The sequence below is a fragment of the Rhinatrema bivittatum genome, chromosome 9 (assembly GCF_901001135.1).
Source record: "Rhinatrema bivittatum chromosome 9, aRhiBiv1.1, whole genome shotgun sequence".
Classification (NCBI taxonomy): domain Eukaryota; kingdom Metazoa; phylum Chordata; class Amphibia; order Gymnophiona; family Rhinatrematidae; genus Rhinatrema; species Rhinatrema bivittatum.
The window spans coordinates 169,652,398-169,796,576 of NC_042623.1; the positions used below are offsets into that span (position 1 = coordinate 169,652,398).

The window sequence follows — 144,179 nt, forward strand, 5'->3', positions numbered from 1 at the left end:
GTGTAACTACATCACGGATTATTTTTCCCTTATGAATCACCTTGCACTTGTCCACATTAAATTTCATCTGCCATTTGGATGGCCAATCTTCCCATTTCACAAAGTCCTCCTGCAATTTGTCACAATCTGCTTGTGATTTAACCACTCTGACTAATTTTGTGTCATCTGCAAATTTGATTACCTCACTCTTATTCCTTTCCAGATTATTTATAAATATATTGAAAAGCACTGGTCCAAGTATAGATCCCTGAGGCACTCTACTATTTACCTTTTTCCTACTCTTTCCTGTCTTTTAACTAGTTTTAAATCTATGACAGGACATTGCCTCCTTTCCCCTGACTTTTTAGTTTTCTTAGAAGTCACTCATGAGGGACTTTGTCAGACGCCTTCTGAAAATCCAAATACATTACATCTACTTGTTTACCTTTATGTACATGTTTATTCACCCCCTTCAAAAACTTGTAGGAGATTTGTGAGGCAAGACTTCTCTTGGCTAAATCCATGTTGACTGTGTTCCATTATACTAAGTCTTTCTATATGCTCCAATTTTGATCTTTATAATAGTTTCCACTATTTTTCCCAGCCCTGAAGTCAGGCTCTCTGGTCTATAGTTTCCTGGATTACCCCTAGAGCCCTTTTTAAATATTGGGGTTACATTGGCCACCCTCCAGTAGGGATGTGCAATCATTTTTCCCGAATTAGTGTCAACAGGCTCAGAACACAAGGCTCAGTAAAATCAATTCAGGACGAATTAGACAAGAATACAAACAGCACAACACGTTCTAGCAATATTTTCAAGGCACTCATATAAACACAAATTTCTGTAAAGCATTAAGTAGCAACAGCACATTTTAAGGCATCCTTATAAGGTGCCACTTTTTAGCACTCCATCTTTCAATGTGCTTTTATTCATGCTCGCTCTCTCTTGCTGTTTGTTCCCAATGACCCTTTTAAATCTTTGAGTAGTGATGCCAGTATAGCCACGTCCTTCCTGCCTCTCCTTCCTCTGACCCCCACCCATGGCCATATCAAACTACCCTCTCAGTGCAACTTGGTGGCAGTACATTTCCCCTCTGCATCCGTGCAGCTGCAGACTCCTTGTGGTGACAATCTTTTCCGCCTGTGTGTCAGTTTGGCTTTTTGAAGCTGCAGTCCTATTCTTATTGGCATAGGATTAAGGAGGCAGGAGCATTAGAGAAGAGTTCCTCAGAAGTAAGGTCAGCTTATTTTAGTTAACAGCGGTTGCACTTTAGGTACCTCCCTGCTGATGAAACACTTGTGATGATCTCGCAGATACTAGGCTCGGAACCAGCTCTACTGCTGCTGCATATCACAATCTGCAAATCATATGTGCCAAAATTAACGAACACTTTCTCGTTAGTGATTTCTTTGAAAAGCCCTGATTTGCCCCCCCCCCCCTTTTTTTTTTAATGACGCCTCCCTTTTTAAAATTGGAAAACACAGAATCATTTTTAATGTTTTGGTAAGTTGTAATCTAAAAACTACTAATATGGCTGTACTAATAGGGGGAAGCAGAGGCTGATGTAATCAAAAAGGTGCCCAAGCCAATGTCATCGTTTGAGCCGTAACTCATTAGGACCCATGGAGGGCTGCCCACGTTCCTGCCCGCGGCAGACTTTCGCGGTTTTCAGTGTGTGTCATTGCTAATGCCACTGCCCCGCGGCTTTCAGGGCTGCCGTTTCCTCCCTAGCTGCGGCTTTTATTCAGCCTCAGAACTTTCTCCCGTGACAGAGCCACCGCTCCCCTGCACGCGCCCCTGCTACCCCTCACCAACCCATCGCGCGCTCCCGGCAGGCTACCAGCGACCGATGCGTCCCGCCCCCAGAAACAGCGGCGCCTGCTGTTGTTGCACGTTTCCCTTTCCCACTACCGAAACAGATGACCCTTTTCCTGAAATTACCTGGTGGAATTGCTTTTGCTCTGGAATTTACTTTTATGTTGTAGCATTCTGCTAGCAAACAGCTCCCCCTCCCTGCACGTTCGGCTGACCTTCAGACCTCTCTCTTCTCTGTGGGCCCTTTGCTCCTATTCAGTCTCTGCATGCACGGAAATAAAGGTTAGCAAACAAACAAGCAAAAAATATTTTATTGGCCTAACTTTGCATAGCCTGTGGACCTTTTAACGTTCTCTGTTGCAAATACGTGCCTTACTTAATACTTCTCCCAGCTAGCTTGTCTTTCTTGTGTCAAGTCTCTGACAGCAGCTATAACACCTCTTAAAGGCACAGCAGCCTATAGTAAGTTATAAACCAAAAAGAAAAGTAGCTCCTGGCTACTCTTTTTTTTTTGAGAGCCGGAACATTCACGTATTTAGATGCCACTAAAACAATATTTCAAATGCTGTGATTCTGCTGTGCATGCACCCTTCAAATGAGCAGCTGGCTTCCTTGAAAAATAAAGTAAAATGATCCTGGAACTGAGAGTTTAATCGTCTTATCTAGAAGTCCGTATAGTTCCTGGTCTACCTAGAGAAGGAAATTGTCATCTGGCTAGATAAAACAGGAGATATTCCCTTAAAGGCAGTGCTGTTTCAAGAACAATGAGACTCTGGGTTTGCGTAACCTAAAAACTACAAAGACAAACTTTTTGTTTCAAATCTTTTTATGATAAAAAAAAAATTAACCTTTGCTGCCAAAGGCTGTATTGTCCTGTTTTGGGAGTCACAGCTGCAGTTCTTTCCTTAGGTGATAAGACTTGATTACCAGTTTAGTGGTGAGAAGTAAACCCACCTTACTTCGCATCAGGAGTACGAACTACTGTTCCATACCATTGGCTCTTTAGGGGCCTGATGAAATAACCTGTGCTTAGCAGAGCGCATAGTTTTACCTGTAGTTGTGCACACATTTTTTGTGTACAGTTGCTACTCCCACAAAATACTGCTTAATGTAAGACCCAAATAATATAGCTTGAAAAAAGAAATCGCTATAAATACAAAACCTGCTATATGAGGAAATTCATTGAGAAATCAAGTATACCTTCATACAATGCCATTAATGAAATAGCTATCGTGTCTGTAAGCCCAAACGTTATGAGGCTTCATTAATCATTAGGTAACTTGATGAGGTAACTTGATCTGAAGGTATACTTGATCTGAAGGTATACTTGATTTCTCAATGAATTTCCTCATATAGCAGGTTTTGTATTTATAGTTGTTACTCCCACAGCAGCAAGGAGTTTTGTGCACATAAAATGTTCATGTAAAACTCATATTGCTTAGCACCCTTGAAAGGAAATACCATGCTAATGAAAGTATTAGCTATTACCCCCCCCCCCCCCCAATGCAGACAGGTGTGCTGGCTTATCTCAGGTTTTTGCAGAACTGGAAATTTTACTCCTTGTTGGAGCAGGAGTAAAGTTTCCAGCACTAGCATTAGTCTTTGGGCAGAAGCAGGAGTTCTGGTGCTGGGACCAATAGTTGGAATTTCTGTGCAGAAAACAAGCTTTGCATAGAAATATGATTGATTTATGTGCACAAAATAAATGTTCTTCAATGAAAACATTTTTGTGTGCATAAATCCTATTTTATATAACAAAACAAGCATAAATAATATTTCGTGTGAATAAATGCTATCTGATAGAATGCCTCTCCACCAAAGTTAAAATGTGTGATCAGCCTGTGCTGAGTGCACATTTTTTAACTTGGGTTTGTGTGCACATTTTTAACTCTTGATGCATTAGCATACCATTGGCTTTCTGCATCAGGAGTTAAATTATTTTTTTTGCACCTGCAATAAGAAAGTGTGTGCTGAATTTCAGCACACAGTCTTCATGCAGGGTTTATTCATGGTTCCCTAAGTTTGCTTTTTGGAGAACTAAGGACTTTTAAGAGGCATACGGATAAGAGTGTGGGCTGCAGTTCTAACCTATATTGTGTATTTTAGGGTAACTATGGTTGGCTCCTCGGTCGTCCACCACAGTTTGGTTTGGGGCCACGGGATCTTACTGAGAAGGCAGATAATCTGCTACAAGGGTAGAGCTTTGGCGCTGTATGCCGGTGCTGCAGCATACAGTACACTCCATGAGATCAGGAAGAAGGAATTGGCAAAGGACCTCATCCACAGAGTGGCAAAGCTTTGGCATACTGGTCCCTTCGGAAGGAGATGCTTTTTCTGTACTTCCTCTGCCAGTGCCCAGGAGGTGCCTCTCACCAGTGAGAGGTATGGGGTGCAAAGGCTACCTTTTTCTCATGTTTCGCCTGAGGATTTGGCCTTCTTTGAACGCACAGTGCCAGGCAGAGTTATCACAGATCCAGAAATGCTGAAACCATTCAATGTGGACTGGCTGAAGATGGTGCGAGGTATGTGCTTTCACAGTACACCATTGCCTTACAAAGCGCCTGCTGCACTTCATCAAATATTCGCCATACCCAAGTGCGCCTATTGCATTCAATCGGCCCTTATCCAATTCCCACTAGTAGTGCAATTTAATTTATCCCAGGTTGTATGTTCTTCTGAGCCTCTCCAGGTCATGGGAGTATAGTATAGAGGCAGTGTCTTTAGAGTTCCAAAGAGGGACACATTTGCAAGCATTATTCAACAACAATGCTAGGTGATACTAGGGAGCCCTGGGGTAGTATTTTAAGAGGAAGTTAAATTTTCAGCTCTTATTTAGTAGTATAATCACTGTGGTCCCTAAGGTTGATGCAGAGGGGATACAATTCCTCTGTTCTCATACTGAGTCCCTAAGAAAAGATGGGAAGACCCAAGGTTTGAGATGAACTGTAGTCTATATGCCACTGCAAAAAGAAGCAAACTGGGGCCTTACGGTTCTCAGCTGCTGTCCTACTCCATTTTCCATGTTAATTATGAAACCAGTACCATGTGTTGGATTGCTCCACATTCTGTCTGTTAGTCCAGTTGGTGTATTTGTTTTAAAACTATGGATAGGGTTGGAGGCATGAAATAGAACTGATATGATGGCGTGTTTTTTAAAAAAATCCTCCCTTGGATTATTTAGTTTTTTTTACACCATGTTTTAATATATACCGGGAGATAGGTTTCCATTCATTTATGCATACTATAAGCACCACAACGTTTATAAATAGTGGCTGGGTTTGAAGAGTTTTCAGTAATCTCTGATTTGGTTAATAGTGGTCATTCTAAGATTGTTTATAATCCATTCTGAGATTATTTCTAATCCAAGATTGCTCCAAGATTAAACTTGGGGGCCATTCAGTAGCTAACCCAGAGTGTATGTGACTTCCAGCCCTCTTATTTATTTATTTAAAACTTTTTTATACCAGCATTAGTGGGTACATCATGCCGGTTCACATCTTAACAGAAGCTGGAAAATACATAAAACAGGGGATTGGGGTTGGATCAACGAGAGGGTGGAGGTGGAAGGATAGCGCATCAGGCAACAGATAAAATATAAATAACAGGAACTGTCAAAGGTAACAATATAAATAACTGTCAAATATAACGATATAAATAAGAAAATAAGAGAGAATAAATATTACAAAATACAGAGCTATTATACAAGGGTTCAGGTCAGGAGATGATGATGCTTCAGGAGGATGAGAGTGAGAGACTAATCTGGGTAAGCCTGCTTGTCGGGCCTAACTCCCTCACTTGTCCTCAGTATTCTTGATACCAGCAGCTGAAAGAGTTTTACTTGTTGAGTTAAATGGTGTTTGTCCCTTTCTAAGTACTTATTTTATTTTTTTGTTGGTGCAGGTTGCAGTAAGGTGTTACTGAAGCCAGCAACATCTGGAGAGGTGTCCGAGATCCTAAGGTAACCGTCATGTCTTTTGCAGCCAATCAGATGTATAAGGCACAGAGAAGGAGCAGTCTCCTTATGCCGGGCACCGACATCAGAATGTGAAGGAAAGAAATAAAGATTTTTCTTCTCATGAGCACACTACAGTATAAGATTAAGCAGGGCTTAATTTAGGGAACTGTGGAGGGGAGTGGGAGTGGGAGACAGAAAGGCCTGGTGTGAGGGGGCAGGGCCAGGTCTGGGTATGAACTCCCTCTCTCTCTCTCAAATGCACACTTTTTCTGTCAGACACACGTATGTGCACATGCTTCTTCCTTTTCCCAGTGATGCTCCAGCCCCGCCACTGAGGGATAGCCTAGTGGTTAGAGCAGTGGGCTATGACCCAGGAAAACCAGGATTCAAATTCTGCTGTCACTCCTTGTGACCTCGGGCAAGTCCCTTTACCCTCCTTTGCCTCAGGTACAAACTTAGATTGTAAACCCTGTGGGGATAGGGAAATACCTAAAGTACCTGAATGTAATCCGCTTTGATGGACACTTTGAAGTGCCAAAAAGCAGAATATTAAAAAAAAAAAAAAAAAATCTAAATAAATAAATATTCAGCAGCATGGCTGTGCTGCCGAACTTCCCATGTAAGTTAGCTGGAAAAATGTATTCCTCTCGGACTGAGGATGTATCTCCCAGGGCTACTGCCCAGGAGGGAAAGGGTTAGGTCAGGCGTCATAGCCGGTGATTCGATTATTAGGAATATAGACAGCTGTGGGTGGCTGGAGGGCATGAGAATCACCTGGTAACATGCCCTACCTGGTGTGAAGGTTTCAGATCTCACGTGTCACCTAGATAGGATTTTAGGCAGTGGTACATGTGGGCCCCAACGACATAGGAAAATGTGGGAGGGAGGTTCTGGAAACTAAATTTAGGCTCTTAGGTAGAAAACTGAAATCCAGAACCTCCAGGGTAGCATTCTCTGAAATGCTCCCTGTTCCATGCGCAGGTCCCCAGAGACAGGCAGAGCTCTGGAGTCTCAATGCATGGATGAGACGATGGTGCAAGGAAGAGGGATTCCGTTTTGTAAGGAACTGGGTAACCTTTAGGGGAAGGAGGGTATTTTCCGAAGGGATGGGCTCCACCTTAACCAGGATGGAACTAGGAAGCTGGTGCCAACCTTTTAAAAAGGAGATAGAGCAGCTTTTAAACTAGAACAAAGGGGAAAGCCGACAGTCACTCAACAGCACATGGTTCTGAGGGAGGTATCTTCAAAGGATACTAATGAAGCATTAGAATTAGGGCATCACAACAGAGAGGGTCCAATAATAAGAAAAATAGTGCAAGAGCCTATAATTAAAAAATCACCTGAGCTAAAAGATTCCAGTTTATCCCTGTCAACTGAAAAGCAGAATGTAAATGTAAACAAAAAACACACTTTGAAATGTTTGTATGCTAATGCCAGAAGTTTAAGAATTAAGATGGGAGAATTAGAATGTATAGTAGTGAATGATGACAGAGACTTAATTGGCATCTCAGAAACATGGTGGAAGGAAGATAACCAATGGGACAGTGCTATACCGGGGTACAAATTATATTGCAGTGACAGAGAGGAGAATCTTGGTGGTGGGGTGGCGCTTTATGTCTGGGATGGCATAGAGTCCAACAGGATAAAGATCCTACATGAGACTAAATGTATAATCGAATCTTTATGGGTAGCATTGCCTTCTGTGTTGGGGAAGAGAACAATGATAGGAGTATACTATCATCCACCTGGCCAAAATGATGAGACTGACAGTGAAATGTTAAGAGAAATTAGGGAAGTTAACCAAACTGGTGGTGCAGTAATAATGGGAGATTTCAATTACCCCAATATTGACTGGGTAAATGTATCATCGGGACATGCTAGAGAGAGAACGTTCCTGGATGGAATAAAAGACAGTGTTTTGGAGCAATTGGTTCAGGAACCACCAAGAGAGGGAGCAATTTTAGATCTAATTCTCAGTGGAGAACAGGATTTGGTGAGAGAGGTAATGGTGGTGGGGCCACTTGGCAATAGTGATCATAATATGATCAAATTTGAATTAATGACTGGAAGGGGAACAGTAAGTAAATCCATGGCTCTTGTGCTAAACTTTCAAAAGGGAAACTTTGATAAATATGAAGAATAGTTAGAAAAATAACTAAAAGGTGCATCTACAAAGGTAAAAAATGTGCAACAGGCATGGACATTGTTAAAAAATACCATCCTAGAAGCACAGTCCAGATGTATTCCACACATTAAGAAAAGTGGAAGGAAGTCAAAACCATTATCGGCAGGGTTAAAAGGTGAGGTGAAAGAGGCTATTTTAGGCAAAAGATCTTCATTCCAAAATTGGAAGAAGGATCCATCAGAAGAAAATAGGATAAAGCATAAGCATTGGCAAGTTAAATGTAAGACCTTGATAAGACAGGCTAAGAGAGAATTTGCAAAGAAATTGGCCATAGAGACAAAAATTCACAATAAAAACTTTTAAAGATATATCTGAAGCAGAAAGTCTGCAAAGGAGTCAGTTGGACCATTGGATGATCAAGGGGTTAAAGGGGTACTTAGAGAAGATAAGGCCATCATGGAAAGATTAAATGATTTCTTTGCTTCAGTGTTTACTGAAGAGGATGTTGGGGAGATACCCATTCCGGAGAAGGTTTTCATGGGTGATGGTTCAGATCAACTGAACCAAATCACGGTGAACTTGGAAGATCTGGTACACCTGATTGACAAACTGAAGAGTAGTAAATCACCTGGACCAGATGGTATACACCCCAGAGTTCTGAAGGAACTCAAAAATGAAATTTCAGACCTATTTCAAATAATTTGTAATCTATCATTAAAATCATCTGATGTAGTGAAGATTGGAAGATGGCCAATGTAACCCTGATATTTAAAAAGGGATTCAGTGAGGAGGAGGAGAAGGGCAGAGAGAATGTGCCTTCTCTCTCTACCTTCCTCTTCGTCCTAGGGATCCTAGTCCTCCATTCCCAGCCCTATCCCCTCAATGAATCCCTCAATGGTTCTTGTTCCCCTCTCAATGGTCATAAGGCCCCCAAATCTCATCCATATTCCCTGGTAGTCCTTGAGTCCCCCTCCCCCTAGAAAATCACCCTCTTCTGCAATTCATCTTTTCTCCCTGTTTACCCAGTAAGGCATAGACATCCTTTTCAAGCCAGAATTAGCTGGCTCTTCTTTACCTTGGGGGGTGAGAGCCTCTTTGTGCTGGGGGGGGGGAGGGTTAGAATTCAAAAGCACAAACTGCTCTTTACCTCTTCAAGGGAGGAAGGAAGGGAACAGCACTGCATGCTCTTCTCACTCACTCCCTTCTGTCACCTCCCCTCATTCACTTTTTTTCCCAACCTTCCGATCACCTCTCACAGACTACCCCCAATTCTGATAGTCTTACACATCAGTCCCTCCAATCCCATCATTCATCCACAGCTCTTTTAATCTCTTCACTCTTCTCCCCTCACCTCTACACAGTCCACAGCTTCTTTGATCTGCTCAGGAGGGAAGGTGACCAGGAGCAGAGACAATGAGGCCCAGGATGTCAGCACAATAAGCAGTTAGTTGGGCCCGTAAACCAACATATCAGAGGTGGCAGATATAATGGGGCTAACAGGCATTCACCTGTGTGTCTTCAGCTTTCTTAGCATATGGACAAGTGGATCCACAACCAGTGGGGTTTTGCACATCTACCAGCAGATGGAGGTGGAGCAAAGCTGACATCACGGTATATATATCGCTGCAGTGACATCAGCCTGCCAGTATTCTCTGTCTCCAGCAGATGGTGAATGTGAATCTCCGAATTGGGGTTTGCTTAAAAAATTTTCAAAGGAGAAGAGATGAAGGAGATTTATTCACCCCGCTCTCCTGTGGTGATACCTTATGGTCCCTCCCTCAGTTGAGAATTCCTGAGGTGATAACTTTGGATCCCTCCCTCAGATGAGTGCCGTGGTCCGGTAGATGGTTTTTCAGCCAGCATTGATGTAAGCTGAAAAAAAAAAAACAGCTGAAGGGCAAACGGATGCAGGAAGCTGAGCGCAGCTGTGAAGGTCCTTACCCTCTCCCCCCAGAGCCGGAGGCTAACCTTGTACTCAGCCGGAACAGGCTGAACTCAGGTAAAGAGTAATTTAAAAAAACAACAAAGAGAGAGAAGGGGAGTTTGGTATGGATTCCTCTTCCCTCAAGTATCCGTGCTCAGCGGACCAATCCGATGTTTGTCTCTGCCTCTGGGGGAGCTGGGAATTTGGGCAGCTTGGCTGATTGAGAAGCAGTTTTGGCTAGGCCCCACTCTCAGGCTTGGCTGGTTTGCTGAGGCGGCATTTTTGTGCATTTTCCTGTGCATAAGATGCTCTCTTTAGTTGTGTCAGTTCATGCTGTGCGCCTGATTTTGCAACTAGTTGGGCGCATAGGAGTGCCTGCTAGAGCACTCAGTTGTGTGCGCTCACACACGCATGCACTTATTTTCACTCACTATCGAAAGCATCCTGTTGGGAGCTCAGTTTGTGCACTTATCAAGGCACAGTGTTGAGCGCCTAAATTTTGGGTGCCTAATATTTGCAGGGCAACTCAGCTGGGCATCCTCTTGTCAGCCGCCTGGTGGGGGACGTATTGCCAAACTAATGGAGCCCATAGCAAAGAAGCCTAAGCGCCTTGCCCTATGTGTTGCTTGTTATATTCGGGCATCCCAGCCTGGCGTTCCCTCTAACTTGTGCCAGTGCTGTTTGGAGGCTCAGGGAGAATTGCCTCCATCTGATTTTCTAAGACTGGTTTTTCTCAGCCTGGTGTGGGAATGGAAAAAGAACTGCCAGAGGTGTCGCCAGATTTTGGGGCTCCCCTAACTGGTTTGTCAGTGGAGGAAGGTAGTTCAATGGGTGTAGGTCTGATGCCCCCTGGTTTTGGCATGGATCCCTTTGCTTTTTCTTGGGTAGAATTTTTTCAAGGCCTGCAGCCTTTTCTTCAGGCGCAGTCCTTGGCCCCGGACAATCTTATCAAGTCAGGATCGCAGGCTGCGGATTCCTGTACGCATGGTGCTGCGGGTAAGCGTTGGAGTATACCCAGATCTGCTGCAGGTCTTCCCGATAGGGACCCAGATGGCACGGATGACAAAGCCAATCCTTACTCCCTGGGATTGGAGCCGTATAGAACTATGTTGCATTTCTTTCATAGAGATGAGTTACTGGCTCTGATTTCCCCAAAATTGAAAATGCTGGGAGTACTGGGGCTGAATCCATGTCTGAGCCAAAGAAAGATCCTATTTTAATTTGTTTGCGTAAAGCCTCTTGTTTCTTCACTATTATGGAGGCCATTCAAGAATTGATTGATCTTGAATGGGGCACCCCGGAAGCTAATTTCAAAGGGGGATGAGCCTTGGAAGAACTGTACCTCCTGGATCCAGCTGCAAGAGAGCAATTGTACTTTCCAAAGGTGGATGCACTTGTGTGTGCCATTACCAAGTGGGTGACTATCCCCACAGAAGGGGAGCAGCCTTGAAGGATGCACAGGACAGGAGAATCGAGGCTATTCTTAAGCAGGCTTTTGAAGCAATGGCAATGTTTATTTATTTAAAATCTTTTCTATACTGTCGTTTAGTAATGCACCATCACAACGGTTTACAGAGAGGCACGTAAATTTATATTTGGTTAAAATCTTACTAACAAAGTGCCAAAACATTTATCGGTAACATGCTTTCATAATACAGTGATACCTCGGTTCTCGAACATAATTCGTTCCAGGAGGACGGTCGAGAACCAAATTGTTCGAGAACCGAAGCAATGAAACCCAATAGGAAATAATGGAAACTGGATTAATTCGTTCCAAGCCCCAGAAAATGCCTATTTACTGGCCTAATTTGTATATAATATGTAGAAAAACATGAGTCTCAACAAGAAATAAAACATTGGCAGCCTTTATAACAGCTTTATTCTTAAGGAAAGTAGAGATGGTTGATTTTGGCACGCCATACTCAGCAGACAGATCCGAAACACGTGTGCCCTGTTCATATTTGGCAATGATTTCTTTCTTCAGCTCAATAGTTGTTCTCACAGCTTTCCGCTTACCTTTGTCTGCATTACCACTTCTGGCTTTCTTTGGACCCATGTCTAAGGGTTAAATTCAGTGTAAAGCGTGACTCTCTCCACAAAGCGTGACTCTCTCTCTGCACTCACACTGATGACGCAAGCAAGGCGCGCTGGGCCGAATGAACGCCATTCGGCTCAACTCGGCTCATCTCGGAAGTTCGAGTTCCAAATATTTGTTCGGATTCCAAGACAAAAGTATCTCGAATCTCCTGGTCGAATACCGATTTGGTCGAAAGTCAAGGCGTTCGAGAACCGAGGTATCACTGTATAAGGTATATGATGCATGATCTGGATCTTGTCCTTTGTGATGCAGTACAACCTGGCCCGGGGCAGAAAAGGCTAGGACATAGGAATATAGTCACAGCTAATGCCAAACCTAGACACCAGAGGGCGAGCAGGAGGGCGGCGCGAGCTACAGTTCCCTGGTTCCCTGAACCGGCACCTGATCCCTGGCTGGAGAGTGAACAGGAACAGGTGGAGGAAATAGGGACTGATGCCTATGACTCAGCAGAGTCCATGGAAGCAGAGGAAGAGGGTGTGCCAGTGTGGTGGAACTGGCCACAAAAGCCCAGCTACTCAGAGTCAGGGGAGGAGGAGATGGAGGTAAGCTGGGGAGAGGAAAGCTCCAGCTGTTCCTCTATGGAGGTGGAATAACCAGGAGGTTGGGGGAAAGGCAAACACTGTGTTTGTACAAGGAGGGTTGAGAAAGGTTGGAAAGGAATTGCTGTTTTGAATGCTGTTTAATTCTGGCTGGTTCAGGCGAACCTAAGCGTTTAGGCTTAGGCAGGCTAAGACAACCAGGCATTACTATATGGGCTGCAGCCTGTGAGGCTACAGGACCACATTAAACCCTTTTGTGATAAAGACCTTTTTCTGTGTACTGTTTGGGAGTGCCAGGACTAGGCCTGGCACTCTGACTAGAAGCTTGGAGGAGTCCATAGCAGCGGTGTGCAGGAGCTGTGCGATTGGACAGGAAGTGGTATAGGAGCGGAGAGGGATCCTTGAAGCCCAGCAGAGCCAACACAGAGTGCTGAGCGGAGGGGCATGATCGTGACACCTTTTATATGATTAATAGGAAAAACCATACAAGAATTGTACTTTATATTGCAGATCTCTTAAATTAGTCTATAATAATGAGTAAAAATAATAAAATATACAAGTACGCTACTAGGTGACTTTTGCTGTGTGTAGATGTTCTTTTGCTTGTTCATTTATACTTCATATTCTCCATTCTCACTGTAAAATGCTTTTTTGAAAAGCCATGTTTTTAAACTTTTTTTTAAAGAGTTTTAAATCTCTCTGTAATTTTGTTTCGAGTGGTAATGAGTTCCATAATGCTGGTCCGACTAATGATAGGGCTCGCTCTCTAACTTGGGTCAGTTTTGCTGTCTTGACCGAGGGGATGGTTAGTAGAGCTTTATTAGCTGATCTAAGATTTCTCTGTGGGAGGTGTAGCTCTGTGTTTAACCAGTCTGCTTTTTCTTCGTTGATCAGTTTGTGAATTGTGCAAAGTGTTTTATATTGCACTCTTTGTTCTATGGGCAGCCAGTGTAATTCGTCAAGTGTTTGAGCAGATAGCTTCTTGTTGCTCCCTGGTGGCTCGCTCTTGTTTACTTTACACTCAGGAGGTCAATGAATCTGGTGTGAATTCTAGGGCAGTGATAGAACTAGCAGCTGCCATTTGGTCCGCACTTCGGCCAGAGAGGTTTCTTTGGTAATAGTGGCCAGGCATCAGCTGTGGCTGAGAAATTAGTTGGCCGATACAACCTCGAAGTCTAACCTTATGAAGTTGCCCTTTAAAGGCTCACTCTTGTTTGGGAGCAAGCTGGAGAAAATAGCCAATAAGTAAGGTGTGTCCCAGGTTCTTAGGTTACCAGAGGATAAGAAACAGTTACCACACTCCTCCAGCATGAGAGGTCATACTAGGGGGGGGGGGGCAGATGATTTCTACCCTACAGAGGAGTGTGTTGCATCCGTTGGTCTCAGACGGCTTCGACCTTTGCGCCTCACCTTTCTTCCTTCTCTCTCCTCAAGGCTTGGGAGGTTGGCTGCCATCGCCTCTTCATGCCGCTCTCCCCGGTGTCCCCGGATCGGCAACGGCGACAGTGTTCGCCATGTTTCTCCTGAGGGCTTCCTAGGGTGCACACGCCCACACCACTCACGTCTTTATCCACGTCATGGCGGGAACCTCAGGGGTGTCCCCTCCGAGTGACGTCAGCACATCCTGGTATTTAGCCTGCCCTTTGCTAACAAATCGAGTTAGCAAGGATTGGAATAGCTCCGGTCTAAGCTGCTCTGCCGCTTCCTAGCTGCCGCAGGAAGCTCTCTCCACCCTTCGGGGTAATTCAACTCTAACCTGGGTACCCGCTCCTCGGGGGCCCTTATACTTTCTTTCAGGTGCCTATCCTGGGATACCAGGTACTCTCTCTTCGAGGGCCTGCTCTCCCTAACTTGATGCCTGCCACTCTACAACTTCTGCCTGCCAGGAATTCCAAATTTACAGCTTCTGCTTCAGTGAGCACTAACCTATCAGTCTATCTCACCTACAGCTTCAGCGCTCTAAATCCTGTTCATCGCGCTGTCTCCACCAACTCTAGAGTGAGATGGGTCCTCTCTGCTGAGGATCCCTGGACTACTACTAATGGGGCTACCTTCCACTGCTGTCCGCTTCCCGGGCAATGCCACCGTGCTGAACAATAAAACTACTTCTCTGTGTTTGCATGCAAAGAGTCTAGCCTGGTACTGCAGTTCCTCACAGGGCTCCTCCCCATGGGAGTGGCCATCACAGCAGTACCCAAGAATCCACTCCAATACCTCATAACTATAACAGAGCGGTCTTGTAGAGGTCTTGACCTTTGGATACGTCTCAGTCCTTTCGTCCCAGGCAGCCCAGACGGGGCACAGGCTAGGGTAGTGGAGACCCCTGAGTCTCCAATGAAAGTGTGCTGACTCACCCCAGGATTAGGAGATAGGGGGTCGCCTCTCTCTTGGGTCAAGATCATGTCAAACCAGTGGGTTCTGGAAGTAATGAGATGGCTAAGTGCTGGAGTTTCACAGTGTTCCTCGGGATGTTTTTATGTTGTCTCCCCGCAACTCTCTGCAGAAGAGACAAGCAGTGGAGTGTACGTTGTCAAGACTCCTCAGCCTGTGGGCTGAGGTTCAAGTGCCCACGTCTCAAGAAAATGTGGGCCGATATTCCATTTATTTCGTTGTGCCCAAGAAGGAGGGCTCCTTTAGCTCTTTTTTGGGCACAAGCAGGTCAACTGATATTTGCGTGTGGCTCATTTTCGTATGGAAACCTTGCACTTAGTGAAAATGGCAGTACAGTTGGGGGAGTTTCTGACATCTCTGGACTTGTCTGAGGCATACCTTCATATTTCCATCCGGCTAGAGCACCAATGATTTCTGCGGTTCACAGTTTTGGGGCAGCATTTTCAGTTTTGAGCACTACCTTTTGGTTTGGCTACTGCCAAGGTGGTGGTAGCAATGCTGAGAAAGGATGGGATTCTGGTGCATCTGTACTTAGATGACTGGCTGATTTGGGCCAAGAGTCTGGAAGAGAGTCTTTGGGTCTCATGTAAGGTGATCTCCTTGTTGCAGGACCTAGGTTGGGTGGTGAAGCTGGCCAAGAGCAATCTTCAGCGATCACAGTCATTGGAGTATCTTAGTGTTCAGTTCGACACAAAGTAGGGCAGGGTGTTCCTGCCGGAGGGCCGTATTCAGAAGCTGATGATGCAGGTGTGCCTATTGTCAAACATGATACGTCCAACAGGGTGGTCTTATCTACAGGTCCTCGGATTGATGACGTTGACCCTGGAGGTGGTGCTATGAGCGAGGGCGCATATGTGTCCTCTTCAGCGCACTCTGCTGTCTCATTGGAGCCCACAGTCTCAGGACTATTTGATTCAGCTCCACCTACCAATGGAGATCTGCATACACTTGCAGTGGTGGTTGCAAACGGATCATCTAAGAAAGAGAGTTTCCCTAAGGTTACTGGACTGGCTCGTAGTCACTATAGATGCAAGCCTCCAGGGTTGGGGAGCTCATTGTCAAAAGCTGACAGTGCAAGGGTGCTGGAATACAGAAGTCTCACTCTCTCTGGACATCAGTTGGTTGGAAACCCATGCCTTCCAGTTGGCATGCTTGCGATTCAGCGACCAATTGCAGGGTTGAGTGGTCCGGATAATGTCGGACAATGCGACGACAGTGGTTTACATCAATCGCCACTAAGAGCCAGCAGGTGTCACAGGAAATAGCCCAACTTATGGAATGGGTGGAAGTGCATCTTCAGGAGATATCAGTCTTGCACTTCACGGGAAAAGACTATTTATTTATTTATTTATTTATTTATTTATTTAACACTTTTCTATACCGACCTTCATGAATAAATTCAAATCAAATCGGTTTACATGTAGCAAGGGGTAGAACTTAATCAACCATTTAACAAGAGGCGAAAGTTACATATAACAAGGAGGTAGTAACTTGGGGGGCTAAGTTAGCCGGAGGCAAAGGACAGCAAAACTGAATAAACTAAATAACAAAACAAAGAAACAGATGCAAAATATCAAGCCTAAACTAGGTGGGGCGCCTAGTCAGGTAAGTGGAGTCCTGACTGGTAGAAAATGGATGGTTTTGAAAGTTAAGGGAAGGCTTGTAAGAGCTGACTTTCTCAGCAGACAGAGTCTGGATCCAGGAGAATGGGAATTGTCAGATGAGGTGTTCTAGCTCGCAGTGGATCGCTGGCCTTCCGTTTCTGGACCTGCTGGTGACTTCTCACACTGCAAAGGTTCCTCGCTTCTTCAGTTGCAGGAGAGATCAAAAGTCCTCGGGCATTGATGCCCTCATGCAGGCTTGGCCGGAGGGCAGGCTACTGTATGCCTTCCCCCATGGCCCATGTTAGACAGAATGATTCGGAGGATCAAGAGTCACACGGGATTGATGGCAACAGATTGGCCCAGAAGACTGTGGTATGCAGATTTGTAAAAGCTTCTGGTGGACTCTCCCCTTTGGTTTCGGCTCAGAGGAATCTGCTTTGACAGGGGCCTGTTCTTCATGAAGATCCGACTTGATTTTGTTTTACGGTATGGCCCTTGAGAGGACTTGGTTGCTGAAACGTGGATACTGTGCTGCAGTGATTGCCACCTTGCTATGATTGAGAAAGTTCTACACTTCCTTAGCCTATGTGTGGGTTTGGCAAGTGTTTGAGGCTTGGTGGGAAAATCGAGGGGTTCATCCGCGTTTGGTTAAGATCCTGCTCATTTTGGAATTTTTGCAGGATGGATTGAATAAAGGGTTGGCCCTTAATTCATTAAAGGTACAGGTGGTGGCTCTTACCTGTTTTTGAGGTCAGGTGAATGGTGGACTCTTGTAAGCTCATCCAGATGTGGTCCGTTTCTTAAAAGGAATGAAGCATCTTCGTCCTCCCTTGCGAATGCTGGTGCCTTTGTGGAGTCTTAATCTAGTTTTAGATTTTTGGCGGGCCCCACTTTCGACCAATGTGTAGCGTTTCCTTGAGGTTACTGACTTGAAAACGGTGTTTCTCGTGACAATTTGTTCGGTGCATAGGGTTTTCGAATTGCAGGCCTTGTCTTGCTGGGAGCCCTTCCTAGGGGTGACTATGGGAGCAATTCAGTTGAGTACTTTTTCTTCATTTTTGCCAAAAGCAGTCTCGGATTTTTACTTGAATCGGTCAATTTCCCTGCCGTCTCTGGACAGGGAAAGAGATGTGGAGGAATATCACCTGTTATGGCCCTTGGATGTCAAGAGGCATATTTTGAGGTATTTGGAGGTTTCTAAACTTCTCAGGAAGACGGATCACCTATTTGTTCTTCACAGGGGGAATAGGGTGAGCCAGCTTTGTGGGCTATGATAGTCTGCTGGATTAAGGAAGTAGTCACAGCCATGTATGTGGATGCTGAGCCATTGCCTAGTCAGGTTAGGACTCAGGCAGAGTCATGTGTGGAGGTTAGATTGTTATCTCCCATCGACACTTGCCGAGTTGTGACATCGTCTTCCTTACACACCTTTTCCAGGCATTACTACCTAGATGTGCAGGCCCGGGAGGACACAGCCTTTACATGTGCAGTGTTGATCGGACCGTGGGCATTCTCCCACCCTGTTCAGGAGTAGCTTTGGTACATCCCACTGGTTCTGGATCCACCTGTCTGTATGCTAAGAAAGGAGAAATTACTACTTACCTTATAATTTCCTTTTCTTTAATAAGGACAGGTGGATTCACCTTCTCAAACTTGGCTGCCGGATGGTTGTGCTACTGTCCTCCTGCGTGGCTGCGTGTTTTAGGAGTTACTGGTAAGTGTTATTCTAGTCCTTAAAGAGTGTAATAATACTAGTCTGTCTGAGTTCTGTTATTCTGTTGCTGAGTGCTGGAATGGTTATCTGTTAATAATCAAGTTTTGTTAGTTGGCTATTGCAAAGAATAGTGGCGGGCTGATGTCACTGCAGGGATATATATATATATATCTCGTGATGTTAGCTTTGCTCTGTTTCCACCTGCTGGTAGAGGTGCATAACCACACTGGTTTGGGATCCACCTGTCCTCATTAAAGAAAAGGAACTTATCAGGTAAGTAGTAATTTCTCTTTTGGCTGTTCTCCCTCACAGACTCCTCAGTTGTGTTGGAAATTCTTACAAAAATCAAGGCCATGTGGTACCTCAATTTCCGGGTAAGCAGCTCCGACATTCTATGCTCTGCTTCCTCCCGGGACTGGGGTGTGTGGAAATAATCTGTGCTGCTATTGGCTCTGTTCTGATTCCATAGGGGAGCCAGAACTGATTTATGCTTCCAGCTCTACTCTGCTTCCTTGTGTCCCAGGAAAAAAGGTAGCAAAACACTGTTCTGGGTCATTCCACCATAAATTGAGCCAAGGAAACAGACAGAAAAAGGAATTGAATTAATTTAGCGCACGTTTGCAACGTGTGAGCAGTAGTGCATTTGTCAAAGCCTGGGTTGAAGCCTTGACAATTGGCACTGCTGCTCACAAGTTTCAAACTTGTGCTGATTCAATTTTTTTGTGTCTGTTCTTTGCTTTACTTTAGGATCACTCCCTCCCCTCCTGTTCTTTAGGGAATAGGAGGGGGGAACAAAGTGGCTGATTTTTTTTTTTCTCTTCCTACTCCAGGTTCCTCCCCCCCCCCCCCCCTTACTTCACAGCAGTCTGCCTGGATGGGAGGGACTGGAGCAGAACACCCCTGCTGCTCTGCCTGTCAAGTCTTAAAAGAAGTGTTCCAGACTGTTCCCCCTACAGATTAAGCCCTCAGAATATAGAACAATTGCTGGGGAATTGTGAATGATGAGATGATCCAATAATTTATAAGCATGAAGGTCTAGTACTGAATGAGCAGGCTTTCAAAAAAATGCACTTGCCCTCTTGCCACTGGCAAATTGAGTTTTTAACTGCAGGGGAGCAAAGCAAAAGAACCCCTACCTAACTGAGAGGAGGAAGCGGCTCACAGGTTCGGCTGCAAGGAACACCTCTCTAGCGATTAAAAAGAGGAAGTAGTGCAGCAGAGCCAGAAAAAGGCAATAGCACTCCTTGGTGCTGAGCAAAAGTAGTGTGGCAGAGCTAGCTGAAGCAGAAGGAAATGCCTCAGCTGGGGCCCGTGACGTAGTAGAAGTGTGAGGGAGATGCATCTTTGGCCCCAGTCAGGGTCTGGAAGGTAGCAGGAGCACCACAGAGAGAAGAAAGAGATGGGGGAGAAGGAAGGGGAGGCACAGAGGAGGAGAATGAAAAGGCTGAGAGAAGGGGAGGGCAGAGAGAAGGAGAGTGAGCAGGTTGAGGTAAAGGGAGGGAGCAGAAGTGGAGAATGAAAGGACTAAGGAGTGGGGCTAGAGGAGCATGATAGCTGAGGAGAGGGAAGAAATGAAAGGCCCAAAGGAAGGGGTGAAGAGAGGAGAAGAGTGAGAGGGCCAAGAGAAGGGAGAGAGAAGAGAAGCATAAGTGGGCTGAAGGAAGAGGGGTGGGGAGAAGAGGACAAGAGTGAGAGGGCTGTGGGAGCGGAGAGCAGAAAGGGCTGTGAAAAGGAGGGGCAGAGAGGAGAACAGTGAAAAGCTGAGGGAAGAGGGGCAGAAAGGAGTAGAGAGAAGGGCAGAGAGGAATAAAGAGGACTAAGTGAAGGAAGGGCAGAAAGGAGTAGAGAGAGGGCTAAGAGAAAGGGGGCAGAGAGGAGTAGAGTGAGAGGGCTGAGGGAAGGGGCAGAAAGGAGCAGAGAAGGCTAAGAGAAAAGGGGCAGAGAGGAGTAGAGTGAGGGTTAAGAGAAAGGGCAGAGAGGAGCAGAGTGAGAGGGCTGAGGGAAGGGGCAGAAAGGAGCAGAGAAGGCTAAGAGAAAGGGGGCAGAGAGGAGTAGAGTGAGGGGGCAGAGGAGTAGACAAAACATTGACAAAACTGAATTCCTTCACCTTGAGCGAAAACATACTGAAATCATTCAAACACCGATAACTCTAAGAAATAACCAGAAAATTGAGCTATCCGAAAAAGTAAGGAATCTGGGAGTAATAATGGACCCAGAAATCAACCTGAAGCAACACATATGTATAAAAGTAAGAGAAGGCTACGCAAAACTTATGGTCCTCAGAAGATTGAAACATAGAAACATATAGAAACATAGAAATGACGGCAGAAGAAGACCAAACGGCCCATCCAGTCTGCCCAGCAAGCTTCACATTTTTTTCTCATACTTATCTGTTTCTCTTAGCTCTTTGGTTCTATTTCTCTTCCACCCCCACCATGAATGTAGAGAGCAGTGATGGAGCTGCAACCAAGTGAAATATCAAGCTTGATTAGTTAGGGGTAGTAGGGGTAGTAACCGCCGCAATAAGCAAGCTACACCCATGTTTATTTGTTTTACCCAGACTGTGTTATTCAGCCCTTATTGGTTGTTTTTCTTCTCCCCTGCCGTTGAAGCAGGGAGCTATGCTGGATATGCGTGTAGTATCAGTTTTTCTTCTCCCCTGCGGTTGAAGCAGGATATGCATTGAAAGTGAAGTATCAGGCTTATTTGGTTTGGGGTAGTAACCGCCGTAACAAGCCAGCTACTCCCCGCTTTGTGAGTGCGAATCCTTTTTTCTTCTCCCCTGCCGTTGAAGCAGAGAGCTATGCTGGATATGCGTGAAGTATCAGTTTTTCTTCTCCCCTGCCGTTGAAGCAGAGAGCTATGCTGGATATGCGTGAAGTATCAGTTTTTCTTCTCCCCTGCCGTTGAAGCAGAGAGCTATGCGTGAAGTATCAGTTTTTCTTCTCCCCTACCGTTGAAGCAGAGAGCTATGCTGGATATGCATTGAAAGTGAAGTATCAGGCTTATTTGGTTTGGGGTAGTAACCGCCGTAACAAGCCAGCTACTCCCCACTTTGTGAGTGCGAATCCTTTTTTCCACATTTCCTCTTGCTGTTGTAGCTTAGAGTGATGTTGGAGTCACAGTAACCATGTGTATGTTTATTGAATAAGGGTATTATCTCCAGGCAGTAGCCGTCATTCTGGCGAGCCACCCACTCTTTATTGACGGCCTCTTGATTTTATGGATCCACAGTGTTTATCCCACGCCCCTTTGAAGTCCTTCACAGTTCTGGTCTTCACCACTTCCTTCGGAAGGGCATTCCAGGCATCCACCACCCTCTCCGTGAAGAAATACTTCCTGACATTGGTTCTGAATCTTCCTCCCTGGAGCTTCAAATCGTGACCCCTGGTTCTGCTGATTTTTTTCCTATGGAAAAGGTTTGTCGTTGTCATTGGATCATTAAAACCTTTCAAGTATCTGAAAGTCTGTATCATATCACCTCTGCTCCTCCTTTCCTCCAGGGTGTACATATTTAGATTCTTCAATCTCTCCTCATAAGTCATTTGATGAAGACCTTCCACCTTTTTGGTCACCCTTCTCTGGACCGCCTCCATCTTGTCTCTTCGGAGATACGGTCTCCAGAACTGAACACAATACTCCAGGTGAGGTCTCACCAAGGACCTGTACAAGGGGATAATCACTTCCCTTTTCTTACTCGATATTCCTCTCTCTATGCAGCCCAGCATTCTTCTGGCTTTAGCTATCGCCTTGTCACATTGTTTCGCCGACTTCAGATCATTAGACACCATCACCCCAAGGTCTCTCTCCTGCTCCGTGCACATCAGCCTTTCTCCCCCCATCGAATACAGTTCATTCGGATTTCCACTCCCCATATGTATGACTTTGCACTTCTTGGCATTGAATGTCAGCTGCCATGTCTTCGACCACTCTTCCATCTTTCTTAAATCCCGTCTCATTCTCTCCACTCCTTCCGGCGTGTCCACTCTGTTGCAGATCTTAGTGTCATCCGCAAAAAGACATACCTTACCTTCTATCCCTTCCGCAATGTCGCTCACAAAGATATTGAAAAGGACCGGTCCCAACACCGATCCCTGCGGTACACCGCTTAAAACTGCTCTCTCTTCAGAGAGAGTTCCATTTACCATCACACATTGTCTTCTGTCCGTCAACCAGTTTGCAATCCAGGCCACCACCTCGGCACTCACTCCTAAGCTTCTCATTTTATTCACCAGTCTCCTGTGCGGGACAGTGTCAAAAGCTTTGCTGAAATCCAAGTAGATGACATCGAGTGCTCTTCCTCGATCCAATTCATTGGTTACCAGTCAAAAAAGTCAATCAGATTTGTCTGACAGGATCTTCCAATGGTGAATCCATGCTGCCTCTGGTCCAGCAATTCTCCCGACTGTAGATAGTTCACTATTCTCTCTTTCAACAGTGACTCCATTACTTTTCCCACCACTGAAGTGAGGCTAACCGGTCTGTAGTTACCAGCCTCTTCTCTGTTCCCACTCTTGTGAAGCGGGACCACCACCGCTCTCCTCCAATCATTCGGCACCACTCCCGTTTCTAGGGATCTATTGAACAGGTCACACAGCGGACCTGCCAGCACATCTCTGAGCTCCCTCAGTATTCTGGGATGAACTTCATCAGGCCCCATGGCTTTGTCCACTTTCAGTTTCACCAGCTCTTCCCATACATTTTCTACTGTAAATGGAGTTACATCTACTCCATTCCCCTCCAGTTTCTTGTTAACTAGTGTCGGTCCTTCTCCAGGGTCCTCTTTAGTGAACACAGAACTGAAGTATTCATTTAATATTTCTGCCATTTCTTCGTCTCTCTCCACGCATTGATCCTTTCCACCTTTCAATTACACTATACCATTTTGAACTTTTCTCTTTTCACTGATATATCTGAAAAATGTTTTGTTACCACTCTTTACCTCTTTGGCAATCCTCTCTTCCGCTTGACTTTTTGCCATCTTGATTAATTTCTTCGTCTCCCTCAGTTCTACCAGATATTCTTCTTTGTGTTCCTCCTTTTGGGATCTTTTATATTTCTTGAATGCTGTTCTTTTAGCCTTTATTTTGTCAGCCACCTCCTTTGAGAACCAGATAGGTTTCATTTTTCTTTTGCTTTTCTTTACTTTTCTAACATATAGATTAGTTGCCTTGGTGATTGCTCCTTTTAGATTGGTCCACTGTTGATCCACATCTCTCTCGTTTTCCCAGCCTTTTAGTTCTTCCTCCAGGTACTTCCCCATTTCATCAAAGTCTGTGTTTTTGAACATCAAAACTTGGGTTTTTGTGCTTCTTTTCCGTGTCCTTTTTGTGATATTAAACCATACCGTTTGATGATCACTGGTGCTGAGGTGGGCACCCACCTGGACGTCTGAGACATTATCTCCATTAGTGAGCACTAAGTCGAGTATAGCTCCTTCTCTCGTGGGTTCCATTACCATTTGTTTGAATAAAGCTACTTGCAGGGCATCTACTATTTCTCTACTATTTTTAGATTCTGCAGATGGGATTCTCCAGTCTACATCTGGCATATTAAAGTCTCCAACGATCACCACTTCTCCTTTCTTTGCTATCCTGTGGATGTCTTCAATTAGATCTCTGTCCAGCTCTTCCTTTTGGTTTGGAGGCCTGTAAACCACTCCAATAAAAATGGATGCCCCATCTTTTTTTAAGTCTGCCCATAGTGCTTCTTCTTTGCCCCATCTTCCTTGCAGCTCAGATGCTTGGATATTGTTTCTGACAAATAGAGCCACTCCTCCCCCTTTCCTATCCTCTCTGTCCTTCCTTAACAAGTTGAAACCATTACTCACACCTGCCCACTTCAGAACAGTATTGCAAACACTTATCTTTTCCAGCACTGACTACTGGAATGCACTCTTACTAGGACTCCCAAGCACATCGATAAGACCACTCCAGATACTTCAAAATACTGCAGCCAGAATACTAACGGGAAAAAAGAGGAGGGACCATATAACTGAAACTCTAGCAGACTTACATTGGTTGTCCATCAAATACAGGATAAAATACAAAGCCTTATGCACTATACACAAACTAATATATGATAAAGAAGCAGACTAGCTAAACACAGCCTTATGAGTACACGTTCCACAAAGAAACCTCCGCTCAGCAAACAAAGCACTACTAACAATCCCTTCAGTAAAGTCAGCAAAATTAACCCAAGTGAGAGAAAGGGCTTTATCATTGGCTGGGCCCATACAATGGAACACGATGCCCCCTAAACTCAGATTACAGAGTAATCTCAAAACTTTTAAGAAAAATTTAAAAACATAGCTCTTTAAAAAAGCCTTCACTAAAGAGTCTGGAGGGTAGAGAATGAAAGTACAGGGTAATGCAGAGAATGAATTTACTCAATCCTACATTTAAGAAGTAATATCTCAAAGAGATAGTAACTCAATAATATACCTGGACTTGACCAACAATACTCAAATAATGATTTTATTTATGAAATTGTAACCGAACTTTATTGGCACCTGTTAGAATGTATGATAACCTACATTTACTTACCTTAGTCTACGTGCCTATTTGTAAACCGTTGCGATGGTATATAACTTAGCGACGTTTTAGAAAAGTTTTTAAATAACTAAATAAATAAATAAATAGAGTGAGAGGGCTGAGGGAAGGGTCAGAGAGGAGTAGAGTGAGAGGGCTGAGGGAAGGGTCAGAGAGGAGTAGAGTGAGGGCTGAGGGAAGGGGCAGAGGAGTAGAGTGAGAGGGTGAGGGAAGAGGCAGAGAGGAGTAGAGTGAGAGGGTGAGGGAAGAGGCAGAGAGGAGTAGAGTGAGAGGGCTTAGGGAAGGGGCAGAGAGGAGTAGAGTGAGAGGGCTGAGGGAAGGGTCAGAGAGGAGTAGAGTGAGAGGGCTGAGGGAAGGGTCAGAGAGGAGTAGAGTGAGAGGGCTGAGGGAAGGGGCAGAGGAGTAGAATGAGAGGGTGAGGGAAGAGGCAGAGAGGAGTAGAGTGAGAGGGTGAGGGAAGAGGCAGAGGAGTAGAGTGAGAGGGCTTAGGGAAGGGGCAGAGAGGAGTAGAGTGAGAGGGCTTAGGGAAGGGGCAGAGAGGAGTAGAGTGAGAGGGCTGAGGGAAGGGGCAGAGAGGAGTAGAATGAGAGGGCGAGGGAAGGGGCAGAGAGGAGTAGAGCGAGAGGACTGAGGGAAGGGGCAGAGAGGAGTAGAGTGAGAGGGCTTAGGGAAGGGGCAGAGAGGAGTAGAGTGAGAGGGCTGAAGGAAGGGGCAGAGAGGAGTAGAGCGAGAGGGCTGCGGGAAGGGGCAGAGAGGAGTAGAGTGAGAGGGCTGAGGGAGGGGGCAGAGAGGAGTAGAGTGAGAGGACTGAGGGAGGGGGCAGAGAGGAGTAGAGTGAGAGGCTGAGGGAAGGGGCAGAGAGGAGTAGAATGAGAGGGCGAGGGAAGGGGCAGAGAGGAGTAGAGTGAGAGGGCTGAGGGAAGGGGCAGAGAGGAAGTAGAGTGAGAAAGGTGAGAGGGCTTATGGAAGGGGAAGGAGAGGCTGTGAGGGCTAAGGACATGGAAGAGAGAAAAGAAGGAGGCTGAGAAGACTTTGGGAAGGAAAGGAGAGTAAGAGCGCTGAGGGAAGTCTCCAGGAAGCTTTTTTCCCCCACCTATAGTTTGATCATGTTGTATCACAGGAGAACTGAGCTTCAATAGTCTGTATACAGCACTATCCACAACCCACCGCCTGGCGTATGAGGTTTCACTTTATTCATGAAGCAGTTACTACCTTTAATATAAGGCATGGGGAACCTGCACAGATTGGCAGTTATCGCCCTAAATAAAAAAGAGTAAATAATTGAAAAGAAAAACTTGCAGGGCAGACTAGCTGAACCACTTGAGTCTTTTTCTACTGATACTTATCATGTTACTATGTAAGAGCCGAACGGAACAAAAATCAAAGGGAATTAATCTTTTTAACAATGTAAAACACTTGTATTACATATCTCAGCTCAATTTTTTTTTAACAATTTATCATAAAAGTTTTTTGCAAAAAGATGTTTACAGTTATCAAAAGAAATACATGGTCCATAAACCCTCAAATACCTAAACTATAGAGAATTCAACATGCTCAATTAAAAGAAATCATACATACCACATTCTTACTCCATCCGTCACCATTCGTCACAACATTCTCTCCAAAGAATAAAAACCTTGTGATCAATGGTATCTTTTACAAGAGAGAACGCAAACCAACGTACATGTGATTGATCAATTTGTATCGCTCCTAACCACAACCATCTCTTAATAGATACAATGTGTACAACAAACACTGTTTGAATGTATCCCATAAATACAATGTATACAGCTTTTTACACAGTTGTTAAAAGAAAATTGAGCTATGTAATAAAAGTGTTTTACATTGTTTAAATAGATTAATTCCCTTTGATTTTTTTGTTCCGTTCCACAGTTGTTTGGGAATTGTGTGTTGGTACCTTCATTTTTCAATTGACTATGTAAGAGCCATCATGTATGGCCTCTCGATAGTCCTTACCCTCCAGCTCTCCCTCAGGATCCACCATACACAGTCTCTTCTTATTCCTAGGGATTCACTATACATTGCCCCTCCTCTTATTCCTTATGTTCCAGTGCTCTCTAGGGTTCCACTCTATAGGGTCTTTCAGCTTACTCCCTATCCTTTAGTTGTTATTAGGGATCCTTTTTGCAAGGTTCCAATTTTTACTGTTTTCTGAACAGCGCATACTTGGAAGACATTGGACATGCTGTCCAATAATAATTTGTTTTTCTTCCACTTTACCTCCCACACAAAGGTCATTTGTGAAATAAGCAGAATTGTTGGGTGCTGCACTAAAAATAGTGAGGGGGTCAGGAAAAACTGCCCCCTGAATTTAGACTCCTAAGTTAGGAACCTATTCTCAGCTGAACTTAGGAGCCTAAGTTTTCAATTGAAAATTCTCATAAATTTAGGGGCTAAAAGCTACTGTACTTCAAAAGGGACAAGTTGGAAGACGTGACCCTTTTGAAAATTGACCCTTGTAGCTTTTCAGGGTCTCCTGCTTCAGATTTTGTTACTCTGTCCTGACTGGACCCTTTCCTGGTTTCGGTTTCTACCCCCTGCTGGCCAGCACACAGTACTCTACCTGTCATCAGCCTGTGGGGTCTGCACTTGTAATGAGTTCTGCTCCCACATGTGCTCTGCTGCAGGTACTGCAACGAGAGGAATCTAGCCGTGACACCCCAGGGGGGCAACACAGGACTTGTCGGGGGCAGTGTGCCTGTCTTCGACGAGGTTATCCTCTCCACAGCATCGATGAACCAGGTCATCAGCTTTGACAGCATATCTGGTAAGAGCTTCTCTCTCACTGTAAATCTCCTGCTGTGGGACTGGAGGGGAAAAGAGTGAAAGAGGCACCCATGGGGACGCCATGAAATTTCGGAAGCATAAGAAAGGGATATTAATAATGAGCACAATGGCTGCTGTAGAGAAGAGGCAAAGCAGGCACTTCCTCTGCTTCCTGCTTGGCCAGTCCTAACGCATGGGATTTTTCCTGCCCTCACTGAGAAAGTTAGACGCACTTCTTTTGCGACATCGCTCTGGGCTTATAAAGGAGGTCTGGTCTTAGGCAGTTGCCAGGGACAGAGTGTCTCTAATGACTGAAGACAAGTAAGAATTGGTCATACAAGTTGCCAGGACCTAGGTTTGGTCCCAGCCTGGTAGAGCGATCTTTGCTTCCAGTGCAACAGTCCTTTGGGGCTGATGTTTTTTTGGTAGAACCCTACCTCTCAGGGACTTCTGGTTGAGGTTCCCTGAGGCTGAGCCCAGTATCCTTAGGGGCTGTGGATGCCCCAGGGAAGGGGATCGCTAAGGGCCTTAGAAAAGTCAGAAGAGGGTAAAATAGTAAGCAGAAGGATCCTCAGAGCCTCCATCTCTCTCTCTCTCTCCTTTCCTTCTTTTCTCCCCTCCCCTCCCAGAGTTGCCCTGTGAAGAGGGCTGATAAAGTTAAAAAAGAAAAAAAAAATTGTAAAAAGGTCACAAGGAATAGCAAGCAAGTTTGAGCCTGGCAGCCATTCGCCCGGAAGGGGTGAGTAGTGTTGGGGAAGGGAGGGCTTGGAGAGAAGCAGCTCAGACTGCGGTGTTTGCATTTAGGGTGAGCCTGGTCGGCGTGCTGCAAACCTCGATAATATGCTGCCGACCGTGGGATGCTGCACAGCGGTCATCATTCCGTCCCTCAAGATCCTGAGTCCAGCATGGTTCCTGGCAACTTGATTGTCAGATGCATCCTGCAGCTGTGTGTCAGGGGCCTCAACAACTCAGTAGTTTTATAGGTCTAGTGCACAGGATTTGCTGTGCATGCACCCTGATGGTGTCATCACTGCTTTCTTATAAAAGAAACTAAGTCCTCTGAGCTGATGTCTGAGCAACGGGTTTTGGTTCCATGTGTTCCTGGTCTTGTTGCTGCTTTCCCCTGTCACCCGGCCTGACCCTTGACTCTTCCTTGTCTGCTGCCGGTTCTGATTTCCTGTTTGCCTTTTGACTGTGATTGAACTTTGCCTGCCCTGACTTTGCATGACTTTTCCTCTGCCTTCTGATTCTGTTCTGGTGCGTTGCTCCTGACCATCAGAGGCTGTGTGTCCACCTCTGTGACAGTTTGTTTAGGCCATGGACGTGGCTGATATTCCCCTGCTGGACTTTCTGCGGGGTCTCTCGCAGATGATTCTGTAGCAACAGAAGAGCCAATACTACATTCTTAGCCCTTGCGGGACCTGTCTCTGCAACTGAACAAACTACAGTCATCACTAGTAGTGGCCATGCCACCCCTAGCTGTTCCACGACTTGTCACTGTTCCTGCCTCCTCACAGACTACCGCTGCACTACATCTGCCCCTACCGCCCTGGTAAGAGGGCGACCCTACTACTTGCAGGGGTTTCAGAAATCAATGCTTGATTCATTTTGAGCTTCAGCCTGCTACCTTCACATCAGAAAGACCAGACCCGGACATGGGCCTCCCCTCAATGGGAAAGAAACCACCTTAGTCTTGCTGATCTGCACACATTTCTGACTCAGTTCAGGAGCTCTTTGATAAGCTTGCCCAAGCCTCTTCTATAGCCTCTGAGCTAATCCACCTGAAACAAAGGTTTATGATGGTGGAGCAGTACGCACTTTGGCCACTGAACTCTCCTGGAATGATGAAGTGCAAGTGGCCGTATTTTGGCAAAGTCTGTCAGACCGAATCAAGGATGAACTGATAGGCTGTGATGTCCCTGTCAAATTGGACAACCTCATATCCCTGGCCATGAAGGCTGACATCTAGTTTCAGGAAAGATACCTAGAACGGTATCTGTCTCGACACTGTGGCCGCCTAGCTCACAGGGTTTAGAGACCGACGTTGTCCCCTATTCAGCCTCATCGCAGCTGACCTTAGAAAGGAATCCATGTAGCTGGCTCATGCCAAGCTCTCAGAAGAGGAGGAAACACCAGCAACAATTGCTCAACCTGTGCTTATACTGTGTGGGCAAGGACCATTACACCACCTCGTGCCCCAAGAAGTCTGGAAATACTCATGCCTAGAGTTAATGGAGGAAGTTACCCTAGGTAATACCCACTCCACTCCTCCACAAAAGATTATTTTGACTGTCCAGTTGAGCTTTGGACATAAGAGATTCTTCTTGGAGGCCTCTTGGATTCTGGCACAGCCAGCAACTTCATTGACAAAGCTCTAGTGAAGGAATTCCAGATACTACTAGAACTGCTGAACAACTCTCTGTGTACATAGCATCTGTATTTGGGGAGCTACTGCTCAGCGCTAGTTGCTAAATGACGGACCCTATGATTCTAATGGTGGGACTTTTACATGAGGAACACATCTCATTCTTCATGCTCCGAAAGTCCATCAACCCCGTATTTGCCCTACTCTGGCTACATCATTGCCGTATTGTGGATTGGAAAAACAGAGGGGTCCTCTCCTGGAGTGCTCACTATTTTTAAACTTGCCTACTTCTGGTATGCCCTTCCAGGCAGTTTGGTGCAGCAGACCTCTGCACACCTCTAGGATTACCCATGCCCGATGTCTCTTTTGCAGATGTTTTCAGTAAAAAAACAGGTTGAGACTCTGCCTCCTAATCGTCACTATGACTATATCATTGACCTAATGTTGGGTAAGATACCACTTCGTGATAGTCTACACGTTGTCCATTCTGGAGCTAAGGCTATGTCAGAATACATCTGGGAGACTTCGAGAGAGGGTTCATCAGACCATCCTCCTCTTCCACTGGGATTGGGCTCTTCTTCGTGTGAAAGAGGGACGGCTCACTATGCCCATGTATTGACTCTGGGATTTAAATGTCATTACTATCAAAAATAAATACCCCCTGCCACTAATATCAGAATTGTTTGACTGGCTGCAAGGAGCTACAATCTTCAGTAATTTGTTTCTGAAGGGAGCCTATAACCTCATATGGATACATGAGGGTGATGAGTGGAAAACTGTTTTTAATACAAAAGATGGCCACTATGAGTACCTAGTGATCTCCTTCGGCCCCAGTGGTTTTTCAACATTTTGTGTTCAACATTTTTAAAATGTTCATCAACATATTCAGATACTTACTATATACTTGCGTCATAGTATACTTGGATGACATCCTGATCTACTCACCCAGTCTTCATGCCCACTGCTGTCATGTCAAGGCGGTGCTTCAATGGTTAAGGGAACATGCTCTCTATGTGCTTTTGAATAGACTGCCCTCCCGTACCTGGGGTACATAATATCAGTATAGGGCTTACAAATGGACACCTCCAAACACTCCACTATCATGGCTTGGCTATGGCCAGTGAACCTCAAAGCAACTTGGCGATTCCTGGGATTCACCAACTACTACAGGTAATTCATCCCTCACTACTCCACCCTTATCGTCCCCATTACTTCGCTTATCGAGAAAGGGGCAAATGCCAAGGATTCACCATCCAAAGCCATTAGTGTATTTGCTGATCTGAAAGATGCCTTTCCACCCCAGTGCTCCAAAGACCTTACTTGAGATAATGCTCTCTAGCCGAAAGAAATTATGATATTGGCAATCGGGAACTATTTGCCGTTAAATTAGCCTTGGAAGAGTAGCATCTTCAGCTGGAGGGCTCCTTACATACCTTTACCATCTTCAGACCATAAAAATCTTGTGTATCTATGAATTATTAGAAGACTCAACCCTTGACAGGTCAGATAGTTTCTGTTCTTTCCCAGATTTGACTTTTGCTTAATGTATCACCTGGTGGAGAGAAACATCAAAGTGGTGCCCTGTCCAGATCGTTCGACCTCATAGTAGTCTCCATTCTCTTATGGTCTGCTTCTTGAAAGGGCTTTCTGCGTAGGAGAGGGTACTCTCTGGCAGTAATATCAACATGCTAAAGATACACAAAGCCTCTACTTCACTAGCATATATAAGGATTTGACGAGTGTTCAAATGATCCTGTTGGGACCATGAACTCTTCCACTAGAGGGTAGATAGATCATTAATATTAAATGTTCTCCAAAGTGGCCTGGACAAGGGATTAGCTCTCAATTCTCTGAAAGTACAAGTTGCAGCTATATCATACTATAGGGGCTGAATTAAAGGCACCCAGGTGGCAGCTTATCTGGGTATAATTTGAATTATAAAAGAAGTAAAGTGCATTCTGTCACTCTTCAGGCCAATGGGACCTTAATCTGGTTTTAAGAGCCTTGATTAAGTCCCCCTTTGAGCCAGTAAGGCAGATATCCTTAAATGACCTGTCCTTGAAAACTACCTTTCTAGTAGCTATTTGCTCTGGTAGGCACATCTCTGAGCTACAAGCCCTCTCAGGGAAACCACTACTTGGTCTTTTCTCTGGATTTGGTCACCTTTTGACCAGTACTGTCCTTCTGCTCAAGGTAGTATCTTCCTTTCATGTAAATCAGTCAGTGAACTCCCAGCATTTGACATCAGCGAAATATAGAGGGGAAGATGAGTCTACATTTGCTAGATGTACGTATTCTCTTGAGATATCTAAAGGTGACAAACACTTTTAGGAAAACAGACAAGCTGTTTGTATTGTTTGGCAGCTCCAGGACAGGGGAGGCAGCCTCCAAAGCTGCCATAGCTAGATGGATCAGGGAAATAATGTCTTTGGTGTACCTCCTCACTGGCAGGCAAATGCTGGATGCTATTTGCACTTACTCCACAAGGGCAGAAGCATCGTCGTGAGTGGAGGCAGCTTCAGCCTCACTGGAGGAAATCTATAGGGTGACCGAAATGGTTGTTCTTACATGCCTTTACTAGATATTATAGACTGGATGTGCACGCAAAGGCAGATGCAGCCTTTGGAGCAGGACTTAAGATATTCTATCTTCTTCTCTCCCCTAGTTTATGTAACTGCCATGAGAAAGGACAAATCTAGCAAGAAGAAAAGGAAGGATGAATGGGTTCTTACATAATAGTTTTCTTTCTTTGATTCCTGCTAGACCAGTCCAGAGTCCACCAGGGAATACAGGGCCAGTGTGGAACATGACCTCCATCCACAGTATGTTCCCACTATCTCTCATATTTCTTGCTGTAATAAAGTTTAGGTCTTGTGGACCCTGTTCTTATTTTAGGGTAGTTGGTTAGGGTTTTTTGTTTTTACTTGGTTACAGTGCTTTGGAAGAAAGCTGCTGGCAGCTGCCTAATATCACACTTCCCTTATAGCCCAGAGGGAGGTCATAAAAGAGAAGTGCCTTCCGTCTCCATCAGCCAAAGGGAAGAGAAATCCCATGAGTAAAGGCTGGTCCATCAGTTCTCCAAGGACAAGTGGGATGGCAGTCCTCGCTAGGATGTGCAATGTTTTTTTCGTTTCATTTCTATTGGAACGTAGTACACACTAAAAATTAATGAAACACGAAAACAGGAATGTGATGAAGTGACCCGGTTTTTCCCCTTTTTGCATGTGCGGGGCCAGGCATTTAGCTGGTCCACCTTAACTCCTACAGAGAGAGAGAGCTCTGTGGGTAGGACTCTGCTGGGAGGGGAGTAAGAAAGTGAACCCAGCTGAGATCAGGAGGCCTCTACGTCTCCAGAAAAAGACAGCTCCTGAAACGTTTCTGACCTAATCCATAGGTACTGTAAGCACACTGCAAAAGCACTGGTGTGTTATTTTGCTGTTTATTGTAATAAAATTTATAGTTGCAAGAAGAAAAGCTGGAGTCAGCGTATTTCCTGACTTCAGAGAGTGACGTTTTGCTCAGCCATCCTCACAAGAAAAAATAAAAAAGACATGAAACGAAAAAACAAAAGTTTTTTTGGCTGCACATCCTTAGTCCTAATATATGGATGATGCCATCTGGTGGAACCTGGTACAAAACTTTGATCATAAAGATTCTAGAAGTGTTTGGCTTGCTCTACTGAACATGTGCAGCCGTAGCCACCTCCCTGCCTCCCAGTCAGGGCCCCCTCAGTCTGCAAATCATATTTCTTTGCTCTCCCTGATAGATTGCAGAGAAAATTTCTGGAACTGCAGGAGCTGTTTCTTTTTTCTTGCAGGGCCCTGCGGGTTTTCTTTTCTCCCTCATATACCTTTAGGTAGTTTTTGTTTTTCAGTTTTTTCTTCTTTTTTAATACTTTTACTTGTGTCGGCCATTTGATGCACAGGCCTAGTATCCAACACAGCCATGTCAGAGGTTTGTTTTAAATTAATAAATAATGCTGCCTAGCAACATGAGTTTTATTTTTTCCCTCAGCCTTGATGTGTTTTATGCCTTTGTCTTTTGTGTCTTAGAACTCTCAGTCTACAGCGTCCCTGTTTGGTCGGGCTAGGCCTCTAGCCTGGGGATTTGCTTGACTTCCCATCCAGCCAGGAGCTTCATGAAATTTAGTCTGACCGCTGGTCATCAAAGGAGGCCCAGATAGTGAAGAATTCCAGGATCAATTCCCCCACCCTGTCCTGCATGAGATGGTGGTGGGCACCAGAGCATTCCCATGGGAAGGGAGAGCTCATCCTCCCCAACCACACTAGTCTTCACTTTTCTTATTGACGGACATCGTGTATAAGTTTGTAAAGACAATCTGTTATTCCTCTTTGGATATAAGAAATCCATTCTCAGATAGTCTACTCAAGTTTCTTCTTGATACCAAAAACCTGTAAAGCCTATGGGCAAAAATGCTGTTTCTCTTGGTTAGTGAACTTGTTTTTTTCTTTTGCCCAGGATGACCTAGTCTGGTGCGGCATGTCAAAGCTCCCTGTGCTGGAGCCAGGGGCGGATTGGCCTATTGAGGGATCAGGCACCCCCCCGGTGGGCCGGTCGCTCTAGTCACATGGTCTGCCAAGCGCGGCTGTGACAGAGCCGCGCTCGGCAGACCACGGGGTATCTCCTGGGCCGGCTGGGGTGGCGACTCCCCGGGCCAGTCATCATCGGGAATCTGCCCCTGGCTGGAGCTCTGCCTGCATTTGTTTCGCCATGCATTCACAATGGACTCCTGTTTTTGGCAGGCCGTGAAACTGTATTTTAAAAAAAGGTCTATCCTATGGAGTCTCTTTGAGATGTAAAACCCAACTCCATTCCCTTCTAGATCCCATTATTGGTCAGACTGCCTAAAAAAAAAATGGTTGGGGGGGGGAAAAAGAGATTATATAAGATTGGCCTATTGCCACCCAAACAGTACTGTTAGGCTTTTACCCTTTTTTTTGTCTGAGGCAGCCTGTAGCTTGGGAATCCCCATATCTGAGGACTGCCATCTTGCTTGTCATCGGTGAAAGAGAAGTTACTTACCTGTAACAGTACTTCTCTAATGGACAGCAAGATGTCAGTCCTCAAGGCTCCCTCCCTCCTCCCCTTGAGGAGCCCTGCCTGAGAAGTACAGAGGCAACCACAGCTGCAAATGTTCAACAGAGCATGCTGAAAGCTTCTAGAATCTAAAATTAAAGTTCTATGCCAGACTCTGTTGGATGATATCGCCCATAAGAGAGGACTGACATCCTGTTGTCCATTGGAGAACCACTGTAAGTAACTTCTCTGAATCAAGGAAAGAAAATTATCAGGCAAGAACAAATCTATCCATGATCTCCACACTTGTTCTCCCTTCTGATTAGAATGTCAAAAGTGTCTCTGTTGTAGGCAATTCAAAGCCAAGGATATTCATGACACCAAAAGTGCATTAAAAGGATATACCCAAAGGTTGAAAAAGTCCAGAATGGAAAACTTTACGCTGTAGGTAAAACCATTTAATCACATCCAGGGAAGAAATAACCAGACATTATATAAGATGATAATGCCTCTTCCTATTCCCCTTATCTGACTCTGCTGCTAAATAATAGAGCTTTTCTCTTAATTTAGTTTATCATACTTGATATACTGCTTTTTAAATATCATAGTAGTTATAAAGTCATCAACATATCAACTCCTGGAGTAACATATAAAGATATCTACTAGATAAGGGAGCCCTGACCGACGTGCCGCAAATGCGCAGTAGAGAGCAGCTCTACCGCGCATGCGCGGGCGAGCACGTCGGCCAGAGTGCCCGAAAAAAAAAAATGGCGCTGGGTTGTTAGGAGCAGCCAGCCAGCCAGCCAGCCAGCCAGCCGGCCAGCCAGCCAGCCAGCCAGCCAGCCAGCCAGCCGGCCAGCCAGCCAGCCAGCCAGCCAGCCGGCCAGCCAGCCAGCCGGCCGGCCAGCCAGCCAGCCGGCCAGCCGGCCGGCCGGCCAGCCTGCCGGCCAGCCAGCCAGCCAGCCCGCCCCCGTTATCGGTTGTAGATGAGCTGAAAGGGGAGGGGAATGAGAGAGGGGGAGTGAGTGAGGGGGGGAGGGAGGAGAGAGTGAGGAGGGGGGAGGGAGGAGAGAGTGAGCTGAGGGGAGGGGGAGGGAGGAGAGAGTGAGGAGTGAGGGGAGGGAGGGAGGGAGGAGAGAGGGAGGGAAAGGAGTGGGAAGGAAATGGACCGAAAAATATTTTTTAAATGTAGCCCGTTGTTACAGGCTTAACGGCTAGTTGATATATAAAATATATGCCATCTTATGCCCTTGTCAGAAAATGTATGTAGGACTTACAAAGTGACCTATCAAGACTTGTATGTATGTATTTATTTATTTGTTTGCTTTTGTATAGCGACATTCATTGGGGTACATCACATCGGTTGACATGGAGAAATAGTAGGACGAGCGTGTCTTATTATTTTACATGGAACGGAGGCAAAAACAACAGTTAGTGCAATTACATTTCAGTGGTGAACATTGAAACGGAATTGATTCAAACAGCTCAAAAGTTAGTACAATTATATTTTAGCAAAGCAACAGTTAGTACAATTACATTTTAGCAGTGGTGAACATTGACATGGAATTGATTCAAACAGCTTAACAGGGCAATTTGATTCAAACCGCTCACAGGTCAATAACTATGGGTTACATAGGGAGGTAGGCATCTCTAGTTATTTACAGAGTGGGGAAGTCTGTACATGGGAGGCAGGGTGGGGCTTATTGAGGTACACAGGCATGTCTAAAGGTTAATTGGGATTGTGACGTTTCTCTTTTGTTGTGTGGTTGGGGTGGGTATGAGGAGTGGGGGGTGGGGAGTTAGGTTTGAGGGCTGAAAGGCTTTTTGGAATAGCCAGGTTTTTAGATTTTTTTTTTTTGAAAGACTGGGTGGATGTCTCCAGTCTGAGTTGTTCAGGGAGTGTGTTCCACAGAGATGGGCCGGCTATTGATATGGCGCGTTCTCTGGTTGCGGTTAGGTGTGCTTGTTTTGTAGCGGGTATGTTTGACAGGCCTGTGTTTTTAGATCTGAGGTTTCTTTGGCTGTGGTGGTGGTGGAGAGCGTCTTTAAGCCGTTCGGTGTTTTTGTTGTGTATTGATTTGTGTAGTAGGGTAAGGGGTTTGTATTGAATTCTGTGGGATATTGGAAGCCAGTGAAGGTTTTTGGGGATGGGTGTGATGTGGGCGGAGCGACTGCTATTTGTTAGGGATCTGGCTGCTGCATTTTGGAGTAGTTGCAGGGGTTTGAGGGTGGATGAGGGGAGTCCAAGTAGTAGTGAGTTGCAGTAATCCAGTTTGGAGAAAAGGAGGGATTGAAGTACTGTCCTGTAGTCTTGGTTGAAGAGGGGGGTTTGATTTTCTTGAGGACTTGTAGCTTGAAGTAGCCGTCTTTTATTGTGGCAGTGATGTGTGTTTTTTTAGGTTGAGCTCGGAGTCCAATGTGATGCCTAGGTTTTTTACTTCGGTAATGCATCGGCTGGGTGGTTGGGCGGGTGTGGGAATTTGGATGTTCTTTGTGCGGTGCTTGTTTATTATGTGTAGTATTTCAGTTTTTGAGTGATTGAGTGTGAGGGAACATTGTGTGAAGAGGTTATTTATTTGGGTTGAGTAGGTTTCCCATTGCAGTAGGGTGCGTTGTAAGTTTTCTTTCATGAGGAGTAGTATCTGAACGTCATCTGCGTAGATGAAGTAGTGGAGGTTTAGGCTGGAGAGGAGTTTGCAGAGGGGGAGCATGTATATATTGAATAGGGTGAAGGATAGGGAGGATCCTTGGGGGACGCCATGAAGGAGTGGGAAGAGTTTCGATTTGCAGTTGTTTAGTCGCACTTTATATGATCTGTTAGATAAGTAGGATTTGAACCATTTGAGGGTTTTGTCACCGAGTCTGATTTCTGTTAGCTGTGATAGTAGAGAGTTGTGGTTGATAGTGTTGAATGCGGCAGAGATGTCCAGTAGTATTAGGAGGTAGGAGTGTCCGGCATCAAGACCTCTCAGGGCGGTGTCTGTGAGGGATAATAGTAGGGTTTCAGTGCTGAGTGATTTCCTGAATCCGTGTTGAGAGGGGAAGAGGATTTTGTGTGTTTTGAGGTGTTCCAAGAGTTGGCGGTTGACAATTTTTTCTAGGATCTTCGAAATGAAGTAGAGGTTTGAGATGGGTCTGTAGTTTGCAGGTTCAGAAGGATTCAGTTGTGGTTTAACAGGTGCTTCAATTTTATTTGTGCATCCGTACAAATAAAATTGAGGCACCTATTGTGAAACATTGAATTGAATGTAGTCATAATTTAAACCAATTGCAGGTTTTGTTTTTTTATCATTCAGCATATTTCTGCAAATCAAGGGGGCAATGTATCCCTTATATTCCAGAGACTGAAACAATGTTATATTTTTTTGGTGGTAATCAATAAATCTGAGGGTTTAGATCAAGCCATTGAATGGGAGGCATTTGTGTAATCATTAAGAGTTGAACAAGAAAGTTTATTCTGTTTGACTTGAATGTGTAATAGTTTTTTCTCTTCTGGAGTCATGACTTGGAAGTCACCATGACTGACGGTAATGTGAGTCGCTGCTGAAGTGATTTTATTAGATATGTTAAGAACATAAGATATGCCATACTGGGTCAGACCAAGGATCCATCAATCCCAGTATCCTGTTTCCAACAGTGGCCAATCCAAGTCACAAGTACCCAAACATTAGATAAATCACAAGCTACTACTGTTTATTAATTACTGTAATAGCTGTTTATGGATTTAACCTCTAGGAACTTATCCAAACCTTTTTTAAACCCAGTTACACTAACTGCTGAAACCACATCCCTGTCAATGAATTCCAGAGCTTAGCTATGCGCTGAGTGAAAAAGAATTTACTTCGATTTGTTTTAAATGAGCTACCCTTTCATGATTTTGCAGACCTCTATCATATCCCCCCTCAGTCGTCTCTTCTCCAAACTGAACAGCCTGAACTTCTTTAGCCTTTCCTCATAAGACAGCCATTCCATGCCCCACATCATTTTGGTCGCCCGTCTCTGCACATTCTCCAGTTCAGCTATATCCTTTTTGAGATGCGGTGACCAGAATTGCACACAGTACTCAAGGTGCGGTCTCACCATGGAGCGATACAGAGGCATTATGACATCCACCGTTTTTATTCACCATTCCCTTCCTAATAATTCCTAACATTCTGTTTGCTTTTTTGATCGCCACAGCACACTGAGCCGATGATTTCAATGTGTTATCCACTATGACATGGTAAATTATGTTTGTGGAATCAGCATGTAATCATATGTTAATGTAACAATTGTTATTGAAAGTTGTTTAAAGGAGGAGCAGCCTAGTGGTTAGAACAATGAGCTGCAAACCAGGGAAATCAGGTTTCAAATCCTGCTGCTGCACCTTGTGATCCTGTGCAAGACATTTCATCCTGCATTGCCTTTGGAACAAATTTAGATTGTAAGCCCTCTGGGTAATAGGGAAATACTTAAAAGTACCTGTAGTGTCTGAAAAAGCAGAATATAAAAATAAACAGCGTATTAAGGATTTATTTTGTTTATTTATAGTGGATGCACATATTACGACAACTGAGCCTTACACCTGGGCCTGTGATAGTGTTTCATTTAAATCACTTCTTTATATGATGGGATAATGGATATTCTATCACTGGGTATTGGTAGAACCCATGAAAATGTACAGTATGGAATCTACAAGTTGCAACACGAGTTTTGTGATTTCTGAAAAGTTTTTATTGAATGGGACTTTAGGGATGAACTGTATAAGTTGAATCTCGGATAACGATGAATTGTCTAATGTTCGTCCACTTATCAAATAAAGTACATGTATTGTGATAATAACAAGATGGCTTAGTGAAGGTTTTTGTAAGACAAAGGAAATATTAAGGTATTTTAGGTCGTGGTACACTGCTTAAGAAATGAAGGTATTTGTACTATATGCATTTCCAATTATATATTTTAGGAATCCTTGTTTGCCAAGCAGGCTGTATTCTTGAGACACTGAACCAATATGTGGAAGAGCAGGAATTTATCATGCCCCTTGATCTCGGAGCTAAGGGCAGCTGTCACATTGGGGGAAATGTGGCTACCAATGCAGGTGGCCTTCGGCTTCTGAGGTATGGCTCCCTGCGAGGGACAGTCCTGGGACTCGAAGTGGTAAGAGAAACAGTGTCCTGCCATCTTCTTCTCATATCTTTACAAATCTGAGCTTCCTGCTGTCCTCCCTCTAACATCACATCTTCTGTTATCCCACACCCCTGCATTATCTCATGATACTACTATATTATAATTCAATTTATGACTTGACCTGGATTGCGGATAATATCCCATGTTACTGGTACTCTGTCCCATCTGGATTAGATTCCTGCTGTAAATGCTTATTTATTGTATTTATTTTTATTAAATTTGATTCCCTATATTCATACAATAAGCATCAAAGCAAAGAGCAATCTATAACAATTCAACAAAAAATAAAAACTGTACAATTAAAACAATAAAACATATAGGCCAAGGCCTGGTAGGGACCCAACGGTACCACATCCTACTCAAACATTTTAGATCATCCAAATCTAAAAATGTAAAAAACCCAGGCAACAATACAATGCAAAATTACAACATTCCATTCATCCTGCTAGACCAGTCCAATCGATAGTGGGTTATGCCCTCCTACATGCAGATGATAGCAGAGAAACGTTTTCCTGAATGACGTCATCGCTTTTAGTTACAGGTGGTGCAGCACTGGAACCAACAAAATATTTCTCTGCTTCCAGGGCCAGGCACCTGGTACTCCCAAGAGAACGAGCCCGCTGAGAGGGTTCTCAGTCTCAGAGGGGACTTGGTGGAGCCCAGGGAGGAACATTCTTTGTTCTTCATCAGCTTCTTTGGCAGTTTAAACGGCAGATTTTTTTTTATGCTCTGGGTTTCTCTGATTGCCCCCCTCGCTCCCCTGCTCCGGAGCTGAAGTATTAAAAAAAAATTTAAAAAAAAAACAGAGATGGCGGCAAGAAAGGAACTGTACTGGTGCAGGGCTGATGAGAGCGAGAGTCTCTTCGGCTTGGGGGTTTAAGTGCTCCAGAGGGTGTGCTTTGAGCTGTTTTTGAGGCTTTTTTTTTCTGTGCAGTCTTGGGGGAGGTGCTGAAACCTGCTCATGTTTAGGCCTGAGTATGGCTGCCACTGCAGTGCCAGTGGGTGCAGGCGCACCGCCTCTGCCATGGGGCTGCTCTGTACAGCTTGTTTCCAGGCAGGAGAAATGTCTGTTGAGCCTTCTAAGGCCTCGAAGAGGTAGACGGCGGTCTCTCCCACTGCCGGAAGGGTTCCTTTTCTGCCCCATGTTTTGGATGTAGTGGCCATTTTGGAATTTTTGGTGGGCCTGGCAACCATTTGGATACTCCCCTGTGGCTATTTCTTCTTTTCATCCCCCATTTAGTTGCTGTGTGTGTGTGTGTGTGTGTGTGGGGGGGGGGGGGGTGTTGCAGAGAACTCCCTGTTTTGTTCCCCATGGAGGATTTTCTCCGCTAGGCTCCTTCTGGACAGGAAGAATTTTTTTTGCTTCCTGATCCAAACTTTCTGTGCAACTCAGAAGGCTGTCTATAAAGTTGGAGTTTCCCCTCTCAGTTGGAGCCTAGGGTCCAGATCCCTACACAGAAGTCCAGGGGAGTTCTGGGCTCGCCTGTGTGGGTCCCAGAGGAGGTGCTGGAGGTCTTGGAAGTTCTGCTGTACTTGACAAGTTGTACCTTTGATGAAAGGGGAGCTTCCCTCAGTCAGAGGAGAATTTTCCACAATTCATTTATTTTAGAAAGAGAAGATTGCAATAATTATTGCTCCATTAACAAAGGTGTGCACAGATCCTCTATAGCCTTTCCTCTTCTTTCTGAAGTGGAGGTCATGGTGTTTTCAGGTTAAGAAGCCCCTGAGAGCAGTCTCTGGGGAGAGAAGATTAAATAAGCTTTATCCTCTTCTTCAGGAGGCAATTCACCACTTGTGTTCCATTGTCTCGAGTGGACACACCTGTCCTGGCCTTGACTAGATGAGCCATGGTTACCCAGTCAAAAAAGGGTGGAAGTTAGTGCTTCTCTGAAAGATCCTCAGGTCAGTAAGTTTGAGGTACCGTTGAAGCATGGTTTCTTTCAGCAGCCCTGCCCATCCAGATTTCTACTTTTAGTGGTTTTGTGGTGTGAACTCTTTTGTGCTGCATTCAGCAGCTTCCAGATTTTCCTCTAAGTCTGTGACTTCAGCCATAGAGGCTGGGAGGTGCTCTTGCTCTACAATTGGATGGCAGATTGGTGCTCAAAGTCTCATTTGGACAAGCTTCCCTTTAAAGGGATGCTTCTTTTGAGACAGAGCTGGAGTGACTGGTTAAGAATCTCAAGAATCAAGAATCACAGGATCTTCCTGGGGACAGAGATCCCTCCTTTTACTGCCCTGGTAGAGGCGGGCATGGTCTAGTCTAATATTCAATTCATTATAGGCCTGACAAGCAGTCTTCTTCCTCTTTCAAGGCTAGAGGGAGGAAACAGTCCTTTCATGGCTCCTAAAGACCAGGACCTAAGGCGCACAGTGCCTCTGCATCAGGTTGTGTCCAGCAATGAGGTGCAGCATGTTCATTCTCTGGTGCCGATGGTAGGCAGTCACTTACAACAGTATTATCAAGACTGGACCTGAATAACTTTGAACACGTAGGTATTGGATGTCATCTGCTTCAACTTCTTCCTAGAGTTTGCCTCTCCTATTCCCAAGGCCTTCTTGGTGTCTCATTGTGCCTCAGCCATCATAGGTTTGGCAGTTTAGGTTACAATCTCAGAGCTTTAGCCACTGCGAGCAGTGGTACGTTCCTCTTTTTCAATAGGGTTTGATTTATTTTGTGGTTCCCTCAAAAGGATGGATCTTGTGGGCTTATTCTCAGTCTCAAAGGAGTGAACGCCAGTCTGTGTGTCTCACACTTCAGATTGGAAACTCTTCATTCTCTGCTGGTTCGGCAAGGTGAATATTTCTCTTCTCTAGACCTGTAGGAAGCATATTTGCATTCCCCTCCCTCTGGAAGATCAGGGATGCCTTTGATTTTTAGGTGAATTTTAAAAACCGCCCAGTTGCGCTCATATCTCCCACTGCACACACATCTTGCTCAATTTCAAAAAGGTGTGAGCGTGATGTGGGAGATTTAGGATGTTGCCAAGATATGAGCGTGTAAATACTTACATGGCCCAGTGAGTGTCCAGGTTCACTGCTGTGTAAATTTACTTCTGCTATGGAGGAGGTGTAAGTTGTAAAAAAAAACAAAACCAAAAAATCCCCCTGCAATTTTGGAGGGGTTTAAAGGGTCTGGGGTAACTGGGGGAAGTGCAGGCTATCAAACCAGGGGATTTGGAGTACCTAGTTCTTTACGTGGTGACCTGGTGAATGAACTGGTGAAACTGGCAATGGCGTAGACACGTACCTGTTATAAAATACCCTGAATTACGTGCAAATATTATAAAATTATTGTGTCCCTGGGTGTGCACTGATGCACACATGCCACTTTGAAATTCACCTTCCCTGTGTTCAACAGCAACAATTTCATTTCAGAAAACCTTTCTTTTGATCTGGCCACAGCTCCTCAAATGTTCACCAAGGTTATGTTGGAGAAGCTACCTTCTTGAAGAAGGAAGACATAATGGTTCATCCTTATCTGGGTGATTGGCTGATCAGAACCAAGTTTTTCCAGAAGAGCATTCAAGCATTCTGCAAAGTGGTACAGATTTTTAGAGGACTTGGATTTTCTCATCAGTTTTTCACAGTGTAATTTTATCCATCTCAGTCCTTGGGATGTAGGGAGATATCTCATGTTTTACCACTGAATCACCAAATATGAATTATAATAGCCAAGATATGTAAAGACCAGCTACTCACAGGCCCCAAACACTGTCACAGCAAGAGAAAAAAACCTATGCCCCTAGCAAAATAGCACTGTCTCAGTGGAAAAAGAAGAGACTTTGCCCTGATACACTAAAATATACTTTATCAAGATGTGGCTGTTTGTAAGTGTCTGTCTAAATACAAAAAGCGGACAGAGAGACAATATGACTTAAGCTCATAAGCAGGAGACATGGATCGGCCAAGGCAGAGGCCAGAGGTCAGAAAGACCCCCACCCTTGGAAGAGAGAGGGGGCAGTAAGAGACAGAGAAAAACACTCTGGCACACAGCTTGGCATACAGATATGGCAGTTTCCCCCCCCCCCCAAAGAAATGGGGAGGGGGAAGAAGACCTGCAATGTGGCAGGCCCCCCCCCCCGAGGAAATGGGGAGAAAGACATTCAATGACCACATGATTATGCATGAGTTTATGCATATTTATCAGCTAGAAATTATAAGGAGAAGGAAGAAAAAAACCCAGAAAGAAGGAAAGATCCCCCTGGAGGCTAGAAAGTGAGACCCAGGAATGACTCCTGAAGAAAAACCATGAAACCGGAGAAGTGACCCCTGAAAGAAAAGAAAGGGAGCCTGAAGCAGATCAGCACCCACTGCTATCGAGGAGGGAGAAGACTGGTGTGGCCAAGAGACCAGGGCAGGAGACCAGAGAGAGGAGACATCCTGCTCAGGTGTGGAGAGGGACACAGAGTCTGAGAGGGTGAGGGGTGAGAGCAAGCCCAATTAGCCCGACAAGTTCCAAATCCAGAAGCAAGTCTCCTTCCGAGACCGCCTGCCGGTTCTGCCAGTACCAAGCTGGGGAAGCAAGCCTCTCCCCTGCCCACCTTCTCCAGACCTCCAGCCAGCATCTGCTTCAGAAATAAAGCAGAAGGATATTGCCTGAAGCTGGGACCAGGGATAAGTAAGTTAGCCACAAGTATTAATATATTAAGCAGGCTAAGGTTTATGGCATGCGTGAAAGCACCCACAGTACAGATCTTCTTTAGGGTAAACTGGTGCTTAGTGGCCAGGTTGTTAGAGGCAGGAATTGTTATTTTCTAAACGCTATATCCTGCCAAATCTGATAAATAAAAGTCTGTTTCTGAGGAGAATACGCATTGTCTTTTCCTTACTTAGGATCGTGAAGTAAGGTGGGAGGGCTATTGGAAGTGTCCTGTAGCAGACAGGTCCCTGCACCTCTAAACTTGCGTACAGGAATACCTAGGAGGTCTTTTTGATACTGTGGTGGGTTGAGTGTACTTGTCAGAGGAAAGCTTTTTTTTTATCCATGTTTATTCTTCAGGTGTAGAGGTTTGCTGCTTTGTGGACTCCAAGAGCCTTAATTATCTTCCGCTACTCGGATCCTTGGTATCCACTTTGTATCTAGTCCTTTGGGTCAGAGCTCACTTCTGTCCTATTGGTCTCCCCAGATACAGGTCTGATTGTCATCTTTCTTTGCCTGCATCTGTCTGATACAGACTCCTTTAACATAGAAACATAGAAATGACGGCAGAAGAAGACCAAACTGTCCCTCCAGTCTGCCCAGCAAGCTTTCACTTTTTTTTCCCCCCCTATACTTATCTGTTACTCTTGTCCCTTGTAAGTGACTTTTTTGTTCTATTTCCCTTCCACCCCCTCCATTGATGTAGTTAGCAGTACTGGAGCTGCATCTAAGTGAAGTATCTAGCTAATTGTTTAGGGGTAGTAACTGCCGTCATAGCAAGCTACTCCCACGCATGTTTATCCAGCCTGTGCAACTCAGTCCTTGTTGGTTGTTGTCCGAATATAAATCATCTTTTCATCATTCCCCTGCCGTTGAAGCAGAGAACTATGCTGGATATCATTGAAAGTGAAGTGTCAGGCTTATTTGGTTTGGGGTAGTAACCGCTGTATCAAGCAAGCTACTCCTCTGCTTTTTTGTGGATGCAAATCCTTTTTTTTCACATTTCCTCTTGCCGTTGAAGCAAAGAGCAATGTTGGAGTCGCATTAACCTTGTGTATGTTTATTGAATTAAGATATTAATCTCCAGGTAGTAGCCTTTATTCCTGCAAGCCACCCCCATGCCTCTTCACTTCATTCACATCCTCTAGACTTTATGGATCCACAGTGTTTATCCCACGCCTCTTTGAAATCCTTCACGGTTTTGGGTCTTCACCACTTCCTCTGGAAGGGCGTTCCAGGCATCCACCACCCTCTCCGTGAAGAAATACTTTCTGACATTGGTTCTGAGTCTTCCTCCCTGGAGTTTTAAATTGTGACCCCTGGTTCTGCTGATTTTTTTGCAACGGAAAAGGTTTGTCATTGTCTTTGGATCATTAAAAGTATATGAAAGTCTGTATCATATCACCTCTGCTCCTCCTTTCCTCCAGGGTGTACATATTTAGATTCTTCAATCTCCCCTCATAAGTCATTTGATGAATAACCTCCACCTTTTTGGTCGCCCTTCTCTGTACCGCCTCCATCCTGTCTCTGTCCCTATGGAGATACGGTCTCCAAAACTGAACACAATACTCCAGGTGAGGCCTCACCAAGGACCTGTACAAGGGGATAATCACATGCCTTTTCTTACTTGATATTCCTCTCTCTATGCAGCCCAGCATTCTTCTGGCTTTAGCTATCGCCTTGTCACATTGTTTCGCCGACTTCAGATCATTAGTCACGATCACCCCCAGGTCTCTCTCCTGCTCTGTGCACATCAGCCCTTCTCCCCCCATCGAATACAGTTCTTTCGGATTTCCACACCCCATATGCATGACTCTCACTTCTTGGCGTTGAATTTCAGCTGCCATATCTTTGACCACTCTTCCAGTTTCCTTAAATCCCGTCTCATTCTCTCCACTCCTTCTGGCATGTCCACTCTGTTGCAGATCTTAATGTCATCCGCAAAATGACAAGCCTTACCTTCTATCCCATCCGCAATGTCGCTCACAAAGATATTGAACAGGACCGGTCCCAACACCGATCCCTGCGGCACTCTGCTCAACACAGCTCTCTCTTCAGAGTAAGCTCCATTCACCACTACTCATTGTCTTCTGTCCGTCAACCAGTTTGGAATCCAGGCCACCACTTTGGCACTCATTCCTAAGTTTCTCATTTTATTCACTAGTCTCCTGTGCGGGACCGTGTCGAAAGCTTTGCTGAAGTCCAAGTAGGTGACATCGAGCGCTCTTCCTTGATCCAATTCCTTGGTTACTTAGTCAAAAAAGTCAATCAGATTTGTCTGACAGGATCTTCCCCTGGTGAATCCATGCTGCCTCTGGTCCAGCAATTCTCCCGACTGTAGATAGTTCACTATTCTTTCTTTCAACAGCGACTCCATTACTTTTCCCACCACCGAGTTTTGGTGGTCGATTTCTCAAATCTTGTTTGAGGGGTGTGAGTTTGGTGCCATCCTCTTGGTTATTCGACTTGACAGATTTAAGTCTTCATGATGGAAGGGGGGGGGGGGGGGGGGAGAACTATTGTTAGATATGGTAGCCCGGGGCACTGGTCTCCCAAAGCAGCCATTTGGTCCAGCAATAAGCTAGAAACCAGCGCCATAAGGCTTGCTGCTTCTTATTTTCTTCTATTGATCAAGGACAGGATGGTCAGAGTTTTTCTCTGATACTGCCTCGGTGATGGCTTATGTGAACAGGCAAGGAGGAACCAGAAGGTACAGGTGTGTCAGAGGAAGTGAATCTTCTTTTTCTTGGATAGATGAGAATCTTGATGGCAGTTAATATACTGGGACATGAAAATCCAGATAAACCTTCTGGATTAGTGTGCATTGGAACGTGGCAATGATGTCTTTCAGCAGATAGTGTGTAAGTGGGATATACTTCACATGGATTTGATAGTAATTCACAAGAATGCCAAGGTTCAGCAGTTTTTCAGCCATCTCAGGGAAGGCAGATCTGAAAGAACAGATGCCCTGGTGCATCCTTGGCCAAGATGGGATTTCCTTTACGTGTTTCCATCTTGGCCTCTGGTAGGGTAGACTCTGTGCAAAATAGAGGAAGAGAATGTTCTGGTGGCCCCGGGTTGGCCAGGGAGGCCTTGGTATGCAGGTCTGATGAGGCTCCAAATCAACCATCCTTTCGCGGGCTGTTGGTGCAGGGTCCAGTCCCTATGAAAGATCCCACTACATTTTATCTTATGGCCTTGCTCTTCAAATGTTGTGTTTGAGAAAGAAGGGTTGTTTTTCTTCAGTGATTTCTATCTTGTAGATGGTCTGTAAAACTTCAACTTCTCTGGTTTCCTTTAGGGTTTGGTGCCAGTTTGAAGTGTTTTGCAGAGAACGGTCACTCTCCCTTGGCATTCAGTTATCCCTTTATTTTTTCCTCAGATGGGGCTGGAGAAAGGTCTGGTCTCATGCTCCTTGAGAATTCAGGTAGCAACCATTTCCTTATTCAGGGGCAGAATTCCAAGGTTCTCAGTAGCCTTCCATCTGGATATGCCTCACTGCCTTTGGTGGGGTTAGGAAGTTACAATCTCTTATGAGGCCAACAGTCCTTTAGTAGGATCTCAGTTTGGTCCTGAAGTTGTTCGTGGCTTCTCCTTTTGAGCTTCTGAAACATGATTCATTTAAGGACTTTTCCTTGAAGATGGTTTTCTTGGTGGCACTCTCTTCCACTCGGCATATCTTGGAGATCATGCTCTTTCTTTTTTTTGTGGCGTATTCTGTTTTCCCTTAGGATCATATCATTGTTTTCTTCCAAGGGTGATGAAAGCATTCCACCTTAATCAGTGTATTTCTAGGCCAGTTTTCTCTGAGGAGTGTCAGAGCGATAATAGATCTTTGGGATTCCTGGCTGTTGTCGAATACTCTTTAGATATTTATAGGTTGCTAATGCTTTTCTCTTAGACATGTTGTTTGCCATGTTTGGAAGTCCACATAGAGGTGAAATGGCCTCCAAATCTACTCTGCTGTGGTGATTTAAGGAGGCAGTTTCTTTGGCTTAATGCTCTGAGGTCATCCACCACCTGATGTCTTTTGGACACATTTTACCAGAGTTCCATCATCTTCTAGGTGGAAGCAGTTTCTGTGGTGCTGTTGGATGTTCTCTGGGTGGCTACTTGGTTGTTGTTACATTCCTTTGTTGAGCCTTACTAAGCAGAACGAATGTTTGAGACAGGTATCCTCAAAGCAGCCTTCACGTTTCCTCATGGACTAGATAAGCTTTGGTACTCCTCATTTGTATCAAATGGACTGGGGTGAAAGGATAAAATGGAAGGATGTTGGGCTGTAAAGGAAGAGTAACTTTGTGGTTCAGGTCTTTGGCTTATACATGGTTTTAACAGCAAGGTTTTCTTCTCCTGTCTGCCTTTGATTGCTAATTTTGCTTTCCTGTCCACCCTCCTTTGTTTTCCCTGTTCTTTGGGCCAGATAGCTGGCAGTAAGAGGATCTACGTTTACAATTCCATACAATTAAAGTTTTTTTGATATTTTCTAGAATTCTGCTTTTGATATGTTCGGTGCTTTGTTGTAGGAATACAGAGTTGTTCCTATGCTGTATCACTTCTAGGTACTAGTTATTGATGTCATCCAGGAAAACATTTTTTTTTCTCTGCCTCCTTCTGCTGGTAGGGGTCATAACCCACTTGTATTGATTGGACTGGTGTAGCAGGATTCATGGAAAGAAAATGAATAGGTACAAATCTCTCCTTCCCTATTGTCTCATCAGACCAGTCCAGAGACATGGGTTTTGTCTTCATATTATCAGATGGTGGCAGAGAACAATTGATTTGCTTATGTCGCCCCTTATAGGCAGCGAACCTCCTTCAGCTCCTCACCATTTCTTTGTCTTCAGCAGATGGTAGAGGTGCAGCCTTGCAGCTGGAATTCTGGTTGGACAGATTGCTCCCAGGAAGATGTCCGGTCCTTGACCCTGGTAGAGCAGGGAATTGGTGGCCCTTTTCTAGCTTGGTTCCCTGGTGTGAGGGAAGCCTGAAAGCCAGTTGTTCTGGTTCCCTTTCCTCCCCTCCGGTCCTCCCTGCCCCCCTTGGTGGGGCTCCCTGGGCTACTCTTGGAAAATGGTTGATGTCCCAGAGGCCATGGCAGTGATAGCTGAAGAAGACCATAATGAGGGAAGCCCCCTATTTTTGTTTCTTGCTGTGCATAAAGTTTAAGAAGAAAACACTTCTTCTATTATGGCTGCTGTACTGTATGGTCAGGGAGAACTATTTGGCCTGCTGAGTAGGCGCTGAGTGCACACTTCCCTTCTAGTGTGGCATAGCTGAGTAGGGTAAATGCTGCAGTTTGTGTGGGACTTTGTCAGTGCCGTGCTGCAGCCAACTCTGGAGGAGGGGAGGGCAATTCAGAGGTGCCCCCTCCAAAAGCATTAGCAGATCTGAAGGGTTTGCAGTTTGGGGAGAAAGCCCTAGGGCTCTGCCAGGAGAGACCCAGCATGAGTAGTCATCGTGAAAGCGGCAGGGCAGGGAGAAGGGAGGCTGTCTATGAGCCTCCGATTTTATTTGCTGTGGCGTGGACCCATGGGCATTCGCAGGGGATAAGAGCCTAGTCTGGAGACATGGCTCTTTCTTTAGCAGCTCTTTTCTTTCCTAAATTTGTGGTGCTTATGCACCAAGCCTTTTTAATTGAAAGGTATTCTGCTCTGGATCAATCTGCCTGGATATTTGTTTTCTCCTGATGTCTCTAGGCACTCATCCCAGCCTAAGCAGGCCAGATTCTGGCCAGGCTGGCTGGGTCAAGAGAGTACTCGTTTTCAGTGGCAGCACCAAGTATTTTGGAATACTTTACCTGAAGCATTGTGGCAGACCGCCTGTGTAAAAACATTTAAGTCTATGTTTAAAAACTTTTCTTTTTAAGCAGGCATATTCTCTTTGATATCCGCCTTTTTGATTTTTAACTTGAATTATATGTTGCTGCTGTTGATTATTTTTTTTATCTGATGTTTTTGTCTCATTTTTGTATATTATTTTTGTGATTGCTAATGATGTCCATCGCTTAGCCCAGTGTGTATAGACAATTCACAAATTATAATAAAGAAGGATAAAGATGGGATTCTGAGCTCAATGCAGAGGTAGCCTCCACATGTTCCTGGGGTAATATTCTCCTAGGGATCTCAGAGGATTTTAGTGAGCTAGAAGGGGGCCCTCCAGAAGGGAGAGATCCTTTCTATAGAGTGGGATGACCCATGTATGGTTCATTTAAGTGTAAGAAGTTGCTGGTTATGATCTCTAGGCACTAACCTAACTTGGCATTAAGGAAGTACAGGAAGAACCCACCGAAAAGGCAGAAGATCCTACATGTGGAACTCTCAGAAGTTCTGCTAAGGCCTTTTCTTTCATAGGATGGTGAAGGCGTTGATATTGGTGGAGTCGTAGACTCCGGATGCGGGATTAAAGGCGGGCAGAGCAATGAGCAAGCTGTATCCTTTCCTGGATGAGACTGTGGAGCAATTAAGGCTGTCTAAAGTGGTTGCCTTGATTCTGCATTCACAAGGAAGACCACGATTCTTTTGGAGGGGGGGGGGGGGGGTACTGCTCTGAAGGATGCTCAGGATAGGAAGATAGATGTTCATCTTAAGCATGCCTTTTGAGGTTGCAGCCTTGGCTCTGTGGGCAGCAATTTGTAGTAGCCTCATGTCCCGGGCATGTTTGCGATGAATACACAGGCCAAAATTCATAACCAATCCCCAAATATAAAAACAGTGCAAGATCCCCCTCCAATAATCCCTGTCACTAGGACATACTTGCTAACAAATTAAGAAATTCATAGAATTATGGTGAAATGGGGATCTTTGTGCCTAGGGTTTCTTATTTCGCCGAGACCCTTTTATTTCCCTAGTAAGCGCACTTTTCCCTTGCATATCTTGAACTGACAGGCAGGTGGCAGCCTAACTCCTCCTGTACTCTACCTGTTTAATCCAAGCTGCCAGAACCTGCAATTTGCCATGTACCTGAAAGCGAGGCTTGGAATGTTTATGTCCTCAATCTCCACGAGGTGTGATGTTGTAACATTCTGTATTGCTAGTGGTCAGAAAGCCAGTGCCTTGGATTTTAATTGTTTGTACAGTACTAGCTTCAAAGGGATGTAGCTCATAATTTGCCAGAAATTCCAGTTTTGGCTGGGAGTTCAGAGGACCTAGAGCTGTGCCAAGACCCTGTTCTATACATGTTTGTAAGGACAACCTAACCTGAACCTCCCAGACACCGTCTTACGTATAGTGAAACTTGTCTACTTAGTATTAACTGTATGAAACCTTGCTACTTTACTTGTTTGCAAATTAGATTTTTCTGGTCACTGTTTTACTATATATTATTTATTTTTATTATTCAGATGTATAATCCATTTTTTTAAATAAGAAAATTCATCCAAAGAGGGGTACAGCATATTAGAATAGTGGCAATAATTTTGGTATAACATATAGAAATAGCAGCATAAAACTAGGGCCATTAGCAGCTTAACAGCATTAAGGTGCATATTAAAGACTAAACTCTAAATCAAAAAGCTGACTAAGCATGAACAACATCTCGGCAGAATACTAGTGACTAATTAAAAAAATAAATTCACAATAAATAATACCTCAGCACATAATAAGTTATAGAAAATTGTTCAAGGCACTCATTGTGATGCCAGGCTGCATCTTGTAGTCAGTTCAGTCCTGTGACTGATCGCTTGATGATCCAGCATTTTTTGTATTTGCTCTGTAGGTACATTTCTAGAACTGCGTGACCCTTGGGTTGTGTGTGGTTCCAGTGATCCTGGAAACCGCCAGGGGATATCTTAGGAGCCAGGGTACTTGCTTAGGAGCAAGTGAAGACCCAGTTGGCAGGTGGGAGGTTGCCAGTTTAGAGGCATGTGCGCAGGTTCAGGTGCATCTGGGCAGTTCTTGGCAGGAGCCTGCGAGGGTCCACAGGGTTAACCCTGAGTGTTAGGTGTCGCGCTAAGGTGTTATGTAACAGCAACAAATGTTTTTAAAACTCTTACTCAAAGAGCCAAACCTTGAGTTTCTTTTGTATTTTAAATAATTTCCTTCATGAAAATCAAGTGGTATGGAATTCCAGATTTCAGGGGTAAATGCCTAACGTCTCATTCATGTCAGTCTAGTGATCAGCAACGGAAGAGTTGATAGTAACAGTTGCTGTGAGGATCTGCATGCTCTATTGCAGTTCCTATTGCTCCAGTAAATTTGCAAGATACTTTGGGTGAGATGCATATTATTGTTACTCTACTCTTCAAATCACACACAAATTACTGTTGCAAGAGGATTAGATTTATTAAAATTAAGCAGTAAATTGGGGAGCTATTCGAAGGAGAAACTGGAAATAGAACTGTGGTGCCACAGATGGGATGTGACCACCAAAAAATGTAAGGAGTCAGGACAAGCAGAAACGTGCTCTCATCACTACAGCTCAAAGAATCCTTAGAATTTGCTTCTAGAAGAAAATACTTAATTTTCCTCATGAAAGTTTCCCTTTTAAATAGGAAATAATTAAAAAAAAAAGTCTCAAGAGTCTTAACAGCATGTAAGCAGTTCAAAAGATAAATGGGGTAAAAGTTCATTCAAGCTTTGTATAAAGAACATCACAAAATGGCTAGTAGAGATGTGCATGATCTTTCTCAGGTGTCTAGGACATGAACATGATCCGAATAATTGTGGCCCCTGCGGCAGTATGTCCCTGCTTGCAGGATCTTTCAGAGATTTAAATATGAGCTTTCGAGCTCACGAGGAAAATTTAAAACTTAAAAGTAAGGAAGAGGCATAGATATCCCTCGCCATCAAGATCGACTTCAGAAGAGAGATTCACTGATCATATGGAGCATCAAAAATTTGTGTCAAAAAATAATAGTGCCAAGGAATCATCGACACACAAAAAAAAAACCAAACCACTGCGCAGAGCAGAAGCATTCGGTGTTGAAGCTTCCTCAGTGTGACATTTTTCAGCATGGGGAAAAAATCATGGTGCCAAGGAACAGCACCAAAAGAGGCAATTGGTGCTGATTAAGCGATTTATCACAAAGCAGTTTCGGTTCACCACTTGTCCTAGAGGCTGAAGTCAGATGTTCAGCTAAGAAACGAGAACAAATGACTCTACCGCCACTACCTGAATGTCACTCTATGCAAACATTTTGGGCAGATTTCGTCAAAACATATATGAAAGAAATACTGAAAAAAAGGAACACTTTTTTTCACAACCAATACTTGAAAAGCTGGCAAGGGAAGATCGAGTTGCAACCATCTCCATCAGATTCCAAGAAAAGGAAAAAGAAAATTCTCCCATCTCAAGGTCACCTAAAATAGAGAAAGAAAATAGAAAACGTATAGATTGAATTTAAGTGCCTAAAATTGGCATGGCAATGCAAGAGAGAGCTCTAACTGATCTGTTTGTGAAACGAACAGAAGTAGGGAGGGAAGGGCACACGGCACAAGCAGTAGCATGGGAATTCCCACGCGTGCTTGGAAAGCTCTTTTATATTGGCCTTTCTGATCTATAAGAGCAAGAATGGTCTTGATGCTGTTGGATGTCTCCCACTTGTGGCTTGCCTGTCCATGGAGAATAAGTGAAACAGTTTCATTTATTAGTTGAATTGAGATTAATTTGGTTGTATAGTGAGTATTGCTGGTTTAGAGCAAATGAGGAATACTTCTCCAATAGGAGGTGATCTGCTTCCTGTGAAACAGTATCCAGAAAGAAAAAAATTGTGGTAACACATTAGAGAATTGGAAAGAGAACACAAATTAAGAGCAATGGACCACATTAATTAGTGCCTAGCAAAGAGGCAATGTTGAAACAGTAATTGGTTAATATAGCAAAATCCAAGATCATAACCCCCATGAAACCAGTCCTCTCAGTTGTTATCCTACATTTCATTGAACACTGCTACTGTTCTTCATGGCACACCTCCTGCTTTTTCTTACCTGTTTTGTTGTTATGAACTAAGGAAATTCAGATACAGTCTGATGTGCTGCTATGCTGTAGTGATGCAGTTTTTCCTGAAATCCTCTTTTATTTTAATGCTGTGTTTCCCATCCTTACCCTGGAAGCATGCTGGCCTGGTTTTCAGGATATCCATAATGAATATGCATGAGAGAAATTTACATACAGTGGAGATTCAATGTCTGTAAATCTATCTCATGCATGTTCATTGTGGCAGTTCTCAAAACCAGGCTCGTGCGCATGCAGGACAATGCTGGAAACATTAATTAATGCAAATCAATAAAGCCAAACTTTGAAGTGAAATTTCCTTGGACGGCTTAGGCTATGGTAATGAATATATATTTTTCAAGCTGCTTATCTATTGTAGAGGCCACTTACACACAAATGATTGACAGTTACATCATATCTCCATGTCACCATATAAGATCTTTCTTCCCTCACTATCGTGTATGGTTTGCTTATGTTCTGGCACTGGTCTGAGGAGGAACTGCTCAATTTTTTGTGAAAAAAAAAATACATATATCCTTACTTTTTGGCAGCCTGCCTCTACTTTTCACCAGCATAACTCTTTTTTGGTTCTTTCAATGTTTTTTTCAGAACTATATATATAGTTAAGTGGTAGAAGGATTGCCATGAATGTACAGAGCATCTCTGCAAGGCCCTGCTGAGAACGAATGCTTGCATGCACCCAGAGGTTTAGTGATCTATTCAGGGTCACATAGTGGTGTGTAGACGTTTTGAGATGGGTCTCCTGGTTTCATAACTCTGCATTATCTTCTTAAGAGCACTTCTATCCCAAGACACATTTGTACAACAAAATGCAGGCTTGTTTTTAGATTGGGTGGGAAAAGAGCCTGAACAGCAGATTGGGAAATGCTGTTATGCTCTGGAGTACAGCTGCTCTGTCTCCTTTCTTTCACTTGTTCCATGGTCCTCAGGTGCTGGCCGATGGCAAGCTTCTGAACTGCCTGACTTCTCTGCGGAAGGATAACACTGGCTATGATATGAAGCAACTTTTCATTGGATCGGAGGGGACTCTGGGAGTCATCACTGCTGTTTCTATACTCTGTCCTCGGAAACCAAAAGCTATCAATGTAGCATTCCTGGGTAAGATGCAACTTTTGCTCTTCCATTTTTGGGTAACCAAAGCAAACTGTTTTCTAACCTGAAAGTTCATTCAAATTAGGGAAGGAGAAACTCACATATTGTGCAAGCACCTTGCTCCTGATGGTCTTGGGGGAGGTATGGGATAGTGCAGGTACTCTTTGCTCTGGAGAGTACTGGTGGCAGTGTGTGTGGAGTGGTGCAGGTACCTTCTGCTCCAACAGGTGCTTGGGGTAAGAGAGATGCTACAGGTGCTCTGTCCTCCAGAGGGTGGATGGGTGTAGGTACTGTGTTCCCTGGAGGGTGGTAGTTGATGTGATATACAGGCACCTTGTGCTTTGGAGAGTGCATTGGGGGGTGAGTGGTGATGCAGGTATCCTGTGCTCTGGTGGGTGTGTCTGTAGGTGTGTGTACTCTGGAGGGTACATGGGTGAGGGGATGTAGTGTGGTGCAGGTACCTTGTGCTCTGAGAAGTGTTGGGGAGTAGAAGATTGGTCAGGCACCTCCTGCTGTGACCAGGGTTGGATGGTGCAGGCATCCTGTGCTTTGAAGGGTTCTGTAGAGTTTATGAAATGGTGCTGAATGATATTGGGAGATGCTGGAGTGGGACAGGGCCCCTGTCAATGGAGAATAGTAAGGGATATGTGGGGGGGGGGAGGGGAGGTGCAGGCCCCCTGTATTCTGCGTTGGTTCACTTCTTATATTTCAAATCATGCACAACAGGTGGCTCTTGATTCCTCCTCTTCTGATTGGTTTAATATTGCTTCTAGCATTCCACAATGTTCTCCATCTGCAGTGATTTTTGAATATCTCTAAATCCCCCTCATGCAAGTTACTTTCTACATTAGGAATACATTACAAGTTTTATGTGGACAATATTCAGTTCTTTGTTCCCAAATTGTCTTCATGGTCTGCAACAAATAATCTTCTGGCTTTCTGCTTTTCTGCCATCAGAACTTGGCTAGTCCTTCGTTGCCTTGCTTTCAACTTAGATAAAACTGAAAGCATCGTTCTCAGTAGGCATTCAGTCGAGAACACCCCATTGAGTTTCACCTTTGAAAACCATAAAATAAATCTCAGTCTGTTTGTAACCTTGAAGTTATTCTTATTTTATTTATTTGATTGTTTTTATATACTGACATTCATTGGAGTATATCACATCGGTTTACATTATAACCTTGAGAACTAGTACATTGTAACATTGCGAAAACATATATAACTTAATGAGCTAAGGAGGCTTATCAGTGCACTATAACATAAAAGACATTGAACTTAAGATTAAGGTTTCTTAGAAGGGATACATGGTATCTTGAAAGGGGGAAAGGAATATGGTGACATTGATGCATCGGCGTATAATAGCATTGGAGTGTGGAATAACATGTAGGTAGGTGACATTGAATACTGGGAGAATGGGGTACTTATATCTGCTGTGGGAGGTGGGTGGGGTCTGTGTGGTGGTAGGCTTTTTGGAATACCAGGTTTTCAGGTATTTTTTGAAAGACTGGGTGGAAGGTTCCAGTCTCAGTTGGGTGGGCAGTTTGTTCCAGAGGGATGGGCCTGCTATTGAGATGGTGTGTTTTCTGGTGGAGGTGAGGAGGGCTAGTTTTGTGGGAGGGATAGTGAGCAGGCTAGTGTTTTGGGATTGCAGGTTTCTCTGTGGGTCATGATGGTGGGGGGTGTTCTTTAGCCATTTGTGATTTTCGTTGTTAATGGTTTTGTGAGGTAGAGTAAGGCTTTTGTATTGTGCCCTGTAGGTGACAGGGAGCCAATGGAGCTCTTTTAGTATGGGTGTGATGTGTGAGGAACGACTGCAGTTTGTGAGCGATCTGGCAGCTGCGTTTTGCAGAAGCTGGAGGGGTTTGATGGAGGAGGCTGGGAGTCCGAGGAGGAGGGAGTTGCAGTAATCCAGTTTGGAAAGTATGAGGGACTGGAGTACTATGCGGTAATCATGGATGAATAGGAGGGGTTTGATTCTTTTTAGGACTTGGAGCTTATAATAGCCCTCCTTGATTGTTAAATTTATGTGTTTCTTCATGTTGAGTTCAGAGTCTAGAGTGATGCCAAGGTCTTTTATTTCGTTGGAGAATTGAAAGTTTGGTTGAACGGACGCGATTTCTTGTATGGTCTTTGTGGTGGTTCTGTTGGAGATATGTAAGATTTCTGTTTTTTGTGGTTGAGTGTCAGAGATATCTGAGTGAGGAGGTTTGTTATTTGGATGGAGAGGGATTCCCATAATGAGATGGTGTTAGGTATGTTTTCCTTGATGGGAAGAAGGATTTGGACATTGTCTGCGTAGATATAGGAGGTGAGGTCCAGGTTGGAGAGGAGCTTGTAGAGGGGGAGCATATATATGTTGAAGAGGGTGGAGGAGAGTGAGGATCCTTGGGATACACTGTGGGGGAGTAGTAATTGTTTTGCTTCGGCATGATTGAGGTGAACTTTGTAGGATCTGTTAGATAGGTAGCAGCTGAACCATGTGAGGGTGTTTTCTCCTAGGCCAATCTCCATTAGTCGGGTTAGTAGAATGTTGTAATTTACGGTGTCGAATGCTGCAGAGTTGTCAGAACCAGGAGGTAGGAGTGTCCGTTGTCAATGCCTCTGAAGGCTGTGTCTGTCTTGACTCTAATTTGTCCATGAAATTACAGATTGAATTGTTAGTTAAGTCCTTCAAACTAAGAATGCTTCAGAGATCAAAGCCTTTGCCAGCCCATGATTTCAGAACAGTGTCCTATCCTGACTTGACTATTGCAATTATCTTTTTCTGGATTGACTTGTTCATTCTCTTAAGACCTTCCAGATAGTGCAGAACTCCCCAGTGAGGGCTCTGTCTGGCACTTCACCCAGGAGCACATTACTCTACTCCTGAAAGCACTGCATTGTTTACCCATTGAGTGACGAATTAAATATAAAGTTGCTCCTCTGGTCAAAAAGTATTTTTCAGACAACGTAGTTTTCCTAGCGTGTAGCAGATGGACTCATAACAAATGGTATAGTGTGCTCGTGCTAGCAGTTTGAGACGGATCTGACGTCAGCACGTGGTACATATACCCCTGCAGGAAGTGCAGCAACTCAGTAATTTCCATCTCCAAAGCAGTTTGGAGTTACCTTATGCTCGCCGAGCGTTTTTCCAAATTATAACGACTAAATTCTTAGAAGAAATCCTACCTGAAGACAAGCCCCGCACTCCTGCGGTGTTACCCTCGGGTCCCTCCCCCAGTTGAGTTTCCTGAGGTGATTTCCGTGGTCCCTCGGAGGTAAGAGCCTCGGTCCGTGGCGGGATCGCGGCAGGGACCTTGCCCCCGAGTGAGAAGGGCTTGGGCGCGGCATAGAGGCAGCCTTGGTCCCGGTGCGGACTTAGCCCCCGAGAGAGATGAGTTCAGGCGCGGCTTAGAGGCAGCGGGTGCACTTCCTCGAGCGCGGTGGTGACGGTACTTACCCTCTCCCCCCGCAGCCGGAGACCGCCCGGGTCGCAGCCGGGAAGCGCTGAAGATCAGGTAAGGCGTACATCTTTCCTTTACTGGTCTCCGAAGAGCGAGGATTAGCAGGGTCTGCCTACGTGGCAGCCCACCAAGGAGGTCGCCATTTTGCCTGTCTGCTCGCCGTCGCCATCTGCCCTGGTTCGCCGCCTCGATCTCTGTTAGGCGCCCGAAAATATTTGGGCGCCCATTGCTGGATAGGCGCACATTGCTAAGCGCATTACTAAGCGCACGCTGATAGGCGCACGTTACTAAGCGCACGTTCATAGGCGCAAGTTCACAGGCACACATTCAGAGGCGCACGTTGATAGGAGGCGCACGTTGATAGGCGCACCTTCATAGGCGCACGTTGATGGGCGCACATTGAAAGGCGCTCATTGATGATGGGAGATCAGACGCGATGGAGCGTATGAGAGCCCATGCGGCCGCAGGGCCGGCACTTCCAGAATCAGGCATAAGAGCTCTAGGCCTCTGCTCAGCATGCCACCTCAGAGCCACACAGAGCTAGGAAGCAGACTCCCTATGTGCCCAATGTGAGGAGGCCCTGGGAGTTCCAGACCAGGGCCGGTCTCAGCCCAGCTTGACTGCCAGTTCCTCAGGGAACACCCCGAACCTAGCAGGCCGCGGCGAGCAGCCAGGGAACCCCACAGACCTGGTGCCCCTACGGCTAGAACCTGCTTCCCTCTCCTGGGTGGAATTATTCAAGGGGATCCATGCCTTCGTCAAGATGCAGTCTGATCCCCGATCGGACCCATACGTACCGGATGACCCTGCCCCCGGACCCTCAAGACCTACGCATGGCCACCCGCCACCTGGAAGCCCTGCTTATGGGGACTCGGATTACTCTGAGGAAGATGGCGAGCCCCCCGAGGAGGGAGAACTCCCCTTGGGGATAGAACCGTATCGAACCATGAGACGCTTCTTTCCTAAGGAGGATCTTCCAGACCTGGTCTCTCAATGCCTGTCGGAGTGGGCTATCCCGGGCCAGGGCACCCCAGGGGAACCTAGGATGAACCCCCTGCTAGAGGGCCTGTGTCAAACGGCTCCCCATTTTCCCCTTCTACAAGCAGCACAGCAGTTAATCGATCTGGAGTGGAATGTGCCGGAGGCTTCATTCAAAGGGGGTCGGGCTTTGTCTAGCATGTACCCCCTAGACCCGGCAACCAAGGAGCTGCTGGCGTGCCCAATGGTAGACGCCATAGTTAGCGCAATTGTGAAGCCCGCCACCATTCCGGTGGAGGGAGGGGCAGCCCTCAAGGATGCACATGACCGGCACATGGACGCCATTCTGAAACAAGCCTTTGAGGTGGCAGCCATGTCCCTACAAATTGCGACCTGCTGCACCGTGGTAACGCGCTCCTGCTTATCACAAGCCAGGAACAACACCCCGGGAGAAGAAATGGAATCAGCCCTCTCGTTCCTCACTGACGCTGCCTCCGACCTAGTCCGTACGGCAGCCAAGGGAGTGTCATCCTCAGTGGCAGCCAGAAGACACCTCTGGCTACGACATTGGTCGGCCGACTCTTCCTCCAAGACACGCCTTACAAGAATGCCCTTTAAGGGATCCCTCCTGTTCGGCAGCGACCTCGAGAAACTGGCTAATAAATGGGGCGCATCTCCATTACCCCATCTACCGGAAGACAGGTCAAGGAGGACCCAGCGGCCTTTTTCTAGACCATCCAGAGGTCGAAGCTCTCAACGCTTCAATCCTTACAGGGCTCACTACCAAGCACCTCGTTCTCAGACTAGGAACCAGTCCTTTCGGACCAGGCACAACAAGAGGGGAACTGGCTCGGGGTCGGGTCCCGGCCGCACCCCACAATGAGAATCAGCCGACCCATCTGGGGGAAGAAGCCATAGGGGGCAGGCTAACCCTATTTTACTGCAGGTGGGTCGATTTACTTTGGACCAGTGGGTCCTCGCCATTGTCCGGGAAGGGTATTACCTGGACTTCCTCCATCTCCCTCCGGACAAGTTTGTGGAATCGCCTTGTCCGCCCCTCAAGAGGGCGGCGTTGGCAGCTACCTTGGAGAGGCTCCTGTCCCTAAAAGCCATAATCCCAGTGCCTGCATGGGACATAAATTCTGGGCATTACTCCATTTATTTCATTGTCCCCAAGAAGGGGGGCACCTTCAGACCCGTCCTGGACCTCAAGTCAGTCAACCGGTACTTACGGGTCCCAGGATTTCGTCCACGACTCCGTCTTCTGCCTCATTCCTGGCTTGGTTCCTCCTCCGGCTCCCGGCTTCCGACTCGGCTTCCTTCCTGGTCTTCGCTGGCCCAGAAGATTCGCCTAAGTCCCAGCGGCCGGGCCCCTACGGGCGCCTCCTGGGGGGGGCTCCGGCTTCCAGGGTGAATCTCCAAAAGTCCCAGCGGCTGGACTCCTACAGGCTCCTCCTGGGGGAGTACCGGCTTCCAGGGTGAAGACTCTTCAGTCACCGGGGCCCAACGTCGTCCTTCCTCTCAGCCTTGCCGAGTCCTTGGTCGCATAGGACTGCACCTCGTCCCAGTGCCGAAGCCTTCCCTGAGTCCTCCGAGCCGCCTCCCGGTTGGGACGCTTGCCGTGGTCCTCCACAGCACACCATCTTCTATCCCAACCGGCCCAAGGGTCCACAACCGTAACACAAATTATCTGGCCCATATAGTGGTAAAACTAAACTTATACCCAACCAACAACACACATCCCTATATCCATTAAATATTGAGCAATTATGATAATCTACACTTCAAAGCCGACTCTTCTTCATCTTCTTGTTCTTATGAATCTCCTTATATTATCTCCTTCATCACAAATTCCCATTAATCTCTCTGTGTCCCTGACCTACTGTAATTCTCCTTGGACTTTTTAGGAAAGTTAATATTTATCCTAAAGCTTTTTTTTTCTTTATTATGATCTAAGTATTTTTTTTTATATCAGAGTATTTTGATTGAATATTGTTGAAATGCATAATAAAAATAGTTTAAAAAAATGAAATAAAATAAAACTAAATAAATAACTAAAAGGCCGAGGGTGTGGGATAGTGCAGGCACTCTGTCCTGAATAGGGTGTGACGGGATGTGAGATGGGGCAGGCATCCTGTTCTCTGGACTGTATGTCAAGGGGTGCGGGAAGGTTCATTGGGGGTGTGGAGTGATGTAGACATCTTGTGCACTGTGTGTGTGGGGGTGTTTTGGAGGGTGCAGGGGGTGAGGAGATGTGGAGTGGTTTAAGCATCCTCTGCTGCAGGGGGTGCTTCAGGCACATTGTGCTCTGTAGTGGGTTGAGAGGTGTTAGATGGTGCAGGCATCCTCAAATTTGAAGGGTGCTGTAGACAGGGGTGGGAAAACATTTTTTTTTTGTACTGGGGCTACATTACAAGTTATCGACCACAATGAGGACTGAGGGCTGAAGGTCCCTCTTGGAGCTCCATGACACAACAGTCAAATCCCCAATACTTGCTGCAGGCATTTCAGCATCCAGCAGGCTTATGCATAATCATTTTTAGCACCCGAGGAGCCCTTTCAGTCATGGATCCCAGCCTCTTCCAAAATCGGCAACTCAAGAGGTACAAGGCATTTTTCCAACTAGCAGACTACCTCACCTCGGTCACAAATGCAGAACACAAACAGACTCTCACCAGATCAGAATAAAAAGACCATAAAGTATAAATGGAGAGATGCAGACAAAAAATTGAATTGGAAACCACTAAAAGACAGATTCATATGCAGTGCAATAATGCAAAAACAGAAATATCACCATTCCTCATAAAACATAATAAAAAAATATAAAATTAATCATCATAGTAAACAATACCAATAAAAATATTTCAAAACAGATGATAAATAGAACATATAATTAAGAAGAATAAGAATAAAAAATGTTAATTTCCCAAAAATCAATTAAATATTTCAAAACAGCAGACATATTAAACACCCAATAATTAAGACATTAATAAGAATAACAATATTTCCCTCTTTATATCTATGATGTCACCCCCTAAATCTTAAGGAAATGGGTGAAGGGGATAACAAAAGTCAGCTGAATAAGGCAGAAAAGAAGTCTAAGAAGAGCAGTAACCTGAAAGGAGAGAAGTTGGAAATGTATGAGCACAAATGCTTGTAGTTTGGGCAATAAAGTCCCAGACCTGCAAGTCCTAATGATGGAGGTGGATTTAGACATTGTTGCTGTTACGGAGACATGGTTCGTGAATTCGCATGATTGGGATACAGCCATACCGGATTATAACTTGTTAATGAAGGACAGAAAGGACAGAAAAGGGGGAGGAGTAGCTCTTTATGTCAAAAACAGTATCCAGGCAACTAAACTGCAAGGAATGTGAGGTAACGAAGAAGAATTATGGGCCTTCCGAAAAAAAAGATGATGGTGCATCTATTTTTACTGGAGTGGTGTACTGGCCTTCGACTCATATGGAAGATCTAGACAGAAATCTGGTTGAAGACATCCAAAGGGTGTGAAAGAAGGGAGAAGATTTGATTGTTTGAGATTTTAATTTGTCAGAAGTATACTAGAGAATACTTTCTGTGCAATCTGACAGAAGTAGAGAGATAGTGGATGCCTTGCAAGGGGCTCTGTTCAAACAAATGGTAATGGAACCCACGAGGGAGGGAGTTATACGCAACTTAGTGCTCACTAACAGGGTTAAGGTCTCTAATGTCCGGTGGGTGCCCACCTCAGCACCAGTGATCATCAAACGGTATGGTTTGATATTGCAAATACGATACAGAGAAGTTAGACGAATACCTGACGTTTGAATTTCAAAAATTCGGATTTTGTTAAAATGGGGAAGTACCTGGAGATAGAACTAGAAGGCTGGGAGAAAATGAGTGAGGTGGAACAACAGTGGGCCAAACTAAAAGGAGCAGTTACAAAGGCAACAAATCTACATGTTAGAAAAGTAAACAAAAGCAAGAGAAATAAGAAACCTATTTGGTTCTCAAAGGAAGTGGCTGATAAAATAAAATCAAAAAGAACAAATTCAGGAAATATAAAGTATCCCAAAAATAGGAACACAGGGAAGAATATCTGGGGAAGCTGAAGGAGACTAAGAAAGTAATCAAGAAAGCAAAAAGTCATGCAGAAGAAAGGATTGCCAAAGAGGTAAAGCGAGGTGACAAAACATTTTTCAGATACATCAGAGAAAATAGAAAGGTCCAAAGTGGTATAGTGAAATTGAGAGCCTGTGATGAAGAGATGACGGAAATTTTAAACAAATACTTCAGTTCGGTGTTCACTAAAGAAAACCCTGGAGAAGGACCATCGCTAGATAACAAGACAGTGGATGGGGGTGAGTAGATGAAACTGTTTACAGAAGAGAATGTATGGGAAGAACTAGGAAAACTGAAAGTGGACAAAGCCATGGGGCCTGATGAGATTCATCCCAGGATACTGAGGGAGCTCAGAGATGTGCTGGCAGGTCCGCTGCATGACCTGTTCAATAGATCCCTGGAAATGGGAGTAGTGCCGAGTGATTGGAGAAGAGTGGTAGTAGGAGCAGAGAGGAGGCTGGAAACTACAAGCTGGTTAGCCTCACCTCAGTGGTGGCAAAATTAATGGAGACTCTGCTGAAGGAAAGAATAGTGACCTATCTACATTCAGGAGGATTGCTAGACCCAAGGCAGTATGGATTCAGAAGGGGAAGGGTCCTGTCAGACTAATCTGATTGATTGATTTTTTTGATTGGGTGACAAAAGAATTGGATCGAGGAAGAGTGCCCGATATCATCTACTTGGATTTCAGCAAAGCTTTTGATATGGTCCCACATAGGAAACTTGTGAATAAAATGAGAAGCTGGAGAGTAAATGCCAAGGTGGTGGCGTGGATTACAAACTGGTTGACGGATAGAAGGCAGTGTGTGATGGTAAATGGAATCTACTCTGAAGAGAGAACCGTGTTAAGTGGAGTGCCGCAAGGATCGGTGTTCAATATCTTTTTGAGTGACATTGCTGAAGGGATAGATGGTAAAGTTTGTCTTTTTGTGGATGATACTAAGATCTGCAACAGAGTGGACACGCTGGAAGGAGTAGAGAGAATGAGAAGTGACTTGAGGAAGCTTGAAGAGTGGTCGAAGATATGGCAGCTGGAAGTGCAGAGTCATGAATTTGGGGTGTGGTAATCTAAAATTGTTGTATGTGATGGTAGGTGAAGGGATGTTGTGCACGGAGCAAGAGAGGGACCTTGGGGTGATAGTGTCTAGCGATTTGAAGACAGCAAAGCAATGTGACAAGGTGATAGCTAAAGCCAGAAGAATGCTGGGCTGCATAGAGGGAGGAATAGCCAATAAGGAAAAGGAAGTGATAGTTTCCATTGGCTAACTCCATCATTAAAATAATCACCTAACTTACTAACAGCAATTACAATAAAATGTGTATGAAAAGATATTTTCTGCAAGAACATTTAAAACTGCTTTCTGCATGCAAGTGAAACTAATAATGAGCAAACTTCTGTTTAAAATAGAAATGAGGAAGAGATGACCATAATGCCATAAAATCCAGGGATAAGTACCATTGTTCACAGCAAAAATTAGTTACACAAAAATTGGATCTTTAAAATACAGACAGACCCTCACCAAATACAGAATAGAAAGACCTTGAAGTTTAAATAGAAACATGCGAACAAAAACTGTACTGGAAACTACAAGTTTGACTGTATTATGCAGTACAACAACAGAAAAACAGAAATATCATTCCTTGCAAAATATCAAGCAATAAAATCAAGAGATATAAAACATCATTCATAATATTAACATCATAGTAATAAAAAGAATAAATATGTCAAAACAGCCAATAAACATTCAATAATTTTTAAAAATTGTATAAATTTGTTCTAATATTTCCCAAAAAGCAATAATATATTTGAAATATCTGATGAATAAAACATCCAATAATTAAAACAAAAATCTTCTATTAAAACAAAATATTTCAAAACAGCAGAAACATCAAATTATACCCAATAATTAAAACTAAGAATTATTTTAAAAATCTCTCCAAACCTGGGAAAGCCTATATGTGATGCTCTTACAGACATACAAAAACACACACATGCATAGACTGTCACAGGCTCACAGACACACACACACACACATTCATGCATACACACAAGCTCTCACGCAGACACACGCACAGGCTCTTACACGCACAAACACGTGCACACTGGCTCTCACAGACACACACATGCATAGGTTTTCACACAGACACATATGCATGCACACAGGCTCTCACATAAGACATGCATGCGCACAGGCTCTCACATAAGATGCTCACACACACAAGTTCTCTCACAGACAGATACATGCACACACTTTGACTTTGGGCCGTGCTGGGATGGTTCCACCATGGCCCTGCGGAACTCCTTTGAGTTGAAGCCACGGTGGAATGGACTCCACCATGGCCCCAACAGTCTTCCTGAGCTGGTTGGGGAGGGCGTAGTTGTGCGTGCCCATGAAGCTTAGAGGGAATGCTGCATATGACTCTCTCCCTTCCTGCCGGCTTAGTGTCGTCTTCTTCCTGCTGGCTGGGTGCTGGAAGCCTACTGGCAGTTCAACTTCGGGCTCACCACCATGCAGAGCCTTTTGCATCAGCATGTCATTCAGTAGCGCTGCCAACGCAGTCATTTACCTTTCTGCCTACATTTCTGAAGTTGCGCAGGCCTCACATAATATAAATTTTAGAGGAATAGACGGGCTCGCATAAAGATGGTGAAGGGCTGGATATGGCCCGCTGGCCATAGTTTGCCTACCTCTGCTGTAGAATGTATGGCATGGTGTAGACATCCCCATGTACTGAATGATGCTGAGCGGTGTTGGGGTGGGGCAGGTACCCCTGTGTTCTTATGAGGGGGGGGGGGCACTTCGGAGCATGTGTGTGGATGGTGAAGCTAACCTGTGCTGTAAAGGAGGTGTCTTAGGAGGGGGTGGGTGGGATATGGGGTGGTACAGGTACCCTGTGCTCTGTAGAGTGGTAGGGGATTTATGGGATGGTATAAGCACCTTGTGCTCTTGAGGGTGCTAGTGGTGCTGCAGGCACCCTGGGTTCTGTAGGGTACTAGGTGTGTGTGTATATAATAGTGCAGGCACCTTGTGCTTCTGAGGATGCTGTACATGATGGTTGCAGTTTGACTATTGTTGTTGGTTTCATTGACCCTGTTCCTGCAATTCTTTCTAAGGTTGTGGGAGTTTTGCTCATGTCCTAGAAACTTTCAAACTTTGCAAGGGCATGCTGGGCGAGGTCCTGTCTGCATATGAGTTCCTGGATGATGATTGCATGAAGCTGGTGGAGAAACATCTGAAACTGTCCAACCCGCTTGCAGGTAAAGGAGGTGATGGTGTCGCCATGGACAGGACGTGAGAGGGGAAACCCAACTAGTTTACACAAAACAGAATGGATTGTGCACTGCTAAGAGTCAAAAGTAATAAGGTGAAAGCCTGACCTAAAATAATATCGCAAAACGTCACAAGGAAGGGCAAAAAACTTTTCAGTTGTCCTTATTTCGATCAAATATCACTGTTCAACTTAAAAAATATTTCTGTACCGCTACTCAAGCCATCATAGTGGTTTATAAGAATACCATGCATATTAAAAATTGTATAACAAGTAAAACAAAATACAAAAATATTCTGTGATACATTTGAGAGAAGTTAAATAAATGGTGATATTTGATCAAAATAAGGACAACCGAAACGTTTTTTTGCCCTACCTTGTGACATTTTGTGGCACTGCTAAGAATGACAGAATATTAACCCTTAGAATGGAGGTATTTATACAGAAGGTGCAAAGGAAACCCCCACAAGGGTAGAACTTTTGAGGAAACAGATTATTAAAGAGACTTGTCCCTCCCGCACGGTCTCTTGTAATGCTTCTTTTTTCTCCTAGATCTTCTGCTATACGTAGATCAGGGACTGCAGTGACCTTTTGTCCCTGACAGCAGGATGCTGGTCTCATCAGTGCTGCTTCTTGGCTTACCAGCATCTTGATTCTTGTAGTTCTCGTTCCTTCCAGCATTTGGTAGTAAAGCAAAAACCATGCGGGCAGATTTTAAATCGCCCGCACACGTAAAATACGGGAATTACGCGCACGGCTGGGCCCCTTCTAAAATGCACGTGGTGCGCACAAGGCCCGGCTGATGAAAAGGGGTGGTCTGGGGGGGTGATCCGAGGGGGAGGGGCGGGGCTTGAGATGCCGGTACAGCAGCCATTTGCTACTGCTCCTGTTGAGGAGCAAAAGGTAAAATAAAAAAAATAGGGGTAGCTAGGATAGGGATAGGGGGCGGGGAGGAGAAGAGAGGAGAAGGGAGGTTAGGGTAGGGGTAGGGAAGTTTCTACCCCTCTGTAATTGGAGCAGACTGGGAGGGAACTGGGAAAGGCCGCGATGCATGTTATAAAATCGTGCGTCCATGTGCGCGCACGTATGTTTAAAAATCTACCCCTTGGAGAATAACTTTCAAAATTGCTTGTGTCTTCACATTTACACATGTAAAATACAGTAGCAAAGTTGCTATTGTATTTTATAACCAGCATGGAAAATTTATAAAATACGAGTATATATGCGCGCACAAATGAGTGTTTAAAAGCCATGAGCCGCACAAGTTCAAACTTATCCGGATAAATATCAAGTTATCTGGCTATGTAGCGGACAAGTAGAGCTTTTCAGATTTATCCAGTTATGTAGGCCTGCTGCTACCTAGCTGGATAAATCGTAATATAGCCATATAAGGGCCTCTACTTATCCAAATAAGTTCAAATTTGTCAGTCTAAGAAGCGGGAAAGGTGCTACTTAGCTGAATAAGTTAGAAATTAGCCGGATAAATGGGCGCAACTCATATACCCACATATTTGTATATCCAGTTTTACAAGGATGCACATGTAGATTTGACATTTTAGCCCTCCTTAAATTGGCTTTTATATGCGTAAATCAGGGTATTTTATAACATGCATACAGCAATGAAACAAACAGTTTTACCATTTAATCTACCAGTTCCTCAATCCATCTGCAGCTCATGAAGACCTCCTAGCTTTTCAGCCTGAAGTCCCCCCATTGCACCCAGGCCCTCTACCCAGTCAGTAAAAGACGTATGCGCATCACTTTGGCAGGTTTTAATATAGCAAATTATTTGCATAAATGTTGGCTCTGCCATGGAACACCCCTGACACACCCCTTTCTTACACATGCAAATTTACTCGTGGACCCCGATTTACGCGTGTAAATTGCAGTTTTGAAAATAGCACGTATTCGTGTGTGTGCTGTTTTATGCACACAGCATTTGAAGATTCACTTCTCTGTGTAAATGCATGAAACCCCTGCTATAGAGAAACCGGGCAGGGCAGGTAATTTTCTTGGGAAAATAGTTTAGCCAAGCTTTATTGTTCATTTTGCAGTCCAATAGAGACATACATCACAACCAGATGAAAGTGATGTAAATGGTTTATTTCTCTGCACTATTTAATGAAGGAGGGGTATTGCATAATTTTCCAGACACAGATCTGGAAAGGAATACGACGAGTGAGGTTATCAGATTTGCGGATGATACAAAATTATTCAGAGTAGTTAAATCACAAGCAGACTGTGATACATTACAGGAGAACCTTGCAAGACTGGAAGATTGGGCATCCAAATGGCAGATGAAATTTAATGTGGACAAGTGCAAGGTGTTGCATATAGGGAAAAATAACCCTTGCTTTAGTTACATGATGTTAGGTCACATATTAGGAGCTACCACCCAGGAAAAAGTTCTAGGCATCATAGTGGATAATACTTTAAAATCGTCGGCTCAGTGTGCTGCAGCAGTCAAAAAAGCAAATAGAATGTTAGGAATTATTAGGAAGGGAATGGTTAATAGAACTGAAAATGTCATAATGCCTCTATATTGCTCCATGGTGAGACCACACCTTGAATACTGCGTACAATTCTGGTCGCCGCATCTCAAAAAGATATAGTTGCGATGGAGAAGGTACAGAGAAGGGCAACCAAAATGATAAAGGGGATGGAACAGCTCCCCTGTGAGGACAGGGGAACAGCCCTAACCCCTGAAGAGGTTAGGGCTGTTCAGCTTGGAGAAGAGATGGCTGAGGGGGGATATGATAGAGGTGTTTAAGATCATGAGAGGTCTTGAACGAGTAGATGTGACTCGGTTATTTTCACTTTCAAATAATAGAAGGACTAGGGGGCATTCCATGAAGTTAGCAAGTAGCACATTTAAGACTAATCGGAGAAAATTCTTTTTCACTCAATGCACAATAAAGCTCTGGAATTTGTTGCCAAAGGATGTGGTTAGTGCAGTTAGTGTAGCTGGGTTCAAAAAAGGTTTGGATAAGTTCTTGGAGGAGAAGTCCATTAACTGCTATTGATCAAGTTTACTTAGGGAGTAGCCACTGCTATTAATTGCCTCAGTAGCATGGGATCTTTTTAGTGTTTGGGTAATTGCAAGGTTCTTGTGGCCTGGTTTGGCCTCTGTTGGAAACAGGATGCTGGGCTTGATGTACCCTTGGTCTGACCCAGCATGGCAATTTCTTATGTTCTTATGTTCTTAACTACCATATTCAACTTTAGTGACCCTTCTGCTAAAGGGGAATCTTTATGTGCAAAGTGAATGAGGATACAGAACTCACCTGTTTTGAAATGCTTCAGGCCTCTCTGCTTGTTTGGGAACTGAATATAGATGTACCATTAAGGAAATGAATAGTAATTGCAAAAGTTAAAAAAGAAAGATTCCTCTTGACACACAGTGTAAAACCATGACACATTCAGGAGCTGGGGATGTGAGTTTGCTTGAACAATCTCTTAATCCTTTTTCTATGGAATTAGTGGTGAATCCATCAGTATTGTGGGAAATTGTGAGTAATTGGTCCCAGGTTTGGCAGTATGAAAGGGAGCACAATGTTAAAGTACCAAAAAGAAAATTAATTTAAAACTATTTGCGTAGAGATGATACCGCTATAAGGCAAACCAGTGTTTTCGGGGCTGCTTTCCTTAGGCCAACCATTTTTGTGCCGCAACATTTCTTTAATTGTTTTTTATTTAAAAACTTTTTTATACCGGTATTTGGTTATAACCGTCATATCGGTTTACAGTACTTAACACTTATCTAACTAGAAGAATACATCATATAAAAGATATAGTAGACAACAACTTCATTCTCCCATTATTAAAATGAATTACAATTTAGTCTCAAACTGATTCATACACATAGACATTCATACCGTTGACAATCGCATGCTTTTCAGTTGTTATATATCCAATTTCTCAAGCCTTTGCTACGTGCTAGCGAACAGCTGTTATTTCCGTTTATTCCTGTCGTGCCTTCACTGTGACGCACCTTCACTTTCACGCTCCCCCTCCCTCTGGCCTAATCGCCCTCCTTTTCCTCTCCCCCTCACTCCCTTGGCGTCATTACCTTCCCTATTACCCACCCTCCCCAGCAGGATTGTCTGTCTCGTCTCCCCACATCCTGCAATTGGAAGATGTCGATGGGTAGCACTTGCTGCTTCCTCTGCCGACTTCTCTGTGCAGTTGGAACTGCATGGGGCCGGCGGTTTTTGTGAAACTGTAGGGCCTGGCGCAGTTTCGATCGCAGAAGAAAGTCAGTAACAGCAGATTAGTGCTGTTCATGAAGACATTCTGCAGGCCAGAAAGTGTAGGGGGAAGGATAAAATGAAGACTTTTCTGCCATCAGTAGCAGCGATGGCTCAGGCCCACCTTATCTCTTCTTTGTGTCGGGCTCTGCTGAGCTGGGGAAACTTTTGCAGCACATCAGTTACAAAATGCTGCCTTGGGATATGCTCACATCCTAAAACATTGGTTTGCTTTAAAGAGTTATCATCTCTACCCAGTTGCGTGCCTCACATACCATAATCATGCACTAATGTTAAATTGGAAGTAATTGAAAAAAGGAGCAAGAAATCCCTGCAGGAACTGGAAAAAAACAGAAATCAGGGTGACTTCTGTGATGTCATTTCTTGTGGGAGAAACTGCTGGTAGCTGCTGCTGCTGTTAATAGCTTCAGGCATGAAAATTCTTGCTAAGCTAAGTAGCCAGTTGAGAGAAAGTAGAGATTATTGCCCTGACAAACTGGAGAGGTTCTTTGCTACGAAAATGTCCTCTTGCAATTTCCCAGTATAGGAGTCGGTGCCTTTCTGTTTGTGTTCTAATGGTAGGCATCCCAGCATGGAGTAACCGAGAAACCCATTGCATCCACGGGATCGCCTACTCCGCAGGGCCAGGATTACCAATAGATGTGAGGGGCGGGATCCCTTCTCCCCCCCCGCCCCCTCCTCCAGCGGCAGTGGCCGGTGCCATGTGCGGTGCCCTCCCTGTCGCGTCGGGGGGTGGTGCTCTTGACCTCGCTCCCCCTGGTTGGTCTGGCATCGGGCGCTGTGAGGTAATTAGAATGCGCCCTGATGCCGGACCATGCGATTGGCCAGGGGAGAAACACGATGGTGTCGGCCGAGGGGGAGGGACTGGCAGGAAACTTAAAGCCCGCTGGCTCCCCTTCGTTTGGCCTCTTCCTGCTTGGTTGCAGAGTGGCACGATTCCCCGCCCAACCCACCCTCTTTATTAGCTAGTACGAATTGTTAGCAAATTACGATTGTTCATTGTCGTTCTGCCGCAGCGGCGGCGACCAAGTCCTGGAAGATTATTATAATGCTGGGGTCTGTATACAAAGCAGGGAGGTTCCGGTAAGGAAACAAAAGGGGCCTCGGGGCCACCACTCAGTGATTGGCCATTGATGACGTATGTCAGGCCTGGGGATTGGGCCTTGAAGATTCGATGGCCAGGCACGTTTGCGAGGGACACCGCCAGGGCCTGCTGCATGGCGGCCTGCTATGACCCTCCAGTAACAGCACTCTGCCGCCGGTCGGGGGAGCTCGCTGGGAGCGCGAACCCCCCCCCCCCCCCTCCCAGTTCTGCTTGAGCAGAAGTAACGGAGATAACGGCACCTGCCCTGCGGTTGAGATTCAGGACTCGGTGCCTAAATCAGATTCCCCTGTTAAGTTACTGTAATAAACGGCTGCGGCCATTTGCATCCCAGTCATGACTCAGGCTTTCATTGTGTCTGTGTATTTTTGGATGTCTGGCTCGGATGGCGGGGGCGGGATAGAACCACAGGTGTCTGAACTGCCCGGTTATTGTAGAGAGCAGAGCATTCAACGTACATTGAGAGTGTAGGCGTGCCTTCTGCATTCATACTGAAGCTCATTAGGGACTCCTTTCAGTGGTTTGTGCAGTGGTTTCAGTAACTCTTCTGTTTCAGTTTTTGCACTTTGAATCCTCGTGATCCCAAATAACTCTTGGCTGAAAAAAGCGGAAGCTTTATCCCTAATAAAGTGATTCTTGTATAGTGTTTGCCCTGGAGTAGTTAAATTACCCCGCGGCAAATTTTCTTAGCAGAGTATTTGGCTCCTAGTCTGCCGTTAAAAAAGTGCATTCAGTCCAGAGCAATTTCTCATCTTTTCCTCACACCATCCTCTGTTCCAGGGAGCCCCTTTTATGTGCTCATCGAAACCTCAGGTTCTAATGCCACCCATGACCAGGAGAAACTGAGCGACTTCCTGGAGCAGATCATGAGCACCGGCTTGGTGATGGCTGGGGCCCTGGCCACAGATGACACAAAGATAAAGGTTACGCCCTCTGCTGACACTTGTGTCTCTCCTCACACTATCTTTCACTGCACGTTTCTTTATGTTTGTTCCTTTTTCTGTCTCTCCTTCTCTCTGCCTTCCTGCTGTCTCTCTGCTTTCAGGTAAGATGTTCCTGGAGGGTGTAATTTTGTATCACTATGCATAAGTTGCATTGATTTTCAAAGTGGACTTGTGTTCCTAACTTTTGTTTCTCTTCTCTTAGGTAGAGAAATTTTCAAAGGTAGTATTGCTTTACCCACAGAAATGTCCCTTTAGAAAATTGCACGACCAGTACAGGAGTAGAATTACGAGCATACACACTGCGCTTCTTGGTCACGCAATTTCTAAAGGGCCGTTTCTCTGGGAAAGCACCACAGTGAATAGTTCTGGTATGCACCGTAAACCTTCCTTGGAGAGACTTAAGGAGCTAAAGATGTACTATCTAGGGAAACAGTGGGAAGCCTTTCATAGATGACAGGCCACCCTATCATGAGCCCTTTGAGTGGGCCGCAATAGAAGATAGCAAGGTTCTGTTTAAGTAGACCCACACAAAATTATACCTGCTTGGGAGCAGCTGTAACTGCGTGCATGTATGTCGGTGCCCCCATTAATCCACTTTGAAAATTCTGGCTAAAGTTTGCAGACTTTTGCCTATGCAGGCTGTTTGAAAATTACTTTCCTTAAACTTAAATAAACATATGAGTGCAAACGTTGGATTAACTTTTGTCCAGTAAAGTTTAGACAGCGGTGGTGGCTTTTCCTCTCCACCGCTGAATATGTACTATACCGTTTTTATTGTATTAATGACATATTTAATATTGAATTGTTCCCTATTTAACTTTTTAGCTTTTTTCTTTTTTTAATTTTTCAAATCTGAAATGATTCAATATTAAATATGCCATTAATACAATAAAAACAGTATAGTACATATTCAGCGGTGGAGAGGAAAAGCCACCACCACTGTCTAAACTTTACTGGACAAAAATTAAATCGTTTGTACTTCTATTTCCCCTAGTTTTGTTATTTATGTTTCTTTAGTTGGGGATTGGTTTTGAGGCTGGTTTTGTTTAATATAGCATTAACAACAGCAGACTAACATAGCATATAAAAAAAAGTCCCGGGAAGCTCATAGCATTCAAATGAAACTCAAAAACTCAACAACATTAATTAAGCATTAAATAAATGGATAGGAACAACATCGGCCTGAAAACTGAAATGTTCAACTTACCTGCCATTTTGTTGCCGCACTCTCATCGAGAGAGCCTAGCCTAGCTCCTAGCTAGCGTGGCTGGCAGACAACAGTCTCCCACCAAGGTGTTAAGTTGCCAGGTCAAAATTCTGTGTCTTGAGAGCGAATAGTGTGATGATGCCAGTGAGTGCCAGTGATTCAGAAAGACAGCAGCAGTGCCAGTAGTAGTGGGTGGTAGCAGAGCAGGAGCTCTGCTATGATCAGCTGTTTTGGGGAGGAGGTGGGTAGGTGGGGACAAAGGAGCAGGTGAGAGTGTGCCATTGTAGCATGCCGGACTGAGGTAGACAGAGGATACAGCAGCGAGAGCCGAGATCTTGGTGGATGATGTGACAGCAGGTTCTGGCCATGGACTATTTATATTGTTCATTGGTCCAGATGCAGCCTATAGGCTGAAGGTTTCCCCACCTGTGCTGTAGAGGAAAGGCTATAAAGGGAAAATATGATACAAACATTCAAACATTCCCTTGTTAACAATCCCCATATTTAAATGTTTAATGTATTTGACAAAGGTAACACATGAGTTCCTGCAAATTTTATTTAAATGTAAACCGATATGATATGTAAAATCGAACACCGGTATATAATATAAATAAATAAATAAATATCTAGCAGGCTAGCATTTTCCATAGAATGAGAAGCTTAAGCACGAGGGCTCATCATATGAAGCTATAGGGAGGAAGCTCAAAAGGAATGTGTGAAAATATTTTTTCACTGAGAGCGTCATGGACACCTGGAGCTAAGCATTAGGGCAAGGGAAAGAGGAGAGCAGAGATCCAATAGGCAGGAACAAAGGAACACACTAGGTGATCCAAGCAGTCCTCAAGTACTGACATCTTTGTTTCCACTTGGAAGGAAGTTTGTTGTGCAGTTTACATCACTGCTAATTTTGTAAATGAACATTTGATGCATTGCAAACAGACTATGCTACTCAGAATCCAGCAAAAAAATAAAAAGGCTGCTTTAGAACAAAATTTGGTTTTGTTGTCATTTGGCAGGGCAGTATTTGTAAGACGCATTGCTTTGATTTGTTGTTCTCTTTTTAACCTCTCCTCTCTCCTGATGCTTTTCCTTCAACCCTGGGAAGAGCAGGCTCTGTGGGCACTGAGAGAACGCATCACGGAGGCCCTGATTCATGACGGCTATGTGTACAAGTATGACATCTCGCTTCCTGTAGAGAAACTCTATGACCTTGTGTGCGACACCAGGGCACGACTGGGGAAGAGTGCCAAGAATGTGGTTGGCTATGGACACCTGGGTAAGCTGTGGTGTTGGGCTCTGAATTCTCTTTAACAATGAGCTAAAGCCAAGTTCTTGTGTGGGCAACCTTTAGCTCTCATGAAGTCCATCTAGTCTTCTAATTTCTTTCTGATGCGCTGTAATAGGCCCGGCTCGATCCCCAGCTTTCCTCTCACTTCTTCATAATTAACGATCCTCTATGCTTATCCCATGCTTTTTCAATTTGATTACAGGTTTTACTTCTCTGCTTCCACTTGGAGGCCATTCCATGCAGCCACTATCCTTGCTGTGTAGAAATATTTCCTGACAATGCTAACATAAGAACATGCCATACTGGGTCAGACCAAGGGTCCATCAAGCCCAGCATCCTGTGTCCAACAGTGGCCAAACCAGGCCACAAGAACCTGGCAATTACCCAAACACTAAGAAGATCCCATGCTACTGATGCAATTAATGTATAGCTTAGGCCTGCAATAGGTTTCATGACACCCAGAGGTTGTCGCAAGGTTGTTCCTACAGCAATCAGAAGTCTTGCCCGTTTGGCAGATTTCAGTCCTTTTATTCAAACAAGAAAGGTGATAGATCCTCAGGGGGCAGCAAGCGCTTCACGTAATCCTTAATGAATGTGGGAGGACACAATATCTGATTCAAGAGATAGGTGGACACCTGTCAGCATTTTATCAGAGTTGGGTCCAAATTACATCAGATCAGTGGGTCTTGGAAATAATCTGAGAAGATTATGTCCTGGAATTCTCCTGTCCCATTTCAGATACTTTCATTGTTTCTCCTTGACCCTTCACCAGAAACAGAGAGGCAATAAAGGTGAATCTCGATTGCCTTCTTTCATTAGGGGCAGTGGTACCAGTTCCAAGATCTTACTGGGGACAAGGTCGGTATTCCATTTACTTTGTGAGTCCCAAGAAAGAAATTCTTTTTGTCCCATTCTGGACTTCAAGAAGGTCAACACATTTCTTAGGATTTCTAATTTCAGAATGTAAACATTAAAGTCAATTTTGGTAGCAGTGAGAAAAGGACAGTTCCTGATCTCCTTGGACTTAACAGAGCCTTGTTTGCACATTCCAATTTGGCAGTGCTAGGTCATTTTCAATTTCAGGACTTTCCTTTTGGGCTAGTCACAGCCCCAAGAACCTTTTCTCTTTTTTTAAATGTGACAATTTTTATTAAAGACAGAATATCAATAACAGGAATACTAATTTGGTCCATATGTGCAATTACATAAGACAAATATAAAACAATATTGATGAACCCATTAGCCTGCAACACATACTATGTCTTTAGAATTTTTCCCATGAAATTATACTTGTGCTCCCCCCACCCCCCATCCCCAAAATCAACCATGCTTAATATATATCTCCAAAATGAAAGCACCTGAACCCCCCCTCCCGAGGAGCTTATAATATCTCATCTGTATTATGTTCCCCTACCTCAAGAGTGAGTGTAACACCATAAAGCATCATAGAAGATTCCCGTAAGCTGAACCTCAATAAGATGATCTCCGTACCTCATCAACCCTCTTAAGAGTTAAAATCTCACCAGAGAACATAAGCAGACCACACATTGTCAAACTTTGACAAGGTATTTCTTTATTTTATTTATTTCTTTATTTAACATGTTTTGTATACCGTCATTCGGTTTCGCCATCATAACGGTTCACAATAGTTACATTAGAAACACAAAGGCTGATTCGCCATCATAACGGTTCATACGAATTACATTAGATAAACAAGAGTTGAGTCGTATTAGAGAAACAATGTTAGATCATATTTTTAATGATAGAGTTTGCATCATGGTTGTTGTTTGGTTTAAGTAATTTTGCTATCCCATTGGATGTGGTTATGTGTATTGACTTGTAGATTCTTGGGTTGTCTTTGATGCTTTATGTTTCTCTGAGGCAGTGGGCTTATCTTGGTGTTTTCTTGCATTGTCTTAGATGTGTTTATGTTTCTTTGAGGAAGTGGACTTTTCTTGGTGGAAATTTGCGTGGAGTTCTTGTTGTGTTGATGGATGAGATCATTTGCATAGGCTCTTATGAACATCCAGGTTTTCAAATCTTTTTTAAAGGTTTTGATATCAGGTTGCATTCTTATTTCGCTTGGTAATGCGTTCCAAAGGTGGGCTGGTGAGGGAAATAGCTCTCTCACGAGTTGTCTTCAGATGAGTGGATCTTACATGAGGTATTTTAAGGAGGCCTTTGTTCATCGATCGAAGATTCCTTTTTGGTGCATGGGGATATGATGTGTTTGTTCAGCCATAGATTTTGTTGTCCTGTGATTATTTTGTGAAGGATTGTTAGAACCTTGTATTCTATTCTGTATTTTATTGGGAGCCAGTGTAGAGAGATAAGGATTGGTGTGATATGCTCGTGTTACTTTGTTCCTGTAAGAATTCTGGCTGCTGTGTTCTGTAGTATTTGGAGTGGACGGGTGGTTGTTAGATGTAGGCCGAGAAGTAAGGCATTGCAGTAGTTGAGGTTGGAGAATATAAGAAGTTGTAGTACTGTTCTGAAGTCTTCTTGTGTGAGAAAAAGTTTAAGGCATCTGAGTGTGAGCAATTTGTGGTATCCTTCTTTGATTTTATTTGTTATGTGGGTTTTGTAAGATAGATCTTTGTCTACGGTTATTCCTAGGTTTTGAGCGTAGCTGACAGGAGAAATAAGTGTTTTAGGGACCTCTATTTTGAGCGGTTGTAATGGAGCTTCACCGACTTTTTTGTCTAGGATTATTAATTCGTTTTTTTCGATGTTTATTATGAGTTTTATGGAGGATAGGCATTGTTTGATTTCTGCTAGATAATTGGTTATCCTCTTATAGGCTTCTTCAATTGTATTCTGAATTGGGATCAAAATTTGGATATCATCAGCATAAAGGAACTGGGTTAGGCCTAGGCGATCCAGTGTGTGGCAGATCGGTAGCAGATAGAGGTTGAAAAGTGTTGCAGACAGGGCAGATCCTTGTGGGACTCCTGTACTTAGCTTTACCTTGTTCGATAGGTTATTGTTGAAGATTACAAGATTTCTTTGATAGGCAGTAATCTTATTCATACAATACAAACTATGTATACGGCTAAACAAACCCTGTAGGGAAGGGATCTGCGAGGATCGCCAATATTTGGCAATCTTATAATGTGATCCCTTGACAACCTTGCTTATAAGGGATACAGTGTAAAGGTAAGACCCAACATGCCCTGTAGCCAAGTGGAGACCTCACCCCAGTAACCTTGAATGAATGGGCACTCCCACCACATATGCAAAAATGTTCCCAAACCCCCACACTCCTTCAACACTTGTCAGAAGCGATCCTGGAAAAACAATGTAACTTAACAGGAGTATAATGCCATTGATATAAAACTTTATACCCATTTTCAAGTAGATTGGCAGCAATCAATTCTCTTCCCATTTCAGAAAAGATGACCGTCCATTCCTTATCCAGCAAGGGATGCCCCAGATCATGTTTCCAGGCCTTGATATAGCTAGCAGTAGAAGTAGGGTCCCTATTGATCAAGGTTTATCACTTAGAAAATAATTTCCCCACCTTATCCACATTCCAGCACCAATATTTGAACATGGAGATCCCCTTCACCAGATCCTGTGCAACAGGAACATTAGACAAGAAATGCCTAACCTGTAGGTGAGATTAAATTTCCTTTGCTGAAAATTCACAAGGCCCTTGAAGATCAGTGAAACTCAGAGGGCTGTTTACCCCCACATATGTTTGATACGGGAAATCCCTCGCTGTTTCCATGTTAAACAAAGGGGAAGTAAGACCTGGGCCAAATGCTAAGGTTGTCAAAGAAGAACTAAGATAAAATCCCGCTGCCCTGTTAGTGAGCTCTTCCAAGCTCACCACATGGAAAGGCTGTGCGAAATTGTAGGGGGGCATCTGAGAAATGGGTCTCCACATTTCCTATGTTGCCAAATTAAAGCTTGAAGTGGCATTTTCCCAATAATCTGCTGTTCTAGGATAACATAAGGTTTAATAGGATTTGTTTTATGCCAGTCTATGATAGTTCTGAGATGGCAGCAGCATTAGAACAGGGCAAGTTAGCTACCCCCAGACCTCCCTGATTCTTAGAAAGGAACAAGAAATGTTTTAGCCACCCTTGGTGGCTTCCCTTCCAAATAAAGTGAAGAAATCTTCTTTGCCATCTTTTCACGTCAAAGGCGGAACTGTAAAGAATATAGTTTGGTATAGATAACTGATTCTAAGCAAAATGTTCATCTTAAATATAGAATTCTGCCCAACCAGGAGATGTGATAACGGTCCTACTCTTCTAGATCCTTATATATGTGGGACAAAAGAGGAGGGTGATTCAATTGGAAAAGGTCTTAGAATTTCCAATGTAGATCCCCAAATACTTAATTTGTTTATCCGACCATTTAAAAGAAAATTGAGATTTTAATACTTCAACCTGATCAACTGGGGTCGTAAAATTTAAGATCTCAGATTTCTCCTAATTAATGGTGAACCCCAATTATGCATTAAATTGAGCAATCTCATCTACCGTCGCTCTCAAGGAGTCCACAGGATGATACAATGTAAATAAACATCACCCCAAATAAGGACAGTTTAGATGAAAATGACCCAACTTGAACTTGAAATGTATTTATTCTGTGTATTTTATAAAGCTGTAAACCGTTGTGGATGACTTGTCTGAACGACAGTATAGAAAATCTGATAGATAAATAATAATTAATTAAAGGTTCTCCTGATTTTGTTGTAAAAGGTTCTAAAAAATTGTGAAGAGTAAGGGAGATAAGGGGCATCCTGGCTCATTCCTCTAGTCACTTCAAACCTATCCGAGTATCCCCCATTAATCTTTAATAAAGGTCTTGGGGTTTATCATAAAGCTTAATGATCCATTGCTGAAAAAAATGGTCCAAACTGCATTTTCTTCTGCTTCTCTGCTGCTTTTTCAAGTAGTCAGTGATAAATTCGCAAATAGATATATCATGGTTTATTCCATGACCATGTAGCTTGTTTTCTGGCCTAATTGTAAATTTTTTCTTTAGTGGAAAAATCGTTGGACACAAATGATTATATCACTTGGCCTATTGTCCCTTTCTGACCCAGTGAAATGATGGGCCTGATCCTGCTTAATGTCAGAGGGACTAAGAGAGTCCGCAGGCATAGAGGTAGCCAATATGCTTGTACAAATTTGAGCCACAATGTCTGAGCAATCCTGGAATTCTGGGTCTCTGACACCCCACGGAATCTGAGGTTGCAATGGCGAATGTGGTTTTTGATATTCTCCAGCTTCTTTGCCAGCGCTGTGCACTCAGAATGCAAAGATTGATATTCCTGATGCAAATTGGAAAGATCGTCTACCTGGCCCTCCGTCCGAATGTCTACTTCATCTATCCTCCTCCCCAAGTCAGACAGTTCCTCCTTCACTTTGCCCCACAACATCATCATCAAGTTTTTAAAACTTGGCATAGGTCTCTGAACCAGGTTCACATTTCTGTGCGAGTAGGAAGCTCTGCACTGAGTTTTCATAGGTTTTTTTCCATCGTATTGTCGTCATCGGCACCCTCCATCGCTGCCATTTTTATAAAGGCCAACTCACGACCAGACTCTGTTTTCTGTTAAGAAAACTGTTTAAAATCGACCGATTTTCTCTTCGTCGACATCGGCAATGTTTCTTCAAGCAGATCGGGGTGGTTAGAGGTTTCATAGTGTACACATGCCTGAGTTTTCATCTCGATTATTGCTCATGGGGAAGGAGCTCAATGATTAAGCTGCCGACAGCCTGGATGATGTCATTCCCCCCCCCCTTTTTGAATGTAATGGTGGTGGTGGTGGTGGTGGCGGCAGCAGCATTGCAAAAACAGATTTTGGTTCATTGTTACCTGGACGATGGGTTGTGAACTTCTCCAAGAGCAGCCTAGTGCTAGAACCTGGCAGCTCTCTTCAACATGAGGATATGTCGTGTTTGTGTGACAAATCTTTGGATTCAGAAGCTACAGCTTTTCTCATTGATCTCGTTCAGGAGTCCAGTTGTATGGAGTTACAGCTTTTGGAATCCATGGCAGCAGCCTTAGACCTAGTTCCCTAGGCAAGGCCACATATGGGATCTCTTTAGAGGGCTTTGCTGTGCAAGTGGGACCCTCAGTCTCAGAATTACTCTGTGAAGTTTCCAGTACCAGGTCACGTCATTGCTTGTTTGACTTGGTTGCCGCAGTTTAAGAACTTGGAGAAAGGAGTGGAACTATAGCCCTCAGAGTGGATCAATGTGACAACAGATGCCAGCCTAACAAGCTGGGGAGCTCACTATCTAGGTCAGATTGCTTAAGGTCTGTGGTCGGCAGAAGCGGCCGTCTAACGAACAGTGGAATTTGGTTGACTTTCTTGCATTCTGAGGGGTCAAGTGGTCAGGATCAGTTGGAGAGTGCTACAGTGATCAAGGCTGGTTCTATCATTAAGCAGGATGAAGCAGCCGCTTCAGGCTGCAAAATTCTGAAGTGGCAAAATGTGCTCCTTCTCCCCCCCCGAAAAAAAACACCTCTGTTGCAGCTGTCTCACTCTGCATGCAGATACAAACACCTGTGGCTCCAGATGAGTGCCCATGGCAGGAAGAAGGCGATGGCAGCAGTGCAAAATTGTGACCTGCCCATGGGGATTTCAACTCTGTGGGCAGGAAGAAGACAGCGGTGATGGCCTGAAATTGTGACCTGCCTGCAGGGATTCCAAGCACCATGCGCAGCAGCACAAAATTGTGATGTCTCAACAGGCAGGAAGAAGATGATGGTAGTGCAAAATTATGACATGCCTGTGGGGATCCCAGGTCCTGTGGGCAAGAAGAAGACAGCAGTGGCTATGGTGCAAGATTACATCATACTTGTGGGGATCCCTGACCCCGTGAGCAGAAAGAGAAACCCTGGGCTGGTGTAGAATTATGATGGAGCCCTGCAGGCAGAAAGAAGAGACCCAGTAGGTGGAATGTGAGGGAACAGAAGAGATGGGGGCGGTGTGAATAAGAGGGGAGGGAATGGAATGGCAAGGGGGGTGGGTCACTGAGTAAGAGGGGATGGGAGAGGGAAGTGAGTATATGAGAGGGAAGGGAAGCAAAAGGATCTAAGTGAGTGAGGGGGATGAAAGAAAAAGTGGGGTGATTGAGACAGAAAGGAAGAGGAGGGGTGAGAAAGGGGATGGAAAAGAGGGGAGTGATAGAGCCTGTGAATGAGTGCATATGTGCATATGTGCATGTGTGTGAGCATGTGAGAGTGTGAGCAAGCATATGTGTGTGTGTGTGTGAGAGAGAGAATTAATATGTGTGTTAGAAAGTGTGTGTATTTGAGAGAGAGAAGACAACTTTTGTGTAGCCCCTTGCCTTTACTAATCCAGGATAATGTCAGGGTGACTGGAAATCAAACATTCTCAAGTATAGAAAGATGGGAATTTTTAAATCTTTATTAGTTTTAATTATTTGGTCTTAATTTGATGTGTCTGTTTTTAAAAAATTTACCAATTTTGAAAATGTTTTAAAAAGGTTTTTATATAAATTTATAGAATGTTATTTTGTTTGTCAGCTCTCTTGAAATATTTTTTTTTTTATTAGTATGGTTTTAGTATTATGTTTGATATTTTATATTTCCTGATTTTATTTTGAGGAATGGTGGTGATTCTGTTTTTACATTGTTGCACAGTCGCAGAGTTTGACTTTTTGAGATTTCCAGTTAAGCTTTTGCCTGTACATTTCTTTTTGTATTTTATGGTCTCTTAATTCTGTATTTGGTGAGGGTCTGTCTGTGTTCTGCATTTATGACTGAAGTGAGGGATTTTGCAAGTGTAGTTGAATCTCTTTACGCTCCACTTTTCATTACTGCTCTGGACCTTGCTTCTGCCTAATAATGAATCTCTACTCAGTTTAAACTGAATAAATTACAATAACAGCAAAACAGGAAGGAAATGACTGTGAAGAAAACCAAACTTCTATAACCTTAGGGCTTGATTGTCAAAAGCTTTTACACACACAAAACTGGCTTTTATTTACTCATGTAAGTGGCTTTTGAAAATTGCTACAATAGTATGTTAAGTGTATAAACATAACTCCTTTAATTACCTCCTATATTTTAACTAATTTGCAACCAGAACCTTGCACGCTGCTCCCTTTTCTACACAGGGTTCCAACGGGCTGGTACTTGGCTAGCCTGGTTGGTTTTGATGAAGGAAGGCCTGAAATCAAGAGGAACTCTAAACTAGCAATGGAAGAACTGGTATTCTGCCAACCACCGGTCTCTGCAACTGCTGTCGTTCCCTGCCTCCCTCCCTATGAACCTATTCTTTTCCACCAATCCTCTCCCCTCCTCCACAGACTTTTCTTCTTGAAGCAGGAGTCTGGTCCTAGGACTGACTGTGGAGGAGCAGCGGCAGTGATAGGTTGTGAGAGCGTGGGCCAGGGACCAAGTCAGTGGTCGCTCCTCTCTCAGGTGCAGTGGTGACCCCACCTCCTCTCTATATGAGAGGAAGGACCTGGGGGCGGAGCATGCGTTGACTCAGTCCTCCACCCATGCTGCTTCACATTCTGTACTGCGACTACCACCACTTCCACAGCGGGGAGAGGAGGGTATTTGTGGAGAAGAAAAGATCAGAGGGGGGGGAGGGGGCTTTTTGGTTGTTGATGAGAGGGAAAAATAAGGAGTGAGGAAGGATGGCTGTTTTTTTTGTTTGTTTTCTTTTTTTCCCAAAAGTGGCAATCCTATTTCCCACCAGTACTCACAGTAGTTCACTTGTGGTTATTGAGGCTTTGCCTTTCTCATGTTTTCTAGTGGAGGTTTGCTAATTAGTAGGAGCTAGGAATTTGGTAGCAAGACTTCGTCTGCCAAGTTGTGTGAGCCCTTGGTGACAGGGTTCCTGTTCGTTGATGCTCCCACAGCCTGAGTGGGATTTTAGGCTACCAAGATGGCTGAGAACACATAGCATTAACAGGTCGATACTGTAACGTGCGGTTGAAGATTTCCCGTCTGTAACGTGCTGGGAGCGCACAATTCAGACGCGTAAGGCGATCCAGCGATACAGTCTCCAGTTTCACGTGTCCTTAGCGCTTCTTAAAACAGACGCATAACCCTTTCCGCACGCAGCATGTATATGATATGTAAATGAACGAATTAGCTGTATAATGAAGGAATTAGCTATTCCCCTCCGATACTGTGACGCGCGCTCAGATTATCTCCTTTGTAACCCGCTATTTTGCCGCGTCCTTAACCTGTTAGTTTACCGCCTACCCTCTACTTGGTGTTAGTGTGGTGTTCGAAAATTAAAACGGGAATAAAGTGTACAAAATGGGGGCGATTTCGGCACTCAAGGCCCCGTCCGGTCTCCGGTGCAGCCCCAGTCCTGTCCTCTCCTCCCGAAGCAAAAAAAAAAAAAACCCGAAAAAGTAGCAAGGCTCGGGCCTGCTACGATAGTCCCTTCTCCCTTCTCCTCTCCTCCCGATTTCGGCGCTCAAGGCGGCCGGGTGGGCGTGCATTCATCCAGGCAGAGGGAGCCGGCGGCGAAAGCGGCCTCCGGCTCCCTCTGCCTGGATTGAATGCACGGCCCCCGCCGGCAGTGAATGAATGCCCGTGCGATTTCGGTGCTCAAGGCGTGACGTCACGTCATGTGACTGCCTTGAGCGCCGAAATCGGGAGGAGAGGAGAGGGAGAAGGGACTATCGTAGCAGGCCCGAGCCTTGCTACTTTTTCGGTTTTTTTTGCTTCGGGAGGAGGAGACAGGACTGGGGCTGCACCGGAGACCGGACGGGGCCAGGGCAGGTGAGCGGGGGCTGGGGGAAAGTTTGATGAGCATCGGGGAACATAACTGTCCACTTCCTGGTACCTGTCATTTCAAATGTCATTTGAAATGATATTTGAAATGACAGATACCAGCGCGGCCGTGAAGCGTTAGGCCCGCGCACCCAGGATACTGTATAGGCGCTCTATACAGTAAAATGGGTTGCGCGGGCCTAACGCTTGCCTAAGGCTTCGCAGCCGCGGCATGCATTTGCATGCAGTTTGAAGAGAGTATCGAGCAGTAGGTGAAGAGAACTGTGCGTGCGGGGAACGAGGGTGCGCCTGACACTGCCGCACTGTTTCTACCGCGGCCTTAGAGTATCGATCTGTGTAAGAGGTGTCTGAGGGAACTTTTAAAATAAACAATTGAGCCAGAAACTGGGCATCAATTAACTTAATTAAATTAACTTTGCCAGCTACTTAGTTTAGCCTCCAGGTTGTTCTGACTTCAACAGGAAATAAAAACAGAGATGAAAGCATCTCTCTCCTTCCAGCTCAAATTGCCCTTTTGATTACCCTGCTGCGCCAGCCAAGCTGACGTGATCATCCCAAATGTACAAAATGATCAGTTAACCAACACCTGAAGGCACTTGTTAATGCTGTGATATCTTTGTATTTTCTTGGTTTTGTCTTGCTGCTGAGTGCTAAAAGGGGGGATAAAATATGGGAGCACAGTTGGAATCTGTCACCTTCCCCGCTTATATAATTACTCCTGTGTCGGTGGAGTTGCTTATTTTATGAATCCCGAGTACATTAACCAAATATAATCGTCTTTTGATTCACAAATGGTACTATTACACACAATCTTACTCTCTATAAAACTTAAACTGTTAATAACCTAATTTATTCATGACTGCCTTATACCAACCTAATTTATTCATGACTGCATTATACCAACGCTTAATTTGTAACTAGTTTCTCTGTATTGCCTGTTTTACTTGCACATGTTTATCACGGTTCCCTTTATTAACGTTCTCCTTGTAACTCGTTCTATGTAAAGCTTGTTGCTATATTCAGTTATCTGTGAACCGGGATGATGTTCCCAACGTATCCCGGTATATAAAAAACACTTAAATAAATAAATAAATAAATAAATAAATATTACAGCCACAGTTGTACTGCACCGGAAAATGTCTCCATGGGCAAGTGCCAGTACTTCCTGTCCAGCCCCAGCTGCTGAATTCGATGAGGCAGGTGTAATAAGCTGCTCCGACCATAGCACATCTTTATAACTCCCGTTTCAGCATTGATTTTTCAGTGCTAACCCAATGCCAGTATGCAGTGGGGATTGTATTGTCGAACAAAAAAAAAACAGGATTAGCGCAGTTGTTTGCTAATCCCATGAAAATGAAAGTGTTAGCTATTACTGGGCAATGCAGGGAGGCACGTTAGAGGGGAGCCTGCTTAGCGTGCTTTTCCCTAACGTAGGAAATTTTAACTCTTAGGTCAGGGCAGGAGTAAAACTTAGTTCACGTTTCTGGTAGCTGTATTATTCTGTTGCCGCGCCCTGCGGGGTAGTGCCCAGCTGCTTCTACCACACGTGCCCAGCAATAGAATAACTTTGGCTACCAGAAATGCGAGTTTACTCCACCTCAGACCCAGGAGTTTGATTTCCAGTGTAAGCTGTCTGGGTAGGCACATATAGCCGATTTGCACGCCAGTCCTGTGCATCCCGACATTAGCAGACTGTTCAGCTGTAGAGACCTGCTGCAGAGAGCTTGTACTTTGTTCTGCTAGCTTGTAGGTGCCACCCCAGAAAGCTAATGCTTTGTTTTCACTTGCCATGACTGGAAGTGGTTAGACATGGGAATGGAGGGATGCTGGATGTGAACCAAGGTGATCTTGTGTATTCCTCTGCCCAGGAAGTTAGAGTTCACAGGAGAGAGATGACAAAAATGGTCTTGGATAAAGACTGAGAGGCCAATATCCAGCCACAGTCCACCTGAGCAAGTTATCAGGATAAACTTATCCAACTAACTTGAACAAGATATTCAGCGGCTCAGCCGTGCTGCTGAGTATACTCAGCTATTTCACATATATTTATTTATTTAATAGCATTTCTTACCCATCCCTCCAGACAAGTCCATGGTGGGGGCTACAAGCAAACATACATAAAAAAACAATTAACAATAAAATAATTGAAGGATGAAAACCAAATTACAGTCAGACAAGCATAATAAAACGTGGTACAAAAGCGGGTCACTGGAATGCCTCATGAAACAGATGGGTTTTTAATAGTTTTCTAAACTGTTTGGAGTCATGTGTGAGGCAGAGGAACAGATCTCCAAAGTGTGGGTCCATAAATTGAGAAGGCGACCCTGAGAGAAGGAATATCTAGTAATTGCTGGCTGGAGGAGCGAAGGATGTGAGCAGAAGTATGTATCCGAAGGGTAGAGGTAATCCAGGAGGATGTGACATGATAGAGGAGATTATGGATAATGACTGCAGTTTTGTATTTAACAAGTGATGAAATTGGTAACCAAGTCTTTCAGTATTGGGGGTGATGTCATCTCGGATGGATGTACCAGTCAACAGGCAGGCAGCAAAGTTTTGAATTATTTAATGGTCGGAAGGGAATGCTGAGGTAGACCCGTGTGTAGGGTATTACAATAATCAGTGGATGGACAGATCAACGATTGATGAATGGTCTCAAGGTTTGTGGGTTCCAGGATGGGTTTTAAATGAGGCAGCATTCTTAGTTTCAAAAACAAAGATCTAATAACTGATTTAATGTGAGGGATCATAGAGAGCACTGAATCTAGGAATACACCCAAATTACGAACTGTGTGTGAAAGAGAGATGGTGGATCCTGCTAGTTAAAAGGAATCAGGGTTAGGAAAAGCAGGGCAGTGGCCAGGGACAAGGGCCTCTGTTTTATTGAGGTTGAGGGAGAGTTGATTGTTGTATAGCCAGGAATTAATGAAATGAGACAAATAGATGCAACCTGGACAGAGGCAGACCAAGTGGAACGTAGTGGGAAGAAGACCTGTAAATCATAGGCATAGATATTGTAAGTGACTCCTAGTTGAGCAAGCAGACGGCAAAGAGGGGTGAGATAGATATTGAAAAGGGCGGTGTAAAGGGCAGATCCCTATGGAACTCTGGAAATAAGTTTATCTGGCTAACTATAGGACAACCATGGCTGTCCTAGACTTATCCTGTAACTAAGGTGGATAAGGCTGAAAATTGGCCCTTAGCTAAGTTAGCCAGATAAGTAGCTCTTCTCTGGACCTCCCCTGTCCCACCCCCTCGCTTATCTGGCAGCTTAGCCGGATAAACAGCTGCTAAATAGTGGCTGCTCAGCATGGCCAAATGTTCAGATCGCACCATTTAGCCAGCTAAGTTGGATCTTAACCAGCTAAGTGGCGTTGATTGTCAGCCCCTGATATCTGACAAGCAAACATGCTGTATGACTGACAGCTGGGATATTTTCTCAGCAGTTTGGCTTAGAGTAACTAGGCTGACTGGATGGGCCAGCTGGATATTTTCTGCTGTTATCTATCTTGTTGCTGAGAATAAACATGACATTTTGTACTCTTATCCCACCAAAAAGAAAATCTTCGACAAATGAGGTACCAAATTAAAGGTTTTGATGTAGATTTGTAGACTTGTATTCATTCACACATATGACTTTTGATGTGGCTGCAAATTTGAAATAGACTATATGCATACCCTCTTATAGAGAACAGGGCTCTGTCATTAACATTTTGAACATCTGATCGCTAATTAGGACTGTACTGTGGAGCTAGGTTAATCATCAAGATTCATTTGTCAAGTGCACTTGAGGCAGAGATGCTAACTGGCAAGATAAAAGGTGAGCAGTTTTTCATACAAAGAGTAAATCTGGTATCCTTTGGCACCCACCTAACATTTTCATTAAAGCCATGTCTGTTCCCCATATTTGTTTCCTTTGCAATGACCATCAATAAATCACCGGGACACATCTGACTGAATTGAAATCTACCTCCATCGGAAAGTATTTAGTTACCAATAACTTTGTTCCATTTCTGACTGCTAGACAACTGTCTGGCACAGGGGATTTGCTGAGTTATTTTCTTCAGAGTTTGGGCATTTCCAATGCAATAAAGGCCTCAGAAGAAAGTCAAGAGATGTAAGCAAGCACTGCCTGTTGTCTAATTTTGAATGAAGAACTTAGCAATGATTAATATTATTTATTTTTTTTATTTTTATTTAAAAATTTTTCTATACCGTCGTTTAGTAATATACCATCACAACAGTTTACATTTTGGCACGAAATAGGTTGGTTTGGTTTCTAAGTTATCCATGGTGTGCCAACATTCAGCATTTAGTTGTGTTTATTGATTGAGATTTGGTGTCAGCTTACCATTCAACCTAAGTGAAAACACTTTCTGTGAATTTTGTGGGTTTCCAACTTGTATATGTAAAATGTGATGAAGGGTCTGTCTCACTTTTCTGTCCTTAGCAGTAGGGTAATGGATTGATTTGAAAGGTCAGGAGGGTAGAATTGGCAGTCATAGTGTAGGATTGTCAACCCTTCATTCATGGTCACACCCACTTAGGTTATAATGACTCTTATAGCACAGGCATGCAGACAATGGGCCAGATTTTCAAAGGGGTACGCGCGTAAGATATGCGCGTACCCCCCGAAAACCTGCCCGGTTCCCCCTGCGTGTGCCGAGCCTATGTTGAGTAGGCTCGGCAGCGCGCGCAAGCCCCGGGTCGCGGGGGGCGTGTCGTGGTGGTGCGTCATTTGGGGGCGGGGCCATGGGTGTGGTTCCGGCCCGGGGGCATGGCCGAGGCCTCCGAAATGGCTCCCGGGCCTGGGAAGCGCACGCAGGCGGCCTGCCCGGCGCGCGCAAGTTACGCCTGCCTTGGGCAGGCATAACTTGTGCAACAAAGGTAGGGGGGGTTAGGTAGGGGAAGGTGTGGGGGGGGGGGGTGGAGGGAACAGAGGCAGGCTGCACGGCTCGGCTGCTGATTTTGCACAGACTTGCGCGTGCCGATCCCGGATTTTAACAGATATGCACGGCTACGTGCGTATCTATTAAAATCCCGCGTACTCTTCTTAAAATCCCGCGTACTCTTGTTTGCGCCTGGTGCGCGAACAAAAGTACACGTGTGTGCAAATTTGTAAAATCTACCCCACTATGAGCAGCTCCATTCTGCACACAGTTTTGCATAATAGGGATAAATAATGAGCCTAACAGTTAACTGTATGTGTTCTTTTCCTTCAGGGGATGGAAACTTGCATCTGAACATTACAGCTGAGTCATTTGCGGAGTCCCTTCTTAATGCCATTGAGCCCTTTGTGTATGAGTGGACAGCAAGGCACCATGGGAGCATCAGCGCTGAGCATGGACTGGGCTTTAAGAAGAAGCAGCATATTTACTATAGCAAGCCAGAAGAGGCAGTCATGCTTATGCAAAAAGTAAAGGCCATGTTGGACCCCAGAGGGATTCTAAACCCATATAAGACCCTGCCTGCACATGGTTCCCACTGACAGCGGTGATGGCAAAGATCATTTTCCATTTTGTCTTTTCATGTCCCTGATTACGAATTCTGTATTTAGCCACGATCACTCAAAGGCCAGACTCCTTGAAGATTCAGCTTCACCATTTTGTATGAAGTTTTAATAAGACAAACTACTATTTTTTCTCTCTTCATGCTGTATCTATTGACTTCCTCTTCACCTGCCCTTCCATCTCCAATATGCCGCTCTTCCCATCTCCTGGAAATCTTAAGATCCTTTCGTTTGTTGGATGATTTGCTCCCTCTTCTCTACTCTTTGTGCTGCTCATGGTCCGTGCAGAATGAGCCCCTGGTGTGAGTTCCACCAGGGAAGAAGAGTGGTCTTCTCTCATAGCAAGAGGCTTTCCAGCTTTAGCGTATTGCACATTAACATCTACTGATGTAGCAACAAGGCCTGTAATAGTTCAAGAGTCTATGGATGGGGCTTCCAATTCTGGTTCTCAAGAGCCACAAACTGGACAGGTTTTCAGGGGATCCACAATGAACATGCATTGTATCCAAATATATCTCATGCCTATGCATCGTGAATATCCTGAAAATCAGACCTGCTTATGGTTCTTGAGGCCTGGAGTTGGCTATCTGCAGTCTATGATATAAAAGCAAATTAAGAAATCTTTCTGTCTTGTTGTGTGTTGCTGTTGCTTTATCTAAACCAGACAGTCTAAGTTTGCATTTGTGATTTCTTGAAAAGTAGGATGTCACTAGTTGTAATTTCCCTTTTGCCCCTGTGAAAAATATAGCAATATATTTATTTAAGTAATTTTAAAATTCAGGTAGCGAGAGTGGAGCAGTGCCAGTTTGTATTCACAGGTGAATTAATATATAACCATTCAATGTTCTAAATGTCTCCTCTGCTTTCATCTTGCCTGTTCTTCTGACTTTGTTTTCATTTTTTCTTAGTTAGCTCCTTTTCTCTCCTTCCCCTTTCATTTCTCTTCTCTCCATCTCCTGATCGGAGTGGAGAGCATTAATGGAGCCTCTAGAGTGGACCCTCCTGCTGCATAGTGTGATAATCTTTTTTCACCCCTTGGTGAAGAGTTGTGATAATGGGAACTTACTTTTTAATGGTGTTAAAGGACGGCAGGTCCTACAGTGGAGCTGCACTGATAACAGAGCAGGAATGGCACCCATGCATTCCCATTAAAAGCCAAATTACCACTATTGTGGCACCATGTTAAACAATATAAAAATATGGATTTTATATTATCACTATGCAATTTCTGTTTATTTATATTCTGACTGAATATTTATCAAATGTTTTATTATTTTTTTGCATTAACTTGATACCACAAGTATAGAAAATTAATAAAGTAGATTATACAAGCAAGACTTTTTTTTTTTTTTTTGCTGGTACTTGACAGTACTTGGTATTGGCATTCCTTAGTACTGGCACTGGTTTTTTTTCCTCTATATCAGCCCCTGGAAAATGGTAGGAGGGGAGGGGCAGGATTAGGGAGCAGAATAGCTCTTCTCTGCTCCAATGTGTTCTCTGCTGCGGGGCCCTGGCCAATAGAGCGGGGGCACCATCCTTCTGCTATGATCAGGGATAATATAAATCAACCCCAAAATGGGACAATTATTTTTACTTTAATAAACATTGCTGTATTTCACTATTGACTGTTGAACAACAATATTTACACCACGCCTATCTGACTCCCCCGCTCGGTTGAATGTTATATATTCTGATTGTTCTGAAAAATGTTGGCGAGACTGTGGGGAAAAGGGACTTTATCTCATATTATCAGTGTACACTGGTTATACAAAGACTACATCTTCTTCCAATGTTCACCTTTTGATGCCTTATAGTCTGGAACTAAAATGAATTAACTCAGTATTTGTTCCATGTATCCACACATCCTACCCTACAACTGCCAAATGAAACAAATACTAGAATTCCTTAGAAAATGAAGTCGAAATAAAACATGGAATAACTTGGTTAGAATAACTTGGTCATTGTCCACCACCCCGCTTGTACTGCTGTGCTTTTCAAGGCAATGTAACCAATTGCCTTCAAAAGCACACTACCTGTGTTAAATTATACTGATTCACATGGAGGACAGTATAAATGCAGCAGTTCCTATTAATTCTGCTGCTGGGTAGTGCATTTCAAAGCAAATATTTAACCTGGAGCTCCAAGGAGCTGTTAAAAATAACGTTTGAACAAAGTTGTAGAAAGGCACAGACCTGGGGATGGATATAAAATAATTGCAAAGTCCTTGAATATCCTTCGATGAAGCACCGATTGCTTTCCAAGGTGATACTATGTGGTTCCTCCCTCAGTAGAGTGCCTCAGACCGGTAGCCTTTACTGACATGGATCCAAATTCCAATTAGCAGTTGCAGGCCGAGAGAGGCTTGGTGGTGAAGGCTTTAGCCCTCTCCCCCATCCCCATAGCCGGGACCCATTCCTGCTCTCAGCCAGGGAAGGCTGAGCTCAGGTAAAAGTTTAACTTAAAAAAAAAAATACAGTGACAGGAAGACAGCAGGAAAAGGGTCTTTTTCCTTGGTGTTCGACATTCCCGCTCTGGGGGGATTCTGTGAGGTGAGAAGAAAGTGCAGGCACGGCGGGTTGAGCAGCCGTTTGACTAGGCCCCACTTCCAGGCTTTTCCCATTTTGGCACATGGTAGGCCGCGGGGCACTTTCGTGTGCTTTTTTTGCTGCAGACCGTCGGCATGTGCTTGCACATCTGAGTGTGTGCCAATTCTTGTTTGTGCTTGCAAATGAGTGTTCTTCCTTCTGGATGCACATCTTGTGCGCCCAGTTTAGGCATTGGTTCTGGGCGTCCAGTTTGGGCATCTAGTGGGATGAGCGGCCTAGGTGCGCTTGGATGCACATTTTTTGTGTGTCCATATTAGGCGCGAGGCTTCATTACACTGCATTTATAGCATGATGAAAAAACCTAAGCGCCTATCTATCTGTTCTGCCTGCCACATCAGAGCCATTCAGCTGGAGCTTTCCTTAAGCCTGTGTCAGAGTTGTGTGGATGCTCAGGGAGATTTGCCTCCTTCTAATTTTGCCAACAATGGTCCATCTCCTCGGTCTGAGGGGAGTGGGACTGAGGGAGACACTGCAGGGTTGTCTCCTCCCCTGATTAGTCAGCAGGTTGAGTTCCCAGGGGACACTGGCTTACAGGACATCAGGTTCGGGCCTATGGGGCCTGGAATGGACCCAGCCTCCTTTTCATGGGTGGAATTCTTCCAGGGATTGCAGACATTTCTACAGGGCCGGTTTGCTGAAGTAGCGGCTCCTACTAAGGTAAGTCCAGATGCTCTGAGTGCTCTTCCACTTGTCTCTATGGTCAGGGTATGACTGCAAAAATGCCATTGGTATTAACGTGGCCACAGAGGTTATATTTGAGAAATCTTTCATTAGTACATAGACCTCATAGTCAGGCAAAGAGTTAGCAAAGGTGCTGAATGTTATGGCAAAAGGAGTTCAGAACAAGTGCCAAAATCTAACCACTAGATCACTTGTGACTTCCTTGTGAGCCATAGAATATTTTGTTGTTTTCTTATTAATGCTCCTAACTTTTGGTTGCAACGTACACAGGTCTTTGTACCTCAATTTTTCACTACCTGACTAAAGCTGAATCAGCATTAAGATTTAATTTCTTGCTGAAGCTGCTTTTCTGAAGTGCTTTGAAGTTTGATTAACTTATGCATTGTGGCTTTGCAACCACATCATTTTGTCATAGATTAACAAGGTCAGGATAGCCATGGTCATGCTGAAGTGCACATACCCTCCAATTCTGCTTAGTCAGCAGATTTTTATACATAATTCCTAGGTGATGTATTGAATATTCTGTGCATGATCAGAAACTATAAAACAGAGAAACAGAGAAAATGGTGGCAGATAAAGATTGCAAGACCCATTCCTGTTGCAGCACCACAAAGTCTATCATGAGACTTTATCCTCATATCTAAGCATTCGCTATGCTTATCCCATGAATTTTTAAATTCTGCTATTGTTTTTGGTGTTCTCTACCTCCACTGGGAAGCTGTTCCATGCATCTACCACCTTTATTGTGAGGAAATATTTTCTGATTTGACTCTAAAGTCTACCCACTTTGAGTCTCATTCTATCATAGCCCCTTGTTTTAGAACTTCCTTTTCATTGGAAAATACTGCTTCTCCTGCACTATTTATACCTTTGCCATAGTTGAATGCCTATCCTACTTCTCCTTTCCCTTCTTTTATCTAGTGTATACATATTTAAGCCCACATTTTAAAAGGCCTGTGCGTGTAAAACTGGGGGTTTACGCATGTGGCCAGGCCTTGTGTGTGCCGTGTGCATTTTAGAACGGGCCCGGCCATGCATGTAAATCCCGGTAAATGAACAAGTGCCGGGCCTCTCCGAAGGGGTGAGCCAGGGGCGGGGGTGGGGCAGGGGGGTGGGCTGGGACAGCACCATTGTATGCTATCCCGATGACTTGCGCGCAGGCAACTTACTTCAGCTCCGGCCCTGAAGTTCAAAAACAAAAAAAAGGATAGATAGGAAGGGTATAGGGGGTGGGGAGGAGAGGGGAAGTGGGAGGGTGTTTAGGTAGGGGGGCAGGGAAGTGTTCCCACAACCTGAAGGTTAGTTTGGTATAGGGAGATATGTTCTCAGAAAGTATTCTGCATTTTTTCAGGCAACAAAATTGTGTCTGAATTGGTATATTGTAAGCCGTAGCCTGTTCTATAGTCGCCTCTTGTTTACAATCATTAGGTAAATGCCAAGCTATCACTGCTTTCAATTGGGCAGCAACAAAATATTTTTTCAGATTAGGTATCCCCATTCCTCCAACACACTTGGATTGATGTAACACAGTACGAATCACCATAGGGGGGTCTCTGTCTCCAAATAAATATTATGTTTGGGAGGCCATGAGAGGCCTTGTATTCTGTTATGTTACGGGAATGCTAGGAGAGCGACCCCAACTAGAGGGAAATGTGTGCCCTTGGACCTCGGCACGATCCCAGATGAGTCCAAGACAGCGCCGAGGGTTGGCGAGGTGTGTCCCAGCATGGGCAAAGACAAAGTCTAACCCTCTGCCGACCTGCATGCTTCTGGAAGCCAACAACATTAAGTTGGTAACTGAACAGTCCTCCGACCGTTCCCAGCCCTTTCAGACCTGCTGCTAGGTATCAGCAAGAAGCAGCAGGCCGGACCGAGGAAGAGGGTAAACGGAGGCCTTGTGACACAGAAGACTTGAGACGAGAAAAGAAGACACTGGAAGTGGATGAGGATCTTGAAAAACTCTCAACGAGATGAGGAACTGGGAAGGTTATACATTGGCACTGTCTCTCAGGGCGCCCTACACAATCCACCCGCGGGACTGGTCGTGGACCACCCTGTCCCACTGCGCGCCCTACACAACCTAAAAAGGCTGGTCACAGACCACGCGGAGAGCGGGACAAGCGCAGGAAGGGAATCCAGCTGAGACGAGACTCCAATGACAAAGCGAGATGTCATCTGGAGAACCACAGGAGCTGGCAGATCCAGGAGAACTTGAAAACACAGGAAATGGAACAACAGGAAACCTGGAACATCAGGAAGCGAAACATCAGGAAGCCTGGACTAGGAACCTTGAAACATGAAGACATGGAACATCAGGAAGTCTCAGGAGACACTGGAAGCACAACGAGACATGGAGCCCCAACGAAGAATGAAGACCTGATGGAGTGCTGGAAGACGAGACTTCCAGAGACAAGTAACTCCAATACAAGGCAAATTTGAAGTGCAGGAGAAGCTCTTTAATAGGGCTGAGACAGGAAACAGTCCTTAGGTGGGGCCCAGGGCATATCCGGCTGTGGGCTCTTTAAATCTGGTAAGGAGGCGCGGCCACATGCCTAGAGCAGGAAACAGGAAACTGTGCAGGTCCATGGTCAGTGGCCCTCCACAGACGCTGACAAGGAAGAAGCAGAGCTGGGCCGAGAAACATGCCCCGACGTCAGCAGCGGCTCCTGCCGCTGCAGGAGAACTTGAAGGCAGCTCCGGTCGCCAGGCAAGGCCGGGGACTGCGGCCTTTGGCTGCGAAGATGGCGCTGAAGTCGGCGATGGCCCCAGCTGCGTTGAAGCATGGAGGCAGGCCCGCCGTGCCAGAGAGGCAGTCTGAAGTCTGCGGCTCCTGCCGAGGTGAAGATGAACAGCTGACTGTGGCACCTGCCGAGAGGAACGTCGGCGGCTCTGTGCCACGTAGGAGAAGGCAGCATGGGAGGTAAGAGGCCTGCTCATGGGGAGAAGCACCGCGGGCAGGATTCATAACAGTACCCCCTCCTCAAAGACCCCCTCCTCAAGCCTCATATCAACAGCTAGAAGGAACAAGGTATCAGGTCTGCCACTCTAGCCACCAAGTCATCCATCGATGCCTGCACCCGTGCCTCCGGTGATTCCTCTGATTTTTTTGGAGCCTAGACTGGGACCCTCAGGTATCCAACCCCCTTCACTTCCTAAAGGGAAGTCTGCTGATCCTTATGACACTTGGGGTGATGATACTTCAACAGACACCGATGACTTACCTTCACCACCTTCTCCCACTGAGAATAGAAAGCGTTCTCCTCCAGAGGACCTCTCATTTATAAATTTTGTGAAGGAAATGTCTGAGTTGGTTCCTTTTCAACTACAGATGGAACAGGATGATAGGCACCAGATGATGGAGTTACTCCAATTCCTGGATGCCCCCAAGGTGATCACCTCTATTCCCATTCATCAGGTCCTTCTTGATCTCCTCAAAAAGAACTGGTAAAATCCTGGATGAATTGCTCCAGTACACAGAAAGGCTGACACTACTTATTTAGTTCAGTCAGCCCCAGGTTTTCAAAAATCCCAGCTTCATCACCACTCAGTTGTGGTAGAGTCTGCACAAAAGAGGGCAAAAAGGTCAAAACTTCACTCGTCTACCTCTCCTGCTAAGGAACAAAAATTCCTAGACAACATTGGTCAACGAGTATTCCAAGGGGCCATGCTCATGTCCCGAACTGCTGCCTCTCAGCTTTACATGACCCAATATAACAGGGTCATCTTTAAGCAGATACAGGACTTCTACGATTCCCTATCTCAACAATTCCAAGACCAGCTACAAACCCTTGTAAGCAAAGGATCTGAGGCAGGCAAGCATTAGATTCGAACATCTTATGACATTTTTGACACCTCTACCAGAGTGTCTGCAGCTGCTATCTCAGCAAGATGGTGGGCCTGGCTCAAGTCTTCTGACCTTCGCCCAGAAGTGCAAGACCGGTTGACCAACCTACCATGTATAGGAGATAATCTGTTCGGAGAACAGATCCAACGGATGGTGGCTGAATTAAAAGACCATCATGAGACCCTCAAACAGCTCTCTTTGATGCCTTCTGACTTCTCCTCAAAGCATCCCTTCAGGAAGGACTCTAAGAAGTCATTTTTCCGTCCAAGGAAGGCCTACCCGCCACCAGCAAGGTCCCGGGCTACAAGACCTTATCAAAAACCTCAGCCACGCCAAGCCCGAAAACAAAAAACACAAGCAGCTCCCCAGCCAGGGCCTGCTTCAGGTTTTTGACTTCCGCTTGGAGAGCAGCAGCCAGATTCCTCTCTCACATATATCAGTGGGAGGTCGATTGTGCCACTTTCACAACATGTGGCATTCAATCACATCCGACCAATGGGTATTGGCAATTATTGCTCAGGGTTATCATCTGAACTTTCTCGCTCTGCCACCAGACTCCCCACCTCTGCAGACGTGGAGAACGTCCGACCAATCCATTCTTCTGGATCAAGAGGTCTCCCTCCTTCTCCAGTCAAGAGCAATAGAACCCGTTCCGCACTTGCAGCAAGGTCTAGGGTTCTATTCCCGGTACTTTCTGATCCCCAAAAAATCGGGGGGTGTTCGTCCAATTCTGGACCTACGTGCTCTCAACAAGTACCTCCAGCGGGAAAAGTTCAAGATGGTAAACTTGGGATCGCTTCTTCCTCTTCTACAAAGAGGAAACTGGCTCTGCTCTCTGGACCTCCAGGACGCATACACCCACATTGCGATAACTCCAGCTCATTGAAAGTACCTGAGGTTTTTAGTAGGCCCCAAGCACTATCAATACTGAGTGCTTCCGTTCGGCCCAGCGTCTGCACCATGAGTCTTTACCAAATGTCTCGTAGTTGTCATAGCTTTCCTCAGAACCCAAGGTGTTCACTTCTACCCCTATCTGGACAACTGGTTAATCAGGGCTCCAACTCAGCAAACTGCTCGGTCGTCCCTCGATTTAACTCTACACACTCTAATTTCGCTAGGATTTCTAGTCAGTTATGAAAAATCTTTAGTCCCATCTCAAACCTTGTTCATTGGGGCAGACTTGGACACCTTGCAGGCAAAAGCTTTTCTGCCTCAACAACGAGCGCTGACTCTCGTGTCTCTCGCTCACCACTTGCAGTCTCAGCATGCTGCAACAGCTCGCCAATTCCTCGTCCTTCTGGGACCTATGGCGTCCTCAGTCCATGTCACACCAATGGGCCCGCTTGGCCATGAGATTCATGCACTGGACTCTCCGGTCACAATGGATTCAAGCTATTCAGCCTCTGTCGGCCATTGTCAACATCACTGACTCACTCCGTCTTTCTCTCGCCTGGTGGAAAAATCAGAACAATCTCCTCCAGGGATTGCCCTTTCAAGTTCCAAATCCTCAAGTCATTCTCACCACCGACGCTTCCAACCTCAGGTGGGGAGCCCATGTGGCCGATCTGCAGGCACAAGGGTCTTGGTCTCCAGAGGAAGCCAAACACCAAATAAATTTCCTGGAGCTTCGAGCAATGCGATATGCTCTCAAGGCTTTTCAGGATCGCCTATCAAATCAAGTCATCCTGATTCAGACGGACATCCAGGTGGCCATGTGGTACATCAACAAGCAGAGAGGCACAGGCTCCTTCCTTCTATGTCAGAAAGTTGCACAGATTTGGGCGGAAGCTCTCTCCCATTCGATGTACCTCAGGGCCACCTACTTGCCGGGAGTGGACAATGTGTTGGCAGAAAAGCTGAGTCGCGTCTTCCAACTGTACGAGTGGGCTCTCAACCCCTCGGTAGCGAACTCCATCTTCCGACAATGGGGATATCCTCAGACAGACCTCTTTGCGTCCCCTCAGAACCACAAAGTGGACAATTACTGCTCCCTCATTCGCAGCGAATACTCTCAGCCCAGAGATGCATTCTCCCTCTCATGGGCAACCGGTCTGCTTTATGCATTCCCTCCACTTCCTCTTCTCTCGAAGACTCTTGTGAAGCTACGTCAGGACAAGGGAACCATGATCCTGATAGCACCTCACTGGCCACGCCAAGTGTGGTTTCCAATACTACAGGATCTCTCCATCCGCAGGCACATTCCCTTGGGAAAGGACCCGCTTCTGATCACTCATTCCAATCTTCAGGCCTTGTCCCTGACGGCATGGATGTTGAAAGGTTAATCCTTCAACCACTTAACCTTTCAGATCCAGTTTCCCGTGTCTTGATTGCTTCACGGAAGCCTTCCACGAGAAAATCTTACTCCTATAAATGGAAAAGGTTCACATCATGGTGCACTTCTCAGTCTCTTGATCCCTTTTCCTGTCCAATCCCAAAGTTTTTGGACTATCTCTGGCATCTATCAGAGTCAGGTCTCAAGACATCTTCCGTCAGAATGCATGTCAGTGCGGTAGCCGCCTTCCATAAAGGTGTGGGGATGTCTCTAGCTGTACAATCCCTCGTAACATGCTTTTTGAAGGGCTTGCTCCAGATCAAGCCACCTTTACGTCCTCCGGCCCCTTCTTGGGACCTTAACCTGGTTCTCGGTCGGCTCATGAAACCACCATTCAAGCCTCTTCACTCCTGTGACCTAAAGTTTCTCACATGGAAAGTGATTTTCCTTTTGGCTATCACCTCAGCTCGCAGGGTTAGTGAGTTACAGGCCCTAGTTACCTATCCGCCTTACACTAAACTCCTGCAGGACCGGCCGGGTACTCCACACTCACCCTAAGTTTTTACCTAAGGTAGTTTCGGAGTTTCACATTAATCAATCCATCATATTACCTACCTTCTTTCCCAGGCCCCGTTCGAATCCAGGGGAACAGGCTCTGCATACCCTTGACTGTAAACGGGCTCTAGCTTTTTATCTAGACCGTACAGTTGCCCACAAGAAGAGCATTCAGTTATTCGTCTCTTTCCACCCCAACAAATTAGGGCAACCAGTGGGTAAGTAGACTCTCTCCTCCTGGTTGGTGGACTGCATATCTTTTTGCTATCAGCAAGCAGGCATTCCTTTTCTAGACCGTGTTAAAGCACAGTCTGTAAGGGCCATGGCGACTTCAGTAGCACACCTATGATCGCTGCCACTTCCTGACATTTGCAGGGCTGCCACTTGGAGTTCTCTCCATACCTTCGCAGCCCACTATTGCTTGGACAAAGCCAGAAGACAAGATTTCATCTTTGGCCAGTCTGTCCTGCATAACTTATTTCCAAGTGACGTACCTACACCCTTCCGCCTGCCCGGTGGGGTTCAGGATGCCTTCTACCAAATTCCACCCCAGTGGTTGTGCCTGTTGCACGCCGTTGGGTACATTTGGTGCATGTTCGGACATCCTCAGCTCAGTACTCACCCATATATGAGGACCACCATCCTGCTTGTCCTGTGAGAAAGCAAATGTTGCTTACCTGTAACAGGTGTTCTCACAGGACAGCAGGATGTTAGTCCTCACGAAATCCGCCCGCTGCCCTGTGGTGTTGGGTTCGTAACGTTTCGTTATTTTATTTTTCGGCACTGCCTGTAGCTTTCAAATAAGACTGAAGGGGGACCCCTGCTGGCTGCAGGGTTAGTGCCATGCTGAGCATGCCCAGTAGGGGCCAGTCAAAGTTCTGGAAACTTTGACAGAAGTTTTCCGTGATTGGGCTCCATCCTGATGTTGTCACCCATATGTGAGGACTAACATCCTGCTGTCCTGCGAGAACACCTGTTACAGATAAGCAGCATTTGCTGATTTTATTTTGTTGTCTCTATATGGTTGTTTAATTTATTAATTATGCATGTGAAGTCTACTGTTTTTCTTATGCTTGTAATATTGTTACCCACCCTGAATGTTTAAGGGCTGGAATACAGTACCTTAAAATGAATGAATAAATAAATAAATAAACAAACCTAGCTGTGGTATTCTGTAAACACTGTAATTGCTTTATGTACCAACCAATCAACCTCACAAGGAGTTACAATAATTAAGACGTGACATCAAAAAAAGTGGACAATATCTTGGCAAAATCCAACTGAGTAAGAAGCTACTGGTGAATCCTCTATAACTGTTGTAGATGGTAGAAATCCACTTTCACTATTCCAGCAACTTGATGGTCTAGGGCTAATCCTGAATCCAGCTCTATTCCTAAACTCCTTACATGCGGGTCGATACAGTAAGGCCGCGGTAGAAACAGTGCGGCAGTGTCAGGCGCACCCTTCCTCCCCGCACGCACGCACGGTTACTGTATAGGCGCTTAATACAGCGCCTATACAGTAACCAGGGTGCGCTGGTACCTGTCATTTCAAATATCATTTCAAATGACATTTGAAATGACAGGCAGCAGGAAGTGTAAAAAAAAAAAAAACCCAAAAATATGTAAAAACCTGAGTGTTAAAAAAAATTTTTTTTAAATACCTGTCACTTTCATGCGGTCATCCAGGCAGTGGCGTGGGTCCAGGCGGCCGGCAGGTGGCGGCGGGAGCCGGGTGTTCGATCGAGGCCGCGGGCGGGTAGGCGCGTGTTTGATTGGGCGGGCGCGGCAGCGGGATCCGGGGGGCGGGTGGGCGCGTGTTCAAACGAGGCCGGGTCGCACAGGCGCGCATTAATTCAGGCGGAGGGAGCCGGCGGCGAAAGCGGCCTCCGGCAACCCCCACCGGCAGGCGCGCATTCACTGCCGGTGGGGGTTGCCGGAGGCCGCTTTCGCCGCCGGCTCCCTCCGCCTGAATTAATGCGCGCCTGTGCGACCCGGCCGGGTCGCACAGGCGCGCATTAATTCAGGCGGAGGGAGCCGGGTGGTCGTGCATTCATCCAGGCAGAGGGAACCGTGGGCCGTTTTCGCCACCGGTTCCCTCTGCCTGGATGAATGGCCGTGCGATTTCAGTGCTGAAGGCAGTCACATGCCGTGACTGCCTTCAGCACTGAAATCGCACGGCCATTCCTTCACTGCCGGTGGCCGTGCATTCATCCAGGCAGAGGGAACCGTGGGCCGTTTTCGCCACCGGTTCCCTCTGCCTGGATGAATGGCCGTGCGAAATCGGGAGGAAGGGAGAAGGGACTGCCGTAGCAGGCCCAAGCCTTGCTACTTTTTCGTTTTTTGTTTTTTTTTTGCTTCGGGAGGAGGGGACCGGACGGGCTGCAGGAGACCGGACTGGGGCTGGACCGGAGACCGGACGGGACCAGGGCGGGTAAGCAATGTTTTTTACACTACACTACACTACACTAACTCCTACTAGGGGGAGGCGGTAAACTAACACATTAAGGCCGCGGCAAAACAGCGGGTTACTGAGGAGATAGTATCAGCGCCCGTTACAGTATCGGAGGGGAATAGCTAATTCCTTCATTATACAGCTTTTTCGTTCATTTACATGCTGGGTGCGGAAAGGGTTATGAGTCTATTTTAGGAAGCGCTAAGGACGCGTGAAACTGGAGACTGTATCGCTGGATCGCCTTACTCGTCTGTATTGTGCGCTCCCAGCACGTTACAGACGGGCAATCTTTAACTGCACGTTACTGTATCGACCTGATGGTGTCCCTAGCTAACTGGTTAGAGTATAAGAAGGGATATAGTTGCATATGTGGTGTAGCTGTCATGTTTGTAATATGTGTGTCCTGTGTTGTGTGTTTCAGGTCATAAAACTTTGAAGACTGAAGAAAGTTCTGCTGAGTTGGGCAGAGAAGCATCCCTTTCTCTATCCCCTTACCCTTCCTGTGCAAGGCTGCTCTGCATAGTCAGGTCAGAGATGTCAATGCATGCTATCCTAGAAGGGGTGTAGCAGATACTGAAACTTCAGAGTTGTGAAAAGCAGAACTTGTAGTATGTGAAGAGACAGCTTCTCCTTGATGCAATAGTGCTGCTGATAAGGCGATGAGAGTAAGACAATGTGTGTCAAGGGAAGGGACATTTTAAGGTTTTATACCCAGTAGTCCTCAAAAAAACAATAAAGAGGGTTTATTTTCTTTTTCTTTCTTTCTTTCTTTTTATTTATTTATTTATTTATTTTTTATTTTTATATACCGAAGTTCTTGTAAGGACTACAAATCACTCCGGTTTACATAAAACGATGGTATGCCCAAAATAGAGAAAGGGGCTTTACATGGAACATTAGAACAGAATGCCAATTTAACATAGAAATATTAAAATAAATTATAGATACAGTATAAATACAATATAAGTAAGAGAAACGTTTGTCAGGGTGGGGCTCCTGCAGTTAGTACCTGAATGTAATCCACTTTGATGTACACTTTGAAGTGCTAAAAAGCAGAATATCAAAATCTAAAATAAAGAAGGTGGCATTGTGAGAGGAATACATAAGTGAAGGGAGGAATATGTAAAGGTGAACAAAGGAAAAATCAGAAATGTTCCTCAGATATTTCTGTTTGGTATTCATTGAGGAATGGCCAGGAGAAGGGCCACAGAAACTGGTGTCAAATAGGACTTTCAGAAGGCTGTTTGTGAGGAGCTAGCTAAACATTAAGGGGTAGATTTTACAGTGTCCGGTTACCCTTGTAACCGGACACTGTACAATGGCTAGAAAACCGGGTTGTCCGGTCCAAAATCGGGCATTTGGTCACCCTAGGGAACAGAAAAGGTCAGGGGAATTGGAGAGGATAGCAGATCAAAGAAGAATTCAGTTTTATCTGCATGTTTCTATTTCTAATTTATGATCCTTTATCCTGTATTCAGTAAGGGTTTGTGTCAGTGTCGAAGTGAGGGGGTGGGAAGTGGGGGGGGGGGGGGGGGGGAGGCAATGGCCCTGGGTGCCAGGTTTAAAGGGGGCGCAGCAGCTTCTGTTCTCCTCCAATCCTCATTTGAATCCACCAGACCAGCTAATCCAAGACAACCAATCACGTACTGCCATCTCACAGCATGCTTGGCTGGTGCCAATTGGTTGGTTGCTTTGCAAAAGCAGGAGGTGAGCACACTGCATGTGGTGAGCAAGCCGGACTCAGAGCACTGCAGACCAGTTGCTTTTTCAGTCTGTGTCTGAAGGGCTGCGCTGCATTGGCTGTCTGGTCCGGACCAGGAGCGCTCTCCTCCTTGTTTGTGTGGGCGCCTGAGGTGACGAGACTATAGGACCGAGGCTGCACTACTGCCACGGAGCAGAATTAGAGTCCCAAGTTCAGTTGTGTTCCCATATGTATTTCTGTTTTTTTCTCTGTATCCATGCGTGTGTCTCTACTTTTTCGATATAAGCACATTTTTCCTTCCCACAGCCCCCCTCCCCCTGTAGTAGCGCAGGGGCAGGAAGAAACACTCAGGCCCATGCAGGGGCGGATTGTGGGAAAATAGTGGCCTGGGGGATTTTTCTCCATACTGGCCCATGGGGACCCAATTACATATACAATATAATTTACATATATAATTTACATATATATGTACACACCCCTATATTTCGGCAGGGTCCTCTCGTATCAACACAGTACTATTTGTCAAAACTCAAAGAATAACAACCCCACCTATGAAAAAGAATACAACAAATATTACACCAGAATCTAAAATATCAATACACTTCCTATCAGGAAAACAGAACAGGCCAAGCTACTACAGATCCCTACAGAGAAACCACATGCTAAAAGAATGCTTCATCTCAGTCTTTGTATGCAGAACACAAACTCTCACCAAATACAGAATAAAGCCACATAAAGTATAAATAGAAATGCGCAGACAAAAACTAAACTGTAAAATGTATCACGCCAAACTCTATACAGTGCAACAATGGAAAACCAAAAATGTCACCATTCTTCATGAAACAATCAATAAAATCAAGATATATAAATCATGAATCATAATTATAAAATCATACTAATAAAATAATTTCAAAACAGCTGATGAATAGAATATCCAATAATTAAAGACTCAAGCAAATTTTGAAACCTTTACCAAACATCAATAAAATATTTCAAAGAGCAGACACATCACATACTACCCAATAATTAAAATGGTAGTCAGCCAAGAAAAATGAACTTAAAAAGCCACTTTTACTTACCCTCTCCAGCAGTTTTCCTATTTCTTTCCCTTGCAGGCCACACCAGAACCAGCAGTAGCTGCTGAAACTGTCCTCATGGTCCTCTTCCTTAGGGACCACAACCAGTCTCTTCTCTCTCTCTCTCTCACACACACACACACCAGTCACACCCTCAAGACCAGTTTCTGTCTCTCACACACCAATCATCTCCCCAACCAGTATCTCTCTCTCACATACACAAGCACACACATATCACCAGTCATCACCCTGAGCAGTCTCACACATACACACGTTGCCTCTCTGGCCAGTCTCTCTCAATCGCACAATGCTCTCGCTCCTCTTACTTACACACAGGATTTCAATCACACACATGCTCTCTCTATTTCACTTACACACAAGCTCTCACACACATGTTCTATCTCATTTACATACAGGCTCAATCACGCACATGCCCTCTCTCACAGCCACAAGCCAGCCAAAAACATGCTCCATCTCTCTCTCACACACAAGCATTGACTCACAGAAGCACCCTCCCTTTCTCACACACACAGAAGCACCTTCCCTTTCTCACACACACCACACACACAGAAGCACCATTCCTTTCTCACACACACAGAAGCACCATTCCTTTCTCACATACACACAATCACCATTCCTTTCTCTCACACACACACACAGAAGCACCATTCCTTTCTCTCTCTCTCTCTCTCACACACACAAACACACACACACACACACACACACACACACACACAGAGAAGCACCATTCCTTTCACACACACACACACACACACACCCAGAAGCACCATTCCTTTCACACATACACACACTCACAGAAGCACTCTGCCGATCTAAGGCCCCCAGCTGAACAGCTGGTTTCCGGTGGCGGCTAGCAGCACCGGTGTTCACTTCTTTGGCCCCCGCCGGCGCCCATCTTCATTTTTTCTTTGGTCTCCGCCGGCCATGATTTTTATTTCTTCGGCCCCCGCCGCTTGGTCTCCAGCGGGGACTGGCTAGGCGGCGCCCATCTTCATTTTTTCGGCCCTCACGCGCTTTGTCTCCCGCGGGGGCTGTCTGGGAGGAGCCGGGCCGGCCCATCTTCTTTTCTTCGGCCTCCGCCGGCCTTGATTTTAATTTCTCTGGCGGGGGCTGGCTGGGTACAAGAGACGATTAGCCACGCGGTCGCAAGAGGCTGCAAGAGACGATTAGCCACGCGGTCGAGACCACGTGACCAGCTAGACCGGCCCACCGGGGGAAGCCCGATCCCCTGATAGGTCAATCCGCCCCTGGGCCCATGCAATATTGTCACACATTAAACAGGCATTCATGATTGAGCGCCCGTTCCCTTAACGTGAGCCGATCCACCTCTCCCGGGCGCCTGATTTAATATTTAAATCGGGTGCCGAGGTAAGAAGGAGGTACTAGGGGAAGTTGTGTGCCCCTAGAACAGGGATGGGCAATTAATTTTCCCATGGGGCCGCATGAGAAATTGGGATGGTTTTAGAGGGCTGGACTAATATAATTAACTCAGTTCTCAATAGCCCTACTTATGAAAAGACAGCAGTTTACCACCAATGCATGTCCTCTGAGAAAACACAACAAATAAGACCGATACAAACGCTTACATGCTAGCAAAATATCTCATCTCGGTAACAGACACAGAACCGACCTAACATACTCCCAGGATCTGTAGTAATGCACATAAACTAATCCGCACACAGTTACACCTGTATTATGGAATACACTCAAACAGGAGCAACCCTATCTATGAAAAGGCAACACTACAAATATTAAATCAGGTCCTAAAAACCAATACACCTCTTATTAGGAAAACAGAATAGCAAGCAGCTATAGATCCCCACACAGAAATAATTGTAAAACTATACTAATAAGCAGAATAAATGTTTCAAAACAGCTATGAACAGAATAACATCCAACAATTAAAAACTCATAAAAACTATTAAACATTCTCCAAACACCAATAAAATATTTCAAAAAAGCAGACATCACACAATTAAAATGGCAGTCAAGAAAAATAAACTTAAAGCCATCTTTACTTACCCCCTCCAGCAGCTCTCCTACTCCCCTTCCCTGCAGGCCGTGGCACACACCAGAAGCAGCAGTAGAAGCTAAGCTCTATACTTATGGTCCTCTTCCTTAGTGCCCATGTCTCTCACACACACACCATACCAGTCATGCCCCCATGACCAGTTTCTGTCTCTCACACACCAATCATCTCCCAAACAGTCTTTGGCACACACACCAGTCACCTTCCTGAACAGTTTCTCTCATGCCATACACACATACACACAGGCTTCCCACTCCCGTGTTCTTCTTACATATATGGGCTTCTCACTCTCATAATCACTTTCTCTGTCTCTCTCTCTCTCACACACACACACACCCACACACTCACTCACCAGTCTCTCACTCCCATGCTTGTTCTCTCCACATGCACAGGCTTCTCATTCCCATAATCACTTTCTTTCTCTCTCTCACACACACACACACTCACCAGTCTCTCACTCCCATGTTCTCTTTCAGATATACAGGCTTCTCCCTCCCATGATGTGTCTCACACACACCCAGGTTTCTCACTCCCATGCTCACTCTTCACATGCACAGGCTTCTCATTCCCATAATCACTTTATTTCTCTCTCTCTCTCACACACACACACACACACACCAGTCACCTGATCTCACTCATGCATACACACACACACACACACAGGCTTCCCACTCCCAAGTTCTCTTTCAGATATACAGGCTTCTCCCTCCCATGCTGTCTCACACACACCCAGGTTTCTCACTCTCATGCTCACTCTCTTCACATGCACAGGCTTCTCATTCCCATAATCACTTTCTCTCTGTTACACACACACCAGTCTCTCTCTCATTTCCATGCTCGCTCTCCACTGCACAGGCTTCTCATTCTCTGAATCACATTCTTTCTCTCACATTCACACACACCAGTCTCTTTCTCTCACACACACAGTCACCTTACCAACCAGTCTCTCGCTCTCATGCATGCACACACACACACACATAGGCTTCCCACTCCCATGCTGTCTCACACACACCCAGGTTTCTCACTCTCATGCTCACTCTCTTCACATGCACAGGCTTCTCATTCCCATAATCACTTTCTCTCTGTTACACACACACCAGTCTCTCTCATTTCCATGTTCACTCTCCACGTGCACAAGCTTCTCATTCCCTGAATCACATTCTCTCACATTCACACACACCAGTCTTTTTCTCTCACACACACCGTCACCTTACCAAGCAGTCTCTCTCTCTCATGCATGCACACTCACCCAGGTTTCTCACTCCCACAACACCAGGCTTCTTACGCTCATGCTTTCCCACCTACCCAGACTTCTCACTTCCATGCTTTTTCTCTCTCTCACACACACACACACATCAGACACCTCCCTGACTAATGTCTCACACTCTCACATACACATCAGTCATCTCCCTGAGCAATCACTTTCATTGTCTCTCACATACACACACACGTCAGCTCTCTGACCAGTCAATGACACACAGGCTGGCTGGCTGCTTCTCACTCTCTCTCTTACTCACTTCCTTCCCCCCCCCCCCCCCGAGCACAAATGGGAGCTGCAGCAGCCCCCGAAGGCCAAGAAAGAAGAATCCCATCGGCCGCGGGAGGCTCATGCTGCTGACTCCTTTCTCGATTACTGGCTGCTTCAATTGCTCGGGGACTGACGCTGCAGCCGACGCGGCACGGCTCTTTCTCCTTCCCGCGCACCGCTCCGTGTATCACTTCCTGTTCCGGGTCACGGGAGGGGGGGGTGCAGGCGCGGGAAGAAGAAAAGGCCAGCCGCGGGTACCACAGCTTCTAATACTGCTGCCGTTCCCGCTGGGCTTGAACGTGCTGACAGCCCAGCGGCAACGGCAGCGGAAGAGACCGGGAGCGCGCGTCGCGGACCGGCAAAAAACTCCCGCGGACCGGAGGTTGGGGACCCCTGAAAAAGACCGCGAAAGGCGGAACTGGTAGGTAGGTAGGAAAGAAACTCGAGCGAAGGCACGCTGCCCGATTGGCCGGTGCTGGGCCAGCACCGGCCAATCGGGCAGCGTGCCTTCGCGTGAGTCACTCCCTCCCCCCCCACCGAACGCTGTAAAAAAAACAGTTCATTCTCCGCTCCCTCGCTCCCCGATTGGCCGGCCAATCGGGGAGCGAGGGAGCGGAGAATGAGGCACGCTGCCTTCCCTTGCAGAGGGAAGGCAGCGTGCCTCATTCTCAGTCTGCTCTCAGCAGTGGGCGGGCCGGTCACAGACCGTAGGCGGGCCGGATTCAGCCCGCGGGCCGCCCCTTGCCCAGGTCTGCCCTAGAGTCTCCTCGGCAGCAGGTGCCCAGGAGTGGCGACTGTCAGCCGATTAGGAAAATGGACAATCAATTTTATGAGCATCCCTTTTCCTAACCTAACCGCGGCACACTTTTTTTTTTTTTTAATTCTCCTATTTCGGTTCCTCCAAATTAATATCGCAATAATATTAAGTCAGAAGAACCAAAAAAAGGAACAGAAAAGCAGTATTTTCTGCTTTTCTGTAATTTTTTTTGGGCTGCTCAAGAATTAATGCCTGCTCCGTGCAAGTGTTAATTCTTTTTGCTGGTTAAAATGTGTGCGTCAGGCCAGTGGGAGGGGCCAGTGAGGAGGAGAACATTTGTGGGTATGTGAGGGAAAGCTCGTGTGTGTGTGTGGGGGGAAGTGTGAGGGAGAATACGTGTGTGTGTGTGTGTGGCCAGCATGGGAGAGAGAATGTGTGTGTGTGTGTCTGTGTGTGTGTGTGTGTGTGCGGCCAGCATGGGAGAGAGAATGTGTGTGTGTGTGTCTGTGTGTGTGTGTGTGCGGCCAGCATGGGAGAGAGAATGTGTGTGTGTGTGTTTGTGTGTGGGCGTGTTTCGGGGGGTGGGGAGCCAGCATGAGGGATAGCATGTGTGTGTTGGGGGCCAGCATGGGGGAGTGCCTATGTGTGTGGAGAGGCAATGTGGGGGAGAGCCTGTGTGTATGGGGGGGGGGAAGAGCATGTAGGATGAGGGCCAGGGGTGGAGAATAGCATGTGTGTGTGTTTGTGGCTGAGCACATGAGAGAGGAGTGTTTTTAGCTCACCTCCCCCTCCCCTCCCTGCCCTAATCCGCAACAATCTCATGATGACTGGGATCAAAAGATCCCAGATACTGAGAAATGGATATTTTTTATTCTTAACAGTTTTAATTATTTAATGCTGTTTGATGTGGCTGCTATTGTAAAATTTTTTATTGGTGTTTGGGAAATGTTTAAAAATGTATGAATTTTTAAATTAATGGATGTTTTATTCATCAGCTGTCTTGAAATATTTATTCTTTATATTAGTATGGGTTGACTATTACTGATTTCTATTTCTTGATTTTTTGGGAATGCTTCTGTTTTTCCATTGTTGTGCTGCATACGTTGTCTGTCCTGTTGTCATTTCCGGTTCAGTTTTTGTCTGCATGTTCCTATTTATAGTTTATACTTTTTTCTGCATTTGGTGAGGGTCTTTCAGCATTCGGCATGTGTGTCTAAGGTGAGGTATTCTGCTAGCATATAGTTTCTGTACAGGGATCTATACCAGCCTGGCTTGTTCTGTTTTCCTGATAGGTGTATTTGTGTTTTAGGGCCTGGTATAATGTTTGCAGTTTTGCCTTTTCATAGGTAGGGTTGACACTGTTTAGGTACTGATAATTAGTGCATTCTTAGTACGGGAGACTTGCTATATTGTAATTGTAATTGAGTTTTCCTGGCGTGTAGCCAGATGAACAAATGGGATAGTATCCGCGTGCTAGCAGTTGGAGACGGATCTGACGTCAGCACGGGGGCGTATATATCCCCACAGGAAGCGCAGCTATTCAGTAATTTCCGTCTCCAAAGCAGTTTGGAGTGCCTGCACGCTAGTTGAGCGTGCTTTCCAAGACTACTTTAATCTTTTCTCTTTTTTTTTTTTTCTCTTTCTAGATTCTACTTTCCCTTTCTTCACAATTCTTGAGCCCCGCGCTCCTCAGGGGACGTTTCTGTCCGTTCCCCCCAGTTGAGCTCCCCGGGGTGATTGCTGTGCTCCCCCGGCGGTGAAAGTCCTCGGTCCTGTCGACGCGCGGCAGTGACATAGCCCCCGGACGATGTTCGGGTGTAGCCTACGAGGCCCTCGGTCCCGGCGTGGACGAGGTAGCGGGTGCATATCCTCAACTGCGGTGGTGAGGTGCTCCCTTCCCCCGCAGCCGGAGACCGCTTGTGTTCCAGCCAAGAAGTGCCGAAGCTGGTAAGGTGTACCTCTCTTCCTATGGGTCTCTGAAGCACAGAGGATCGGCGGCGTGGCACGCCGTGGAGGACGCCATTGTGGGGCCCTGCTCAGGTATTCCGTGCCCGTAATAGGCGCGGCTTTCTTCCTCCTTGGCTTGCTTTTGGTGTATTGTTGGGCGTTGCATACAAATTGAATATATATTGCTGGCCGCCTATTGCTGAAAGCCTATTACATGCACATTGAGAAGCATATTGCTGACTGCCTATTACTGAAGCTTATTGACTGCACATTGTGAGCATATTGCTGACCGCTTATTGATGACAGCTTATTGAATGCACATTGAGAGCATTTTGCTGAGCGCTTATTACTGAAAGCTTATTGACTGCACATTGTGAGCATATTGCTGAGCGCTTCTTGCTGAAAGCTTATTGAATGCACATTGAGAGCATATTGCTGAGCGCTTATTGCTGAAAGCTTCTTGACTGCACTTTGTGAGCATATTGCTGAGCGCTTATTACTGAAAGCTTATTGAATGCACATTGAGAGCATATTGCTGAGCGCTTACTACTGAAAGCTTCTTGCATGCACATTGAGAGCATATTGCTGAGCGCTTATTACTGAATGCTTATTGACTGCAAATTGAGCGTACATGACTAACCGCTTCTTGCTGAATGCCTATTGCAGGCCATTGAGGGTCCATTGCTAACTGCATATTGCTGTGTGCTTATTCCATACCATTGCGCTGGTGTCTGGCCGCCTGTTGCGGTACACACGTTGAGCGCCTGTGGTATTCAGCGCTTATTGTTACTCTTGTGCGCCTGTTGCATTGAGCGCCTATTACTGCCGCATATTATTATTGAGCGCCTGTTGTATTAAGCGCCTATTACTGCCGCATATTATTATTGAGCGCCTGTTGTATTAAGCGCCTATTGCTGCCGCATATTATTATTGAGCGCTTGTTGCATTAAGCGCCTATTCCTGCCGCATATTATTATTAAGCGCCTGTTGTATTACGCGCCTCTTGTTGCCGCATATTACTATTGAGCACCTGTTGTATTAAGCGTCTATTGCTGCCGCATATTGTTATTTAGCGCCTATTGTTCAATGGATCAGAACACTGCAGAGTCTTCAGCAGGCATCGCAGCCCTTGGCCTCTGCTCTGCATGCCACCTTAGGGCCATGTGCGGGGAGGAGCCAGATTCTCTGTGTGCCCAATGTGAGGGGGCCGTGCGACCCTCGGGCCAGGACCAGTCTCCACCACGATTTGTGGACAGTTCCCCAGGGGCTACCCCGGAGTTAGGGGGCGGTCTCGACCAATCAGGCATCCCGGGGGAGCTTGTACCCCGGCGATTAGAGGCTGCTTCCATTTCCTGGGTGGATCTCTTTAAGGGAATTCATGCTTTTGTAAAGATGCAAACGGCTGCCCATCCAGGCCCTGCGGTTCCTGCTGTTCCTGTAGTTCCTGCGGTGACTGCGCCTGCGGCGGCTGCTGCTGTAGCAGCTCCTGCGGATCCAGTTCCTGGACCATCACGACCTTATTGCGAACGGGACTTCCCTTCGATGGATAGTCCGGATCAATCAGACCAGGAGGTCTCACAGGCCGGGTCCGAACTCCCGGACGAGGGGGACCTCCCTCCAGGGACTGAGCCATATCGAACCATGAGGCGGTTCTTCCCTAGGGAGGATCTCTCCGACCTGGTGTCTCAGTGTCTGGCAGAATTGGATATTACAGGTCCCAGCGCTTCGGTACCCTCGGCGCAGAACCCCCTGCTGGAAGGTCTTCGTCCTACGGCCCGCCATTTTCCATTCTTACAGGCGGCGCAACAACTGATCGATTTAGAATGGGCGGCACCAGCAGCTGCCTTCAAAGGGGGCTCTGAAGAGCATGTACCCATTGGCACCGGCTATCCAGGACCTGCTGGCGTGCCCTCAGGTGGACGCCTTGATTAGCGCTGTGGTCAAACGCACTACCATTCCGGTTGAAGGGGGGACGGCCCTCAGGGAGCCGCATGACCGGCGACTGGACGCCATTCTGCGTCAGGCCTTTGAGGTGGCAGCTTTATCTTTACGGATCGCCACCTGCTGCACGGTGGTGACGCGTGCCTGTTTGTCACAGGTTAGAAACAACGCTCCAGCGGCGGACATGGAATCCGCTCTTTCGTTCCTGACGGATGCGGCATCTGACCTGGTCCGGACAACAGCTAAAGGGATTTCATCCTCCGTAGCCGCCAGGAGGCAGCTCTGGGTCCAAAGATGGTCGGCTGATGCGCCTTCTAAAACACGCCTCACCAGATTACCCTTTAAGGGCTCTTTTCTATTTGGCAGCGACCTTGATAAACTGGCCAGTGCATGGGGCGCCTCTCCAGTGCCCAGATTGCCGGAAGATCGGTTCCGAAGGGGCCAGCGCGCCTTTCCAAGGCCCTCCAGGGGCGGGAGTTCCCAGCGTTTCGTTCCTTACAGGGGTCGCTACCAAGCACCACATCCTCCGGCCAGGAATCAGTCCTTTCGGACCAAGCAGCGCAAGAGGGGAGCGGGCCCGGGCGCGGGTCCCGGCCGCGCCTCCCAATGAGAATCCACTGATTCATCTGGGGGACGGAGCCATAGGGGGCAGGTTGACCCTCTTCTACCCCAGATGGGTCGAAATTACATCGGACCAGTGGGTTCTCGCCGTTATCCGGGAGGGATATTATCTGGACTTTCATCATCTCCCTCTGGACAAGTTTGTGGATTCTTCGTGTCCCATACACAAGAAGGCAGCATTGGAAGCTACCCTGACGAGGCTCCTGTCCTTGAAAGCCATCATCCCAGTACCTGCCTGGGAAGTGAATTCTGGCCATTATTCCATCTATTTCATGGAACCCAAGAAAGGGGGTACCTTTCGGCCTGTCCTGGACCTCAAGTCAGTCAATCAATACTTACGGGTCCCGAGGTTTTGCATGGAAACTCTACGCTCCTGGCAGTACAGCCAGGGGAATTCCTCACGGCATTAGACCTGTCAGAGGCATACCTGCATATCCCGATCCATCCGGATCATCAGCACTACCTGCGCTTCAAGGTCCTAGGCCGCCACTTCCAGTTTCGGGCTCTGCCCTTTGGGTTGGCGACTTCGCCACGGACATTCACCAAGGTGGTAGTAGTAGTAGCGGCGGCGCTCAGGCGGGAAGGAATTCTGGTCCATCCTTACCTAGACGACTGGCTGATCAGGGCGAAGTCTCGAGAAGAGAGCCTTCGGACCACCGACAGAGTGATAGCCCTTCTGGAAAGCCTGGGCTGGATTATCAACCTCAGCAAGAGCTGCCTACAGCCTTCCCAGTCACTGGAATACCTGGGAGTACAGTTCGACACCCGGGCAGACACGGTCAATCTCACGACCAAGAGAACGTTGAAACTTCAGCAGCGTATCCAGTATTTGATGGGAGCCAGTCGACCCACAGCCTGGGATTATCTGCAGGTTCTTGGTCTCATGGCATCCACCCTGGAAGTGGTGCCCTGGGCGAGGGCCCATATGAGACCTCTACAACACGCCCTGCTCTCTCGCTGGAGCCCCCGTCTACGGACCTACTCCACGCACCTACCTCTACTAGCCCGAGTGCGGACTCAGTTAAGGTGGTGGTTGCGGTCCAACCACATGAGCAGGGGATCGAAGATGTCCTCACCCACGTGGATCTTGCTCACCACAGATGCCAGCCTGAGCGGCTGGGGCGCACACTGCGAAGAACTCACCGCACAGGGGCGGTGGGACAGAGAAGAGTCAGTGTGGAACATCAACCGTCTAGAGGCCCGGGCAGTCCGATTGGCATGCCCTTGATTTGCTCACAGACTGCAGAACAAAGCAGTCAGAGTGATGTCCGACAACGCCACCACGGTGGCATACATCAACCGTCAGGGCGGAACCAGAAGCCGACAGGTATCTCTTGAGATCGCCCCTCTGATGACTTGGGCCGAGGTGCATCTTCAGGTCATCTCCGCCGTCCACATTGCCGGGAAGGACAATACCACAGCAGACTTCCTCAGCAGAGAAAGCCTAAATCCGGGAGAGTGGCAGCTCTCACCCACGGCCTTCCAGATGATTGTGGATCATTGGGGGATTCCGGACATGGATTTACTAGCGGACAAGTCCAACGCTCAAGTACCCAGATACTTCAGCCGCAAGCGCGACCCGTTCTCACACGGAATCGATGCCCTGGTTCAGCCATGGCCTCCAGGGACTCTACTGTACGCCTTTCCTCCGTGGCCTCTGCTAGGCGCTGTCATCCACACGATTCAGAGACACCGGGGCCTAGTTCTTCTAGTGGCGCCAGACTGGCCAAGACGACCCTGGTACACGGACATGAGAAGACTACTGGCAGGGGAGCCTCTTCCCCTGCCTCCTCTCCGGGACCTTCTACGTCAAGGTCCCATTCTTCACGAGGATCCGGCTCAATTCTCTCTTACGGTCTGGCCCTTGAGAGGGCTAGGTTAAAGAAGAGGGGTTACTCGGAGCCCGTGATTGATACCCTCCTCCGAGCTCGCAAGTTTTCCACATCCCTCACATACATCCGGATCTGGAGAGTATTTGAAGCATGGTGCGACACTCACGGCACCAATCCACATGCAACCACAATCCCTATTGTGTTGGATTTCCTGCAGGATGGACTTCAGAAGAGTCTCTCCCTCAGCTCCATCAAAGTTCAGGTGGCTGCGCTGTCTTGCTATGGTCCCAGGAGGGATGGCAAAACCATCGCCAAGCACCAGGATGTTTCTCGCTTCCTGCAGGGAGTCAAGCATATTCGTCTGCCACTGAAGTGGCCTGTACCTTTGTGGAACTTCAATCTTGTTTTGGATTTCCTCGCGGGATCCACCTTCAGACTCCTTCGGGGCCTGTCTCTTCGTTCTCTCACCTTGAAGATGGTATTCTTGCTGGCTGTATGTTCAGCCCGCCGCATCTCAGAGCTACAGGCATTGTCCTGCCGTGATCCCTTTCTCAGAATCACTCCAGAGGCTATCCATCTTCGTACGGTTCCCTCCTTTCTACCTAAAGTGGTTTCACAGTTTCATCTTAATCAAACCATCTCCTTGCCTACCACGGCGGGTCTGAAGAAATCTGAAAAAGGGCGTTTATTACGCCATCTCGACATTGGCAGATTGCTGCCCAGATATTTGGAACTTACACAAGACCTACGAAAGATGGACCATCTGTTCGTCCTGTACAGCGGGAAGAAGCTAGGCGAAGCGGCCTCGCGGCCCACCATCGCCCGCTGGATCAAAGAAGTTGTCAGAGCAGCGTACGTAGAGGCTGGGAAGTCTCCGCCTCTACAAGTCAAGGCTCATTCTACCAGAGCACAAGCAGCATCTTGGGCAGAATCCAGGTTGCTATCGCCTGCGGAAATCTGTAAAGCGGCGACATGGTCCTCCCTCCATACCTTCTCCAGGTTTTATCGTCTGGATGTCCAGGCCAGGGAGGACTCGGCATTTGCGAGGGCAGTACTACATGGGCCTCAGGCAGCCTCCCTCCCAGGCTGGGAGTTAAGCTTTTGTACATCCCATTTGTTCTGAGTCCATCTGGCTACACGCCAGGAAATGTTGGGATTACTACCTGATAATCCCCTTTTCCTTAGTGTAGACAGATGGACTCAGCATCCCGCCCAGCTGCCTGCGTACATGGGTATCACCGATTCAAGGTAAGCCATGTCATCTATTTCCATAAGAGCGTACACTCTACCAGGTGTCCACGCCTTCCGGTTGGGAATGCTGGCGGTCTCCAGCTACTGTCAATTGGTCAGGGGAATCCTGTTTCACTTTTTAACTGAGCGTCAGTACACACATCTATGACAGCTTTTGCAAAGAAGATTACTGAATAGCTGTGCTTCCTGTGGGGATATATACGCCCCCATGCTGACGTCAGATCCGTCTCCAACTGCTAGCACGCGGATACTATCCCATTTGTTCTGAGTCCATCTGTCTACACTAAGGAAAAGGGGATTATCAGGTAGTAATCCCAACATTACTCATGGCTTTCTGAGGTTCAAGCCTACACCCAACACTCATTATAATTCACCTAATGCAATATGGATTCCAAGTGTCCTTTTTGGGCTGTTCTGCAGGTTTTTCTGGCTGGTACCTCAGTAATGCATGTAAACATAATGGGGTAGATTTTAAGAGGCGCGCGAACAGCCTACTTTTGCTTGCGCATCAGACTCAAGCAAAAGTACGCTGGATTTTAGTAGATACGCGCGGAGCCGCGCGTATCCACTAAAATCCTGGATCGGCGCGCGCAAGGCTATCGATTTTGTATAGCCTGCGCGCGCCGAGCCGCGCTGCCTCCCCCCGTTCCCTCCAAGGCCGCTCCGAAATCGGAGCGGCCTCGGAGGGAACTTTCCTTTGCCCTCCCCTCACCTTACCCTCCCTTCCCCTACCTAACCCACCCACCCGGCCCTGTCTACACCCCCCCCCTTACCGTTGTCGGGGGATTTACGCCTCCCGGAGGGAGACGTAAATCCCCGCGCGCTAGCGGGCCTGCTGCGCGCCGGGCCGCGACCTGGGGGCGGGTACGGAGGGCGCGGCCACGCCCCCGGGCCATAGCCACGCCCCGTACCCGCCCCCAAAACGCGGCCGACACGCCCCCCGAAACGCCGCGTCGACCGGGCCCGCTCCCCGACACGCCCCCGACACGCCCCCCTCCGAAAACCCCGGGACGTACGCGAGTCCCGGGGTCTGCGCGCGCCGGTAGGCCTATGTAAAATAGGCTTACCGGCGCGCAGGGCCCTGCTCGCCTAAATCCGCCCGGTTTTGGGCGGATTTAGGCGAGCAGGGCGCTGAAAATCCGCCCCAATTTATTTAGGGAAATGTGATATTTATGTTGGCAATTTTTTCATTCAATTCTGCCAGGCTCCAAAGTACATGATGTACTTGTCGAGGGTCAGTTTGTTTTGGGAGCTATTGAAGCACATGTTGCAGGGAAAGCACACAAGGAAGGCAGACAGATACTCCTTGTGTTGGTTTTGTAAAAATCCCCCTCACTGATATTTTCCTGCAGTCTGCCCCTCTGTGTTACCCTGGTCCTGGATTTAAAGCAAAAATGTTGGTGCAATTTACATTGTGGTTAAAACAAATTTAAATTTCAGTGAAGAGGGAAATTTCAGTGAAGAGGGAATGGCTCTGCACCGCCACCCTGCCCTTGCCTGTGTGTCCTCTGGTGGGCTCTTGCTAAGTATTACAAGGTGCTGCTGCTCCTCCCTGCAGCCTGCGAGCGTTTCTGACTCTACAGGTTAGAATCCGCAGGGCTGAACCCACTCAGTCTGGGCCTTCCTCTTTCCATCCCCTCCTGATTCCACCCACCCTCTGCTGTTGACCATAGAAACATATATAGAAACATAGAAATGACGGCAGAAGAAGACCAAACGGCCCATCCAGTCTGCCCAGCAAGCTTCACACATTTTTTCTCATACTTATCTGTTTCTCTTAGCTCTTTGGTTCTATTTCCCTTCCACCCCCACCATTAATGTAGAGAGCAGTGATGGAGCTGCATCCAAGTGAAATATCTAGCTTGATTAGTTAGGGGTAGTAGGGGTAGTAACCGCCGCAATAAGCAAGCTACACCCATGCTTATTTGTTTTACCCAGACTATGTTATTCAGCCCTTATTGCTGCTGATTGCTATTGCCCAGCCGTCTCTCATCGGAGCCAAAAAACCCCCAAAAAACTTTTGAGTGCTGCTAGGCTTGGGCCTGGTGGGGAGGGGAGCTCAAAGGCATTGGAATGGGGCAGGCCACCCGGGCCCTATCAAGTTTTCCAGCTGCTGGGGATCTTCAGTATTTCGGCCAGTTCCACAACTGCTAATGTTGGCATTGAGCAGCCATGGCTCTCTGACTTCCAGTTGCACAGTTGCTTCCACAAGCACTGATCTCATGAGACCAACTGCGAGATCAGCTTGAGAGTGGTGGCACCTGCACAGATTGTGCAGTCTCAGTCTGGTGAGATCAATGCTGATTGGAGGCATCTGCATGGCTCGAGCTCATAGGGAGCCACGAGGTGCTGGCATTAACTGTAGATCCTTAGCGGCCCAGTGGCAGGAAAACAGAGTGGGCCATCAGGGTGTGATGGGTTGCTGGTATTGTGTTTGTGGCATTGTGGACCCTTGGTCGCTGTGGAGATGACTCCACCCACAGGGAGGGGCCCCGTGGGGAACCACAGCGATAGGCTGAACTCACATAGCAGACACAGTATGGATGGAGGGCTTTATTGTACTGCTGTAGATAGATGATGTAGGCAGGAAGGTAGGGCACTGATCCACGAGGTGCCAATAAGTTCAGCAGGCTCAGATGTATAACCTCACCTAGATGTTCACGATAGGCGGGAGCCCGCAGTGCGGGAAATACCATGGCTGGTGGGTGGATTTGGAGCACCGGATCGTAGAGGTACTCACAGGAATGAAGGCGTCTTCCTGATGATGAAATAGTGGGACCGAAAGTCTGTGATGCAGGATACATAGGCTGGTAGACCCTCGAGGAGGGCCTACCAGCCCTGAAATTGAGAAGAGAGAGAAAGACCCCCGAGGAGCGGTTGTCTTAGTTAGTAGAGGCCCCGAAGGGTAGTTGGAAGCGAGAGAACTCCGAGGAGCGGTTGTCTAGAGCTTCTAGATGAGCGAGGCCCTTGGAGTGAAAGCGGTGTCTAAGTGTGCAGCTTAGAGCAGTCAGAGTAGCTAAACTGAAGTCCTTGCTAACTCAAGGTGGTAGCGAAATGGATGCTTTAAATACCCGGAGGTATTGACGTCATGCGGTGGGGCTGCCCCTGAGGTTTCCGCCATGACGTGTATTTGGGTGTTGGAGATGTGCGTGCTCGCACCTTAGGAGGCCACGGGAGTGAGCATGGTCGATTGGATCACCCATGCTAGGTTGGAGACGCCGAGACACTCGGCACCAGAGGCAGCCATCTTTCCCAAGGAGAGAGAAAAAAGAAGAAAAGAGGTAAGGCAGAGCGGTCGCAGCCATCTGCGACCGACGGACGCAACAGCTGGATGAGGAGGGAGAGAGAGCAGTGGTGGCACAGGCAGGCTGGCTGGCTGGAGGAAGGAGTTTTGGTGGTGCAGGCAGGCTAGTGCTGTGTGTGTGATGACTTTGCAGCACCAGATCCTGGCACCTCCCTCCTCATCTCCCATCCACCATCCCTCTTTCCCCTTTACTCTCTTCTCTCCCCATTCCCATTTCTGGCACACTCCCTCTTTTGCTACATTTGCATCCCTGGTCCTTTGATGGTGGCTGGGGGAGAGAGAGGGGGAGGCTGCATGCTGGGCTGGCAGGACAGAGTTTGAGAGATACTGGTATTGGGTAGAGATGTGAATCATGTCCTCGATCGTCTTAACGATCGATTTCGGCTGGGAGGGGGAGGGAATCGTATTGTTGCCGTTTGGGTGTTTAAAATATCGTGAAAATCGTTAAAATCGTGAGCCGGCACACTAAAACCCCCTAAAACCCACCCCCGACCCTTTAAATTAAATCCCCCACCCCAAATGCCTTAATACTTCATCAACTTTGGGAGGGAAGTACTTACTTGCCCTAAACCAATGGCAGGAAAACCGGCACACTAAAACCCCCTAAAACCCACCCCCGACCCTTTAAATTAAATCCCCCACCCCAAATGCCTTAATACTTCATCAACTTTGGGAGGGAAGTACTTACTTGCCCTAAACCAATGGCAGGAAAACCGGCACACTAAAACCCCCTATAACCCACCCCCGACCCTTTAAATTAAATCCCCCACCCTCCCGAACCCCCCCCAAATGCCTTAAATTACCTGGGGGTCCAGCGGCGGTCCGGAACGGGCTCCTGTAATTGAATTGTGTTGTCTTCAGCCGGCGCCATTTTGCAAAATGGCGGCCGCAAAATGGCGGCGGCCATAGACCAACACGATTCGACTGCAGGAGGTCGTTCCGGACCCCCGCTGGACTTTTGGCAAGTCTTGTGGGGGTCAGGAGGCCCCCCCAAGCTGGCCAAAAGTCCCTGGGGGTCCAGCGGGGGTCCGGGAGCGATCTCCTGCCGCGAATCGTTTTCCGTACGGAAAATGGCGCCGGCAGGAGATCGACTGCAGGAGGTCGTTCAGCGGGGGTTCCGGACCGCCGCTGAACGACCTCCTGCAGTCGATCTCCTGCCGGCGCCATTTTCCGTACGGAAAACGATTCGCGGCAGGAGATCGCTCCCGGACCCCCGCTGGACCCCCAGGGACTTTTGGCCAGCTTGGGGGGGCCTCCTGACCCCCACAAGACTTGCCAAAAGTCCAGCGGGGGTCCGGAACGACCGCCTGCAGTCGAATCGTGTTGGTCTATGGCCGCCGCCATTTTGCGGCCGCCATTTTGCAAAATGGCGCCGGCTGAAGACAACACAATTCAATTGCAGGAGCCCGTTCCGGACCGCCGCTGGACCCCAGGTAATTTAAGGCATTTGGGGGGGGGGGTTCGGGAGGGTGGGGGATTTAATTTAAAGGGTCGGGTGGGTTTTAGGGGGTTTTAGTGTGCCGGTTTTCCTGCCATTGGTTTAGGGCAAGTAAGTAAGTTCCTGCCCTCCCCCTTCCCCCGATTTACGATTTTTTAACGATAAATCGGGGGAATTGGTATTGTATCGTGGCCCTAACGATTTTTGACGATTTAAAATATATCGGACGATATTTTAAATCGTCAAAAAACGATTCACATCCCTAGTATTGGGCACAGAGCATGTGGAGAGAAAGTGGAGCAAGAGCTGGGGGTAGGATATATTATGTTGGGGCCGCTGTCCATTGCCATGAAGGGTCTCTAGCAGTCCTGTTTGTATTTTCCTAATAGGATATGTATTGGTGTTTTATGGCCTGCTGCAGTATTTGCAGTGCTGCCTTTTCAGTGTTGCTGCCATTTGTGTCCTGAGGGGCAATAGCGCTGCTATGATATGACAAATTTGCTACGTATGTGCTGAGTATTTTTGTTTTTTAATTGGCAGGCGTTTGTATTTTACAAGCTTGGTCGAGGAGAGAGAGTCTGTGTTGCTGTTACCGAGATGACAAGAGAATTTGAATGATTTTTTTTTACGTGGTATGAGGAAATGGTCATTTAGTGTGGACACTTGTATTATTAAGTTTTTGTCATTTTCTCCTTTACCACTGCATCTGTTTTTCTAGCATCAAACTCTATTAGTTGGTCTGGGAATGAATATTTATCTTCTTATGCAAAAATATATGGAAGAAAGGATGACTAATTGTACAGGTATAAGAAATTGGTGGCAGGTTAAGAGCATCTGTGTGAGTGAGCCAGAGCAGGGGTGAGTAAACTGTTTGAGCTGCAGCCCTCCTTCTACTCATGCAATTGGTTGGGGTCCCCAAGACAGGTTATTACATATATAAAATATGCATGCATGAAGAGAATTCACCTGGCAACTGCACTGCCAAAATGGGCTCAAAGTCTCCGTTTTGTTTCTATTCAAGTTGCTGAAAGGAGTAAAGCTCACACACACACAGGGGCATGGGGAGGCAGACACAGAGAGAAACGGGTACCTCATTTCCAGACAGTCAAAAATATCCCATACCCAGACACACAGTTACCTCCATACCCAGACTGACACGGAGCGACAAAGGCACCTCCCCTACACACACACACACACACACACACACACACACACACACACATATACCCCACAGAGAGACAGAAACCCAACAGCCAGACAGGCGCAGAGACACAGACATACCACACTTAGACGGAAAAACACAGACACATCACGGACACAACCTACTCACACAGTAAAACACAGGCAGACACCACATCCAGGCACAGAGACACGAGCAGACAGACCACATCACACACCAGACAACACAGACACACCCAGACACACCACAATTCTAAGGGCTGGAAAATTGTTTAAAAAATGCTAGGTGCCAGCCAACATTTTTTTAGGAGCTGAGAAATACTCCATCCCACTCTGCCCACTTTTTTCTTTTTTTTTTTTCTTTTTATGATTTTCACAAATCTTTTCTATTTTTCTCTCTATTTCTGTATTTCTCTTATCTATTTTCTCAAATTTTTGTTTAACTTTTTACTCTTTTTGCTTTTATTCTCCCTTCCTCATCTCCTCCCTCGCTCCCCTCCACTTTCTCATTCTCTCTGGCCTCTTTGCCCATTTCCTTCCCCCTCCCCCCAACCTTATCATTTTTCCCTCAGCGGGCAAAATATATGATCTCTCTGTCTCTGGTAAGGGACCTGGCAGCAACAGGAACTCATTCTGGGCTGAAGTCTGAGGGTGGAAGGTCTTCCTAGATTGAGGAACACCATGGTGGCTGTTCCCATGTCCAGTGCTGCCATCGAGTAAGCAGCTCACCACCTGGGCCGGCCACAGCAGAATCCGCTCCTCTCCCTGGCCCATCAAGAGATTCATGGCTCAGCTGTGGTAGGCTTACAACTATGTCACTAAGTTCTGGCAGCTCCTTTCCTCCTGAGCTTGCGGTGCATCTATGGCACCAAGACTGGATAGCAGAACCATTTTTTTTCTTTCCTGACTGAGCAGCCAGTGTACCCCCTTCAATCTTTTTCATGCCCTCCCGGGGGGACCGCTCCCTCACTTTTCTCACACTTGAGCTAGAGAGGATTTGTGAGACAGCAAGAGACAAGTATTTGTGTGTGGGTGACTGGAAATTAAAGTTCCTGCATATGCAGTGTGGGGGATTTTATTTTGTCCTTATCATTTTTAATTATTGGGTATTTTCTGTTTTATTTTAAATATTGTATGAATGTTCTATTCATCAGCTGATTTGAAATATTCTTATTAGTATGTTTTTACTGTCATGATTGTTATATATATTTTTTATTTTATGAGGAATGGTGTTGTTTCTGTTTTTCCACTGTTGTACTACATATAATCTGTTTTTATTGTGGTTTTCAGTCCAGTTTTTGTCTGCACATTTCTATTTATACTTTATGGTCTCTTTATTCAGTATTAGGTGAGTTCTGCATGTGTGAGCAAGGAGATATGTTCTGCTAATATGTAGCTTCTATGCAGGGATCCTTAACAGACTGGTTCATTCTGTTTTCCTGATAAGACATGTTTGGAAGGTGTAAGGGCCTAGTATGATATTAAGTGTTACCTTTTCATAGGTAGAGTTGTTACTGGAAACCTAGAGGAGCAAGAAGTAGCAGCACAATACCAGAACAACAGTTGGGAACAAAATTTAAACAAGCCCAAACCAGTGGCGTAGCCACGGGTGGGCCTGGGTGGGCAGGTGCCCACCCAACTTAGACCCAGGCCCACCCAACTGGCACCGGAACTGCAAGGCTGTCGCGGGATCCTATCCCCGCGACAGCGAACAAGAGAACCCACGCCTCGCGCGCCATCACGGCACACATGGGGAAGCGCTGCTGCGGCCGTATGGCCAACCGGTCTTCCTGTTCGGGGGGGGGGGGAGCGGAAGCGCGCGCGCAGCTTCCGCTTCCTCCCCCCCAATGCAGGAAGATCAGCTGCCTCTCCTGCTGCCACCCGTTCTCCTGCTATCTTCGGACCAAACGGCCCGCCGAACTTCCTGTTTGGGGGAGCGGAAGCGCCGCACACAGCTTCCGCTTTCTCCCCCAAAGCAGGAAGATCAGCTGCCTCTCCTGCTGCCACCGGCCTCCTGCTATCTTCGGGCGTCGGGCCGTACTGCCCGCCGATCTTCCTGCTTGGGGGGGGGGGGGGAGGAAGCGGACGTTGTGCGCTGCGCTTCCGCTTCCCCCCCCCCCCCCCCCCCCGACAGTAGGTTCGGCGGGCCATACCGCCCGACGCCCGAAGATAGCAGGAGGCCGGTGGCAGCAGGAGAGGCAGCTGATCTTCCTGCTCTGGGGGAGAAAGCGGAAGCTGTGCACGTGCTTGAATGTGTATGTGTGGATGAGAATGGGAGTGTGTGTGGGTGAAAACTGGAGCCTGGGTGTGTATGTGGGTGAGAATGGAAGCTTGAATATGTGGGTGAATGGGAGCTCGAATGTGTGTATGTGTGGTTGAGAATGGGAGCCTGGGTTTGTGGGTGGGTGAGAATGGGAGCTTGAATGTGTGTATATATGGGTGAGAATGAGAGCCTGGGTTTGTGTGGGTGGGTGAGAATGGAAGCTTGAATATGTGGATAAGAATGGGTGCTTGAATGTGTGTATGTGTGGGTGAGAATAGTACCTTAAATGTGTACATGTATGGATGAGAATGGGAGCTTGAATATGTGTGGGTGAGACTGGGAGTCTGGGTTTATGTGTGTGGGTGAGAATGGGTGCCTGGATGTGCGTCTGTGTGTGCATAAGAATATAAGCCTGGGGAGGGGTGAGAAAGTGAGAACTTGAATGTGAGCTTGTGGGGGGGGGGGGGGGGGGGGAGAGCATAGGAGAGTGACAGCTTGAGTGTGTGAGAGGGAGTCTGTGAGAGAAAGCGTGTATGTGTGTGTGTGTGGAAGGGAAGAAGACAGTAATAGAAGAAAGACACTGAAAAGGAATTAGGAAATGAGCTATAAGGGAAAAAATGGGAAAAAGAGACCAGGACCAACTGATTAGAAAAATACAAAGATCAGACAACAAAGGTAAAAATATATATCTATATTTTGAGATGTTAGCAATTTAAATATAAGCAACACAACCGCTCTCTCAAAATTTATGGACAGGTAGGAGCCGTGTATAAAATCGTAATAATAAGAAGGCTAAAGTACCACAAATCACCGTGAATTATGTTTGTATCATTAAGTAAACCTCATACTTAGGCATAGATGTGAATGCTATGCTGCATAATTTGGCATTATTTATAAGTAAAAAAACAACTAGTAGACCTGCATGCCTACAGCCCACCCATGTTAACCTTGTGCCCACCCAAAAAATCAATTCTGGCTACGCCACTGGCCCAAACAGAATAGCTGGGTTCATGCCTGCAAAGAAATTGAGCGGTGCACAGGGAAGGAAGAGGAAGGCTCTTATAGAGAAGGAAGCTGAGAGAGCAAGATTTTTTTTCACTTCAAAGAGAAATGAGGGTGATCATGAACAGAGGCTGGATGCAGAAGGGAGCAGCAAAAGTACTGAAGCGGAAGAACAGCTAGAGTGAGAGCAGCCAAGTGCAAAAGAAGTGATTGGAGAGAGAAGGCAGGATTCACAAACCAGGGGAAACGATGCTGATCAAAGCATTGATCAGGAAGCATGTGAGGGTGATTCACTGGAACTACGGCTAGAGAGGGAACCAAGTACAAATAAAGTGATTGGAGAGAGAGGGCAGGATTCATAGGAAGCCACTGAGGACAATAAATATCAAGTGGAAGTCGATGAAAGCAATGATCAGGAAGCATATGAGGGTGTCTGGCTGGAATCACTATCTACACATCACCAATAGGATGTTAAAACACATCTGGCCTTGCCCTACAAAAACATTGACTTCCTCCAGTTTGAAAACAAACATCCAATGGTCTATTTATTTATTTTTGACTTTTATATACCGATCTTCTTGCATTGGATACAAATCAAACCGGTTTACAGTGAAACAAACAGAACTTGCCTGTGAGCAATTACGTAGAACAAATAAACAAAACACTTTGAGTAACATGGTATGAGAGTTAAATAATAAAGTAAACAATTTGAGTTACATAGCAATGAAGTTAAAATAAGCGATCGATTACCTAAGAACAGTTTGGGCAGGTTGCAGAAGGGGTGATCGGACGATAGATGGAGTGCAAGGAGCTTGAAAGAGAGAAGAGACGTGACAAGCAGGACCAGAGGGGATCAGTGTGTTATGAACTCTGCCCACGGGTCTCCCCGCGAGCAGGCTCACTGACTCACCACGTTGTCTTCAGCCGACGGCGGCAGGACGCCGCCGTCGGCCTGCCCACGCAGCCCGGAGACCACCCCAGATTCCCCATTCCATCGCGGCCGGAGCCGCGAGTGTTCTGCCACCCCCGGCTCGGCTGGGAGGGCCGCTGATGTCATCTCCTTCTTCACGGCATTTAGGCTGCAGCCCCGGGTCGGAGTAGCGGCTGGAGCCGCCCCCGGGGCCCCCCGCAGCAGCTGGAGCTGCTGCCGACGTCAGGGCCTGCTCCTCAGGCCCTGCCCTGCTCCTCAGGCCCTGCCCTGCTTCTCTGACGTCTGCGCATGGAGCCGTCGGTGCAGGCCGCGGTCCGCGGTCCTGCACAGTTCCTGCACTCTTCCTAGGCGTGAGGCCGCGTCTTCTCTCGACATTTAAAGGGCCAGACACAGGAAGTGTCTTGGCCCCACCTTGGTGATTGTTTCCTGTATCAGCTCTATATAAGGGCTGCTCCTTCAGTTGTTCCTGGCCTTGCATCGTCGTGGAGTCTTCGCTCTGGAGGCTCCTGCCTGCCAGAGCCTGTGTAAGGTCTTCTTGTCTTGTGGAGTTCCTCATCGTGATGTCTTCTCGTCATGTGATGTCATGTCTTCGTGCCTGAGGTCCTCGTCCAGGTGTCCTGGTGTCTTGATCTTCCACGTCCTGGTGTTCCTGCCTTCCTTGATGTTCCTTCCTTCACCTCGCCTTCAACGCTCTCGAGCCTTCTGGTCCAGTAGGCCGGGGGTCCCTCAGATGCAGTACTCCTGAGTGGACTAGCCTGCTGGTGGACGGTTGTCCTGTGCTCCTGAGCCGTCATGTCCCGGATGTTTGTTCCTGTGCTGTCCCGCTCCCGTCGTGGTCCGTGATCAGCCTCTGGGGCTATGTAGGGCGCGTAATGGGACAGGGTGGTCCGCGACTCAGTCCCGCAGGTGGCCTGAGTAGGGCGCCTTGAGAGACAGTGCCAATGTCCATGCCTTGTGTTGCCTATGTCGATCCCAAGTGCCTCGTCTGCGATGCCGCCTGCATCGATCCTGGTGTCACGTATTCATAGTCCTGGTGTCATGTCTTCAGCCCAAGTGTCTTCGTGCCATGTGATGCTGTCGCATCAACCCAAGTCTTCGTGCCATGTGATGCCGTCGCATCAACCCAAGTCTTGTGCCATGTGATGCCGTTGCATCAATCTTAGTGTCTTCGTGTCAAGGTCCGTCTGCCCTCAACCTCAGGCCAGGCCTGCTGCTCCATGCTGCTCACAGCAGGTCCAAAAGGGCTTGGAATGGTTGGAGGACCATTCAACTTCCAACATCCTCGGATGTTGGCCATGGGAGCTTGCCGGCCTGGCCGAGAGCACGATTGTTCAGCCAAGCGGAGCTACCGTCAACCCTTGGCTCGTCCCGGAAGATCTGGGTCGGGCTGAGGCCCAAGGGCACACTAAACCACCGGAGTATAACGCAGTGGCCTTTATCGAGGGATAAAGGATGAATAGAGACTATGAGAGTGTATTTGAGAGCAAATTATAACATGACATATTTGAAAGGGGAATTAGAAGGAAAATTTGAGACAAAGGTGAGAATGTATTGGTTAACATGCGGGTTCTGGAAATGCTAGACTGAATAACTATGTTTTGAGTTTTTTCTTGAAAGAGATTGGACATGGGTCTTGTCGGAGATCCGGTGGGAGAGAGTTCCATTGAATAGGACCTGCTGTGGAAAGGGCCCTATTCCTTAGCGAAGTTTTAGCTTGTGGGACAAAAAGGGTGCCTTGGTATGCTCTTCTTATCGGTCTGGTGGAGTTGTTAGTGCGGAACTGGAAGATGAGATCCAATGAGGCTAGGTTGTTTAAGGTTTTGTGCATGATGGTTAGGACTTTGTAGAGAACTCTATATTTAATAGGGAGCCAGTGGAGGTTGTAGAGGATGGGCGGGATGTGGTCCCTCTTTTTTGAGTTCGTCAAGATCTTGGCGGCTGAGTTCTGTAACATCTGTAGTGGTTTAATGGTGACCGCAGGGAGTCCGAGCAGCAATGAGTTACAGTAGTCAACTTTGGTGAGTATTTATTTATTTATTTAACAGTTTTTTTATACCGACCTTCATAGTAATAACCATATTGGATCGGTTTACATTTAACAGGGAATAACTAGAGTAACAATTCAAGTAAACAAGAGCTAAACAATAAGAGGAAATAAGTCAAAGTTACAATCAACAGGGAAAGAGAACTTGGAAGCTTGCGACAAGCTGGAAGGAAGATAAGGCAGGAGAAATATAAAGTGTTACCGTAGAGTGTACGGTTAAATGCTTAATAGGTGCTTTAACCTGGAAGAGTCAGAGTCCATTCTTGAGTGTAAATGCCAGGTCGGGTAAGAGTGAGGTCAAACTAGTGAATGTCTGGTGGATCGGTGAAGGCTTGGAGAAAGAGCCAGGTTTTAAGTCTTTTTCTAAAAGTTAAAAGGCAGGGCTCCAGTCTGAGATTTGATGGGATGCTATTCCAGATAGATGGGCCAGCTATCGAAAAAGCTCTGTCTTTGGTTGTAGAGAGGCGTGAGGCTTTAGTGGGGGGAAATTTCAGAGTGCCTTTGAGAATATCCCTAGTTGGTCTATTGGAGGAGTGGAGTTTGAATGGGATTTCCAGGTCGAGTTGAAGATGATGATGGATGGTTTTATGAATTAAGGTGATTGATTTGTATAGAATTCTGAAATGAACTGGTAACCAATGTAGGTTCCTGAGGATGGGTGAGATGTGTTCGCTGCGGCTGGTACTGGTCAGCAATCTCGCTGCCGCGTTTTGAATCATCTGCAGTGGTTTGGTAGTGGATTTGGGGAGGCCTAGGAAAAGGGCACTGCAGTAGTCTATTTTGGCGAATAGTAGCGCTTGGAGGACTGTCCTGAAGTCATGGAAGAATAAGAGTGGTTTAAGTCGTTTTAGAACCTGTAGTCTGTAGAAACAGTCTTTGGAAGTTGTGTTGACCATTTTCTTTAGGTTTAGTCGATTGTCTAGTATTACCCCAAGGTCTCTAACCTGCTTGCAGGTAATGTGAGAAGAGTGTGGTGATGGTGGGGCGATATTGTTTTCATTTGAGGAGATATGGAGCAGCTCTGTCTTGGAGGCGTTGAGAACCAGGTTTAAGTTGTTGAGTAGATTAGTGATGGAAAGAAGGCAGTTATTCCAGTGAGTGAGCGCTTTTGATATTGATTCTGTTATAGGGATTAGAATCTGCACGTCGTCTGCGTACAGATAATGAATTAGGTTGAGATCTGTTAACAGTTGGCAGAGGGGGAGGAGGTATATATTAAAGAGGGTAGGGGATAAGGAGGAGCCTTGTGGTACACCCAGAGTTGATTTTGTTAGGGGTGACTCTTTATTGTTGATTTTGACTTTGAAAGTCCTATTGTTGAGGAAGGACTTGAACCAGTTGTGGGCAGATCCGGAGATGCCGATATCTGCTAGGCGATCCAGCAGGATGGTGTGGTTGACGGTGTCGAATGCCGCCGAGATGTCTAACAGGACTAGTAAAAAGGAGTGTCCTTTGTCTAACCCCATAATAATATGGTCTGTAAGAGAAATGAGGAGGGTTTCCGTGTTGCGTGATTTACGGAAACCATATTGCGAAGGGTATAGGATCTTGTGGTCTTCTAGATATTCAGAAAGTTGGGTGTTTACCAGTTTCTCCGTTAGTTTGGCAATGAAGGGGAGGTTAGAGATGGGTCTGAAATTAGCTAGTACATTCGGGTCTAAGTTGTGTTTCTTGAGGAGGGGCTTGAGTGAGGCGGTTTTGAGGCTGTCTGGGTAGCTTCCTTGTGTTAGAAGGCTGTTTATGATGCTGGTCAGAGGTCCTGAGATCGTGTCAGGGATGAGAAGCAGGAGTCTCGATGGGATGTTATCGGCTGGATGGCTAGATGGTTTCTGTCTTTTTAGAAGGGATTCAATCTCTTTAGTGGAGATTGATTCAAAACTGTCAAATTTGGGTCTAGTAAGAGACTGGTGATTCTCGCCTGACTTGGGAGGTGTAGTATTTGGAGGAAGGAGGGCGAGGGTATTTAAGATCTTCTGTTGAAAGAAAGAAGCAAGCTCATTAGCCTTGGAAAGAGCTTGTTTGTCTGGGATAGGTGGGGGGGTAGATTTAGTGATTTGTGTTACATAGGCGAATAGGGCCTGGGCATCATATTGGAAATGGTGTATTTTGTTTGCATAGTATTCCTTTTTACGCTGTAGAATGGCAGTCCTGTAGTGATGTAAGAATCCCTTGTATGTTGCAAGGGTAGATGTGTTAGGGGTTTTGCGCCATCTATTTCTTTTTGTCGTAAGTCCTGTTTCATCTGTTTAAGTTCAGTGCTGAACCAGGGTTGATTTCCCTTTTTTGTTGGGTTGATTGATTTGGAGACTATTGGGCACCATTTATTTGCAACTGTTTCTGTGATCTTTTGCCAAGAGGATAGGGCTGAGTCAGGGTTAGTTAGGTCTAAGTTAGGGAGTTCATTGGAGAGTTGATCGCTGAGTGTATCAGCTGGACATGCTTTCCTGAATTGGATGGTAGAAAGGTGTGGGGAGGTGTGTGTTTGTTTGTGTGTGGAGAAGGAAGATTCTATCAGGAAATGGTCTGACCAGGGGATTGGAGTACAGGTGGGTTCTACTGTGCTGGTGAAATTAGCGTTGATGAATATTAGGTCCAGCGTGTGTCCAGCTTTATGAGTGGGGCTGTTGATGGTCTGAGTGAATCCCATAGCTCCAAGGGAGGTGAGGAGGGCTTCACAGTTCGCAGAGCGAGGTGTTGCATTTGTATGGAGGTTGAAGTCCCCCATGATCATTGTTGGAAGGTCTGAGTTGATATGTTTCACAATGGATTCTATGAGGGGTGAGGGGTCTGTTTCTAGAACTCCTGGAGGAGCGTAGACTAACAGTATTTGTAGATGTTTTGACTTGACTAGGCCCAATTCCAGTTTGGACTCTGTCTTGATTGAATGTGCGGTCAGTCTGAGTTCTTTCTTGGTGGCTAGAAGAAGTCCGCCTCCTCTTTTTTTGTGTCTATGGAAGGTGAAGATGTCATAGGTCTGGATGGGTAGTTGGTTGGTTAAGGCGATGTCCGAGTTTTTTAACCATGTTTCTGTGATGGCACAGATGTCTGGGTTGGAATCCAAAAGGTAATCATTGAGAATGTGTGTCTTCTTAGTTAAGGATTGCGCATTGAAGAGGGTTACTGAGAGAAGCGTGAGGCCTAGAAGTTGGTTCAATGGAGATGTCATGATAGGGATAATTCTTTTTTGTGTGACATTGATGGTGTTAACTGAAGGGGTTCTCCTTTGGTAGTGGATGATTGGGATGTTGTAAGTGTGCATGATGAGTGGAGTTCTGGAGGAAGTTTAGTCTGAGATGAATGGATGAGAGAAGGTGTCTGTCCGATTGAGGAGAGGTTTGGATGAATGCTGACCGTGTTTGTATGTTTGTTGGTTCGGCTGGAAGAGTGCTCTGTCCTCCGTAGGCGTGAATGGGGTTGTCTGACCGGTTGCTGGTGGAGTTTCTGACCTGGAAGGTCACAGCATTACTGTTTAGGGAGGCATTGCTAGGGTTGGACATACGAGGAGCTTTAATGTCATTTACAGCAAGTGCGTGGCAAGAAGCGTTGGAACTTACAGCGAATGTTCAGTGTCAGCTTGGAGACCATGAATCATCTTCTGGGCTGTCTGAATGGGCTGCTCTAAGGGGCGCTCAAAGGGGCAGGCCCCTTTGTCGCGCTCCTTCGGCGCGTGACGCTCGGCGTGCGACGCCTAGGAGCTGTGAAGAATTTAAAGTCCAATCGGGGCTGTCCCCCGATTGGCTGGTCGGCGAGGGAGTCCAGGCGCCGGGTTGGCTGCCGAAGATGGGAGCGCTGGATTGGCTGTCGGCAGCAGAAGCGGAAGCAGCAGAATGGCGGTGGAGCGTCTGCGGAGAGAAGGCAGGGGGTGCCTCGTGGTCGGCGCTGGAGGCGGTCGCGGGTAAGAGGGAAGTAGTAGGCCTGTATGATTGTAGAACTAGGCGGAAATCATATGAAACCTGTGAGGGAGTCGGTTGGACCATTAGATGACAGAGGGGTTAAAGGGGTTAAAGGGGCTTTTAGGGAAGATAAGGCCATTGCAGAAAGACTAAATGAATTATTTGCCTCCGTGTTTACTAATGAGGATGTTGGGGAGATACCAGTTCCGGAGATGGTTTTCAGGGGTGATGAGTCAGACAAAACTGAACGAAATCACTGTGAACCTGGAAGATATAGTAGGCCAGATTGACAAACTAAAGAGTAGCAAATCACCTGGACCGGATGGTATGCATCCTAGGGTTCTGAAGGAACTAAAAAATGAAATTTCTGATTTATTAGTTAAAATTTGTAACCTATCATTAAAATCATCCATTGTACCTGAAGACTGGAGGGTGGCCAATGTATCCTCAATATTTAAAAAAGGCTCCAGGGGCGATCCGGGTAACTATAGACCAGTGAGCCTGACTTCAGTGCCGGGAAAAATAGTGGAAACTATTCTCAAGAACAAAATTGTAAAGCATATAGAAAGACATGATTTAATGGAACATAGTCAACATGGATTTACCCAAGGGAAGTCTTGCCTAACAAATCTGCTTCATTTTTTTGAAGGGGTTAATAAACATGTGGATAAAGGTGAACCGATAGATGTAGTACATTTGAATTTTCAGAAGGCGTTTGACAAAGTCCCTCATGAGAGGCTTCTACGAAAACTAAAAAGTCATGGGATAGGAGGTGATGTCCTTTTGTGGATTACAAGCTGGTTAAAAGACAGGAAACAGAGAGTAGGATTAAATGGTCAATTTTCTCAGTGGAAAAGGGTAAACAGTGGAGTGCCTCAGGGATCTGTACTTGGACCGGTGCTTTTCAATATATATATAAATGATCTGGAAAGGAATACGACGAGTGAGGTTATCAAATTTGCAGATGATACAAAATTATTCAGAGTAGTTAAATCACAAGCAGACTGTGATACATTGCAGGAGGACCTTGCAAGACTTGAAGATTGGGCATCCAAATGGCAGATGAAATTTAATGTGGACAAGTGCAAGGTGTTGCATATAGGGAAAAATAACCGTTGCTGTAGTTACACGATGTTAGGTTCCATATTAGGAGCTACCACCCAGGAAAAAGATCTAGGCATCATAGTGGATAATACTTTAAAATCGTCAGCTCAGTGTGCTGCAACAGTCAAAAAAGCAAATCGTATGCTAGGAAATATTAGGAAGGGAATGGTTAATAGAACGGAAAATGTCATAATGCCTCTATATCGCTCCATGGTGAGACCACACCTTGAATACTGTGTACAATTCTGGTCGCCACATCTCAAAAAAGATATAGTTGTGATGGAGAAGGTACAGAGAAGGACAACCAAAATGATAAAGGGGATGGAACAGCTTTCCTATGAGGAAAGGCTGAAGAGGTTAGGGCTGTTCAGCTTGGAAAGAGACGGCTGAGGGGGGATATGATAGAGGTCTTTAAGATCATGAGAGGCCTTGAATGAGTAGATGTGACTCGGTTATTTTCACTTTCGAATAATAGTAGGACTAGGGGGCATTCCATGAAGTTAGCAAGTAGCACATTTAAGACTAATCGGAGAAAATTCTTTTTAACTCAACGTACAATAAAGCTCTGGAATTTGTTACCAGAGGATGTGGTTAGTGCAGTTAGTGTAGCTGGGTTCAAAAAAGGTTTGGATAAATTCTTGGAGGAGAAGTCCATTAATGGCTATTAATCAATTTTACTTAGGGAATAGCCACTGCTATTAATTTCATCAGTAGCATGGGATCTTCTTAGTGTTTGGGTAATTGCCAGGTTCTTGTGGCCTGGTTTTGGCCTCTGTTGGAAACAGGATGCTGGGCTTGATGGACCCTTGGTCTGACCCAGCATGGCAATTTCTTATGTTCTTATGTTCCTATATGAGTGCAGGAGGGGTTTTAGCTTTTTGAGAACTTGTAATTTGAAAAAGCACTCCCTAGTTGTATTGTTTACAAATCTTTTGAGGTTAAGCTAGTTGTCAAGGAGCACACCTAGATCTCTAACAAATGACATGTTTTTGAGGTTGTCTGGAATTGTTGAAGGGGAGTTAGGGATAGAGTGGGTGTCTTCCTGTGGTTGATCCACAGGGAGGGTGGTTGTCTCTCTAGTAAAGAGGGTGTCTTCATGGGAGATGATGAGGAATTTGGTCTTGTCTTTGTTGATGACTAGGTTAAGTTTCGAGAGTAGTGAGCTGATTTCCTGGAAGCAACTGTCCCAGAATTTTAGGGATTTTTGTAGAGACTCCTTAATGGGGATGAGAATTTGAACATCATCCGCGTATATGTAATGCATGATTTTCAACTTGGACAGGAGGAGGCAAAGAGGAAGAAGATATATGTTGAAGAGGGTAGGTGAGAGGGAAGAACCTTGAGTGACTCCCAGGTTAGAGCTAATTGGGTGTGATTCTTTGTTATTGATTTTTACCTTGAATGAACTGTTGCTAAAAAATGAACGTAAACAGGCAAGAGCGGTGCCAGAGATACCAATGTCTACGAGCTGGTCTAGAAGGATTGCATGGTTGACCGTATTGAAGGCTGCTGAAAGATCAAGGAGAATGAGTAGGTGAGGTTGTCTTTTGTCCATGTTCAAGATGATGGAGTCCTTGAGAGAGGTTAGAAGTGATTCCGTGTTTAGGGATTTGCGAAATCCATATTGTGAAGGTGCCAGGATCTTGTGTTCCTCCAGGTATTCTGTGAGTTGTTTATTAACTATTTTCTCCATAATCTTGGCCATGATGGGTAGGTTGGCTATGGGATGGAAGTTAGCCAGGTCCGAAGTTGATAAATTGGGTTTTTTTAGGAGAGGTTTCAAGATGGCCTGATTTAGCGGGTCGGCAACTAGTCCTTGGGTTAACGAACAGTTGATGATTTTAGCGATGGGTTTCGCAATGATCTTTGGGATTGAGATGAGGAGGTTCGATGGGATGGTGTCCAGTGGATGGGATGAGGGTTTGAGTTTCTTTAGGATATTTTCAACTTCGAGTGATGAGGTAGTCTCGAAGGATTCTAACCCTGCGATCTGTTGTGATACTGGGGCCAACGAAAGGGGGATAGGAGGGTTGGGGGTGGCAAACGGTCTGGTGAGATTGATAATTTTGTTCTCAAAGAAGGTGGCCAGTTCTGTAGCTTTGATGAGAGCTTGGTCATCCGGAATGGATGGTGGAGGGGGTTTGGTAAGCGTGGAGATGTAGGAGAAAAGAGCTTTGGAGTCGAAGACGAAATGGTGAATTTTTTTGGCGAAGAAGTCTTTCTTTGTTATGAAGATGGTGTTCCTGTAGTTGTTGAGGGTGGATTTGTAGCTTGCTAGAGTTGTGGGTGATGGGTTTCTGCGCCAAATATGTTCTTTGTTTTCTGAGGGCTAGCTTGATGGCCTTCAGTTCAGTTGTGAACCAAGGTTTTCTGTTGTTCTGGGCTTTGTGAAGCACCTTGGTTAGAGGGCAGGTTTGGTCTGCGACTTTGTTGGTGATGTATTGCCATGAGGTGATGGCTGTGTTAGCATCTGAGAGATCGGCTGTGGGAGTTCCTTGGCAAGCTGTTTACTTAGAACGTCTGAAGAGCATGGTTTCCTAAAGTGAACCGTGGTTTTGAGGGTAGGAAGGGGGAAGAGTGTCTGCTATCTTGAGGACCGTAGTGATGATTTGGTGGTTCGACCAGGGTACCGGAGTGCAGGTTGGGGAGGATGAGAGAGAGATGCCTTCGTTCACGAATATCAGGTCCAGTGTATGGCCTGCCTTGTGAGTTGGGTTGTTAATGATCTGTTTGAAGCCCATGTGCTGAAGTGAAGATAGGAGAGTCTCACAGTTAGTGGAGCATATGGCCGAGTCTACATGTAGGTTGAAGTCTCCCATTATTAATGCAGGGGAGTCATAGTTGATGTGTTTGGCAATGTATTCTATGAGGGGTGATGAGTCGGTTTCGAGATTTCCGGGAGGAGCGTAGATAAGGCATATTTGGAGCTGTTTGGATTTGAAATACGCACATTCTAGGTTGGAAATTTGATTTGATTGTTGAAGGGTGATCTTTAGGCCTTTCTTAGCTGCAAGAAGAAGTCCACCTCCTCTTTTTTTAGGTCTGGGGATTGAGAATATGTCATAGATTTGAGTGGGAAGTTGATTTATAAGAACTGAGTCCGTGGGTTTTAACCAGGTTTCTGTGATGGCACAGATGTCTGGAGTGGCCTCTGAGAAATAATCATTGAGAATGTGGGATTTTTTAGAGAGGGATTGGGCGTTGAAAAGGGTAAAGGTGAAGAGAGAGAGACCTAGAAGTTGTGTGATCGGTGAAAGAATGATAGGGATTAGTCTCTTCTGCTGGATGGTGTGAAGTGGGGGAGGTTTCTCTTTATGTCTGAGGTGTCTGTTGATGATGAGGATGGTAAAGTAGTGCATTTTGGAGTTGGGCGGAGAGCTGGGAGTTAATAAGCCTGTTAAAAAGGTATCTGGAGTAGTCCGAGCTGGATTTAAAGCCCCTCTTATGCGGCTGTTGATTGGATGGTGAGGGGATCCGCCTCGATTTTGCTAGAGACCGGAGGGCTGGCTCGAGGGGCCTGAGGAGCATCTCGGAGTGATCGGACGGAACGACGTTGCGGTCTCGTGGTCGGTGGCAGCCCTGCTGTGGGAAGGCGTGCAGGTAAGGAGGCCTTACCCCGGCAGGACTGGGGCGCCGACTGCGCAGGCCAACCCTGCTGCGATCGGAGGTGAAGAGAGGGAAAGAGGCCGGTAAGAAGCTGGATTTAAAGCACCTCTTGTGTTGCAGTTGATTGTTAAGTGAAGGAAGCTGCCGCGATTGACTGGAGCCCAGATGAAATGCTGGAGTGTGTTGGATGAAAGAGGAGTGGATTGAAACGAATGCTGGAGTGGCTGGACGAATGCTTGAGGAGAAATGTTGTAGGAGCGCTTAGGTTAGGAGAGGGTGGAATCTAGAAGGTGTTAGCGTGGGTGGCTTAACCTTCTATGCTCAGGTGCGCATGAAGGGGCACCAGAGCATAGAATCCATCTAAATTGATGGATACTTTAATCAGAGTAGGATCAACAGCATTTCAAAATAAAGAAGTTGAGTTACCCAATGGTGAATTTGGTAATAGAACCCGATCATTGACAAAAACAATTGGTTCATGGAAAGGAAGTGCCTAGGACCTGGCTGGTTTATTCACCTCGGTGAAAAAGTGTGTTCTGCTTTTGCTGCCTCCTCTTTTTTTTTTCAATTTGAATTTTATTGGACAATGGCAAAACAATAAGCAATAACACAATGCACAAGATAGTCCATCCATTATATTCAAATATGTATGCCAACCCACCCTCCTCGTCACGCACTAACCATCACCATACATCAAGCATAGACTACACGTATGTAGAAAAGCAAAAGAAGTACAAATACACTTTACCTAGGGTAACACTCAGATAGTTCACCCAGAGAATATTCAGGCAGATATTTACTAACAATAGATCTCGTAGAACAGAAATGCCCAAAATACCAGCCCTCGGGGAAGTATTAATTAAAGACTCAGACCGTGAGACTTACGCCAAGTGACCAAAGGATTCCAGGTTTTTTGAAAAAATTTCACATGGTTATGGCTTAATGCTGTGAGATGCTCTAAATGCTGTTGCTTAAATAAGCGATTAAGTACAAGCTGAAAGGTAGGTATCTCAGGTCTTTCCAAAATAGTGCCATCTCACACTGGGCTGCAATAAAAATTTGCTAGCAAAAACATTGTTGGTGGACAGCAACATTTGCTATTGATCCCCCAAGGAGAATAATGCTTGCATCGTAAATATCTCTCACACCCATAACTCGTGATGCCCATTCAGCAATGTATCGCCAAAAAGGTATAATTTGGGGACAGTGCCACAAATGTGAATATAAGTGCCAGCAGTCCCACAATTCCTCCAGCAGAGATCAGTTATTAGAGGAAATATACGGTGAAGTCTGGCCAGTGTAAGGTGCCACCTATACAAAATTTATAGCAGTTCTCTTGGAGGCTGGCAGAGATCGAACATTTACCAGCTCTAAGAAAAATATCATCCTGCTGCCTCCTCTTTTGGACATCACCTGCAAATTTTAAGTTGTCATTTGAGAGAGAGAATTGGTTTAATCAGTGGAAAAAAATTGAAAAGTTAAAATTGCATGAAAAGAGTGCATACCATCATCAATCTTTTTATATATGGAAAGAGACAGAGCATTGACTACATATTAATATAACGCTCAACAATTCTCTTGAAGAACAGATTCAAGCTGAAAAGATTCATTGGAGGGAGGTACTGTGACGACTACTGGATGTTATCAAAGTACTAGTTACCCAGAATTAACCTTTGCGTGGCCATTGTGAATGTGTCAGATGACACCAATCCAGGAAACATTTTTGGCTGCTTAAAATTGCTTGCCAAATATGATCCTCTGATGGAAAAGCACTTCACTCGGGCAAAGAAGCATCCAGGTAAGGTGGGATACCTTTCCCCACAGAGTCAGACTGAGTTCATTTCACTTCTTGGAAATGAGGTTCAGAGTTTCGAGAGGCAAAATACTTTGATATAATTATTGACTCTACACTGGATACTTCGCAAATTGAACAAGTGTCTTGAGTTATTTGTTATGTCCATCTTAACCATGAAAAGAATCAAGTAGAAATTTATGAAGCCTTCCTTGATCTCACTGAACTCACACAGAAGGATGCAGCTGGTTATAAAGCCTTAATTCTTGAATGTCTTAATTCAGATGGACTTTCTTTTGAAAATTGTCGAAGCCAAATGCATGATAATGCCACAGTGATGAGCAGTCACATCAGTGGTGTTCAAGCAAGGCTGTTAAATTGAACCAGCAAAGCTGTATTTATTAACTGTGATAACCATTCCCTGAACTTGGCTTGTGTGCATGCTAGTTCTGTTGTTCCAATTATTGTTACCTTTTTTGAAACTATTGAAGCCCTGTATATATTTTTTGTGAGCTCCACTAGTCATTGGAAAAGAATGAAGGACAAGTTGGAACCCTGAAACATGAGTCAGACAAACAATGGAGTGCAAGAGAAGATGCTGCACAAGTGTTATAAGAAATGAGTGAAAATGCTCTTGAGAACTTGGACAACAGAAGCAAAGCTAATAGTTTACAGAACAGTCTGTTGAGCTTTCTTTTTGTAGTTCTACTTCCATTTTGGCGTACAGTACTTAGGAGAGTTAATATTGTACAGAAAAGACCAAGATCCAAAGATGACTATTAAAGTATCTGCTGCTGACACAACTTGGCCTTTTTTAGGATGAGAATCAAAATGGAATAGTGGAGGAGGCCATTACAGCTGGCTTTCTAGTAGCTGAAGAATATGACATTCCCAAAGAACGTAGAACTAGGAAGAAGAAAAAGATGCCTGGGTTAAAAGCGGAAGATGCGGGTTTATCTCTACAGCAAGAATTCAACTCTGTGATGTACTTGGGGACTGATAGACTGAAAGAGGAAATAAAGAGCAGGTGTACTTGCCTGAAAGAATTTAACAATAGATTAGGACTTCTGCTTGACATGAAGGCTCTTTTTAGCTCTAATTTAGAACTTGCTTAGTTGAAAGAATATAGCCATGATTTTGCAGCTTTTTATAGACCCAACATTTGGGCAGAATCACTCTATCAGGCTGTCTTGCACAGTCGAATACTGTTTATGAACCGCCGAGAGGGTGACATAGCTATGCCAACAAATGCTAAGCAACTACTAGAATGCATTATAATGTATGGCAAAGATGTTTGTCCAGATCAGTGGCTTCTTGTGAGTGGATGTTCATCAAATTGAAGATCATAAATAGCCATTGAAGGTCAACAATGAAGCAAGGGCACTTTTCAAACCTTGCTTTGCTTTCTATTGAAAGAAAAATTTTTGATAGTTTTAGATGGTGTTATAGATAAATTTGCTGACATTAAAGCTTGAATAGTTGCATTTTAAATATGAGTAATGCAGTGTAACCTATGTTTATAATTTATATAGTTGGATATCTGTTGCTTATCATTGTTTTCTCCTGGTAGTTATGACTGTGTGGCACATTTGAGGGTTCTGTTGATGTTACTTTGTGGTTGTCATCTGGAGGTTTTGTATTGTGATAAAAGAAACCCAAAATAATGATTTGGCTGGTTATGACATGTATGGGCCATGGTATAATCCTTATTAGATTATAGACAGTGTAAAGCTGAGCTTTCCTTGTGTTTTTTAGGGAAAAACACACAACTGCTGTTTTCAATGACAGGTTCTAGAAAAAAAAAGAAATCTCATGTCTGAATACTGTTATGTGATTTATTGGTACAATGTTATTGTGAAGTATCTAGTTATGGCTAGCGGTGACCATCCTACTAGTGGTCCCTGTGCAGGGGCAGATTGGCCTATAGGGGGTTCGGGCATCCCCTGGTGGGCCGGTCGCTCCAGTCACGTGGTCTGCTTTGCGCGGCTGTGACGGAGCCACGCTCGGCAGACCACATGATGTGTCCTGGGCCGGCCTGGGCGGCGAATCCCCGGGCCGGTCTTCCTCGGGAATCCGCCGCTGTCCCTGTGTGCTCCCTTAGAGAGGCTGAACTTAGTGGGACTCCTTTTTCTCATTTATTCAAGAGGATCCCTCCCCATTATCTTTTCTCCAGTCTTTTCTCTTCAAATTTCTGTCTTCCCTCCCAAGCTCTGGGGGTACCAGTAGCTGAGTAGGATTTTCAATGTTTCATTTGGCAGATGGAGAATGGGAGTTTTTTTTTATATAGACCTCTACAGAATGAGTTCTAGGGTGAAGAAAGTCTTTACCCTAGTTGTGAAAGTGATTGCCTTTTCTCGACATTGTGAGCACAGAGAAACTATTTCCCTATAGAATGTTCACAACAGTCTTGTCAGTTTTTGTTTTTTGGTTTTTTTTTTACTGGCTCATGCTTCATAACCCATTTATACACTGGGACACATTACAGATAGCCTGCTGGGGGCCTTCCTGCCACAAACATTGCCTTTCCCAGGTCCATCCGCTGGTTATGGTAGCCCAGATGTCCATCCCAGATCTGCTGGGTCTCCTGCCCCAGTACACGGCATTCGCTGCTATGTTCAATAAACAGCAGGTAGAAAAACTACCACCACATAGATCATACATCTGCCTAATTGATCTACTCCTGGATAAGATGCTTCCCAGGAGTCATGTCTATCCACTTTCTATCCCTGAGACTGAAGCCATGGCTACTTACATCCAGGAAAACCTGGAACAGGGTTTCATCCACCCATCGACCTCGCCTGCCAGAGCAGGATTCTTCTTCATAGGGAAGAAGGATGGCTCACCAACGCTATGTATAGACTACCAGAGCCTCAGCGCCATCACACAAAAGAACAAATACTCACTACCCCT

At 45.8% G+C, this 144,179-nt stretch overlaps 1 protein-coding gene across 5 annotated transcripts; it reads left to right on the top strand.

Moving 5' to 3' along the window:
* The first annotated feature begins 1,633 nt into the window (after window positions 1-1,633).
* D2HGDH (D-2-hydroxyglutarate dehydrogenase) lies at window positions 1,634-92,941 on the top strand. 5 transcript variants are annotated; one of them, XR_003858644.1, is made up of 11 exons: window positions 1,635-2,077; window positions 3,902-4,317; window positions 5,696-5,753; window positions 27,345-27,484; window positions 39,828-40,021; window positions 55,571-55,739; window positions 67,374-67,517; window positions 73,679-73,821; window positions 76,160-76,325; window positions 77,758-77,902; window positions 91,310-91,445. XR_003858644.1 is itself a non-coding variant. In XM_029616074.1 (10 exons), the coding sequence occupies exons 2-10, from the start codon at window positions 3,909-3,911 to the stop codon at window positions 91,573-91,575; spliced, it is 1,689 nt and encodes a 562-aa protein (XP_029471934.1). In that variant the 5' UTR covers window positions 1,634-2,077; window positions 3,902-3,908; the 3' UTR covers window positions 91,576-92,941. The 5 variants fall into 5 exon arrangements, 4 of the variants coding, with proteins under 4 accessions (XP_029471934.1, XP_029471936.1, XP_029471937.1 ...); XM_029616074.1 differs by lacking the exon at window positions 77,758-77,902 and having other exon boundaries at window positions 1,634-2,077; window positions 91,310-92,941; XM_029616077.1 differs by lacking the exons at window positions 3,902-4,317; window positions 77,758-77,902 and having other exon boundaries at window positions 1,639-2,077; window positions 91,310-92,940.
* Window positions 92,942-144,179: the final 51,238 nt, after the last annotated feature.

What these genes read in the sequence shown, in the direction of transcription:
- D2HGDH (XM_029616074.1), top strand. Translation starts at nt 3,909, where the DNA reads ATGGTTGGCTCCTCGGTCGTCCACCACAGTTTGGTTTGGGGCCACGGG. An exon ending in CAGCTTTGACAGCATATCTG is followed by an intron (nt 27,485 to 39,827) that starts GTAAGAGCTTCT and finishes TATATATTTTAG; the next exon opens with GAATCCTTGTTTGCCAAGCA. An exon ending in ACTGTCCAACCCGCTTGCAG is followed by an intron (nt 67,518 to 73,678) that starts GTAAAGGAGGTG and finishes CCTCTGTTCCAG; the next exon opens with GGAGCCCCTTTTATGTGCTC.